This window comes from Furipterus horrens, unplaced genomic scaffold, assembly GCF_987537825.1.
Source record: "Furipterus horrens unplaced genomic scaffold, mFurHor1.1.pri manual_scaffold_10, whole genome shotgun sequence".
NCBI lineage: Eukaryota > Metazoa > Chordata > Mammalia > Chiroptera > Furipteridae > Furipterus > Furipterus horrens.
This window is the reverse complement of record NW_028327180.1, coordinates 60683814-60827658: the sequence shown is the minus strand read 5'-3', so window position 1 is coordinate 60827658 and position 143845 is coordinate 60683814. Positions and strand designations below refer to the sequence as shown.

The window sequence follows — 143845 nt, the reverse complement described above, 5'->3', positions numbered from 1 at the left end:
ACCCAATTTGTAGTTCTGTTCTCAGAATATTTTTCTCTGAAGTTATTCATTGTGAAAGTATACCTGCCATCTACTGTGAGCTTTCATCTTAGATACATTAAATGGAAAAGTTAGCAATTATTTCAAGTTTAAAGCTATTAACATATATGGCTTTAAATATATATGTAGAGATATATAGATATATAAATTAGCAACAGAGGAACTGTCAAAAGAAGTTGAATGAACCTTAACACCTGTGCCAAAATATTGAAAGGCACATTAATAGTTTCATGATATAAAAAATGTTCTTTACTTGGTGTTCTATAGTGTCAAAAAATTTCAGGAAAACAAAAGGAGTACTTATAAACAACTCAGTAATTTTTTAAAAATCTTAGCTTTGGAGCAGATACTGTACTGCATGGCTGGGAGTTTTAAGACAGGCCTTAAAGAAGCCATGAGATGGGGGAAATCGGGGAATTCAGGGAGTAGCACATGAGTAAGCAAATTATTATGTCAGTGTGTAAATATGGTGATTTTAACAGGCAAATAGGCAATTTGTGACAATATGTTGCAGTGCAAGAATGTGGAGGTTGCACAAGGTGAAGAAAGGAAATTGCACCTAACCCAGGAAACCTGGAAATGTGAGATAATGATTTACAGAGGTAGTGACACCTGAACCAGGATTTGAAAAAAGAACACTCCCCAGAGTGTGACATTAGCATTTCAAATAAGAGGAAACTGCATGTATAATGACACCTTTGGGGAAACTCAAGAATAGAACTGATGAGCAAGAGAAAGGCATGTTAAAGATTAAGCAGAAGTAGAGCCCACATAACAAAAGGCCTCGTTGGCATGCTAAGAAATTTGTATTTTATCCTGAAATGAATGGAATCAAAAGATTTTAAGCAAGGGAAAATGTTCTGGCAACAATGGGTGGATGAAGAAGGCCAAATAGGTAGATGCTGTGCTTGCCTCCTCCCATGACCACATCAAAACTGCAACTAAATTACAGAACAACCACCTTTGAGAACCACCTGAAGATAAGCTGAGCAGCAATCCTATAACTATGGATATGAAGAAGAAACCATGTTGAAACTGGTCAGAGAGGTAGAAAGCAAAATAGGCTGGTCCCACACCTGTGTGGCAGTTGAGACTCAAGAGGGATAGCTTGGCTGTGGAGGTCTCCACTAAGCAGTGAGAGATCCCAGCCTCAGCAGGCTCTCCGGCCTAGACCACCAGTGTCAGAAAGAGTTCCCATGGCATGTGGCTGTGAAAATCAGGGATTCTGTCCAGGTGATGGAAGGCTGCTGTTGCCCTCTTAAAGGACCATGCATGGTCTTACTTCCAGGTGGACACAATTGCTCTAAACTCCAGGACTGATGCAGCAGATCAAAAAGTGCCAGGGACATAAGTGGAGGAAACTGAATTGTCTGGCTCCAGGGCTAGGGATAAAGGGCCAGCTCTGGCCCAGAAAAGTACTGGCAGGCACCACTGTTCCTTTGTTGAGCCCTTCCTACAAACAGCAGGCAGGCTTAGGTAGGTGCCCTATCTGAGTCTCCATCAATTTGTCTAACTGCTGTCCCCACCCTGGTGATTCCCTGAGACTTTGTTCACACTCAACACTCCCACCAGCCCAGACCTCACAAGCTGCTGACCTCAGGCCGCTCTGAATTTTCCTAAAATCTCTCAAAGGACTGAAAATCCCAGTCAGGCAATGTCTGGCCTTGGTGTACGTAGTAACTCTTGTAATGTGGCTCCAAACTTATCATTAGTAGCATCGGCCTTCATTCACAGCATAGGCAGCTATAAACCTTAAATCACTTTGTGGACCTTGGCCAGGTGCAGGCAGCAGCTGACCTCTGTCTGCACCAGAAGTGCTCTAATGAGGCCCCAGAGCCAGCACATCTGATGGACAGCTTCAGACCACCACCCAGTTAGCACTACAACACACCCAAAGTGTGAATTCAGAAGGTACCAGAGCCCTGCTAAAATGAATCCTGATCCCTGGGGTCAGCTCCCACACGAGAGCTAGGTCAGTCTTCAAGCCAGGTGGCCTCAGGGTCACCCCATCCACAAAACACCTACTATATAAGGCCACCCAAGACTGGGAAACATAAAAAGTCTGTCTAACACAGAAAACAGACAGGCAGCCAAAATGAGGAAACAAAAATTTCCCAAATGAACAAGACAAAATATAAGAAAAAGATAAGCAAAATAAGGATAAGCATTCTGGTATATGTAGAGTTCAAAACACTGATTATATAGATGCTCAAGGAACTTAAGGAAAGAACAGATCAACTCAATGAAAATTTACAGAAAGAGAAACCATAAAAAGACCAAATTGAAGAATACAATAACTAATATGAAGAATACATTAGATAGAATCAACAGCAGATTATATGAGAAAAAAGACCTTCTGAAACTGCAGTATGCAATATTCAAAATAAAAAATGATGGGAAATCAGATATAAATCAACATATGAGTACTAACTGCTAAAACTAAGAGCTAATGTGATTAACCCAACTATAAAGATGCAAAGTTACAAATTCTCTGATTAAAAGATTTAAATGATAATAAAGTAATTAGAGCAGAAGTTTTCATTGTTGTCCATACTGTATCTCATCATCATCATTTTCATCACCATCAGTCTTTTCTTCACAATATACTAACCAAACATAGCAGGAGTATTTTCTGACTTTAAAATTGCAGATGAATTTTGAAGTACCAGGATGAAATACTGCAATAGTATATAATTCAATAGCTAGTTTATTACAGAAAGTATTAAAGCCACAAAGTGCCTTTTTTTAAAAACTTAGAACAAGATACAAGTAATAGAATGAAGAAAAATATTTCCCTTTGCTTGTGCAATGTTTTTCTCATGAAAGTCTTGCTCAAAAGACTATTGCAAGTAAATTCCCTTTCAGATAAAATATCAGAAACAATATAAAAAATTTTGCCGAAATTTATTGAGGTAATGAGGAAAATGCCCTGATTTGGGTAGGGATTATACAAATGCAAATTTTGAGGGATGTGCAGAAGTCCAAAGCATTTATTCAAAGTTGAAACAAAGTCGGGAGAATTTTATAGAATGTGTTGTTGTTCCTGCCCACGTTCTGCATTTTTGTATAATTCTGTAGAAACAACATCTTTTGTTGATACTGATGTAATTAATTACTTCAGCATTTAAACATTTAAGCAGTTAAAGGATTTTTTTGTGATTGGGTTTGCATTTAATAATCTCCAATTTTCCAGCATCAAAAACTTGGTTGGACTTCCAGTTTTAGCTACAACATGTAAACAGCATGGAAGTCATCACTTCTCACAATGAGAAAAATCTGGACAAGCTGTAAATCCATGGCTTTTATCTTCTTGAGAACTGAAGTTGCTGGGCAAATTGCAACACTTGAAATCTGGAGAGACAGGCATATCCAAAGATAGTCAAGATCTGCTTACCTGGAACAGAAGCTGCTGTAGTCATAACCTTTTACAAAAATTTAAATGCTAATTTTGATGAGTCGCTAAAGGTTGAGTGAGGATTAGTTTGGGAATGAGAAACTTGGGGGCTACAGTCTTAAGAGGTCTCATATTCCCATTGTCATTAGCTGCAAAAATCCCTTCATATTTAAAAACATTATTTTATTGTTGTTCAATTAGTTGTCCCAATTTTCCCCCTTGTTGCTCTCCCCTGCCCTACCCACACCCCCACTCCCAGTCAATCCCCACCCTGTTGTCCGTGTCCATGGGTCCTTTATTCTTGTTCCTTGACTAGACCTTACCCCTTCTTTGCTGCCTTCTCCCTCTCTGCCGACCCCTCTGGTTGTCAGTTTATTCCTTATTTCCATGTCTCTGGTTGTATTTTGTTCATTAGCTTCCACTTATAGGTGGGATCATATGGTATTTGTCTTTCACCACCTGGCTTATTTCACTTAGCATATTACTCTCCATTTCCATCCATGCAGTTGCAAAGGGTAAGCGTTCTTTCCTTTTTGCTGTGTAGTATACCATTGTGTAAATGTACCACATTTCAAAAGATATTTACTTTTAGAGAGGGGAAGGGAGGGAAGAAGAGAGAAACATCAATGTGTGGTTGCCTTTCCTGTGCCCCCAGCTGAGGACCTGGCTTGCAACCCAGGCATGTGTCCTGACTGGGAATCAAAACAGCAACCCTTTGGTGCACAGGCTGGCACTCACTCCACTGAGCCACACCAGCCAAGGCTGTACCACAATTTTTTGATTCACTCATTTACTGATGGGGACTTAGGCTGTTTCCAACACTTTGCTATTGTAAATAATGCTGCTACAAACATTGGGGTACATAGGTTCTTTTTAATTGTTTGAGGATGCTTAGGGTATAATCCCAGCAGTGAAATTGCTGGATCACAAGGCAGTTCCATTTTTAGTTTTCTGAGGAAATTCCATACTGTTTTCCACAGTGGCTGCACCAGTCTGCATTCCCACCAACAGTGCCCTAGGGTTCTGCATCCTCTCCAGCACTTGTCGTTTATTGATCTGTTGATGGCCATTCTGGCCAGTGTAAGGAGGTTTCTCATCGTGGTTTTAATTTGCATCTCTGATGGCTAATGATGTTGAGCATCTTTTCATATGTCTATGGGCCCTCTGTATGTCCTCGGAGAAGTGTCTTTTCAGGTCCCTTGCCCATTTTTAAATTGGATTATTTTGTCTTCCTAGTGTTAATATGAGTTCTTTATATATTTTGGAGATCAAACCCTTGTCCGAGTTATCATTGGCAAATATGTTTTCCCATATGGCTGGTTCGCTTTTCATTTTGCTGATATTTTCTTTAGCTATGCAGAAGCTTTTTAATTTAATGTAGTCCCATTTGTTTATTCTTCCCTTTATTTCCTTTGCCCTAGGAGATGTATCAGGGAAAATATTGCTGTGTGGGATATCTGAAATTTTACTGCCTGTTTTCCTCTAGTACTTTTTTAAAAGTATATTTTATTGATTATATTGTTACAGTAGTCCCAAATTTTTCTCTGCTCTTCTCTGCCCAGTACCCCCCTTTCTCTCCAGCAATCCCACCCCTCTTAGTTCATGTCCATGGGTCGTGCATATAAGTTTTTTGGCTTCACTCTTTCCTATATTTTTCTCAACTTTCCCCTCTCTATTTTGCACCAACCAATTATGATGCTTAATCCCTCCCTGCACCATTTCCCTATTTCTCCCCCTCCCCCTCCCAGCTGATAACCCTCCAAATGATCCCCATACCTATGATTCTGTTCCTATTCCAGTTTCTTTAGTTGGATTTTGTTTTTATTTTTTCGATTCAGTTGTTGATAGTTGTGACTTTGTTGTCATTTTAATGTTCATAGTTTTGATCTTTTTAAGCAAGTCCCTTTGACATTTCCTATAATAAGGGCTTGGTGATGATGAACTCCTTTAGCTTTACCTTGTCTGGGAAGCACTTCATGTGCCCTTCCATTCCAAATGATAGCTTTGTTGGGTAGAGTAATTTTGGTTGTAGGTCCTTGCTTTTCATCACATTGAATACTCCCTGCCAGTCTCTTCTTGCCTGCAGTTTCCTCTGGGAAATCAGCTGACAGTCTTATAGGCACCCCTTTGTAGCTAACTTTCTGCTTTTCTCTTGCAGCTTTTAAGATTCACTCTTTATCTCAACCTTTGGCATTTTAATTATGATGTGTCTTGGTGTGGGCCTCTTTGGGTGTAGCTCGTTTGGGACTCTCTGTGCTTTCTGGATTTGTATGTTCATTTCCTTCACCAAATTTGTGGACTTTTTCATTATTTTTTCACATATGCTTTCCATTTTTTGGTCTTCCTCTTCTTCTGGCACCTCTATCATTTGGATGTTGGTATATTTAAAGTTGTCTCAGAGGTTCCTAAGCCTCTCTTCGTTTTTTTCAATTCTTGTTTACTCATTCTTTACTGGTTGACTGCCTTTTTCTTATTTATGTTCCAAATCATTGATTTGAACACCAGTTTTCTTCCCTTCACCATTGGTTTTTTGTGGATTTTCCTTTGTTTCATTTGGCATAGCCTTCACTTCTTCCCTTATGCGTTTGCTGTATTTAAGCAAATATGTCAATCCTGTGAGCATCTTTATCACCAGTGTTTTGAACTCTACGTCTGTTTATGTTGGCTATCTCCTTGTCTTTTAGGTTGACTATATCCTCGTCGCTTAGTTCTCCCACTGGAATCTTGATCCATTCCCTCTTTTGGGTCATACCTCTCTGTCTCCTCATCTTGACAGGCTCCTGCGTTTGTTTGCCTCTGTGTCCTAGGTAGAGCTGTTGCACCTGTTACGTTGTAAGGGGCGAAGCCTTAAGTATTCATAAGTACAGGTGACCCGGTTTCACCACGTTGTGGTGGTGTATTTGGCAGAGGGGTCTGAGAGGGAACAATGCTGCTTACTCAGCACTCCTTTTCCAGGCACTTCTCCCACTTCTGAATGGGACTGGCGCCTCTCTAGCTGCTGCTCTGGCCATCGTTCACAGAATGGATGGGTTTGCAGACATTCTAGGACCATGTGGGCCCTTTAAACAAGTGGACTCTACTGAGAGACAGGCGGTTTCTTCCTCTGCTCCAACCCACACTGGTTTTCACAGTTAGGAGCAATGAGGCTTTATTTTCCCTGGTGCTGGAACCGTGAGCTGTCTGGTGCTGGGAGTTCTCCCTAGGTGTCCCTCCCTACTTTTAAAAATGTGACTGCGCTTTCCACCGGCCTGCCACTGCCCCTGCCACTGCTGCTGCCGCCGCCACCACACCACGTCCTTTCTGCCCCGGCTCCGCCCCTCCTACTTGTCTGGACGAGTGTTTCTTCTTTATATCTTTGTTTGTTAGACTCCATGCGCTCGATTTTCTGGAACTTTTGGTTGTCTCTAGTTTTGAAGTAGTTGTATTCCTTCTTAGTTGTGGAGGGAGACGCAGTGTCTATCTACACCTCCATCTTGGCCTGAAGTTCTCCTCTAGGACTTTTATGGTGTCACGACATATTTAAAATTTTTATCCATCTTGAGCTTATTCTGGTATATGGTGTAAGTTGGTGGTCTAGTTTAACTTTTTGCAGGTACCTGTCCAGATTTCTCAACACCATTTATTGAAGAGCCTATTTTCACTCCATTTTATGCTTCTGTCTCCTTTGTCAAAAATATTAATGGACCATAGAGAGTTGGGTTTATTTCTGGGCTCTCTATTCTGTTCAGTCGATCTATGTGTCTGTTCTTATGCCAGTATCAGACTTTTTATTACAGTGGCCTTGTAATATAGTTTTATATCAGGTATTATGATTCCAGCTACTTTGTTCTTCTTTCTCAGAATTGCTAAGGCTATTCAGGGTCATTTATGGTTCTATATAAATTCTTGAATTATTTGTTATAGATCTTTGTAATATGTCATTGCTATTTTAATAGGAGTTGCATTGAATATATAGATTGCTTTGGTAGTGTGGACATTTTAATGATGGTGATTCTTCCAATCCATGAACATAGTATACGCTTCCATTTATTTGTGTCTTTCTTAATTTCTTCAGTGTTCTATAGTTTTCTGAGTACTGATCTTTTACCTCCTTGGTTAATTTTATTCCTAGGTACTTTATTTTTCTTGTTGTTATAGTAAATGGGATTTCTCCCCAGTTTCTGTGTCTGATATTTCATTGCTGGTGTACAAAAATGCCTTTGATTTCTGAATATTAACTCTGTATCCTGCTGTTTTACCAAATTCCCTTATTAAGTCTAGTAGTTTTTTGTTGGAGCCTGTATGGTTTTCTATATATACTATCATGTCATCTGCAAACCATGACAATTTTACTTCCTTTCCAATTTGGATGCCTTTTATTTCTTATTCTTGTCTGAATCCCTTCATATTTTATATGATGATGACCTGAAAAATACCCCTTCAGGGCTCAATCAGGGGAATAATAACTATGTTGAGAAATACCCAGAGTTTTCCTTACCAAAAAAAGCCTCTCCATGGTGGCATGAGGCATGGAAGCATGTTATCCCTTCTCTCAGGATGGGGGGAACACAATGGCTTGTCAGTTAGCCAACAGGACACCTATTTCTTGGTGTCTCCATGTGTACATTTGGGATTGAATTGTCACCCAGCCAGTCCTGTGCATGTTTTTCTATAACTCATTGTAGTAAAAGGTATATAATAAAATGTAATATTTTAATCATTCTCAATTGTACAATTCAATGATATTTAAGTACAACTATATTGTTTTACAACTATCATCAACAGTATCCATCTTCAGAATTTTTTTATCAACCCAAACTGAAACTGAAACTCTATACCCATTACCCATTACCCTTCTCTTCGGCCCATAGTGTAACCATTATTTTTTGTATCTATGAATTTAACATATCATATACATGGAATCAACAATATTTGTCCTTTTATGTCTGGCTTATTTCACTGAGTATTGTGGGAGACAGGCAGGCATGGTTGACCACTGTGTGGAGCCCGCGCTGGGTCTTAACTGGCTGGTTTTTGCCTTTCATGCTTGCTATGAATCCCACCCTTGGGGGATTTTAAAGATAGACTAGAAATACAAAGTGACTTTTAAGGAAAAGGGAACCTGCTCTGGTTTTCTCTGAATAGCCCCAAATTCTTGTCAGTAGGATGTGAAAAACAGAACAATTAAGTAAATGTTTTTGAACTTGTGTAAAATACTTGGGTGTTTCAACCCTGTATTGATGTGCATTTCCCTTTGTTACTACTCCCAACCATTTGGTGAGGGGCTACATGTTTTTCTTGTGCATCTCCCCATGTAGAAAGTAGATAAAAACCCTGGCTAATAAAGAAACGGGCTATTTCCTCAGAAAACCCCCCCTCCCTTTCTTCCTCAGATGATGTGTGTTTGAGTAGTTTCTTCATCCATTCTGAGGGACTCAGAGTCTCTCACAGGTGGCGCCTAAAATGGGGCAGAGGACACACTGAAGTGCCACTGGCTGCGAGTTGCGGACTGTGGACAGCACTCCTAGACAGAGGGAAAAATTGGCCAAATCATCCCGAATGAAGGGAAGGTGGCACCATCTTCATTGGTAAGGCTGCCGGCATGCTTAGTTAAAACAAGGGAGCTTTTTTTTTTTCTAAAATTTCTCCTTTCCTTTCTAAAATCTTCTCAGCTGTTCTGTTCCTGTCTATATACTCACATTCATTTTCACTCTCTCTCCTCTCAAAAAAATTGCCACAAGACTGCGGGCACGGGACAAGTAGTTAACATGTTCGCTAGGGGTACTTGCCAATGAATAAAGCTCCTGTGACAGGATAAGCTGGGATGTGGACCGGGAAACAGCAGGCAAAGTTCATGCAATGCTAGGCACACTGTAAAAACAATCACAGCCCCATCCCTGTGGCATTTCCCAACTTAGGATTTACGAGAGAGAGAGAGAGAGAGAGAGAGAGAGAGAGAGCGCGCGCTAAGTAACTTTCATAAAAATTCTGTTTTTTTTTTTTTCTTTCATGGGGAGGGGTCTTTCTAAAGAACAGGATGTTTATTTCCGCTGGCTCTTTCAGTTCCTAAAAACTGCAGGATGTCAGGTGGAAAAAAAGAATTTACTTAATCCATTACGGGCAGTAAATTTGCACTGCCCCTGGTTCCCAGATACAGGGTCATATGATTTAGAGGTGTGAGAAACAGTAGGACAAAACCTTAAATGTCTCCAGGAGAACAGGATCCCCATAGGTCATCAGAATTTAGTAACTTGGGGTGTAGTTCATACAGCTTTATATTCCTGCCTATTCCTTCAGTAAAAACTAAAAGCAAAGTAGGCGAGGAGAAGATTTTCAGTTTGGAGCATGATCCTGCTGTCTCATATTCAGGAGAAGGAAAAGGAGAGATTAAATACCTATGATGAGAACTTTGCTAAGAAAGCATTAAGTCCACCACCCACAGGGGTGGTGGAAGCTAGGACCATGCTGCCCATGGCGCCTCTCTCACCCTGGGACAAAGAACCTAAAAGCTGTCCAGTGCCACCGCCACCGCCACCGCCACCGCCGCCGCCACCACCACCACCGCTTGTTAATGGAACTTCCACGGCTACGCACAGCTCCCTGCAGGAAGTGGTAGAAGCCGGCAATTGGAAGGCTATTTCAGCCTTTCCTGTAGTTGTAAAACAAGGGCTGTAAGAGGACTCAGCAACTTCTTGGCCAAGACCCAGCGGTCATTCATGTTCCTCTCACACAGCTTTATTTACAGCAAATGTTTAGTCAATCTTTAGAATTTCAGTGTGCTATGGATGGTTATATAGGAAAAAATTGAACTCAGTCTTCCTTCTGACAAGTTTTGCAAAATATTCCAGAATTAAACATTTGACTAAAGGATAAATTAAGCCAGACACCAATATCAGGATCAAAGACGATATTTGTAGATGGGTCAGGGAAGTCAGGCAAGGCTTCCATTACCTGGCAAGAGGACCTAGAATGGAAACATCGTATCACCCATGGACACTCAACTACACAATGGGCAGACCTAGAAGGAGCCATTATGGCTCTGCAGTAATGGCCCCATGAGCCCTTAAATTTAGTTTGTGACTCAGGGTATACTGTATATATGGTTATTCATCTAGACCAGGCACTAATTAAGGGGTCTCTTGATCCTCAATTACTTAATCTGTTTTTGTCTTTGCAAAACCTATTGGATAAAAGGGAGCACTGTTTGTTTATCATCCATATGCTCTCCCATACAGGCTTTCCTGGCCCTATGGCAGAAGGCAACAGCTGAGCTGATGCCTTAGTAAGCGTCATAACTACCTTTCAAAAGGCAGTTGCTTCGCATCAGTTTTATCATAAAAATAGTGATGCGCTTCTCCAAGAATTTAGCCTTTCATGCTCCCAGGCTAAGCAATTTATTAGAGAATATGCAGACTGTCAGGCCATGGGCAAGGCACCTCCTCAGCATGGGTGTAAACCCTTGGGGACTAACCCCACGAATAATTTGGCAAACAGATGTCACTCATTACCCTCCTTTTGGAAAACTTAAATATATTTATGTTTCAATTGACACCTATTCTGGAGCATTATACGCCACCGCTCTTGCAGGAGAGTCAGCAAAGCATATTCAGACACACTGGCTCAAGGCATTTAGCTACTTAGGACGTCAACAACAAATAAAAACTGATAATGGACCAGGCTATGTAGCTTGCTCCACCCAGAAATTTCTACAAAGATGGGATATTAAACATAAAACAGGCATTTCTTATGATCCTACAGGCCAGGCCATTGTTGAAAGAGCCCATCACACTTTTAAAAATCTTCTCAAAAAACAAAAAAGGGGGAGTATGCAGTACTCCCCTCAAAATTTAACTATGTCAGCAGTGTATACTTATAATTTTTTAAACTGTGATGACTCTCTTACTTCAGCTATTATACCGGGACCCTCAAGGAGAAGGAACTTGGGAAGGCCCAGTTGATTTACTGTCATTATTTGCAGATGACATGATACTGATTAAAGAACTGTAAAGATTCCCAAAAAAACTATTAGAACTGATAAATGAATTCAGTAAAATATCAGGATACAAAATAAATATCCTGAAATTAGTTGCATTTTTATACAACAATAATAAACTTATCAGAAAAGGAAATTAAGAAAACAATCCCATTCACAATGGCATCAAAAAAATTTTAAGTTCAGGCCAAGATGGAGGCCTAGACAGACATGCTGTGTCTCACTCGACAACTAAAAAAAAAATACAACTACCTCAAAACTAGTGACAACCAGAAGTTCCAGAAAATTGAGCTGCATGAAAGTCCAACAAACAGAGATATAAAGAAGAAATACTCAAGGTAGGAGGGGTGGAGCTGGCGTGGAAAGGACACAGTGTGGTGGCAGTAGCAGCAGCAGCGGTGGTGGCAGCAGCAGGCCAACAGAAAGAGCAAACATTTAAAAAAGTCGAGAGGGACACCTCGGGAGCACTTCCAGCACCAGACCAGTCCACAAGACTCACAGTTCCAGTCAGGGACAGCCTCATTGCTTCTGACTGTGCAAACCAGTGGGGGTTGGGTTGGAGGCAGAAACTGTCACTCTCTCAGCAGAGTCCACTTCTCTAAAGGGCCACCACAGTCCTAGAACATCTGCAGACCCAGCCACTCTGGGAACACTGGCCAAGGCAACAGACAGAGAGGCGCCAGGCCCATATGAAGGTAGGAGAGGTGCCTGGAGAAGGGGCAAGTGCTGAACAAGCAGCATTGTTCCCTTTCAGACCCCTCCCCCACACAGCAATACAATGTGGTGAAATGGTTTTCCTTGTACTGATGAATACCTAAGGCTCTGCCCCTTACAATTTAATAGGTGTGATAGCTCTACCTAAGACACAGAGGCAAGCAAATACAAGTGTCAAGATGAGGAGATAGAGAAGTATGGCCGAAAAGAGGGAATGGATCAAGGTTCCAGTAGGAAAACTAAGTGATGAGGAGATAGCCAACCTAATAAATGAGGAGATAGCCAACCTAACAGATGCAGAGTTCAAATCACTTGTGAAAAAGATGCTCACAGACTTGACAGATATGCTTAAGTATGGCAAACGCATAAGGGAAGAAGTAAAGGCTATGCTAAATGAAACGAAGGAAAATCCATACAAAACCAATGGTGAAGAAAAGGAAACTGGGGTTCAAATCAAGGACTTGGAATATAAGGAAGGAAAAAAATAGTCAATCAGTACAAAATGAGGAAAGAAGAATTGAAAAAATCGAGGAGAAGCTTGGGAATCTCTGGGACAACTTTAAACGTGCCAACATCCGAACCATAGGGGTGCCAGAAAAAGAAGATGAAGAGCAAGAAATCGAAAGCTTATGTGAAAAAATAATGAAGGAAAACTCCCCAAATTTGGCAAAGAAAATAGACATACAAGTCCAGGAAGCACAGAGAGTCCCAAACAAGCTAGACCCAAAGAGGACCACACTAAGACACATCATGATTAAAATGCCAAAGATTAAAGATAAAGAGAGAATCTTAAAAGCAGCAAGAGAATAGCAGAGAGCTAACCTATAAAGGGTGCCTATTAGACTGTCTGCTGATTTCTCAAAAGAAACTTTTCAGGCAAGGAGGAACTGGCAAGAAATATTCAATGTGATGAAGAGCAAGGACCTACAACCAAGATTACTGTATCTAGCAAAGTTATCATTTAGACTGGAAGGGTGGATAAAGTGCTTCCAAGACAAGGTAAAGCTAAAGACGTTCATCATCACCAAGCCATTGTTATATGAAATGTCAAAGGGACCTACTTAAGAAAAAGAAGATCAAAACTATGAACACTAAAATGACAACAAACTCACAACTATCAACAACTGAATCTAAAAAATAAAAACAAAAACAAACTAAGCAAACAACTAGAACAGGAACAGAATCATAGGTGTGGGAATCACTTGCAGGGTTTTCAGGTAGGAGGAGACGGAGGAGAAATGGGGAAATGGTGCAGGGACTAAGAAGCATAATTAGTTGGTACAAAATAGACAGGGGGAAGTTAATAATATAGGAAATGGTGAAGCCAAAGAACTTATATGCATGAACCATGGACATGAAATAAGGGGGATGGAATTGCTGGAGGGAAGGTGGGTACTGGGAAGAGGGGAGCAAAGGGAAAAGAAATTGGGACAACTGTAACAACATAATAAAATATACTTTAAAATTTTTTTAAAAACTAGGAAGAAATTTAACCAAAGATGTAAAAGACCTGTACTTGGAAAATTATAAGACACTGAAGAAGAAATTGTGTAAGATACAAATAAGCAGAAGCATATACTGTGCTCATGGACAGGAAGAATTAACATCATTGAAATGTCCATACTACCCAAAGGAATCAACAGATTCAATGCAATTCCTACCAAGACACCAATGGCATATTTCACCAAAGCAGAAATATTCCCAAAATTTATAAAGACCACAGGAGACCCCGAATAGAAACAGCAATGTTGAGAAAGGAGAACAAAGTTGGAGGAATCACACTACCTGATGGTATCAGATTATGCTAGAATAGCCATTAGGCCAGAATAGTCAAAAGAGCATGGAACTGACATAAAGACAGACATATAGATCAATGGAACAGAATAGAGAGCCCAGAAATAAACCAATGCCTCTATAGCCAATTAATCTATTGACAAAAGAGGCAGAAACATGCAATGGATTAAAGGTAGTTTATTCAATAAATGGTATTGGGAAATTTGTACTGATATGTGCAAAAAAATGAAACTAGCCCACTTTCTCACACTATACATGAGAATAAACTGAAAGTGGATAAAAGACTTAAATGTAAGACTCAAAACCATAAAAAATCCTAGAAGAAAACATAGGCAGTAAAATCTCAGACATTTCTTGTAGCAATATTTTTTTCTGATACATCATCACAGGCAATGGAAACAAAGAAAAAACAAACTCTTAATACATCAAACAAAAATGTTTTGCACAGCAAAGGAAACCATAAACAAAATAAAAAGACAATCCACTGAATGGAAGTACATATTCTCCAACAATACATATGATAAGGGATTAATATTCAAAATTTATAAAGAACTTATAAAACTCAATAACAAAAAAACAATCCAGTTAAAAAATGGACAAAGGACCTGACCAGACACTTCTCCAAAGAAGACATACAGATGGCCCATAGACATATCAAAAGATATTCAACATCACTAATCATCAGAGAAATGGAACTTAAAGCCACAATGAGATATCACCTCACACCTGTCATAATGGCTATCATCAATAAATCAACAAACAACAAGTGCTGGTGAGGATGTGAAGGAAGGGGAACCCTACTGCATTGTTGGTGGGAATGCAGATTGGTGCAGCCACTATGGAAAACCATATGGAGCTTCCTCGAAAAACTAAAAATGGAACTGCCTTCTCACCCAGTGATTCCAATTCTTGGACTATAGCTGAAGAAACCCAAAACACTAATTTGAAAGAATACATGCACCCCTATGTTCATTGCAATTTTATTTACAATAGCCAAGCTATGGAAGCAGCCCAAGGGCCCATCACTAGATGAGTGGATAAAAAATGTTGTGGTATATTTACACAATTGAATACTAGTCAGCCATAAAAAGAAGGTAATCTTACCCTTTGCAACAGCATGGATGGACCTGAAGAGTATTATGCTAAGTGAAATAAGCCAGTCAGAGAAAGACAAGTACATTATGATTTCACTCACATGGGAAATCTAATGAACAAAATGCATTAACAAACAAAATAGAAACAGACTCATAGACACAGAGAACACACTGACAACTGACAAAGGGCACAGGGGTTGGGGGGACTGGATGTAGAAGGTGAAGGGATTAAACAACCAACCAACCAACCACACACACAAACAAACAAACTCATAGACACAGATTACAGCATGTTGATAACTCAAGGTGGGGGGAAGTAGAAGAAGGTAAAGTGGGGATAAATGGTGATGGAGGAGACTTGACTTGGGTTGGTGAACACACTACAATGCACATGATATGTTATAGAATTGTATACCTGGAAACCCATATAACTTTATTAACCAATGTCACCTCAATAAATTCAATAAAAAGAAAAGAAAAAGGAATTCAGATTGGAAAGGAAGAAAACTATCTACTTATACATGACAGGATCTTGTATGTGGAAAATCATACGGAATTCTAAAAGAAACAAAAAATTCAGACCACTGCAGCTGATAAATACATTTAAACCAACAACCCAATAAATCCAATAAAAAATAATAAAATAAAATGCAAATCACTTGATACTTTATAATAAAACAAAGTTTGTAGGACATAAGATTAATTAAAAAATCAATTGTATTTCTATATACTAGCAATTAACAATTTGAAAATAAAATTAGGAAAACAATTCCAATAGCATCAAATAAGATTAAAATATTTAGGAAAAAGTTAATGAAAGTACTGCAGGATCTGTTCACTAGAAACTTCAAACATCATTGAAAGGAACTGAATTAGAACTAAAAAAGTGAGGAACCCATGTTTATGGATAGGAGGATTTAATGTTGTTAAAGCGGCAATACTTTCCCAATTGTTCTCCCTATCAAAATCCCAGCTGCCTATTATGCGGAAATTAACATAGTGATCTTAAAACCCAATAAATCATAGGTGTAAATCTTTTTGACCTTAGATTAGGCAACAGTTTCTTAGATGAAACACCAAAGACAGAATCAACAAAAGGAAAGAACAGATGAATTGGACTTCATCAAAAGTTTTAAAAATTGTGCTTCAAAGGACACCATAAATCAAGTACAACAACCTACAGCATGGGAGAATAGGTTTGCAAATCAAATCTGATAAGGGGATAGTATCCCAGAATCTTTTAAGAACAGTTACAGCTCAACAATAAAATGACAAATTAGTCCGTTTAAAAATGGCAAAAGATTTTCCCGTAGATAGGCATTTCCTTCCTACAAAAGACATGCAGAAATAGACAATTAGTGCATGAAATGATGCTGGATGTCATTAGCTATCGGGTAAATGCAAACTGAGACCACGTGACATGTAACGTCACAGCTCAGCAGAACAGCTACACACGAGAGAAGCGACAAGGGAGGGCAAGACGTGGAGAGACTGAAACCCTGCGCTGCTAAGTGGGAACATAAAGGTCTCCCCACCCGTCAGTGAGGGTGTTTCCTTACAGTACGTCACAGGGGGTAGTTAGTTTTGTGAATTCTTCTAATAGACTGAAAGCACTTGAAGACAGGGATTATTAGGTCCTCTCCCTCCCCCGAGTGCGCACCGGTTAGGACATCTGTCATTCCCCGTCATCTGCAATCACTGATCTGCTTACCTCTCTCGGGCGCTAGATCATAATATTATACAGACAAGACCGGCAGGAGCGCACCCGGGGAGGCGGACGCGGGGCTGAGAGGGAGGACTGGCAGGACCGCTGCGTGGACCGCTTCAGGCTGAACGGTGCCGCGGAGTCACAGGAGACCGAGGCCGAGCCCGAGGGGTCTGAAGCGGACGACGAGGCCTAGTTCTCGAGAGGCGGCAGAGACAGTGGAGGCGCCCACGCCCCTGGAACAAGGAGAGCCCGACCCGGACGGCGGACGGCCGGGCGAGGGCGAAGGCCCTCCTCGCACCCGATTGGCCTCCATTGAACTGCACCCCAGGTCTCGGCTCCATCTTGGCTGCTTCCCGATCCTGGTCTTCCCGGACTTGGCGGAGCAGCTGCAGGCCGACAAACGCCGCCTGCTCACACCCCTGGGGGCCGGCCTCTACCCTGTGGACCGCGCGAGGCTGACTGTAACCTTTTCCGTGGCGGTGACGCCGGCGGTCTGCGCGCTTTGAGGTCGGCTGGGGAAGAAAGCAGGAGTGTTGCTGGCCCAGTAGGGGACTCCCCTGGATCTGCTCTGACCTCGCGGACGTTGGGGTGCCGCGCGGCGCTGGCCTAACACCAGCCCGACCACCAGGCGAGCCCGCACGGACCAGAAGCCCCTTGCGGCCGGGTGCGGGGCAGCTTTAGCAGGCGCGCACATCTAACCGCTCTCGGGCGCGCCACAGTGAGCGGCTCTGCGCCTGCGCTGCGCTTCTCTGGCGCTCACACCTGCTCACGCACGTGCAGACTCCCCGTCGTGCGCCGCCCCCCCCTCCCCTAGGCCGGCGACCTCCGCCCCGCGCCCAAGACCGTGCGAGGTTCCCGCCACGGGGCCGCCCCGCGCTAGCGCGGGCACCGGCAGGAAGGGAGCGCGGCAGCACCCTGCTGCAGTTGGCGGGTGGAGCAGCTTCATCCCGGAGCCGCCTCCGGTGAGAGCTGGATGTTGGGGCACGAGGCCTACGGAGGCTCAGCTCACCGGACTCACTCACCTGGGCAGCACGAGTGCGGGCCGCTGCGTTGCAGCCCCTTGCTCCTCTGGGCGCGTGGGACTGAGGGGCCCAGTCCTGGTGCGGTGTCTTCCTTAAACCGCTGGCCTGGGTTCCGCCCAGCTTGTGGCATCACATGGGAGAGGAGAGCCGCGCTAAGGAGGTGAGGGCCAGCTGGACAGACTGCAACCTCCCTGGTCAGTGACTTGAAGCCGAGAAGTAGCAGTGGCGTGAGACGTTGTTTATTTTACTGGAGTTCTGACTTGGGTGGCCTGTGGGACAGGTGCCCGATGAGTCTGTGGCCAGGTTTTTCAGCGAGGAAGGGAAGGGCCTTAAGGGGAGGGTGGCGTGGTGGAGGGCCGTCTCCTGGTTTGCTGCCCACTTCCTCCATCCTTGGGTGGGACACCATGGATTATCTGGTCAGTTAGAATCTGTGGGGCATTTTAAGGATTTTGCACGTGAGGAGGAAGCAGGGGAAGCCTGTGGGTTTCCAAAGGACAATGGTCCTCCTTGACTGGGGACAGAATCCAGCTGGGAAAACTTTGATTCGAACTGTGGACTATGATCCTTTATTTCCATCTCTTGTATCGCCTGAAGAATTGGGGCAGGGAGGGGGAAGGTAGGTGGCAAAAGCCAGAAGCCAACCCTGTAGCTTGGGGCAGGTGGGTCGCAGGTGTTCGCAGTTCCAGAGGAGTTTGGAGTCTTATTCTTGGGAGTCACCCAAGAATAAGTCTTCAAACTCCTTATTCTTGGGTGACTGCTAACTCACCTTGAGCACCAAGCTGGGCCAGGTGCTCACAACAGTCACTTTGGTCTCAGCCTGCCCTTTGAGTCCTATGGTGCCTACCTGTGGCTCTGGAGGTGGGGGGACATTTGGACCCTCAAGAGCCATCTGTATCTCTCCTCCAGGGCACAGATTTTTGCTCCTGTTTCCACCACCTGAGCAGGGAGTCATGGCTGAGAAGGCAGGACCCTCCAGTACCGTCCCATGTCCTTGCCCAAAGGAGGTGGAGGTGAAGGCAAACGAGTCCCCAAAAGTGATGGCAAGGAACAAAAACAATGTGGTTTGGAACCACGAGCAGAATGACCAGAACAGCCGCCATGAAAGTGGGCATCTACCCCTTACACCTAGTTCCCTAAAGACTGTGGGAGTCCTCACATCTTGCAAGAGATCCACAGAGGAAGTGCTGGGCGAAGACCGACCACCCAGCTTGCCAGGTACTCTGACATCATGTAAGGAGGTGGACGCTGAGAAGCCATCATAGAGTAGTTATCCAGTGGCCTCTGCCAGCAGGAAACCACACCAAAGGAGACGTCCCATGCCACTCCTGCTGCTGCTGCTAGCACTGCTGGGGGATCGAGGTGAGCTGCCCCCACCTCATAAGTTGCCTCACCTTGCTAGTGACCAAGACCTGGGTGCCTTGCAGAGCACCGTGAAGAGTGAAAAGACCTTGGAGGACAAGACAGAGGGCACAGGTGACAGCAGTGCCACTCAGCCTGCCCCTCTGTCTCTCCCTCTGGCTCTACGATGGCAGACTCCCTGCCCCAGGACACTTGGACTGGGCAGGGCTCTGCTACCATCACAGCCAGGGAAGCTGTGGAAGTGACCTCTCAGCCAACATTAGATGATGATGATGATGACATTCAAATGGACACTACTCCCCCTTGCTTTGCTGTCATAGACATAGCTTCCGATGATGACATAGAAATGGACACTGTTCCCCCTTGTGATGCTGTCACCATTGTGTCTTCTCCAGCCTCCAATGCAAGATTCATGCCAGTTTACCAAACCCAGTACAGTGAATCACAGGCTGCCTGCAGTTGCTCCACTGCCTGCAGTTGCTCCACCGCCTGCTCGGCTTTGAAGAGCTGCTGTGCTACTTCACACCACCCCATTGGTGCCCCCATCCACAGCTCACCCCATCTGAGGGAACCCTGATGGTCAGCAGAAGGGCATTGCTCTCCCCAGTGCTCCTGTTAGCACGGGGGTACCACTCATGGCATTGGAGTTGCCACCAAGACGCCTAACAATGGAACAGGAGCTCACTGTTGGCCAGCACATCTTCAGGCACTTGTGGTTCTGGGTGTTGCAGCTCCCATGGGTGGTGGCAGCTCTGGGGTCAGTGTGTCCAGCCCAGGCCCCACTCATCCACAGGCCTCCAGAGTGTCCACTCTAGAGATGGACTGAGGAGGGCACAGCACTGCTTCTAGATCTCAGCTTGGCTACATGACCTGGGATCCATCTGCACCGGCATGGCAACTGCAGGAGGAGCACGAACCACCCAGTGCTTGGATATGATGCCTTAAATCCAATCATCTGGAGCCCACCTGTCAAGGTTGTGTGGCGACAGGAGGGTACAACACCATTCCCCTGATTGGAGCGTTAGGTTTAGTGATCACGCTTGCCATCAGTGCACCTGCGGCCCACCTGGACATGGGAAGTCGCCTGCAGTTCCAGTGACCACCACCGTGGAGAACAAATGTATGTCACAAGACATGTCTATTTCCACCTTTCTCAGATCACTGGGGATTCTCCTGGGTATATCACATCCCTTATAGATGCAAGTCCCAGCAGCATCCCTGTGTTTAGACACACTTGTAGTTGCCCTTTGTTTCCAAGCACCTGGAACCCACCTGTGCAGAATCCTGTCAATGCCATGGGAGGATACAGCCTTTCCCCTGTAATGGGAAGACCTGTTATTCCCACTTCACATCAGAACAGGGGCCCACCCAAAACACAGGTGGTGCACTCACAGGAAAAATGTCTCACCCATGATGAGACGTCACTGTGTCACCATGTGCCATAAGATCACTAGTAGCCCAAGTATCCAGGTAGCGTGACGGGGATAGCATAGTCCAGAGCTTTTGTTTGTTGGGAGTTTTTTTTATTACTGCTTCAATTTCACTAGGTGTAACCTCTCTATTCAGATACTCTTGATTCTTCCTGATTTAGTTTTGGAAGATTGTTTCTAGAAATTCATCCATTTCATCCAGGTTGTCCAGTTTGTTGGCATATAGTTATTCATAATATTTTCCTACAATCCTTTGTATTTCTTTGGTGTCAGTTGTTATTTGGGTCCTCTCTCTGTTTTTCTTGACAAGCCTGGTTAAAGGCTTGTCAATTTTGTTTTATGTTTTCAAAGAACCAGCTCCTACTTTTGTTGATCTTTTGAATTATTATCTTAGTCTCTATGTCATTTAATTCTGCTCTGATCTTGATGATTTCCTTCCTTCTACTCGCTCTGGGCTTTGCTTGTTGTTCTTCCTCTAGTTCTTGTAGCTGTAGGGTTGGATTTTTTTATTAGAGAGTTCTAAATTTTTTAGGTAGTCCTGTATTGCTATGAACTTTTCTCTCAGGACTGCTTTCCCTGTATCCCAAAGGTTTGGGGTTGTTGTGTGTTCATTATCATTAGTTTCCACAAACTTTTTGATTTCTTCCTTGATGTCATTGTTAACCCATTCATTATTTAAAAGCATGTTATTTATTCTCCATAAGTTTGAATGTTTTTGAGTTTTTTCCTTGAGGTTGATTTCCAATTTTAAGCCATTGTGATCTGAGAAGATGCTTGATAAAATTTCAATTTTCTTAAATTTGTTGAGGCTTGTTTTGTGTCCTACCATGCCGTCTATCTTTGAAAATGTTCCATGTGCACTTGAGAAGAATGTATATTTTGCTTCTTTGGGGTGAAAAGTTCTATATATATTGACTAAGTCCATTTGCTCTAGAGTGTTGTTCAATGCCTCAGTATCTTTGGTGTTTCTTTGCTTCGAACATCTGTCCATTGTTGACAATGGGGTGTTAAAGTCCCCTACTATGAGTGTGTTGCTCTCTATATCTTTCCTAAAGTCTTTCAAAAATTTCCTTAGATATTTGGGTGCTCCTATGTTGGGTGCATATATGTTTACAAGGGTTATATCTTTTTGATCAATTTTTCCCTTAACTATTATGAAATGTCCTTCTTTGTCTCTTTTTATGGTCTTTGCTGTGAAATCTGTTTTGTCTGATGTAAGTATTGCTACCCGAGGTTTTTTTCATGTCCATTTGCTTGAAAAACTTTTTTCCATCCCTTCACTTTCAGTCTGTGTAGATCTTTTGTTTTAAGGTGGGTCTCTAGTAGACAGCATATATATGGGTCATGTTTTCTAATCCATTCAGCTACCTTATGTCTTTTTTTATTTTTATTTTTGGATTTTCAATAACAGCTGTCCCATTTTTCCCCCATTTCTCTCCCCCACCCAGCCCACCCCTTCTCCCACAATCATATCTCTCCCCGTTGTCCATGTCCATGAGTCATTTATACACATTCTTTGACTAAACCCTTCCCTTACTTATCCCCCTTCTCCCCCCCCCCCATTGACTATTCTGATTGGAGCATTTAATCTATTTACAATTAAGGTTATTATCGATAGGTACTTATTCATTGTCATTTTCTCCCTTTGTACTTGTGTTCCTCTCTGTTTTTCTCTGTTTCTTCACCTTCTTAAAGCAGACCCTTTAGCATCTCTTGCAATGCTGGTTTGGTGGAGATGTATTCTTTCAGCCTTCTTTTGTCTTGGAAACTCCTTATTTCACCTTCCATTTTGAATGAGAGCCTTGCTGCGTAGAGTAGTCTTGGTTGTAGCACTTTTTCTTTTTTTTTTTTTTTAATGTATTTTATTGATTATATTGTTACAATAGTTCCAACTTTCTCCCCTTTACTCCCTTCCACCCAGCATCTCCGTCCCCCAGCAATCCCCCCCAAAGTCCATACCCATGGTTCGTACATACAAGCTTTCCCGCTTCACCCTTTCATATATTCTTCTTCTTCTTCTCTCTCTCTTTTTTAGTAAATATGTGATTAATTATTTTAACAATAAAAAATAGCTATCCCTCCCTCTCAGATATTAAAACCCTTTGTAATCTTGTAAAGGGCAATGGACAAAGGTCTCAGGCTCCTCTAGCTGCTTCAAGCTGGACATGGTCGTCATCCTACCTACCCTTGGGTTCAGAAATCCCTATTAATAGTGGGGGTGTGGAGGGGAGTGTGGCCTTCCCACATGGGGAAGGATCGTGCAGACTCCAGGTCAGTTGGCGGTCTCTGGACAATGGCGTGCTTGGTTTAATAGGCTGGCATCCTTATTGTGTTCTGGGGGCAACAGATTTGGCAAAAAGGGTTAAAAGACATCATTCAGTCCATAACTACTAGATGACAAAAGGCAAGGATTAATTTCTCAATGTTCCACATTAGGGGAAAAAAAAAGAAAAAAATGGCTTCCTTGGAGGAAGGTGTGCTAGGCACATCTCACCTGTCCAAAACCCTTTTGCCCATTATACTTAGTTTGGGCTGAGGGAAATAGTTTAGGTTTCCCCCCTCTCAGACCTCTGGGTCCTTTCTGTCCAAGCCATTAGGACAGAAAAGAGAAACCAGTTTTAAAGTGAAGCCCACAGACCACCCCATTAGGACTTTGTTTTTCATTGTTTGAAATATTTTTTGCCATTCCCTTCTGGCTTGTAGTGTTTCTGCTGAGAAATCTGATGATAGCCTTATTGGAACTTCCTTGTATGTTATTTGTTGTTTCTCTCTTGCTGCTTTTAGGATTCTCTCTTTGTCTTTGAATGTTGCCATTTAAATATGATGTGTCTTGAAGTGGGCCTGTTGGGGTTCCTTTTCATTGGGAGCCTCTGTGCTTCCTGGACTTGCATGACTCTTTCTCTCCTCATGTTAGGGAAGTTTTCTGTCATTAGTTTTTCAAACAGGTTTTCTATTTCTTGCTCTTCTTCTTCTCCTTCTGGAATTCCTATGATATGGATATTATTACGTTTCATGTTGTCCTGCATCTGTCTTAGAACCTCTTCATTCTTGTTCAGTCTTTTTTCATTTTCTTGCACTGTCTGTGAGTTTTTGTCTACATTGTCCTCCAGCTCGCTGATCCGATCTTCTGCTTGTCTAGCCTGCTTTTAATTCCTTCTACTGTGTTCTTCAATTCAGAGATCATATTCTTCATTTCCTCCTGGCTCTTATTGATAGCTTTTATGTCCTTTTTCATGCTGGTGTAATTCTCAGCAAGTTCATTGTAGTTTTTCTGGAGTTTCTTGTAGTTTCCCTGGAGTTCTTTGTAGTTTCTGCTGAGTTCATTGAGCTTCTCCATAATCCATGTTTTGAATTCCATATCTGATAGTTTGCTCCCCTCTATTTCATTTAGCACTTTTTCTGGGGATTCTACCTTTCCTTTCGATGGGGGGTTGTTTCTCTGTCTCCCCATTTTTGTGACTCTTATTGTTTGTTGCTGCTTCTTAGATTGATCTGCACTTCCTGGATCTGCCGCTGGTGGCGTCAGATTGTGTACCAGTCTGGCCTTAGGCAGCCCGTTGGAGACTTCCAGGGATCTATTGCCTTTGTCTGTCTCCTTTAGCTGTTAATCTATTCAATCTGTGATTAGCCATCAGGCTTAAGGACTGAGAGTGTGTCAGCTTAATTCCTGTAGGCAGGGCTTTTGCTTCCCCTCAGGCTGACACCAGTTGGAGGGGAATGGTCTGCCTGCAGTATGGCAATGAGTCAGCACTGGGACCGAGTCGGCTGGTCCCCCAGTTCTCCCCTCAAAGACACCACGCCAAATTCTCCCCAAGTGTCTCTAGTCCTCTCTGCCTTCCCTCTGCTTAAGCCCAGGGTAAGTGGGGGCCAAAATATTTTCGTATGTGATCCACTTAAGAGCTCTTTTTCTCCTGCTATTTCTCTCTGGCTAGCAAGAAGCCCTGTGTCTTTTTGCTTTTAACAGCTGGATACTATTTTACTTTCCACTTTGTTGCTGTAGACTGGGAAGCCCAGCTGGGGGTTTAGGCCCTGCCCTTCTCAGGGGAAGCCTCAGCTGCTGAGCTGTTTCTAAGTCCCTTCAGCTGCCACCCGTGGGAGCCCAGCCAGCCCTTCCACCTCTTAGCACTCCCTTCCAGTCACATCGTGATGAAGTGGCCTTTTCTGTCTCTCCATGGTTATAAGACTTATCTCCAGCTAGTGTTCGGTTGGTTATTCCAGATGATTTCTCCAAAATTAAGTTGTAAATCCAGGCTGGTCCTGGGAGGAGGTTAGTGTAGCTTCCATTTACTCCTTCGCCATCTTGAATCTCCACTGCTAATTTCTTTTATATTATTTACAATCCATCTTCATAACCCTGCATCTTTCCTCCACCTGGAATCTGTAACCTTTCTTTTTTTTTAATTCAAAATCCTTCTTATTCTTTATATGTTAAATATTGACTTCATCAACAACTCAGCTTAAAATGTCTGAATTTCTGTATGAGCTGCACCCCACAGCATCTGCTATAGACAGGGAGAGAGAGAAGGGAGATTGATGCGTGGGTGTTTGTGTTATTTCTTACTGTCAAGTCTTTACAAGCTATTTCAAAGATATACATATAATAATTACTCTCTGTATTAATAATTGGGACATATTTTATAAAATAATATTATATGCCTATACATTATATTACATTATAATATCATACACTGTGGGCACTTGAAAGGCAGAAAGCGTATTATTTTTATCCCTCCAATGATGCTTCTTAATTGTCTCAAACACTAAATTTTTTTTGCTAACTAAAAAATTTTTTAAAGATTCTGATCTTGCAGATATTTGTCGCACAAGATTTGACCTCAGGGATAAAACTTTGTTTACAATGAACAGCAAAACAGCATAAAAACAGATACTACAGAAAATAAGTAGAAAGGGATGGATTAGAAATGAGAATGCTCATATAAAGAGCTAAACGTCGTTCTTGAAAAAAAGCAGGTCCACAGTAAGTAGGTGTGCAGTAATGAGGCAGTGAAAGATATATTATCCTTTATACATAGTTTAAAAATATACATAATTAGAAATTCTCCTTTGTGGGGAGAATATGTGGCTCTGTGTTTTTGCTATCAGTTAAAATATAGATGTATTTGCTATTTTATCTATGTTATCTGTTTCCTAATGAAACAATGGAGCAAGACACACACTTCATTTCTGCCTGGTTTGGGAGGAGACTGACAGGAGAGGAGGGAGGCTGGGCTAAGCAGACTGCGGTCATGCAGAACAACAGCTGCCTCTGGAACTCCTGTGCTGGGGTCCTCCACGGATCCCTGATATGTCTGCAAACTCACCAGGTCACTTTGTTTTTAATTTCTTTTTGTCGTTGTTGTTGTTGTTGTTGTTCTATTACAGTTGTCCCCTATTGTTCCCCTGTTGCTCTCTCCTGCCCTGCTCACCCCCACCCCTTTCCCACAGTCAGCTCCCTCCCTGTTGTCCATGTCCATGGGTCATTTATACTAGTTCCTTGACTAGTCCCTTCCCCTTCTTTTCCCACCAGGTCACTTTGGATTCTATAAGCACCAAGGTCAAAGCAAACATGGTACAATTGTACACTCAGTATTTTGAAAAATAACTGATTTGATGCTTGACTGCACTGGTTGAAGATGCATATTAGAGCCAGGTAACAAATGTTCTGTCTGCCAATCTACTTATAGTAAAAATACCCAGTTTGGTGTTATGCAAGCAGAGGGATTCATCAAATTAATAAGGTATGCAAGGTACGCAGCTCACCAGGGAGAAGTTTATCTAATTTTTGAACCATAATTTATGCCCATGCATTCATGCCTGAAATGGCTGGAATAAGAGGTCATCATTTTTCACTGAGAGGGAAACACTCAGTTTTAAATTCAGCTTTAGGGCAGAGATAATACCTTAGTTGTTAGACGAGGGTGCTTGGCACCAGAAGTCTGTGGAAGGTGATGGGGAGCAGTGACGAGCTAGGTGGAGGTCCAGGTGGGGTGCAGTAGAGGCAGCCAGAAGGACCAAAGGTGAGCTTCCTGCTTTTCTGTCACAGCTCTTGGGTATTCTGTGTGATTCTAATTCACTTAATACCCGAGTCTCTCTATATTCAGACCACAATGTCATTGTGTCCCAGCTCCTTCATTAGGCAAATGCAGAAACAGAGCTTGATTCTCACAGTTTCATTTAATGTCAAGACAAATTTAAAACAAAAGTGTAACTAATTTTCTTAATGTAAGTGATGAGATAACTATGCTTAGAGTTTAAGTAACTTGTGAAGATTCTTAGCAGAGTTTGAAACCAGGCCTCCCTAAGGCCACAGTCTTATGACACCCAAAGTATAGTGCTTCCATCACTCCCATTGAGTGAATATTAGAGTAAATAAGAGAAATATTACTGTTACTCTGAGCAACTCTTATGGGGCAGGGGTTTTAGGGCCATTAGTTAATCAGAGGAAGTCTGTCTTCTCTGTCTCTCCTCAAGAGACACAGTCACTGCCACACAGACCGGGGCATCCTCCCAGCAGTTCTTACCTTTCTAGGCGGACAGCTCATCTTTCTCCCCCACCACCCAAAACTGCTTTTTTTCTTACTTTTATAATTTGAATGGTATCCCCTCTAAAATTCATATGTTGAAATCCTAACCTCTGTACCTCAGATTGTGACTTAACTTGGGGAAAGGGTCTTTAAAGAAGTAATTAAGTAAAAATGAGGTCATTCCACTGGGCTCAGATCCGATATGACTTCTGTCTTTCTAAGAAAGAAAATTTGATACACAGAGATAAATCCATGGTAAGAGACACAGGGAGAAGATGTTCATCCATCACTAGATGGGAACATGGTCTGGAGAGGGTCTGCCTCAGGCTGGCCTATAGTGTGTGGGTTCTTGACTTGGTGAAGGAAAGCTTTCACTGCACAAGTCCAGGTGATTTTGAGAGTATGTTTATTAAAGCTGGGGGCAGTGAAACAAAGGAAGAATTTAGGGTTGACAAAGCAATAGAAGAGAGCATAGGTGGGGCTGCTTTGGCTCTCTAGAAAAGTCAGAGAAGAGGGGAACTGGGATACAGGATCAGGGTTGGGGGTGATTGACCCAGAGTGAGCTGCCACTGCCCCTTGTTTCTCTGGCTGAAAGTCTCATGGGGATCCTTAGGGTTTAGGAGGAAAGTAAAAAGTTCATGTCTGAGAAGGGGCACAGGCATGCTCTAGAGAGAACCTGCGCTGGTATTCTTTGTCATGAGGGTTTTATCTTTCCACTGTGGACCAGAATTTTGGTTGTGGGGCAGAGGGGAGTTCAGCAGAGTATTCATCAGCTTTCCAGGTGCATTTTTAATATGCTGGTGTATCAGAATGAATGCATAGTAGGGTTTGGGATTATTCTCTTGGTCAACTTTGTTGCTTTATTTTTATCTCAGGTCTGCCTGGCTCTAGTTGGGTTTTGTTATTTGTTCCCCTGACTTCATCTGTCCTTGGCTTTAGCTGGCACAAACGGCATTAATTGGGTCTCTTTCTCTATCTCCCCACCCAAGGTGATTTAAGCTATTAATTCCTTGGTTTGGGAGCAGAAGGTTAAAACATTTGCTCACAGGTTTCCCTGGTTGGAGAAAATAAGGTTTTGCAATTCGCTAGCTGTCTACAGTGAATTTTGGCTTTGTTTAATGTTCTTGCTTCAGTTTTCAAATTTCACTTGCCCAAGAATTTTCCTAGCTTTGTACCATCCTGCTTCACATCTAAACCAAGGATAGAGACTTCAGAAGAGACCAACCCTGCCAACACCTTCATCTAGAACTTTATTTAGCCTCCAGAACAGTGAGACAATACAGTTCTCATGTTTAAACCAGCTCCTTTGTTATGGAAGCCCTAGCAGACATTGACGGTCTCCAAAACTCAGACATTTTCTCCTTCATGTCTTCATAGCTTAGTAAAGAGGTTAGAGCAATAGAACTCTTAAATTATTCTTGCAGTCATTTTGACCATATTTTATTTTTTAAAGTGTGATAACAAAGCCAATGTGTATTCAGTATTTGTTTTAACTTTTGAAAAAAAAATCCCATTCCCAGAAATAACCCTATTTTTTTTTGCATATAAAGATTTATAGAGATGTTTGGATCATAAAAATATTTTATTATGAGTGATAAATTATTTTTTTAATTTAAAAATTAATTTAGTCACAAAAGGTATGTATGAACAATAAAAGTTGTAAAGGTGACAGACACAGTCAAAAGAAAATTTAAATGATGTTTTAAAAATCAAATCAGAATGGATCCCAACTTGTTTTTATAGCACTGTTGTCAGTTACATATAAACTTTTGAAGACTCTCTCTGATTTCTGAGTAACTATTTCCTTTTATTTAAGTCACGAAGGTCAGTGGGCTCTCCTGCTCAATTCAGAGCCCTTTGCTCCACACTCAGTTTCTTGTTCTTACTTAAAATACTAAGTCCTGTGAGGGTCCTGGTGTTGCTTCCCGGGGGGAGGGGCAGTGATGGGTCACTGGCCACTTCAGAGCTGCAGAGGGGGTGCAGGCTCGGTACTGGGAAGTCCTGAAATGAGGCCCCCTGTGTGCCAGTATTCAAGGCACAGTCTCACATGGTTCCTCATAAAAAGTCTCATTATTGTGATTTTTCAAGATCATAGACCAGCAATATTTCTACTATAAGAGATGCCTCAGGGACTGGAAATAATTAGGCACCCAGCAGAAGCCACTGGGCCAGAGCCAGGTCACAGTTGTTCTAGTTGAACATTTGTGCTAAAATTAGAATTTATTTTTACTGAAAAAAATCGAAGATTTGACACCACAATACCGAAACTTGGATACAGGTAACACCCTTCACCATCCTATAACCACTTGCTCCTTACCCGCTCAGACACTCACATTATCTGCTCAATCTCTGTAAGCTTTTGTGTTACAACCATTTACCTGGTTTACACTCTTCCCATGAACTCTGTGTACTTAATGCAGTAAATGCAGCAGTTGTTGAGAGGATAATTAATGGGATAAGACTGTTTCATCTTGGGCATTAAGAAATGTAAATCATTTCAAAGCTTGTTATTTATGATGCAGTGTATATAACCAGTATCTTAATAAATACATGTTTTTTCTCTTTCATTTATTTAGAATTTGTTACTGCTTAGACTTCACAGAAAAGCAGCAAGAGAGAAAAGAAAAGGGAGGGGACTCATTAACCATGGTGAGGACTGGTTTACTGTGACCACCTTTCTGGACTGCTCTGTGATTGTGTGTTTTGCACTATCACGAAGACCACAACGGTCTTGACTATTCCTTGACTTTCTCTTTCTATGGCTTGAAATGGAAATGACAAATGAGGACCACTGTGACTGGATTTATTCTCAAGGACTCTCAGACATGCCTGAACTGAGGCTTGTGAGCACCTCATTTTTTTTTTTTCATCTACATCTTGTCCCTCCTAGGTAACATCTCTATCATCACAACTGTGACCAGAGACAGCCACCTCCACACCCCCATGTACTTCTTCCTGAAGAATCTGTCCTTCTTGGACATGTGCTACACCTCAGTCACCATCCCAAAGGCAGTGATAAATTCACTCATGGGTTTCAATGTCATTTCCTTTTGGGAATGTGCGGTGCAGCTCTTTTTGTTTGTACTGCTGTTTGCTTCTGAATGCTACTTGCTCACATCCATGGCATATGACCATGTTTAGCCATCCACAAGCCTCTCCTCTATGGTGTCATTATGAGTAGAAAGTTGTGTACAGAGCTTGTCATTGTGGCCTGGTCAGGTGGAGCTCTCTATGCCAGCTTCCACACCATCAACACCTTCTCCCTCCTGTTCTGTGGGCCCAACATGATTGACCACTTCTTCTGTGACAGCTTCCTCATCATGAGACTCTCCTGCAGTGACTTCCACACCAATGAGGAAGATGGATTTGCAGTGGGTGGGTGTATCACTCTCAGTGCCTTTGCCCTCACTATCATCTCCTATGTTATCATCATCTCCACAGTCATTCAGATCCCCTCTGCCAGTGGCCGCTGGAAGGCCTTCTCAACCTGCTCCTCCCACCTTGCCACTGTTATTCTGTTTTATGCCACTGGGAGTCTTGCTTACCTGAGACCTACCTCTCAATACTCTCCCACTCAAGGACGACTATTGTCTGTGTTATATTCCATCCTAACACCTAACCTGAACCCTCTTGTCTACTGTCTGAGAAACAAAGACATGCAGGTGGCCCTGAAAAAGCTACTTGCCCCATCCAACTAGACAGTTTTCTCATATTAAGCATATTGTTCTAAACCTTAACTTAGATCAAATGAGTACATTTTTAGAAACACACAACCTAGCAAAACTGAATAATGAATAAATAGAAAATGTGAACAGATCTATAACAAAGAGCTTAAAACAATAATTAAAAAAAAAAAAAAAAAAAAACACCCAACAATAAGAACCCCCGTACCAGATGGTTTCACTGGTTAATTCTACCAACACTTAATAATAGTTAACATCAATCTTTATAAAACTCTTAAAAAAAAAAACTAAACAAAATATTTCTAAAGTCATTTTATGAGGCCAACAATACCTTGATACTAAAGCCAGATAAAGACACTACAAGAAAATAAAACTACAGACCAATATTTTTGATGACTATGTATGCAAAAGTCCTCAACAAAATAAAGTAGTCACTCTCTATATCGCAGTTCCCTTTTTGCAGCCTCACTGTATCGCACGATTTTAAAAAATATTATAATTATTTATCACGGGTTTTTTGCTATATCACAGGATTTTGCGGTACTGTATATGTGTGTTGTTAAAGTTTCGTAGGTTTAAGAGTGTAGAATATATTTAAGAACATTAGTGTTTATAAAAGTGTAGAAAGGGTTAATAAGGGAGTGGGAAAAGTTAATAAGGGACTGGGAACAGTTTATAAGTGTGTGGGAAGGGTTTATAAAGCCTTAAAATATATGTAAATACTAAAATAAATGTAAGGTTCCTACTTCGCGGATTTTCACCTATCGTGGGGGCAGGGCGGGGGCAGGTCTAGAACATAATACCCGTGATAAGTGAAGGAATACTGTATTTAAAACCAGCTAAGTATAACAACATGTTTTAAAATTCTCAAAAATTCATGTTTTGTTTTGTTTTGCTAGGTGAAATAGGCACAGAGGAAGACAAATACCATATGATTTCACTTATATGTAAAATCTAAAGGACAAAATAAATAAATAAACAAAACAGAAACAGACTTATAGAAACAGAACAGACTGATAATTGCCACAGGAGGTGGGGGGCTGGATGGAAAAGGTGAAGGGATTGAGAAGTACAGACTTGTACAAAATAGTCATGGGGATGTGAATCACTTCTAATACACAGAATTTTAACTGTGATGTATTAGAATGAGTGGTTTACGTACATTTCTTCCTTTCTTTTCTTCTTTTTTTTATTTTTTATTTTGGTTGTCAAATGATCTTTATTTGAAAATTTTCCTTTGTAGTTCTTAACTAGCCAGACATTCCACTGCACCATCAACATCACAGCCCACAGACCGCTCAGTCCCCAGGATCTCTTTTTTTTAAGTATATTTCATTGATTATGTTGTTGCAGTAGTTCCAATTTTTTCCCTTTTGCTCCCCTCCACCCCGTATGCCCTTTCCCTCCAGCAATGCCACCCCCATTAGTTCATGTCCATTGGTCATGCATGTAAGTTCTTTGGTTTCACCCTTTCCTATATTATTCTTAACTTCCCCTTGTCTATTTTGTACCAACCAATTATGCTTCTCAGTCCCTGCATCATATCCCCATTTGCCCCCCTCCCACTCCCAGCTGATAACCCTCCAAATGATCCCCATACCTATGATTCTGTTCCTATTCTGACTTGCTTAGTTGGATTTTGTATTTATTTTTTAGATTCAGTTGCTAATAGTTGTGAGTTTGTTGTCATTTTAGTGTTCATAGTCTTTTTTAAAATATGCTTTATTGTTTATACTATTACAGTTGTCCCAATTTCTTTTCCCTTTGTTCCCATCTACCCAGTGACTCCCCTCCCTCCAGCTGTCCCCCATCCTTAGTCCATGCCCATTGGTTGTGCATATAGTTCTTCTCAAGATCTTCCTATTTACTCCACTCCCTCCTACTATGCTTCTTAATTCCTGTACCATCTCTCTCCCTTTCCTCCTTCCCCCTCCCCACTAACCTCCCCCCAAAATGTTCCCCAACCTATAATTCATTGCCCACTCTTGTCACCTACTTAGTTTGCCTTTGTTTTGGTTCCCTAGCTTCTGTTGTTGGTTGTCGTGATACGGTTTTCATTTTAGTGTTTATATGTTTAATCCTCCTTCTCCTAAACAAGTCCCTTTAACATTTCATATAACAGATTCACTGGCCCAGGTTTGCGGGGCCACGCGTCCAGGTGCCACTCAACACACCCCAACAGACATAAGATCAGTGCCCCAACAGGTGCAGGGAGGGCCCGCTGGGCACGCAGAAGACTGTGTGCAGACACCCTTGGCCAGCCCCAGTGGGCACCAGGCCAGAGCGCAGACCACTTGTATGGGCTCTGCTCATGCCTGCCCAGGCGAGTGCGGGAACAGCGGGCAGCTGCGACTCACAGACGCTCACTTCCACCGTGCACAAGTGCCCGGGGCCCCTCCCCAAGGGGCGAGAGACCAACTCTTGGGGCGTGCTTCGGCAGGCCTGAGGCTAGTGCGAAGGCCACTGTGCGTGTGCACTTGTGCACGCGCACAAGCACCCCGGCCAGCTCCAACAGGCGCCAAACAAACGCCGGCCACGGCGGGTACACACTGCTGCTGCAAGGAACAGGAACCTCTGGCCTGCCTCATTAGACCAGCTGTGGATGCAGAAAAAGAAGACGACACACAAAGGCTGAACTGAGTAAAAACATTCCTTTTGTATTTTTAAAAAATTTTTATTTCTATTTTAGTTTCTTAATTTGTATTTTATTTTATTTTAATTTTTTAAATTTTTTAATTTTAACTTTAATTTTTACTTTTATTTTTATTTTAAAAACTATCTCTTTAATTTGTTTCATACCATCTCTCCTTCTCATCCTTCCTCTTTAATTCTGGTTTATTTGTTTATCTGTCGAGTTTAGCCTCCCTTTCACACTAAATAAAAAGAATATAACTACTATATAAATCTAATACTATAAAATTCCACTTTCTTACTATATTCTGCATTCTTCCCTCTTTTTCTTTTATTATTATTAACATACAATGTAAATATTACCTACTGTCTTTCATAGTCTCAACACTACTTTCTACTATTATTAATCTATCATCCCCCTCTCAAAAATATTTTTCCTCTTTAAAAACAACCCTTATCTATTCTTCCTATAGTATAAAAGCCCTAATATCTCTACATTTATATTAATACTGGCCCATTTGCTGATGATAGCATGATAGAGAGTGGGGAATATTTTTGAGGGTGTGGGTTTTCTGCCTGGGCTGTGTGTTTATGTTTTTAACAGCATCTTCACAAAAGAACTCAAGAGAAAGTGGACAGAGTGACTCTCGATCAACTAGCCAGAGGGAAGATCCTACCAAAGAGCATCTGAAATATAACCAGACAGCATAAACAAATGACATAAAAGGTATCCCAAGAACGTCAGGCTCAGGAGATCAAAGAGACTGCACCACTGAAACCCCAAGAACTCCTATAAAGGATCTCATACCACAAAGGTGGGAAGTCAAAGCAGACAAACCCAAAAAACAAAAACAAACAAGAAGAATCCAACATGGTAAGACGCAGAAACAACCTCTCAATGAAAAGAAAAGAGGAATCCCCAGAAAGAGAGGTAGATGGAATAGACATAGCCCAAGTGTCAGACACGGAATTCAAAACAGTGGTGGTGAAGAAGCTCAATATACTGGAGAACCTTAAAAACAACTATGACAACCTCCAAGGAAGTTACCAACAGCTCCAAGAAAATTACAGGGAACTTGCAGAGAACTACACCAGCATAAAAAAAGACATAGAAACTATTAACACGAACCAGGAAGAAATGAAGAATACAATCTCTGAACTGAAAAACAAAGTGGAATCAGTCAAAAGCAGACTAAATGAAGCAGAGGGTCAGGTTAGTGAGTTAGAAGATAATGTAGAAAAAAATTCCCAGACGATACAGCAAAATGAAAAAAGACTGAAAAAGTATGAAGAAGAGGTAAGGGAATTACAGGATAGCATAAGAAAAAACAATATCAGAGTCATTGGAATCAAAGAGGGTTCAGAAGAACAAGGAATAGATAAACTGATAGGAGAAACAGTGACAAAATTTTCCCAACCTGATGAGAGAAAAAGTTATGCAAGTCCAGGAAGCACAGAGAGTTCCAATGAAGAGAAACCCAAAAAAACCCACTCCAAGACACATAATAATTAAAATGGCAACATTCCAAGACAAAGACAGAATCCTAAAAGCAGCAAGAGAAAAACAGCAAATAACATACAAGGGCGCTCCGATAAGGCTATTGACCAATTTCTCAACAGAAATACTACAGGCCAGAAGGGAATGCTCAAAAATATTTCAAGCAATGAAAAACAAAGGCCTACAACCAAGAATACTCTACCCAGCAAGGCTCTCATTCAAAATGGAAGGTGAAATAAGGAGTTTCTCAGACAAAGGAAGACTAAAAGAATACATCTCCACCAAACCAGCATTGCAAGAGATGCTAAAGGGAATGTTTTAAGAAAAATAAAAAAAAATAAAAAAACAAAGAGGAGAGAAACATAGGTACAAAGTAAAATGAATAAATACATGTCAATAATAACCTTAAATGTAAATGGATTAAATACTCCAATTAAAAGACATGGGGTAATGTAATAGATACGAAGACAGGACCCACATATTAGCTGTTTACAAGAAACACACCTCAAAACAAAAGATTTACACAGAGTGAAAGTAAAGGAATATAAAAAAGTATTCCAAGAAAACAAACAAAAAAAAGCTGGGGTAGCAATACTCATATCAGACAAAAAAAATTTCAAAGCAAGGGCAATAAAAGAGATAAAGAAGGACACATCATAATACTTAAGGGAACAATCCATCAAGAAGGTCGTCGGCAGCCGTCCGTCTCGAGAGACGATGGTGTAGCTCCTTAAGAGTCTATCTGCACCGCCGAGAATGGCTGTGCAGTCCGACTCGGGAGTGACATGGTATCTGTCTCCTCCCGTGTTGAATCGACATCTTGTGATGACGCTGAAGCTACAGAGCCTGGGCAGGGTGATATGGAGGGTCTGCTGTTGCCCATGCAGCAGACCCCCCCTCTCTTCGCAGCTGAAGGGTCCAAGGGAAAGACGGAGTCAATACAGCTTGGCTTCAGGTGCGCCGCAGGAGTTGCCGGTGTTGACTACAATGTCAAACCGCCTTAGGGACTCCGGCTCCGGATTTTCTGTCGGGGTTTACTCCCTTAGCCTTTCCCCTGAAGAGGTATGCCGCAAGGCAGCGGAGGTTTTTTGGAGTCAGAGTTTTCCTTCTCTGATGTGCCCTGACTGGAAGATCGAACCAGCGACACTTAGCTCGCAGGCCGACGCTCAATCCACTGAGCCAAACCAGCCAGGGCATACCTAGGAGTAAACTTAACCAAAGAGATAAAAGACCTGTACACTGAAAATTACACAACATTGAAGAAAGATATTAAGGAAGATACAAATAAATGGAAGCAAATACCATGTTCTTGGATGGGAAGAATCAACATAATCAAAATGGCCATACTACCCAAAGCAATTTACAGATTCAATGCAATCCCTATTAAAATACCAATGACATATTTCACTGACCTAGAACAAATACTCCAAAAATTCATATGGAACCAAAAAAGACCCCGAATAGCAAAAGCAATCTTGAGACAGAAGACCACAGCAGGAGGAATCATAACACCAGATATCAAACAATACTACAAAGCCACTGTGATCAAAACAGTCTGGTACTGGCATAACAACAGACATATAGATCAGTGGAACAGAATAGAGAGTCCAGAAATAAATCCAGGCCTCTATGGTCAACTAATATTTGATAAAGGAGGAAGGAACATAAAATGGAGTGAGAAGAGCCTCTTTAACAAATGGTGCAGGGAGAACTGGATAGGGACTTGCAAAAAAATGAAACTAGATCACCAACTTACACCACACATGTGAATAAACTCAAGATGGATCAAAGACTTAAATGTAAGCCATGACACCATAAAAGTCCTAGAGGAAAACATAGGCAAGAAAATTTCAGATAGCTCACGTAACAATTTCTTCACGGATACATCTCCTAAAGCAAGAGAAATAAAGAAAAAAAAATAAACAAATGGGATTACATCAAACTTAAGAGTTTCTGCTCAAAAGAAAACATCAGCAAGATGAAAAGGAAACCAACCATATGGGAAAACATTTGCCAATGACATCACAGACAGGGGACTGATCTTCAAAATATATAAAGAGCTGATACGACTCAACATCAAGAAAACAACCCAATTAAAAAATGGGCAAAGGACCTGAACAAACACTTCTCTAAAGAGGACATACAGAAGGTCCATACACACATGAAAAAATGCTCAACATCATTAGCCATCAGAGAGATGCAAATAAAAACCACAATGAGATACCATTTTACACCAGTCAGAATGGCCATCATCAACAAATCAACAAACAAGTGCTGGCGAGGAGGTGAAGAAACGGAAACCCTACAGCACTGTTGGTGGGAATGCAGACTGATACAGCCACTATGGAAAACAGTATGGAATTACCTCAAAAAATTAAAAATGGAACTGCCTTTTGAACCAGCGATTCCACTACTAGGATTATACCCGAAGGATCTTGAAACCCATTCAAAAGAACTTATGCACCCCTATGTTCATAGCGGCACTGTTTACAATAGCTAAGTGCTGGAAACAGCCTAAGTGCCCATCTGTAGATGAGTGGATCAAAAAACAGTGGTACATTTACACAATGGAATACTATGTAGCAGAAAGAAAGAAGGAACTCCTGCCATTTGCAACAACATGGATGGAACTAGAGAATTATGCTTAGTGAAATAAGCCAGGAAAGAAAGAAAAATACCATATGATATCACCTAATACAGGAAACTAAAGAACAACACAAACAAAAGAACTAAATAGAATAAAGAGCAGAACAGCAGTCAGTAGGGGGGAGGGGGGAGGGAGAGAAGGGGGATAAGTAAGGGAAGGGTTTAGTCAAAGAATGTGTATAAATGACTCATGGACATGGACAACGGGGAGGGATATGATTGCAGGAGAGGGGGTGGGCTGGGTGGGGGAGAGAAATGGGGGGGGAAATGGGACAACTGTAATTGAAAAACCAAAAAGTAAAAAAAAAAAAAAAAAAAGGCAAACTAAGTAGGCAACGAGAGGGGAAAAAGAATTACAGGTACAGGGAACATATTGGGGGGAGGTCATCAGGGAGGGGGGAGGGGAAAAGGGAGGGAGAGGAAAAGGGAGGGAGATGATACAGGAATTAAGAAGCATGATAGGAGGGAGTGGAGTAGACAAGAAGATGTTGAGAAGAACTATATGCACAACCAATGGGCATAGACTAATGTGGGGGACAACTGGAGGGAGGGCGGGTCACAAGGTGGAGGGGAGCAGGAGGAAAAGAAATTGGGACCACTGTAACAGCATAATCAATAAAAGAAAAGAAAAAATATTCTATGAAAAAAAAAAATCATGGAAGAAACAGTACCCCTTCAAAAGGAGGCTTTTGATGGGATTCAGCTAATCTTACAAAAATTCTTAAAATTGGGACTAATTTGGTCATGCCAGCCCCCTTATAACACTTCAATTTTGTCATTCAAAAAGCCCCATTCTGATGAATATTGATTTGTACAGAATCTTAGAACCATAAATGACATCGTTCAGGACATTCATCCTACACTGCCCAGCCCTTATACTCTGTTGACCATGATGCCTGAAGATAGCAAATGGTTTTCAGTCCTAGACTTGAAGAATGCTTTTGCTTTTTTTTCCTGTATCCCCATAGACAAACAGGCTTAACGAATATTTGCCTTTGAACAGCAGAACCCAGAATTGAAAGCCATGCTCCAATACTGCTGGACTGTGCTGCCACAAGGATTTAAGAAGTCCTCAACTATATTTGGGAAAGTATTAGCAAAGAACGTAAGGGATATTCAATTGAAATTGGGAGTTCTTCTGCAATACATAGATGACATATAATAGCTAGCAATACCTACAAGGACTGTTTGCTCAACACGATCACAGTTCTAAATAATTTGGCAAATGGGGGATATAAGGTATTACCTCACAAAACCCAGATTGCAAACAGGAGGTGGCATACCGGGAATTTCAATTGAAACAGGACATTAGAAACTTGATGGTGGATAGACAGCAAACCATTGCTACACTAAAAATCCCAGAGAACTGGAGATAGCTTCATGGGTTCTTGGGGATTACAGGATTCTGCTCAATTTGAATTCCAAACTTTGGACTTATAGCAAAACCATTGTAAAATTCCTTGAAAGGATTGAACTCTGAACCTTTCAAATGGGCAAGGGATTGTCAGGTAGCAGTTGATACCTTGAAGGAAAAGCTAGTTTTGGCTCCCACACTAGGATTGCCTGATTTACAGAAACCTTTTAAACTGTGTTTTCATAAAAGGCAGGGGATTGGACTGAGGGTACTAACCCAGACTCTGGGAAATATACCTCAACCCATAGCCTATCTCTTAAAGAATTAGGATCACATGACAAAAGGATGACCACTATGTCTTCAAGCAGTGGCAGCTACTTGTGACATCTTGCAGGAAGCCAAGAAGCTTACTTTGGGGAAGCCTACTACAGTATTGGTATCACACCAGGTCCTAACTCTATTGGAGCAGAAAGGAAGATATTGGCTGACAGCAGGGTGCATGGGAAAATGCCAGGCCATTGTGTTGCACAACCCAAATGTTACCTTACAGACTATTATAATCTTGAACCCAGCCACTTTGCTTCCAGACATGGAAGGAGACTCAACCCTCCAGCATGGCTACTTGTAAATCTTTGACCAAGTTTATTCTAGCGGGCCAGATCTACTGGACCAATCAGCAGCAGCACCAGACTGGAAACTGTGCACAAATTGGAGCAGCTTCATGGATAACAGCTAACAGTGAGCCAGGTACATGGTCATCACCATAGATAAGATAATAGAAGTCCAAGCCCTTGTGCTTCAGCACAGAAGGCTGAACTGATAGCCTTCATGAGACCCTTAGAACTGTCCCATGGAAAGAAAGTTAACATCTACATGGACTCCAAATATGCCTTCGTGGTAGTCCATGCCCATGGAACAATATGGAAGGAGAGAGGACTCTTAACCTCAGGGAACAAGAATGTCAAACATGCAAAAGAAATTTTACAACTACTACAGGCAGTGAATCTACTGAACCAGGTTGGCATAATGCACTGCCCAGGACACCGAAGGGACGGTTTCCAAATGAGCCAGGGAAACCCAACTACTGTTAAAGCAGTGAGACAAGCAGCTGGAGGGCCGCCATGCCTATGAGTTTTGATCTCCTGCCTAGACTTGTCAAATGTAAACCCCATTGCACAAAATTAGATGAGGAACAAGCCAGTGAATGGGGATTCACTAACACTGATATCAATTCCATATGGAAGATCAACACGCATGGTATAATCTTACTTCCCAAGGAAGGCTCTACTGTATCCCATCCTCAAACACCTACATGAAGGGACCCATTACACAAGGGATTCTTTGATGGACCTCATTAGGCCACATACGAAGGGCCCTCATTTGCAAAGGACTGTTCAGAGGATCACCCAAGCCTATAAGATATGTGCCAAAAACAATCCTAAGACAGAATTCACCCCAGCAGAAAAGGGAGTACAATATAAAGGGTCATGACCATTTGAAAACTGGCAAGTGGACTTTACCCAAATGCCTAAAACCAGAGGCAATTTCAAACCTTTGTTAGTTTTTGTGGACACTTTTTCTGGAAGGATAGAGGCATACCCCATTAGAACTGAGAAGGTGACTGAGGTAGCAAGATTTTTCCTTAAGGAAATAAATCCTAAGTTTGGTCTTCCTCACAGCATTCAGAGCAACAAAGGATCAGCTACCAACTCACTAAAGGTACTTGAACCCCTAATTTCCTCTCTATATGTTTTTGTTTCCATGTCTGGAAACAGGAAATAAAAATTTAAATACTTAATATGCTCTAACGGAAAAAAAATCATTTTTTATCTTAAAGTGATTTTCAAGTCAACAAACTATGCATTATAACCCAACTTATGGCTCACAGATGAAGCTGCTGCAAATGCTTTAGAATGCTATCTCTTAAGTAATAAAGTTAAAATCATAATGTGGTTGCAGTTGAATAATTTTCTTAACCTTATCCAACTCTAAAAACATGGGCATTTCCCTTTGGCTAACATCGTAGTTCAACCCAAAGAATTCTAAAAAACATATTTAGTAACTATCTTTCCAGATGATGTAATTTTTAAATTTTGAGAAAATATTGACAAGTAAAAGAATATGCTATCTTTAGAACAATCCACATTTGGAGCAGCACAAACTTTGTAGTAGGTTAAGATGTTTTTCTTCCCTTGATATCCAGAGAATAGCCATGATTCATTATGAACTTGTCCATTTCCCTGAAGGGTTGGTGATTGCACACTCCAGAGAAAGGTCATGGGTTGGTACCTCATTCCCCAGCAGGAAATAATTATTAAACATAAGATAACCAAGGAAAACAATGTATTGTAATCTCGATGTCATAAATTTTATCATTTTAAGCACTTTTTATAGCTTAGGAAATTTCAGTGATATTTCTGGAAGCACTCAAGACTTTATTGAACACATGTGAGCAGTCTCCCAGGCACTCAGTCAACATTTTATTTAAACCACGTGGTAGTTTCTCATGACAGTCTAACAAATCTCAGAGTTCTTAACACTAATTATAGGGCCCAGCATGATCATCCCAGCTTGCTTCCTCAGTTCTATTTGCTCCAGTCTTGCTTGTGCTGTGTTTTGTTTCGCACTCCTCACATTTCAATTTATTCCCTATATTTAGGCATTTTTAAACTGCCCTTCCCTAACATAACATAGAAATATTCTCATATCTATCTATCCTTCATATCTCATTCTTCAGATTCCTTGTCTATACTGTGAATCTGAAACAAATCTCTATTATCATGCCCTTTATTTTACTTTAACTTCTAGCATTTAGAAACAATTAGAAAATTACACATCCTATTTTTTAATGCCTGGCTATTACCCTGTATTCTGAACTTTGTGATAATAGCTTGACAGTTGTATCTCTAGCACTTAGTTGAGTGCCCGATGCAGAGCAGTTATACAATAAATATTTATTTATTTATTTATTTATTTATTTATTGGTATTTATCAAAAGTTTGTACAAGCATTAACAAAACTGTGAGGTAATATGCTTTATTACCTAAACAATTCTCTGGTATGTGATGACAACTACTCATAGGCAGTAGACACAAATATTTTCAATAGGTATTACTAAATTTTCTTGTTAAGGTGTCACACACAGTGTTGAAACATATAATTATTTGCTTATAAAGCCTGTTTTCCTCCAATGATAATTTTGGCTAACTAGCACAGTCAACAGTAATAGAAATTCCAAAATATCCCAATATAAGCAAAAGCTAGACCAACTATTTGAGAAGCAGAGTGGACTTCCAACCCTTATAGTAGGCACATGTCAGAAACACCAGGGACACCAAGCTGAGTCTGTGATTAGAATTTATCCTTTCTTCATTATCTGGAAACCGATGATCCAGACATTTTTTTTTAAATCCCAAAGGTTGTTCCTTCAAACAAACAAAAACCAACTTTGCCAAAAATGGGTGGAAAACCAAACACTGTTGTGAAATACAATAAACATTTTGTGTCCCTTAACAGGTGGGGCATAAACCCTTGGACATTGCTAATATTCACTTATATATTTGGTCTTTTGACAAAACAGCACAGGATCTAATTAGACTCCAGGGCGTTTTAGTGTTCGAACAACGCAGACAACTTGAATGGATTAAGACAACTGATGTCTGACCCCAGGTTTGAAAGCAGATGAAGATGTGTCCCTTGTCTTATCTATGAGTCTGATGAGCTGACTTTTGCTGCTCCCTGTGACACACTGACTTTCAGGAACTCAATCTTGCATAGTTATTTATATATGACTCCAGATAAAAATGTATCTTTCTGTAAAATTCCTCTAGGTTTTTTGTCATTAAACCCAGGTCTAATTTTCTCTCTGTAACTTTGAGGTAACAGATCATCCTCCATATCTCTGTCTTTTTGCCCTCTGCACTATTTGTACCAGAAAATGACTAGACACACAGTCTGTTGAGATATAAAGCAAAACCCAGTTCAACTGTGGTGAGATAGATAAATTTTATCATCCAATCACTTCTGTGCAGTGTTTCAAAATAGGAATGTTTTCTCCCCTCACCTCTTTAGACCCATGAATTTACATGACAATAAAATATAGACTACTTCTATATTTTGTCAGTATATATAGGATCTTAAAGTTTTAATTTTAAATGGAAGAGAAAATAACAAAAGGTTAAAAAACATAAGAAGGAGGATGATAAACTGGTATTAAACCAGGCATCTCATAAAAACATGATGATCTACATGCTGTTTCTCCTTATTGTACAAAACCTGTCCAGGGTCACAAAGCTAGGAAATGGCATGCCTGGGACTTGACCTGAATATGTATCTCACTGGAGAGGCATGCTCTGTTCAATGTGCATTATTCTATTGAATCTGTACAAATGGAAAGTGTGGTCACAAGGCTTAGGGAAACGATCTATACATTATGCAGTCTTGTCAACTCTACTTTGCTGTTCCTGTTGATAATTCCCCTGTACCCTGTTTTTATATTTTTAATCCTTGCTTTCTATGCTCCTTTATCATATTCTGCTATTGTGATATCTTTTTATTTTTCCTATTCCATTTTCCTCTTTCTCCATTTTTCAAGTAGCACAAAATTGTTTTAAATTGAAGGTAGGAATAGTAACTTAGTACTTGAACTTGGCTTAAATGATGCATAGACAAGTCTTAACTGGTTTTTAACTGAATGATTTTTTTAAAATTTAAAGTTCCCCTTAGTGAGTCTCCCGAACATGTCCTAAGAACTACTGGTCTTGATTCTTTAAGAACCTATGATAAAGCTTGCTGTGCATAGCAGAAGCGACCCCACTGTTTGGTTCCTGGAGACAGCTATTTATACTTCATTGTGTGTCGTTTGCTTAGATTTACATGTTTTTTCTACCCATAACCAAAGGGAGTTCCTTTCCAGCAAGCCCAACTATTGTTTATTATTATCTTTTAAATCTGTAGCAATCTATCATGCTCATATTCTAAATGAGAAGAAAGGAGGAATATCCTTTTGAGAAAAGTTCAAAATTCTGGCTAGCAATAAGTCTACCTGTATCTGCTGGGGCTCTGTAAAATGAGCGAGCACGCGGACAGGTGAGGGCGACCCCAGCCCCAATGCTCGCTAGTCCTTTGGTCACGACCGTGAGGACCCACCACACTCGCGGGCAGCAAGTTGGGCTACAGGACCTTATCCATCCTCAGTGTCTAGAGTGCCCCTGGGTGGTCCATGGTGTTCCAGTTGCTGGCAACAGGGGATATAACACCTCTTAAAGGTGGTCTGTTGAAGAGACTCAGTCAAATATTCAATTATTTTCCTGTCTTACATTCTTTTTCTTAGAACCTTTATTGTGAACTTTTCCTGCCCCCGCCTGCCTGCAACAAATGTTTTTAAATGAGGTAATTATTTTAATCCACTCATCCATACTTACACTGTTTCCACCAAAATTTACTTCATATTTGAAATATTTTTATATAAAATGATATAAAAATAATAGTGTACTTTATATTACTGAAGGGAGGGATCATGTCTTACTAATCTTTTTCACTTCTCTGTAGTCATAAGTACATTCTGAATTAAATCAGATATTAAATAAGTAAATCTTATCCAGATGTTATTAAATAGGGTTTCATTCCATTGCTATTTCCTGCCCCAGAAAATAAAGGTGTGGTAGTAAACTTGCACTTGGGTGAGGTACATGTTAGAAGGAGTCAGACTGAGTTTATTGTATAAAGCCAGTGCAGTGCCCTGCTATCCTGTTAACATGGAAGGGAAAAGCACAAGAACTTAATCTAGACTTGGATAGGAAAGATGTTTGACCTGATTTTTGAGAGAGAAATTACCCAAAAACATAAGAAGAGAAAATAAAGTGTCCAAGAAAGAGCGTGAGAATGAACAAATATTTCATAAAAGAAAAGCGTCCTAGGTGTCTGCAAGGAGTTTTGTGAGACTGGGGTATGGAGAGGGCGTGAAAGGGTGGTAAGAGTCTAGTTGAACAGTCCTCAGCCCATTCGGGGTACTGGAGACGTTCTGCATTGCAGCATGTCACATGATTGTATCCCATAGAAATCAAGTTCACTCCCTTTTTTAGAAATTTCTCTTGTCCTGCCAACTTGGCAGATGCCTGCATGGCTCCCTGGTGACCTCCAACTCAATCTTGGTGCCCTGCTGTCTGTGAGCAAACAACTTGGGGGAAGTGGCATTTCTAGGAGGAGGCCCAGGCAGCTGGGCTTGAACCAGCAGGTGCCAAAGACAGTTTCAGGACGGAGCATTTCAAAGATATTAAAGACCCCAGCTTCAAAACTGCCCTTGGGCAACTTGCTTACCCTCACTGTTTCCCCATCCGTAGAACTGGGATGTATATAAAGTGCCTTCATCATAGAGTTGTTGCGAAGATTCAACATATCAATATATACCACGTATTCAGACCCTGGCACAAAATAAACACCAGGAAAATGCTCACTATTGTTGATTACCATTGTAGATGTAAGTTCCAGCCAGGACTTCTAGAAAAAAGACACATCCCTTCTTGCACAGGGCCCCAAAACAAGTAGAGCTTTTTCCAGGAGTTGTGAGTCACTAAGAGTCACTGATAACTCAGGTTTCTCCAGGTTCATTCCTACCTCCCTTGCAGCTCAGCAGTGCCACCTGCCACACACAAATTTTATACACACTTCCACATGTGAAAGTAAACCGCTGACATAAAGGGCAAACAGTAAAGAAAATAACATTTATGGCAAATTCACAGGTGAATTTCTTTAATGTGCATTCCTACGATAAACAAAAACTCCACAAAAGACATCAGGAAGATACCTGATCAAAGGACAGGACCAGGCAATCCCTGGAAAACAACCAGATATGATTTTTTTTTCTTTTGCCTGCAAATTTAGAGAAACATCAACCTGCTAAAACCCAGTCCTGTCAAGGAGAGTGTGTCAAGGACTCCTTATGTACAGCTGGGCTTCACAGATTATACAGTTCTTCTGGAGAGTACTTTAGCAGTCTGATTCAGTTTGTTTTATAATGTCTAAGTTTAATTTTTGAACAAATAATAATTTTCATGGTTCCAAATGCAAGCAGTATGAAAAGGATATACATTGAAAACTCTCCTTCCCACCCCTATGTTCCAGAAATCCAAAAAACCCCTATGGACAGCCAATGTTAGTGGTTTCTGGTGCAAACATTCAGGGATCTTTTTATGAACAACACAGATCTGTACATGGTCTTTTCATCCTTTCTTACATAAAGTACAACTTGGTACAACTTGGAACATTGATTTCTTCACATCTTAGTGATTTTCCCATACCATTTCATAAAGACTTTCCTCTTTTTATGTAGTTTATTTTACTTTTCAATCAGTTTACATACAATACCATTCCGTACCAGTTTCAGATGTACATCAAAGTGGCCAGAAAATCATGCATTTTAGTCTCCCCACTGCTCCAGGCACCCATCTGGCCCCACACCCTGTTATCCCGACATTATTGGTGATTTTCTCCATGCTGCAATCCACATCTCTGGCTATTACGCAACTACAAATCTGGACTGCTTAATTCCTTCACCTACTCACCCAGCCCCCAACTCCCATCCCCTCTGGCAGCTGGCAGTCTGTTCTCTGTACCTATGAATCTGATTCCTTTTGTTTTTTAAATTTGTTCATTAAATTCCACATATAAAGTGAAATTATATAGTATTTGTCTTTCTCTAACTGGCTTATTTCACTCAGCATAAAACTCTCTAGGTCCATCCATGCTGTTACAAAAGGTAAAATTTCCTTCTATTTTTTTTTTTACGACCAAGTAGTATTTCATTATGTCCATGCATCACGATTTTTTTATCCACTCATCGTCTGATGGGCATTTGGGTTGTTTCCAAATCTTAACTATTATAAATAATGCTGTGATGAACATAGGGATGCATGTATTTTTGTGAATTAGTGTTTCAGGTTTCTTTGGTATACGATGAGATCTGTCCAGTAAAAGTCCAGCCATTGTTAATATAACAAGAATAGTTTGCACAACATTGATGTAACCTGGAAGCCAAGGAGAGTGAACTGGAATATGCATGCATGAACAATAATGACTTCACTGTACTAGTCAGTGGGGCAGCAGATGCAGTTGAGTGAGCATGTATACTGTGTGGCCGTCGCATTCAAAATGACTGAGCAAGTAGAGCAACAAATCTGCATCAAATTTTGCATTAAGCTTGAACATTCCTCTATTGTAACTATTCAGATGATTCACAAAGCTGTAGTTATGGGCAACTGGTGATTGGCAGCTTCATCACGACAAAGCGCCCACTCACACATCATGTCTCATGTAGTTTTTTGGTGAAACATCAAAATCACCCAGGTGACTCAGTCCCCTCATAGCCCATATTTGGCACCCTGCAACTTCTCACTTTTACCTTCAAATCACCTTTGAAAGAGATTTCAGACTGTTGGTGAGATTTAGGAAAATATGATGTGGCAGCTGATGGTGAATGGCAGAACTGTGTGAGGTCTCAAGGTGCCTAGTTTGAAGGGGATTGTGGCATCATTGTCCTATGTACAATGTTTCTTATATCTTTTTCAATAAATGTCTCTATTTTTCCTGTTTTGTGGGTGGATACCTTCTGGACAGACCTCATATTCCCAGAAGTGGGATTGCTGAGTCATAAGGCAATTACATTTTTTGTTTTTTTGAGGAAACTCCACACTGTTTTCCATATTGGTTGCACCAATCTGCATTCCCACTAACAGTGGACTAGTTAGGGTTCCTCTTTCTTTTTTATGGCTGAATATTAGTCCATTACATGGTGTCATGGGTTGTATTGTGCCCTCCCCAAAAGTTCACATGTTGAAGTCTGAATCTCAAGTACTTTATTTAGAAATAGTGTCATTGCAGACACAGTTAAGATGAGTTCATATGTGGAGCAGGTTGAGCCTCCTAATCCAATATGACTGCTTTCCTTATAAAAAGGGGAAATTTGGACACAGATAGACACACAGAGAGAACACTGTGTGAAGATAAAGACAGAGATGAAGATGATGCATCTATAAGCCAAGAACACTGTGTGAAGATGATGTCAGAGATTGCCAGCAACTACCAGAAGCTAGGCAAGAGGCAGGGAACAACACATTCTCTCTCAAAGCCCTCAGAAGGAACCAAGCCTGCTGCCATCTTGATCTTGGACTTCCAGCCTCCAGCGCTGTGAGACAACAGATTTGTTATTTAAGACAACCCAGTTTGAGGAACTTTGCTATGGCAGCCTGAGCAAACTAATTCACATGGATGTACAATAAACATTTAACCACTTCCCTACTTTGGACTTTGGGCTTTTCTCTAGTCTTTTACTTGAAAATAAATACTGCAGTGAATAACCTTTCTGTGTTCCATTTCATGAGTGCAAGACTACCCAAGCATGGTGATTTTCTACAGAAGTATTGCTGCACAAAGCATGTGTACATGGTGAACCATGCTGCAGAGTACGTCCCCGGAGGCCAGGTGAGGCAGCACTCCCTCCAGCAGGACAGGAGGGCTGTTCCCCTGTTTTCACCATGACCTGTCATCAAATTTTTGGACTTTTGCCATGCTAAGAGAAAAATGGTATTTTTGTGCAGTTAGGGTTTGCATTTTTAAATTATGAGTCATGTTGCCCTGGCTGGTGTGACTCAGTGGGTTGAGTGCCAGTCTGCAAACCAAAAGGTTGCCAGTTTGATTCCCAGTCAGGGCACATGCTTGGGTTGCCCAACAGGCCCCTGGTTGTGCAAGAGGCAACTGGGTGATGTTTCTCTTGCATATCCATGTTTCTCTCCCTCTCTACCTCCCTCCCTTCCCCTCTTTCTAAAAATAAATATATAAATTTTAAATTATGAATCAAGTATATACTTTTCTGAGAACCAATTTATCTTTTGGGTTGTTGGTCTTATTTATGCATATCAGGGAAGTTTACCCTTTGTGATATTAGATGCAAGTATTTTTTCCCAGTTAGTCATTTGAATTTTTACTTTTCTTACAATGGTTTTGCCACACAATAATATTTTGTTTGTATGTATTTGAATTGATTATGGCTGTGGAGGTGGTAGCAGCAGCAGTGATGATTTGTGTGGGCACGTTTTACATGTAAGTCTTTGATACAGATGGAGTTTATCCTGGTGGAAGGGCGGGGGTTTGAATGTAAGCTTATATTTTCCTAATGCTTCCCAGTTATCCCCACACCATTTTCCTTACGGATCTGAAATGTCACTTTATCAGATACTAAATATCCATGACTATCTGGATACATTTTTAGACTTCATGTCTCAGAACTACACCAACTTAATTATAAGTATGCTGTATTAGTGTCCCTCATCACTTTTTTTCCAGGCATTTTCTAGCTAGAGGCAAACAAGGACCTGTCCACTTTTCCACATGAACTTCACAATTGATTGTGTATTGCTAAAGAAGATTCTGTTGCTATTTTTGATTGGGATTGTCAACTGAAAATTCATATCAACTAGGTGTCTTGTAACCTAAAAGGATTTATTCAGGCGAAAGAAGGGGTTGAAACCCAGTGTGTTCAGACATGGCAAGTCACATGCACACTGCCTGGTGTGCCAAAACGAAGAGGAATTTATCCAAGGGAAGAGGAAATTAAGGGAGTGGGAAGTTAGTTAGAACCTTGGTGCTAGATTTCTTCCTATAGAGGAGACGTCCCCAAGCCCTAGATTCTCCCATAGACCCTCTGGACTGATTGTGTTTTGTCAAGTTCTACTTAGCCTCTATCAGTATCATTACAGCTATAGAGAGAAAAGACATGGTTCTGATGCTGAGTCTTTTCATTCAGTCAAGCAATGCATAGAAAAGTCTTTCCATAAGTTTAGTTTGTCTTTTGTGCCCCAGGAGCACTGTAACTTTTCTTCATATAGGCCTTTCCCATGTCTTCTTAATTGCCACGTATTTTGTCATTTGCTCATTTTTTTCTATTGTAAATATTTCTTTCTATTCTAATTTTAGTGTACACATAAGAAAACTATTGATTTCTCTAATTTTGAAACCACACCCCTTACAGAATTCTCTTGTTTAGTTTATTCCCCAAAATAAAATCTTTTTACCTACAATAGGATAATGATGTCCCTGCCCCCCAGTGTTTATATCCTGCTTTCTTTTTCCTTACCCAGCGGCAATGGGAAATAATGGCAGTGATGGGTAATACCTAGTTTTCTGCTCTGATTGCTTTCAAAGTTTCTTGACTCTTCTTGTCAACTATTCCAAGGAAATATTTTTAAAAGCTTTTGCATACTATTATTTACAATAGTCCCTCACTATATCACGGTTCACTTATCGTGGACTCACTGTATTGCGGGATTTTTAAAAATATTATATTTAATTATTTACTGCGGATTTTCCACTATACTGTATCGTGGGATTTTGTGGTACTGTATACATATGTTGCTAAAGTTACATAGGTTTAAGAGTGTAGAATGTGTTTAAGAACATAAGTAGTGTTTATAAGTGTGGAAGAGGTTAATAAGGGAGTGGGAAAGGTTAATAAGGGACTGGGAACAGTTTCTAAGTGTGTGGGAAGGGTTTATAAAACCTTAAAATATATATAAATACTAAAATAAATGTAAGGTCCTTACTTCGCTGATTTTTACCTGTCGTGGGGGATTCTAGAACATAATACCCGCGATAAGTGAGGGAATACTGTATTACTGCACTGATTTATTTTTAATCCTAACCTGAGGATATGGTTATTGCTTTTAGAGAGAGTGGAAGGGAGAGAGAAACATCAATATGAGAGAGAAGCATTATCAGTTGCCTCCTGCAAACGCCCCAATGGAGGATCAACCCTGCAAACTAGGTATGTGCCCTAACTAGGAATTAAACCTGCAATCTTTTGGTGCACAGAAGACACTCCAACCAACTGAGCTATCTGGCCAAGACACAGGATTGTTTTTTAAATTATTTATTTATTTATTTATTTATTTATTTATTTATTTATTTATTTAATTTATTTTTAAAGAGAGGGAAAGAGATGGAGAGAGGGAGAGAAACATCAATATGAGAGAGAAACATCAATCAATTGGTTGCAACCCAGGCATGTGCCCTCACTAGGAATCAAACCAGCGCCTTTTTGCTTTGTGGAACAACGCTCAACCAACTGAGCCACACAAGTCAGGGTAGCATTGATTTTTAATAATAAAAGACTTAATTAGAAAGTACTTCAATGATTAACAAAAGAAGAATTAAGAAGATTGTAGTTCAATGGCATATCACAAATAGTAGTAACATAAAAAGTGATCATGTATATTATTTGTTAAAAAACACTAAATAAAAATTGCACCTATAGTACAATTACAACCATCTGAAAAACATCTTCAAATTGGCGGTAGAAAAGGAAGAAAGTTTGCTAAGATGGTAACAGTGGTTGTCACTAGCTAACAGGATTACAAGTGATTATTTTTTAAATCTTTATTTTTCCAAATTCTATATAATGAACTGATTTTATGCCACAGTGGAGGGGGGATATTTATTTTTTAAATTTGTGACCACATTCAACAAGTAAAAGTGGAGTTGTAATTAAGCCCCTTTGGGCATAGGTCATCAATCTGCACTTGAACCACCCCAAACGGAGTAGATAAACCCCAAAGCAAGAGCAAACTGAGGACATCAAAGCTGAACCTATTGGCCTTTTAGAGCAGAGCTGAGAAATGTGATTCCAGCCATGGATATGATTTCTGATTTTCTGGTAGTTACATTTAAAGAAAAAAGAAACAGGTGAAATTCATCTTAACAATATATTTTATTAACTCAAAAGAGCCAAAATATATCAACATAATCAACATAAAAATCAACATTTTTTAACATTTTATACAACATAAAAATCAACTGAATTTTTAGTATTTTATACTTTTTTCCCACTAAGTTTTAGAAATCCAATGTGGATTTTTTTTTAATTTTTTAGATTTTATTTACTTATTTTTATAGAGAAGGGAGGGAAAGAAAAATCACATCCATCGGTTGCCTTTCGCATGCCCCCAACTTGGAACCCCACCAGCAACCCAGGCATGTGCCCTGATCAGGAATCGGACCAGCAAGCTTTCCAATTCTCAGGCTAGCAGTCAATCAATTCACTGAACCACACCAGCCAGGGCTCCAATGTGGATTTTACATTTACAGCACATCTCAATTCAAACTCGTCACATTTCACATGCTAATTAGCCATGTGTGAACAGTGACTACCGTACTGGACAGCACAGGTCTAGACACTACTGATTTATAGGTTTCCAGGACAGGTGTTTGAAAAGGCACACATGCATATGTATGTGTGTGTGTGTGTGGACCCAAGAGCAAACAAAATGTGCCTGGAGTATAGTAAAGATCATGGAGGAAAAAAATATTGTCTAAAATAAAAATCACCAGAATTAAGATTATTTATTGTACTTGGGCTTCCCAATGATCCCTTCTCTATTCATACACTACCTTTTAAGGAGGAGCAAAGCTTCTCCTAACTTGGACACAAATATTTGTCCATCTAGTCTGCAAAACCCAGTCTTTCCCTTCCAAGGGAGGCCCACGGGCCTTGCACAGCCACCTTCGTTTCTGGAGTGTGAATTCTTCCAGAGGCCGTGAAGACAAGTGGAAGCAGCTTGGGCTGTGCTGCCCAGTAAGGCAATCATTGCCACATGTGGCTATTTAAGTTAAACATAATAAAAATTTCAGGTGCTTGGCCACACAGGCCAATTTTCAAGTACTCAGTAGCTACTGGTCCAGACTCTCTGCAAGGAGCAGGGAGTTCTGGTGCAGAGCCAAATGCTATCAAGGAGCCATTGCTACAAGGAAAAACTTCTATTTCCTCTGTTTACCCAGCACCTGCTTCTATAAAAAATGGAAAATCTGTGTAGAATTGAGACTAAATACTGACTGGCTCACTCTGGAGAAAAGTAAAATTCATCCAAGTAATTGTATAATTTGAACTATTTAAAAAATCCATCATATTAAAATTATGCTCCCACCCTGACTGCTGTGGCTAAGTGGGTTCTGCATGGTCCAGCAAACCAGTTGCCAGTTTGATTCCTAGTCAGGGCACATGCCTAGGTTGTGGCCGGGTCCCAGTGGGGGCCTGAGAGAGGCGACAGATCTATGTTTCTCTTTCACATACTGTTTCTCACACTCTCTTTCCCCTTCCCTCCCCCTCTCACATAAAATCTTTTTTAAACAAGTGCTTCCAAAAATTTTCACACTTTATGTAGTCATTGACAATAAAATTTTGAAATGTTTATATAATTTTGTTAATGCTCTACGAATAACATTTGAGAGTGAGAAAAAAATTGTAATTTCTTTGCAGAGATGTATGCTAGGGTGAACAATAAAGCTTAAAGCATAAACTATTTTACATTAAGATAGAACCCAGTGATACATGTAGAATGAAATTTTAAATTAGAATAAAAATCCTGAGGGACACAACAAGAAAACTATAAGCTTAAGAAAAAAAGCCAAAAAGATGTAAAATTTATGACTGCTAAAAATGGATGTTGAGTATTATATATGGATAGCCAAAACATGAAATTCTATCATGGATTAATGGATAAAGAAAATGTGAAATTCTGCCATTTGTGACAACATAGACGGATCTTGAAGGCATTATGTTAAGTGAATAAAGTCAGAGAAAGATAAAGACCCTATATGATCTCACTTACAGGTGGAATCTTGAAAGAAAGAAAAGGAAGGAAGGAAAGAAGGAACGGAGGGAGGGGGATAGGGAAGAGGGAAGAAAAGAAAAAGAAATCTTTTTTAAAAAGCTTAGATACTGTGAGGTACTGATAAAAGTGACACTCAAACCCATAAGAAATGATTAGCAGCAAACGAGTATGTGGCAAGCAGGTTAAGAAAACTTTCAAGAGGGGTTAGAGACAAATTGTCAAAGCTAAGAAATATTTATCACCTGGGAAATTGTGGCTGGAGACGTGAGACTGGAGACATAAAGAGTCAGAGATAACTCAGAGTGTGAGGGGCACCCATCATGGAATATCTATCACCTGGGAATTATGCATGGTCAGCAAGTTACTGAAACTTATTCATGAACTAATTGCTACCCTTAGTTGATTTAGTCAATTGCGTTAAATTGTAACTCCAGAGTATCCAGTAGTGAAAAAGAGAGGAAGGGGAGGGGGATGAAAAGGGGGGTTAATTGTGTTTAGGGCAAAAAGCAGCCTGCTTTAAACCCTGGCACGTGCCCTTTGTTAAACTGCGCCCGGACTTGCAAATCCGTGAATAAACAAATGCCTAGTTTACTGCCTAAGTCCCTGTCCCAGTGTTTTATTGTGGGAATTTCTCACAATACTGAGAACAGATTAGTGGTTTGTGGTTCCCAGGAGTCGTTGGATGCCAACTATAGTTGATGATACTATTGCATATTTGAAAGTTGCTGAGAGAATAAATCTTCAAAGTTCTCACTGTTACAGAACCCCTGGGCTGCTCCAATTGAAAACAAACCCACGGGCTCTTTAGTTAGGGGCCCGATTGCCGCCGCCAGAATTATAACTCTCAATACCAGAGTTTGGTGAAAAGAAAAAGAATTGTTTATTTAACAGTTACATAGATTTAGTTATTTGCGGATTTCTGTTGTTAAGTCTTATGTTCTTTAAAACACCCATAAACACATATCCTTGCCTCCCCCCCCTACCAAACCAGGCTAGTTTTAGAAAAGTTGGAGAAACCGTTTCCCTACTTTCCAAATACAGTTCAGCTTTACCAGTAGCTACCAATCATTCAATCTTGACTGGGGAGACCTCGTCTGTGTTATGGGGTCCACCAGCTTTTAATCCAGAACCTCGTGGATTCTCAGCCTCCTTGTAAACTGTATAGTTAGTCCTTTTGTAATCCGCATGGTCAGTCTGTTCCCAGTCAAATCCGCACAGTCAGCCTCGGCCTCAGTCAAATCCACACAGTCGGCCTCAGCCCCAGTTAAATGAACATAGTCAGCCTTAGCCTTAGTTAAATCCGCACAGTCAGCCTTAATCTTAGTCAAATCCGCATAGTCAGCCTCAGCCTTAGTTAAATCCGCACAGTCCGCCTGCCTAAAATGTCTGCCGCTTATTTTTAAATCCCTGACTATGTCCTCTGATGCAGTGGGTGCTGATGCAGTGGGTGCGGTAACCAGTTCTGACCATTCACAGAACCTCACGCAGGCTCTGTGTGCTTTCTCCATATCATCCCCTTGCTCCAAGTCCCCTCCCATCTACCCGAGGCTTTGGATGCACCAAAGCCATTTTGCATGAAAAAGACACCGGCCACCAGCCTCAGGCATGTGGAGGCATTCTAAAAGCTGCTTCCTTTTCCCCATCCCCCAGCCGCAAACTCTGGGGATTTTTTGGAATACCCCTGTTTCTGTAACATCACCACACACACACAAAAGTATGTATGTGTGGGGATGGATGTCAACCAGACTTATTGTGGTGATCATTTCAAAATATATAGTTGTAGATAACAAATATTGAACTATGTTTCACACCTGAAACAAACATAACATTCTATGTCAATTTATCTGAATTTTTAAAAAGTGGATGATAGTTACAACATTGTGGACATAAGACGCCATTAGATACTTTTGAAAGAAATAAGCAGTTTTGTTTTAAATGTCAAAATTAACAATGTGCCAAAAATATTTAGATGTTAACTATAAAAGAAAGGATAGCTTTTCAAAGTCATTTTAGTCCGAGTGTTCCGGACCCGACAACCGGGGATCACTGCAGGGTCAGTCCGCTCTGGTTCCGGGGGCGACCCGCCCAGCCTGCCCAACGGTGGAAAGCGGAAAGGTCCCCAGTGCCCGCGCTCAGCTCCGTCTCCTCCCTTCCCCACAAGGGCAAGTGGTGGCGTGTCCCCGGCCTCACTTTGTAGCGAGCTCTGTGTTTAAATACATAGGTCGTTAGGTGCTCATTCTACCTAGGCACTTAATCGCTATACTGTCTGCCCCATGGTGGAAACGAGAAGCCTACAGTTCCTACACCGCATGCACTCAGACGCTACCCGGCCAGCACTTACTATACGGGAACAATTCGCGCTACCACGGCTCCACGGCTCACCTGCCCCGAACAGAGGGACTTACCATCAAGTCAGTCCTCCACATTCCCAGAGAGAACTCGGAAGTGACCCGAAGCCGGCGCGGGTTCTTCCGGTCGGGCCGTCGGCGCTTTTGTCCCGCAAGCGGCTGGACTACCGCGGCGCCGCCTCAGCCAGTACGTGAGTACGCGGCCGCCCGCGCTCCCGCCCCTGGCCCATTCCTCCCACGCCTTTCCGTACTTGGCCGGTCCTGGCTGCCCTTTGGGTCGCGGGCGGGATGTGGGAGGGTGCGTGCCCTCTCCTCAGACACCTCGAGGGAGTAGAGAGGTGGGAAGACTTCGGGCTGGCCGAGGGGTGTGGGGGCGCGCCACTGGAAGACAGTGGACTTCCTGACGGCGCCAACTCCGGGCGTCCGAGCGGCCAGGGTCGGTCTGAGGCTGCCCCGAGTCCAGAGAAACGCCTCGCTCTCTTGTTTCTCAACTCTTCGGTGCTGTTTCGGGCGGGTGGGAATCGTGAAAACTAGCGCTTTAAAATGCCTCCCTCCGCACCCCCTGTCGTACCCTTGTTGCTGTTAAGTTTGGCCCTGGGGCTTGAGAGTGAATATGAGCGTTAGAGGGATCCCTGGGGGTGATCTGATACGTCCTCCTTTCCCCTCAACCCTCTTTTTTTAAAAAAAAAAAACCCTTTGGTGGAGGGATGATGTGGAGACTCCCGGCTCAAGTGCGGATCGAGCTCCGCAGAGGTGCTTCCCGGCCCTTTTCCTGGAGAAGCTCACCTGTACACAGACAGGGGTGCTCCCGGAGGAGGCGGCTGCCTCGGGCTCCACAAACTAGGGGTAAACAAAGGAGAAGGCCGAGAAGGCTCCAAGACACGGCGACAGCCTACGGGAACCCAGGCTGTGGGATGTGGAAGGTGACAGGAGCCAGGACTGGGTGTGCGGCTCTAAGACGCTTGTACTAAGCCACTAGGCGTGTTTTCTTTTTGAAAGCAAAAGGTTCTTGTTGTTTTTTTAATGCTTAAATCTGTTATATCTTATGGTTCTGCTATTTAAAATATTAAACACTTGTAAGCGAAAAGATTATCTCCTGTGCACCCATATTCCTAGGCCCAACCTCATTAGATAATCACATTCAGTGTGTGTATCCTTCAACAAGAGTTTCTTTATGCAAACACCGGCAAATGTGAATATAGTTAGTAACCCCCTTTTTTCCCACACAGGTGGTAGACCACTCTTCAGAGTTCTGCTCCTTGCTTTTTTCACTTAATCTATCAGAGATCATCAGAACACAAGGAGCTTTGTTTCTTTGTTTGTTTGTTTGCTCTGTGGTATTGGATTAGCCATCATTGGGATGTTTTGGATGTTCCAACATTTTTTAGATCTAGTCAGGGACATTTGGGTTCTTCCCAATTTTTGTTACCTCATATTATGGCACTTTCAGTGACGCACTAGGGTATATCTGAGCAGGGGTTTTTAAAGAAGTGACTAAACAAATTTTGTTTTACATCAGTTAAGCCAGTTATTGGTAAATTGTTAAATATACCAAATCATTAATATAACTCATGTAGTGTTTAAAAACCAAAACCAAGTAGTTTTTCTCTCCTGAGACTTGCGCTTATGAAGTTTAGCCTTCCAGTAGCCTAATAAACTAATTCTGTTAACAACTCTTAAATAAGTCTTCGCTCATTTAGCTTCCAAAAATCTCTCAGCCTCTCGTTCAGAATCTCCTTTGCTTAACTTACTCCCAAGGCTAACTAAGAATTTCTTCTCCTCTATCAGGTATGAGAATGTTCTATTTCATGTTTTACTTTGAGGAAAAATCACTAAGTCCTTATTTACACTTTTAATTAATAGAATTATCTCATGCTGTTTACCATTTTGATATTCATAAACTATAAATGCAGTAATAACTAAAGCATAAGCCATATTTTTCACTTACCATCTCCATATCATTTCTCATTTAACCTGTTCCCGCACTCCCTAAGTACTCTTTCTTCTGAGTTGGTAAGCATTTTGTGCTTACATTCCCTCTTTTTCTCACGTCAAGTACAGTATCCGAGAATGTAAGATATAGAATCCAGATGTGACTTGTGGAATATGGCTGGTACTCTGGCATGTTGCACCTTTGCTTCCTTCAGAAAGTTAATAAGCAGCAATTTACACCAGAGATAGCAACAATTGCTCTCTGGTAGGTTGTCTAGGCTCTTGAGAAGTGGCTCCTGACTCTCTGAGGCCAGAATTAAGGGCGGGTTCATACTATCTGCATGAGCTTTTCTAGGCATTGGTAGTAGGACTTGAAGAAGTGCAGAGGTGCCCAGAGGTTGTAGATTATGTGTGGTTTGTAAGGAGTATATGTCTCTTGGGTCATACTCCCTGTCGAGGACTAGTTAGAGGAATTTCCACTCCAGCCTTTAGAACTTTGAAGAAATTAAATTAAAGCTTTTCTGGCCCTTTGTATTCAGGACTTGTACTTTTGGAATGACTCTTCTTGTGTCAAGGGGGACACATGTCTTGAATGGATTATAATCTCCTCCCAGACTCCAGGGCTCAGTTCTCTATCCCCCCTCACTCCACAACTAGTATCAGTGATCTTTCTTTTTTCTTTTAACTTTTTATCATGAAAAAATTTAAACATACAGGAAAGTGGAATAGTACAATGAACTGCATACACCCATAGCTTAGATATAACAGTTGTCAGAGTTCTGCTACATTTGTTTCACCTTTCTCTTTTTATTTTTGATTTGTTGAAATATTTTAAAGGAAATTCTAGACATCATGCCATTCTACTGTAGCATACTTCAGTTTACAAAGAAAAGAAAAGGACACTTTTAACTGCTAAAATGCCATTATCACACTATCCTAAATTAACTCAGATCCCTTGATATTATCTAACAGGTTGGCAAACTTCTGAGCTTGTGGTCTGTTTTTGTATGGTTTGCAATCTAAGAATGGCTTACATTTTTAAAGGGCTATTAAAGAGCTGACTAAAAAAAAAAAAAAAGTAACAGCCCTGGCCGTGTGGCTCAGTTGGAGCATCGCACTATATACTAAAAGGTCGAGGATTCGATTCCTGGTTAGGGCACATACTTAGGTTGTGGGTTCAGTCCCCAGTTGAAGCACATATGGGAAGCAACTAATTGATATTTCTCGCATCGATGTTTCTCTTCCTTCCTCCCTCTAAAATCAATAAAAAACATATCCTTGGGTGAGGATTAAACACATAATAGGTAGGTAGGTAGATAGATAAATGGCAAAATGGAATGTGGCCCACAAAATCTACAATATTTTCTACCTGGTCCTTTAAGAAAAGTTTACCAACTCCTGATTTTATTAAGTGATCATCCAAAATGCATATCTGCATTTGCTACTCTGCTTAAAACTCCTCAGGATTGAGTCAGGACTCCTTAGTATGATGGGCAGCCCTTGTTTTTGCCCACCTGCCCAGTTGTGCCCATGCCCTCTGCACCAGATGTCCTGAGGGTGGTGAACACCGCTCCCTTTACTCTAGCTCTCCCTTCTGCTGGAACTACTACTACTCCTGGAGCTCTTCCCAGTCCTTCAAAATAGTTCCATCCTTTCTGCCTCCTCATCTGTGATCTGTGCCCTATGTATGCCTCTGCCATTTTTATTATGTGTTAATTATTTTTCTGCCAGACTCATCTAATATGCAAGCTCCTTGATGGCAGGGCCTTGTCTTATCCATCTCTGTATCCCCAGGACTAGCCCACTGCCTAAGGGAAAAAGCAGGATGTGGATTATAATCTAAATTCCTTGGGCAGCACTCAGCCTTAGAGATAAGGCACTAGAGTACATCATTAGTATTGTTTGTAAGAATAATATTTTATTACATTCACTTCGTTGCCTTTGCATTTTAGTAGATTAGTCCATTCAGGCTGCTATACTAAAATACCACAGATTTAGTGGTTTATAAAGGCACCAAGGGATCTCTGTGTGGTCTCTTTTATAAGAGCACAAATCCCATTCATGAGGGCTCCACCCTCATGTCCTAAGTACCTCCCAAAGGCTTCCCTCTTAATGCCTTCATCTTTGGGGGTTAGGATTGCAACATAGGAATTTTGGGAGACACAAACATTCAAGCTATAGTGGCAGCATTTACTGTAGTGGTAGTTTTATGTCTTGGTGCTTTTCTTAGTCTCAGTATTGAATACTATGAACCATAGTATATACAGTATTCCCTTACTTATTGCGGGTATTACGCTCCACACAGCCCCGCGAAGTAGGAACCTTACATTTATTCTACACTTTTAAACCTACATAACTTTAACAACATACGTGTCCAGTACCACAAAATCCCATGGTATAGCAAAAAATCCGTGATAAATAATTAAATATAATATTTTTTAAAATCCTATGATACAGTGAGGCCGCAATAAGTGAACCGCAATATAGCGAGGGACTACTGTATATACTGCATACTATTTTTTCCCTTGCAGTCTTTGAAGGAATGTTTATACTGCTCCTTGTCAAAATTTCCCCTAGATTTAGAATCCATTGATAATTCTCTTCTGATTTATTCTTTGCTCCAAAAGTTGCAGAATGCCTATTTTGTTTTTTCCAACTCTACTACTCTCTCCATATTTACTATCCAGCATCAGTATTCTGCTGGAAGCAAGAGGCCTCCCTTTCTCCCTTGTTTGAATCTGCATGGACTCATGAAATCCTTTTCTCAATGGTTTATAATTCATTACTGTACTTAATTGTTATGGACCCTGAATTGGGTATTTAAGCTGGATCTTGAGGTCTTCTGAACATGCCCCCATCGTTTTTTAGTGCCTCCTTACTTGCTGGTATAACAAGATGCCCCAGCTGATCTTGTATGTATCCTGTCCCCAGCCTGGAATCCATCTGGTTCCTTTTAGTAGCAATGGTAATAGAGGCTGAGAACAGGGTGCTAGATGGGCTCATTACCACTGAGACGTTTTTGCTTTATACATATATGTGAATGTTCATATGTTATATATGTGCACATTTATATATGCACACCCATGTATAAATCAGAAATCATGAATTAACACCGATACCTCCATTCTACCCCCACAGTGTTCTTTCTTGCCTTCTCATATTTCATATTTTTTTGTCTCATCTTCCTCCAGGAGAGCTCTGGTTCAAAACTAAACACATTTGCTGAGTCCCATAACATATCTAAAATTGTTCCAAAATTGCTTTGCCCACACCACCACAGAAAACAAACCTGCTAAAATGAGTTCTTTTGTTTGCAGCTCTTCCCCACCACCCCCTCCAGCCTTCCCTTAAACTGAGAGTATACAGCATATAGTAATGTGTTGTGTATGTAAGTTATATGAGTTAGTTCTTTGTTTCTTTCTGTTCTCTTCCTGTGCTTGAGATATCATGAGAAACATAAATTAGTTCCTTTTCATTTGCTTTCTGGTTTAGTGGCTTTCCCCCTTTCCCATTCTCATTGATGTAATTTTATTATTTGAATCTAGAGAACACTATCACACTTCAATAATTAAAAACTATGCAAAAGCTGTTCACAGCTGCTCTATCCCCCCAACTCCCACCCCTTATATGTAATGTCCTTCACTGTTTTCTGGTTTCTCTCATTGCTGTAAAAATAAGCAAATATGTGCTTGTTTTTGTATTTTTATTACACAAAATGTAGCATGTATGCTTTTTCACTTTACAATATATCCTTGAAATTGCTCCCTATCAATCAATTTATAAAGATGTTCCTCATTCTTTTTTCATACTCCATTGTCTATATGAGCCATAGCTTATTTAGCCACTCTTCCATGCGTAGACTTGTAGGTAGTTTTCCAGATTTTATAGTTACATGTAATGCTGCAATGAGTGACTTTGTGCATATGTACTTTTGTATTTCTGGAGGTCTATCTTAATTATAAATTCCTAGATGGAATTTCTGGATTGAAGTGTACATGCATACATACTTGTGTTTGATAATGACAAATTCATCTCAACAGAGGATATGCCAGTTTGTATTCCCAGCAGTGTATGAGAGTGCCTGTTTTCTGCACAACCTCACCAACCAAATAGATTGTCAAGCTCTTAAATATTTGGCATTCTGACAAGTGAGAATTGGTATTTAGTCCAGTTCTGATTTGTGTTTCTCTTATTAGTGAAATTGAAAACATGTTTAAGGGCCATTTTAATATCTCTTTTTACCAGTTGTATCTTTTGCCCATTTTTCTGAGGAATTTTAGTCTTTTTCTAAATTTTTTGAAAATTATATATATATATATATATCCTTTACATCATATACATATGATGTAAATTTTTTCTTCCACTTTGTCATTCATTTCTTGACTTTGCTTATGGTATTTTTGACATGCAGTTTATATAGTCAAAAATGTCTATCCTTTATTTCATCAGGGTCATGGTTATTAGAAAGCTTTCTCTAGACCCAAGTTATAGAGGTATTCACCATATATTTTGTTCTAATATTGTATAGTGTCACTTTTTTATATTTAGAACTCTGCTCCACTTGGAGTTTATTCCTGTGTGTGGTGTAAAGAATGGATCTAGTTTTATTTTTTTCCATGTGGCTTTATAGTTGCTCTAACACTAATTTAAAAATGTCATCTTTGCCCCAATAATTTGCCATACTATATCACATATTTGATTTCTATATGTAGTTAGGGCTGTTTCTGGACTTTGTATTCTATTCCATTTGTCAGCTGAACCAGTACCACACTGTTGTAGAGGTTGTGTGATATACTATAAGCCTTTTTTTATAAATCCTCACCTGAGGATATGTTTATTGATTTCAGAGAGAGAGAAAAAAATCTCCATGTGAGAAACATCGATTGGTTGCCTCCCGAAAGTGCCCCAATAAGGGCTAGAACCTGCAGCCTAAGTATATGCCTTGACTGGGGATTGAACCTGCAGCCTTTTGGTGTATAGTGCTCCAACCAACTGAGCCACCTGTCCAGGGTTGTGGTATGCTTTAATAGCTAATGTGGCTAGTTTCTGCTCACGGCTCTTCCTTTTCTGTTTTTTTTCCCCCCTAGCAGTTTTTGTGTATTTTGGGGGATTTGGTTTTCTGTCTAGGAACATAAAAGCCAAAGGGACTAGATGGAGCAGAATCCCTGCTGTATGTGGAAGCAGGATTTAGAATATAGATAAAAGGTGTGTTGCTGCTTATGGTTCTGGAATTTTGCTGCTCACCCAGTGACATGGACTGTTCTGCTCAAAGTAGTAAAGAAAGGGAGCAAGGAACTACACCTAGCCACCATTTGTCAGTGACCTCTGAAGATCTCTTACCTAATATCACTTGTCATTTTGTGAAGCTTTCTCAACTGAACTACCTTTTGGTTTATTATCTGCTGAGTGGTGCTTTGTCTCATTATCCTAGTGACATTCTGAATTCTTAGCTTTTCCTTTTCTGTAAATTTTAATTGAGTCCATCATTACAGTTCCATAGCATAAGTTGGATCGTGTCGTCCTTTATACATGTCCACTCCAGAATATATATATTTTCTTTTCTTGCCTTTTCCTCCTCACATTTACTATAGAGTTTCTAAGTAGGATTGACAGAATTCCAAAGTACTGACCCAAGAGAGTCTGATACCCAGGGTAAAAAGAGAGATCCATATTTTAACTAAGTCTAATCACAAATGTCTTATTGTCTGAGGTTGGGGATAAGGAACTTAGAACTGTTTCTTTTATTCTTAGGAGTCAGTTTGTCAGTAGGTGGATACTGATGGAGTGCCAGCTGTTACCTTCACGGGGACAAAGCAAGCCTGCCTGGCTCCTAAACTCTTTTGGAACAGAGTTTACCTTTCCTAAATCCTGCGCTTTAACTTCAGGTTTCAGCCATGGTCTAATAACCTGACCTCAAATAAGTAACAAAATAATAGCATATAGTACTCACCAAGTGGCATTGTTCTCAACACTTTACATATTTTCTCTCATTAAATATTCACACCAATCCTATTTACCTTGTACAGATGAGGAAACTGGCACAAAGAGGTCAAATAACTTTCTCAGGGCCACATAGCTAGGTATTTCAAAGATATTCAACTTAGGCAGAATTATTTTCTTTACCTAGTGGTTTGTGTTTTTGCTTTTGATCTTTGATCTTCTCTGATTACAGTTAGCCTGCTCCTAAAGTATGAGTGAAAGCCTCTTTGCCTGGCAGTATGGAATTCCTTGCTAACTACCCAACCAGTCACTTTCCAGGGTCAGGGTTTTCCTTGGAAGGGAAGTCAAGGAGGCCAAACCAACAAGCTTGTTTTCTTTATCATCTCTGACATTATTATCCTCATGATTTTATAACCTCCTCCCCAATACTGTCACCCAGGTACTGATTTCTCCTCATCTTTAGTTTTGCCTATCTTCTGCTAATTATGTCTCCTTAACTTTTGTCTTATTAATCTGTCTCTTCAGAGATTTCTTCTACCCTCTGTTTTTTTCATGACTTGGTGGCATTTTTTAAGAAAGTTGTCAATGTTGCCCTTGGTTCTCTACATCATTTCAACTTACTCTCATGCTAAGCTGTTATGCAGAAATAGAAAAGCTCTCCGTTTCATTGAAAATCCAGGGCTATCACATTTTAACAGCTAAGAGGGGCAGAAATTTGTATCGCAGCAGTTAAAAATGGTGCCTACCACACAGCATGTAGTCAATAAACACTTGAGTGAATGAGTAAATTTGGATGTAATTCTTATAGTTTATTTTAAACAAAGTGAACAAGTATCATTTTTATTCTCTTGGTTTAGTGTCACATTTCAAGACAAGGGGCACTGAGGATGAGGAATCATCTGAAAAGTGTGAAAATGTTGAAAATGCAGAACCTCTGTGGCTAAAATTGGAAGGTCTTCACAAGGATCATATGGAGGAATCTAAGGTTGGTGAAACTTGTGATTGGGATAGCAAGATAGAGAACCAATTGGAAAAGCCTGAGGGAAAAAGAATGAAGGAAGACAAAAGTGGCATCAGGGAAAATATTGGAAAAGCCAAAAACACAGCAAATATAAAGACAGAACAGGAAGACAAGGCATCTGAGAAAAGCTTACATCTGAGCTCAAAGCACATTATACACCACACCATCCCTATAAAACAGAAAAGCAATGAAAAAGGCAACTGTGTGGAGAATGTTAATGTTAATGGAAACTCTCATCCCCATCTAAACCAGGAAGCCAGTGCTGTTAAGAAATCCCATAATTGTGATGAGTGTGGGAAATCTTTCAGATATAATTCCCGCCTTGTTCAACATAAAATTATGCACAGTGGGGAAAAACGCTATGAGTGCAATGACTGTGGAGGGACTTTTCGGAGCAGCTCCAGCCTTCGAGTACACAAGCGAATCCATACTGGGGAGAAGCCGTATAAGTGTGAGGAATGTGGGAAAGCCTACATGTCCTACTCCAGCCTTATAAACCATAAAAGCACCCATTCTGGGGAGAAGAACTGTAAATGTGATGAATGTGGAAAATCTTTCAATTATAGCTCTGTTTTAGACCAGCATAAAAGGATCCACACTGGGGAGAAGCCCTATGAATGTGGCGAGTGTGGGAAGGCCTTCAGGAACAGCTCTGGTCTCAGAGTCCACAAAAGGATTCATACAGGAGAGAAGCCCTATGAATGCGACATCTGTGGGAAAACCTTCAGTAATAGCTCTGGCCTTAGGGTTCACAAAAGGATCCACACAGGTGAAAAGCCCTATGAATGTGATGAGTGTGGGAAGGCCTTCATTACTTGCAGAACACTCCTAAACCATAAAAGCATCCACTTTGGAGATAAACCTTACAAATGTGATGAGTGTGAGAAATCATTTAATTATAGCTCTCTCCTCATTCAGCATAAAGTCATCCACACTGGAGAGAAACCTTATGAATGTGATGAATGTGGGAAGGCCTTCAGGAATAGCTCAGGCCTCATTGTGCATAAAAGGATCCACACAGGAGAAAAACCTTACAAGTGTGATGTCTGTGGCAAAGCGTTCAGCTATAGCTCAGGCCTTGCAGTTCATAAAAGCATTCACCCTGGGAAGAAAGCTCATGAATGTAAGGAGTGTGGAAAATCCTTCAGCTATAACTCACTTCTTCTTCAACATAAGACCATTCACACTGGAGAGAGACCTTATGTATGTGATGTGTGTGGGAAAACCTTCAGAAACAATTCAGGTCTCAAAGTTCACAGGAGGCTCCACACTGGGGAAAAACCATACAAGTGTGATGTGTGTGGGAAAGCCTATATCTCACGTTCTAGCCTTAAAAACCACAAAGGAATCCATCTTGGGGAGAAGCCCTATAAATGTAGCTATTGTGAGAAATCTTTCAATTATAGTTCTGCCCTCGAACAACATAAAAGAATTCATACGAGGGAGAAACCTTTTGGGTGTGATGAGTGTGGAAAAGCCTTCAGAAATAATTCAGGCCTTAAAGTACATAAACGAATCCACACTGGGGAAAGACCTTACAAATGTGAAGAATGTGGGAAAGCCTACATCTCACTCTCAAGCCTTATAAATCATAAAAGTGTACACCCTGGAGAAAAGCCCTATAAGTGTGAGGAGTGTGAAAAAGCCTTTATCACATACCGAACCCTTATAAACCACAAAAAAATTCATCTTGGGGAGAAGCCCTACAAATGCGATGTGTGTGAGAAATCTTTTAATTACACCTCACTCCTTTCTCAACACAAAAGGGTTCACACTAGAGAGAAGCCCTATGAATGTGACAGGTGTGAGAAGGTTTTCAGAAACAACTCAAGCCTTAAAGTGCATAGAAGAATTCATACTGGGGAGAAACCCTATGAATGTGATGTGTGTGGAAAAGCCTACATCTCACACTCAAGCCTTATTAACCATAAAAGTACCCACCCTGGCAAGACACCCTATACATGTGATGAATGTGGAAAAGCTTTTTTCTCAAGCAGAACTCTTATGAGCCATAAAAGAGTCCATCTTGGGGAGAAACCTTTTAAGTGTGTCGATTGTGGAAAATCTTTCAGCTACAGTTCACTCCTTTCTCAACACAAGAGGATCCACACAGGGGAGAAACCCTATGTATGTGATAGGTGTGGGAAGGCATTCCGGAACAGCTCAGGCCTCACAGTGCATAAAAGGATCCACACAGGCGAGAAACCCTATGGATGTGATGAGTGTGGGAAGGCATACATCTCACACTCTAGTCTTATCAACCATAAAAGCATCCACCGTGGACAGCAGCCCTATAATTGTGAGTGTGGAAAATCCTTTAATTATAGATCAGTCCTTGACCAACACAAACGGATCCACACTGGGAAGAAGCCATACCGGTGTAATGAGTGTGGAAAGACTTTTAATACCAGATCAGATCTTCCCAAGCATAAAAGAATCCATCATATAGGAAAGGATTCTTTAAATGTGCCAAGTGTGTGAACTTATAGTGGCACAACACAAAAGAGAACTCGAACTCAACAATGGTGGGAATGTTCTGGATGGGACCAGGATGAGCTTGTTTCTGTAGGAGGCAGAGTTTACCAAGTCTCAAAGAACTTAAGTGGAAGAAAAACCTTATGAATGTAAGAATATCTGAGGTCCTTGTTCATGGCTTATAATATAAATAGTATAAATGAAACCATGAGTAATTTTTTCTATGCATCAAGGAAGCCTCCAGTGTCAAGGTAGTTGAGCCCTTATGGAATATAAAATAGTTTATACTGGGATAAAACCTATCAAAATGATAGAATGTTAAAATGAAACCTTCAAAATAAAGCAGACATTTCTGGACATAAAAGGAAACACATGGGTGAGGAAAGGATTTAATTAGAAGTCACACAGTCACCATTAAGAAGTTCATATTTGGATAAATTCTGTGAATCTAAATGTGGGTCATTCAGGTATAGTTTTGAGTCCCAGTTGTACATTGGTCAGTGGAGATAATCCAAGAAGGGACTCCAGCAGGCAAATTCAGAGAAAGATAGGCTTCAGGGAATATAAATTTATTTAGTAGTAGTGCTCATGAAGTAAAAACATTACATAATTTAGTGGTTTGGAGCAAGGTGATGACAAATTCTGAAACAAAATTTGAATTTTGTTGTAGGAAAACTAAAAAAAGTGTAGACTTAATAAATCTAACAGGAGATGAGTCACTCCAGGAAAAATGCAGGTTGATTGGACTATACATTTGTAATGTTGTGATACACTAGTTGAGTGGGTGAAACTTTAAAAATTTCAAATGAACCCCCTCAATGAATGATTGTGTGATGAGTGAAAATCTCACACATACTGCATATAAAAGGTTCTACCATGGAGAGAAATACAGCACATTCAGTAACTAATGGAACATATCTTCAATATGAATTTGCACCAAAAGAATTGATTCAGGGTTTCCTATGACTAGGAATGCTGAGAAGGAGGGCATTTTATTGCAGGATCTAAAAAGCTAAGTAACTACCAATAATTGGATAGGATTCATGCTTCTTAATCCTGTTAAATGGTCGGTTGTTTTGAACTGTTACTGTAAAGATTTCATGGACTATATATGTGTGTTGTCTATTGTAAAGTGTTATGAATTGTTCAGGGCTCGCTCTCTCTTGGCCATGAAGAGCCAGATAGTTGTGGCAAGGTAAGGTGGATCTCCAATAAACAAATTCCTCAAATGTAAGCAGGCTGTGCCTGACTTTAGAAGGAGCAGTATGCATGGAAGGCCATCTTTGTTACATCTTTGTGGGGTAATATATGCCAGATACAAACCAGGGAGAGCAGCAGGAACTCATCTCCCAGGGCTAGTAACTCGAGTTTCGCTAGAAGTCAGATGGTACCACCACCAGGAGAACTGCAGAATGGATTGAGCCTCACATACTGAGGCTGGATCATAACTCTTTAGAGTGGGCAGGTTCTGAATGGTACCACACAGAAACAGATAGAATTCAACAAAATATTAACTTTGTATAATATAAAGGGTAAAAGAGTTCTGAGAGTTAAGTAACTTGTCCAAGAATACTCTGGGTTGGGCCTGTCTGTAGAGGCTAAATGCTTTGTCAAGTTTCTCTGGCTCCAAAATCCACTCTTACAAGTGTACAATCTAGCCTAATAGTTGCCTTGCTCTCTCTAGGACTTTGTATATCTAGTCACAGAGTTTACATGCCTCTCTCTAGGAATATAATTCACTCTGTCTCCAAACCCTCACTAGTAAATTCTGGTGGAGCAGGTAGGGATGGGACTAGGGAAAGGGAAAGTAAAGCATTTCTGCCACTCAACCCCACTTTGGAATGTGGTGACCATACTTGCTCTTTGTCCTCTCTACATGCAACACTGACAAACATGATCCTCTCCTGTCATGGAACCCAATGCTGATTCTTTTGTCCGTCAGTCGGAAGAATATTCAAGGGAAGGGTTGGAATCTCTGACAGTTCCTTTATTGTAGACATTACAGCATTCACACTTGCCCTCCACCCTTGGGCTTGCTCTGGACCACTGCAGGAGCCCCCTGCTGCTCACTGGGCCAACACTCCGTAGGGGTTTCACTTCTTTTATGTTATGCATAGACAAAGCCAGCTACTAGCCAAAATGTGCCATCAATGGTTATATAACTGCCAGTGCGCTACTGTATGCGAATCTAATTGTTATCTCTAAGCAGCCCATGCCTGGGTGTCTGGGATGAGGGAGACTGACTAGACTCCATTGTTCTCACACTCCACCCCTTCAGGCTTCCTCACCTTACAGTCTACACAAGATCCATCTTCCGTGAAGTTCTCTTGGTGAGGAGGGCTGAACCCTGTACCTATAAACCACAACAGCAATAAAGGCTACAACAAGAAGTAAGAAAGAAACAAGTAATGCCCCCTATTATAGCAAGGGCCAACCTCCATCCAGAGATCAAAGATGCCCACTATTCCTGCAATGGATGACCAGTCAGGTGTTCAATGGCATGTGCTTCAGAGGCCAGAACCTGCAAGACTTGGCGAACATCAGGGACATACATACAACATTCAGCTCCTACCAGGGCACACACCCCACCCTGGGAGGCAGTAAACATGTCTAGGGCCATGCGATTCTGCATGTCACAGGCCCACTGTTGCACCTGGGTCCCAGTGCAATGCGCTCCCTGATCACTTTCAATAATCAGGGGCTGCCCATAGGCAGTACACAAATACTTCAATGCAGTAAGCACTACCCAGCTGCCGTGAGGCAGCGGCACCAGGGTATGCTCAGCAGGCCCCTGCAGAACGACCTTCCTTACCTATACTTGTAGGTGAAACTTCCCCCACAGTGGTCTGTAGCTACAAGCTACAATTCTAGGTGCATATCAATGCCCAAGACATACTCAGGAGTGGGGGACACAAACAGTATACTCACATGGGGTAGGCAACCAATGCCTAGCGAAAGTTGCACAGCCTGTAGTTTCACACTGTGCCCCCCATAACCAGCTATATGGGTCTTGGGTCCTGGGAACTTCTCAGGGTTCCCAAACAGGAGAGTGCATCCTGCTCCCATATTCCTCCCTCTTGGGAGGCTGCTGGCACAGCCATGTGGTCTTTAAGACACACAGAACAGGTTTCTTGGGGCACATCCCTGGGCAGCTTCACCCCTTCTGGGCTTATCATGCTTTCTGCGATCGACCCTAGCCCCCTAAGAGATCCACCCACATCTGGGCACAGGTCACCCACACGGGTTCACTCTCTACCTCCTGCAACTCAGCCCGCAAAGAGCTAGTGGAGAGAACACTTGTTTGCTACAGATTCTAAACCTGTAAGAAAGTTACAAGTTAATGTAACTATTAACGTAGTAAGTTCCCAACTTTTGCAATATCAGCTGTAACTCAGTATACATTTCCTGGCCAGAAAACAAAATGCCATCCACCCCTAAATTTTAAAGGGGGTAAGGGGGCAGAGTACACCACGAGAGGCTCCCTAGGCTGCTGCTGGCACTGCTTCCCTGAGTGCTATCTCTGCAGGGCCAGGTCCCACTCGCCGTGACAGACTGCAGTGATCTCATCCTCTGCATCACTACCTGGTAGCTTGCAGGGAAACCGGCTCCTCCCCCTCTTCCAAGTCCTCAGCTATCACTGGGGAGGGGGAGGGTCTCGCCGGAGGTCGCTAGATTGATGTCATCTTCAAGCACAGGAACCTCTCACGCTGCTGCCACTGCCTTGGAGGAAGGGGCGGGAGCCCCCACCGCTGACTGCTCGAAACTCAGAGTCCAGCTCCACGTCACTCCAGCGCCAGGCTGCTGTACCGTGTGCCCTCCCCGCTCCTGCAGGCACCTTGTGCCGGGGCTCTGCAGCCACCAGCTCAGTGAGACCCTCTTGAGGCCGGTGGGGGAGGCAGGTGGCCGCAGGCCGTCTGCGGGTGCGGGCCCCTGGGCGCCAGACTAGGAAGAGCTGAGCTGCCTCTCGCTCACTTGCTCACTCGCTCGGCTGGTCACGTCCAATCATCCACCGCCATCTTCTCCGGTAACCCCATTTCCACTGCCGTCCTGGTCCTAGATCTGGCTCTAGCTCCGGCTCACAGGGCTCAGGCCAGTCCTGGGGGCAGGGGAGGGAGGATTGGCCAAGTTGCGAGGAGACCTGCCACTGAGCGCTACACACCGGTGGTGGGCCACCGGTTCACGCCTCATGTGGGCATGAACTCTACACCTGATTGCCCAGGTATTTGCCGCAATGCTGCCATCCGGAGATCCTCTTCCAGACCGTGGATCTAGCCTCCAAGGTGTTTTCCTTCTCAGGCTCACCGGACTTCACCATATCACGAAGCCCTGTCTGTCTCTGCCTGCAACTCCACTGCATCTGGAAGTATGGGTTCCATTCCAGCTCGCAGCTTCACCGTCTCTGCCTCAGCTCACAGGGCAGGTCGCTGTGGGTCCTGCTCACTACTCCAATTGTAATGGAACCCAATGCTGATTCTTTTTGCTCGTCACTCAGAAGAATATGTGAGGCAAGGTTGGAATCCCTGACAGCTCCTTTATTGTAGACATTGCAGCATTCACACTTGCCCTCCACCCTTGGGCTTGCTCTGGACCACCAGCTGCCCAAAAACCGTGCTCCCGCAGCTTGCCGCGGGAGCCCCCCCCAGTTCACTGCACCTCCACTCACTGGGCCAACACTCTGTAGGGGTTCCACTTCTTTTATGTTATGCATAGACAAAGCCGGCTACTACCCAAAATGTGACATCAATGGTTACATAACTGCAAGTGCACTGCACATGCGAATCTAATTTTTATCTCTAAGTAGCCCATGCCTGAATATCCGGGATGAGGGAGCCTGACTAGACTCCATTGTCCTCACATCTCCACAGACTCGAGTTCATTTATTCAGGAAATACTTGGTGAGGAAGTGCTAGACACAATCTATTGTCTGCTAAGAACTAGGCAACATGAATAAAAGGAGAAAATCCACAAGCAGAGCACCCCAATAGATACTGAACTAAAATGCAGCATTCAGAGAAAAGAGCACTGGCATTCAGGAAGAGGGAGGCAACAGTGACACCTGGGCAGAACAATTGAATTTTTATTTTTATTTTTTAGGAGGGAGATGGCATGGGTTGGCTTGATGAAAGGCAGCATCAGAAAAGCTCGCACATCCTCAAGAGTAGCCTGTCTCTGGCAGGGTTGGTGCCCAGCATGCAGAAAGGAGGGAGAACATGAAGTATCAATTTCTAGGAGTCACCAGGTATATTGATTCATCTTCGTTTACTGAAGATAAAACAGCGATGTTTTAAATTATTGGGTTACCTGTGGTTTTTGTCTGGCCAGGGCTGTCAGTGTGCCTGTGGCATGAGGCCCCCACCACCCTCACACACACATAGACACCTATTTGAGTTCCACCTGAACCTAATGCTCCGCCCACTTTCAGGAGAAGCACAGGTTTAATCTGGAAGATGACAGCCACCACACAATGAGTATTCTGAGGGCCCCAGCCCACTGAGCACTGGGACACAACACCACTGAGGCCTCCATTGACTCCAATCCACAAGAAACAGGCCCCAGGCCTCTTGGCCTTGACCTTGAGGCTACCTAAGGACGTACCTGCCACTGAGAATCCCAGAAGAGGTCTTTGGGTCTCCGCCAATTCTAGGTGGATTGTGGTACAGATCCAATGAAGTGTGACTGCCTCTGTGCAGGCCCACCTTGGGACTTGAGCTTGTTTAGGGACCACTATCCCTCACCCCTTTTCATAGAAAATTCCTGATATGCAGGAAGAAAAATAAAATTGCCAACATGCAGATAAGTCAAAACACGTTTTTAAAAGGTGTCTCATTCAAGGCTAAAAATAGAATTGAAATGTTGGAGAACAATAGGTAAGTAGGAAGATGGAAGATATGCATGGAAGCAGCCTAAAGTGCTTGTATTGTTTTGGAGGAGGGTCAAGATTCTGTTTAGGTTTTATAATGTTAACTATGTATGATAAATTGTCATGGGCAAGCACTAGAAGGAGAGAAATAAAGGACACAAATCTAAAAATATGGACTGGAAAACCTCAAAGGCTAGAAAAGAGAACAACATTGAAAAGGCTGGAAAGGTAGAGCAACACTTTCTGGCAAAGACAGGCTATTTGGGTCGTCTTCCCGCCAAAACAATAAAAGACTAAAATGTAGATAGTATGTCCTCTCTGTTGAGAGTGAGAAGACAATGCAACTAAAATAAGCAGGGCAGGCTCTGGCTGGTGTGGCTCAGTGGATTGAGCACCGATCTGTGAACCAAAGGGTTGCCGGTTTGATTCCCAGTCAGGGCACATGCCTGGGTTGCGGGCCAGGTGCCCAGCTGGGAGCGCACGAGAGGCAACCACACATTGATGTTTCCCTCTCTTTCTCCCTCCCATTCCCTCTCTCTAAAAAATAAGTAAAATAAAATCTTTAAAAAATAATAATAATAAAATAAGCAGGGCAGTTTAAAACAGATCCTGGCATCAGGAGGAAACCAGCTTATGCCTTAGGCTGTTTGCTGATGCTATACATTTGGGCACCATTTCAGCCACAGGGAGGGACAGAAGGTCAGAACCAGGTCCACCTGAGGTGATGAATCTTACAGGAGACCTTTCCAAAGTTAAACTGGGTTCCCAAAGTGTTTTATCCTCAGGTAAGATAAACCAGGTCTAAACCCAGTCCCAGTGACCCTGTTACTGAGCAGAGCAAGAGAACGTAAGGGAGAAGAAAACATCTCCGACACCCTGTGGTCATTGGTCAACCCTTACAGCCCAGGTAAACACATCTGGTAGAAGCAACACAAAACTTTGGAAGAAGACTCTTTCAATCTCAATCTCAAGTAACTTTATAGATCATTTTTTTCAAGGGCAATTAATAAAAATCAGGCATATAAGGAATGCACTCTCTATTTCTACTGGCGAATTTGAAAGTCAAAGCCTGAAAAATAATTTTCCCTGGGTTTGTGTAAAGAGACTAGGCATGAAATGGTACTGAGGACCAGTCATGCAACGCAAGGAAATTTTTCTTCATAGAATTTAAACACGAGAGAGAACAACTGCATCTGGACCTTGAGGACTTGGATGCATCTGACCTCAGGGGATTCCCTAGGCTGGGAGGTCTTCATGCCTCTTTCCCAACCTTAGCCTGGAGACGTGGATAAGGAGGTCACAGTACTTTAATTCAATTCATCTTTCCACTGAGTATTCCCCATTTAGCTTTGGAAGTTCTCAGGTCATGCATAGTATCAGTTATGCTCATGAAGGAGTTGATGCAAGCCCCATGTAGAGAAGCGACAAAGTATAGTGGCCAAGAGCACTGTCTCTCCAGGTTCAAATAAAGACTCGCTTCCAGATGACTTTAGGCAAGTAACTAAACCTGTTTTTATGCTGTGTCCTCATCTGTCTCTTATCAGGATAATAATAGTCACAGCGTCCTATGTTGTAGTGAGGATAGGAGAAGGAGTCCTTAGAAGTATGCCTGGGATGAGAAGCATTTGTATACAGGTATGTGAAGTAAGTCTGGCCACGTGGTGGCCCCCATCCCAGGACTAGCATCTGGACATTCAGGTAGTGGAAAGCAGCCCCATCAAAAGGCCAAGTAAATTCCCCAAGGACCACTCTACACACAGGCACACACACAAGATTTGAGAAAAATAATTTTTTGATCTGGTTGCTCAGTAGTATCTTGCTTTGCTCTGTCAGGCTGGGAAAGAGGTCAGCAGGAGGAGCCTCCATCTCTATTCATTGACCATTAGTGTTGGGTGGGGTGAGGGCTGCTTCACACTTGCTTCTCCAACTTAGGCAGCCTGCCTACTCTTGCTGTGTGCATTTCACTCCTCACCCCTTCTCAGCAACAGGTGTGCTGGAGATTAATGCAAGTAGGGTTGGTGAAAGCCGAGCTTCCACCATCTTAATCATGACTGTTTTGGATGAGTGTCTCTTAAGAGATAGAGGTCATGGGGTGGGCAGGGTGAAGCTCTGGAGGAGAGCAGGAAAAGTTCCTCTGGTCTCTGATGCAAATCTTAAGACAAATATGAAGGTGAATGCAATAATTATGAATTTTTTTCCTGCCTATAATTTCTCCATCTGGAAAATGAGGGAAAAGACCCAATGCACAAACCTACTTTAAGAATTAATGAAAAAGAACTTTGGCTTTTGTAAATCTTCATACAACCATTTTATTAAGTTGACTAATTATTTTATCTTATTAAATATTAAATGAACAAGATAATGAAGATAAGAGCAAAAAATAAATATAAACACAGTAGAAAGAATCAAAGTCAAAGTTGATAGTTAGAAAAGAGCATTAAAGTTGATAAACCTCTGGTGTGATAAACAAGAAAGAACAGAAAGCACAAATAATCACAACAGATCCCATAGGATTTTTTTAAAGTCTTTTTAAAATTTCCAAACATACATGGACTTTCTAATTACATTTTTGTTATTACTTTGTGGTCAGAAAACATGCTCTATGATTTCTAGTCTTTGAAATTTGTTGAGACTTGCTTATTGCTCAGCATGTGTTTGACCTTAGTGAAGGTTTCATGGGCACTTGAAAACAACATGTTCTGCAGGTGCTGGGTGCAATCACCTAGATAAAGCTATTAGATCAAGTTTGTAATTCTTTATTCACATCTTCTCTGCTCTTTAAAAAAAAAGATCTTATTTATTTACTTTTAGAGGGGAAGGGAGGGAGAAAAAGAAGGAGAGAAACATCAATGTGTGAGAGATACATTGACCTCTTGCCTCTCACACCCCCCCCCAACTGGGGACCTGGCCCACAACCAAGGCATGTGACCTCAGTGAGATTCGAACTGGCAGTCTTTTGGTTTGCAGGCCAATGCTCAATTTACTGAGCCACATCAGCCAAGGTAGATCTTCTCTGCTCTTAATGAATGGTTATCTGCTTGTTCTATCAATTAATGAGGTAATTGTTATCTATTTCTACTTATAATTCTGTGAATTTTGCTTTATAAACTCGAGGCCTTGTTATTAGGTGCTTTTGAAAGTCGGAAGTAAACATCTATCCATAGTAATGCCTTTTTTTAACTTAAACCCTTTTTTTATGGTATTAGTAACACTAGCTTCTTTTTTTATTTTACCACATGAAATGTCCCTTTCCATCCTTTTACTTTCAACATTTCTGTATCTTTGTTTTAGATGTGCCTCCTGGAAATAGCATAAAGTTGTTGTTTCCCAGAAGGAAATAATAAAGGGAATAGTATAGAGCTAATATCTGAGCATACAATGGCTGAAAACTGACCAAAACTAAAGATACAAATCTACAAATTTGAAAGCCCAAAGGATCCCAAGCAGGATTCACCTAACATATAGTAAAACTGAACCAAACCAAAGACAAAGTGGGGAAAAATGTCTTAAAATAAGCCATTAAAATACAGTAAACAGACAGATGAGCAACCAACTACTCACCTGAAAGAGTGGAAGTCAAAAATTGGTGGCTTGATGCCTCCAATATGACAGAAGAATATGGTACTCAACCTAGAATTCTATTCCCAGCAAAAATATCTGGCAAGGGCTTTCTCTGAGGCTGATCTCTGAGTGTGTCATATATCCCCTGCATTAGATTCCGTCTGCTCAAATACTTAGAGTAATTTCTGTTTTCCTGATTGGAACCTGCTTTCTGCCAGGTTCTCAACCACAGACCTTACAACTTCCTATGCAATTCTTTCTCAGCCTACCATCCTTTCTATTTTGTTAACTTCCAGCAAAAGTAAATTTGATTCAGGAAATATAGAAGTTATAGTCTAAAGCCAAGGTTTTCAGGTGGACAGAAACTTGGAATGAAATCCTTTCTCAAAAGGCTCCTAGCCTTGTTAATTTTTTTTTTTAATAACTTTTTTGGCACACTGCAACGTTTCCAGTTTTGTTACAGTTGGTCTGTTATCCAGCAAGTTCATCTTTCTTTTGGCACAAAACAATATCTGAGATACACAGAGATTAGCTATTTGCTAATAGCTAAGTCATCTTGAGGCTATTTCAATTTATATTTAATTTTTTTCATTCAGAAGTCACTTATGCAAAAAAAAAAAAAATGTTTCTTAGACCCTGTCCTCTGAAGATACCATTAAAACAAGAAAGCAACTTCTGGCCAAGATGGAGGCTTAGACAGACATGTTGCATCTCCCTCCACAATTAAGAAGAAATACAACTACCTCAAAACTAGAGACAACCAGAAGTTCCAGAAAATCGAGCTGCATGGAAGTCCAACAAAAAAAGATATAAAGAAGAAATACTCAGCCAGACAGGTAGGAGGGGCAGAGCCAGGTCAGAGAAGATGTGGTGTGGTGGTGCCAGCAGTGGCAGGCTGGCAGAAAATGCCCTCAAACATTTTTAAAAGTTGAGAGGGACATCTGGGGAGCACTCCCAGCACCAGACTAGACCACACAGCTCACAGCTGCAGCACCGGGGACAATAAAGCCTTATTGCTTATGACTGTGCAAACCAGTAGGGGTTGGGGCAGAGGCAGAAACTGCCAGTATATCAGCAGAGTCTGCTTGTTTAAAGGGCCCCCAGAGTTCAAGAACATCTGCAGACCCACCCACTCTGGGAATGATGGCCAGGGCAACAGCTAGAGAGGTACCAGGCCCATATGGATGTGTGAGAAGTGCCTGGAAAAGGGGAAAGTGCTGAGCAAGCGGCATTGTTCCCTCTCATACCTCTCCCCTACACACAGCGCCACAACGTGGTGAAATGGGTCACCCTGTACTGATGAATACCTAAGGCTTCACCCCTTGTAATGTAACAGGTGTGACAGCTCTATCTAAGACACAGAGGCTAACAAATACAGGAGCCTGTCAAGATGAGGAGATAGAGAAGTATGGCCCAAAAGAAGGAATGGATCAAGGTTCCAGTGGGAGAACTAGGCAATGAGGAGATAGCCAGCCTAACAAATGAGGAGATAGCCAACCTAACAGCTGAAGAATTCAAAACACTGGTAATAAATGCTCACAGACTTGACAGATATGCTTAAGTATGGCAAACACATAAGGGAAGAAGCGAAGGCTATGCTAAATGAAACGAAGGAAAATCCACACAAAACCAATAGTGAAGAGAAGAAAACCTGGGTTCAAACCAATGATTTGGAATTAAGGAAGAAAAAAATAGTAAACCAGTACAGAATGAGGAAACAAGAATTTTTTTAAACTGAGGAGAGGCTTAGGAACCTCTGGAACAACTTTAAACATGCCAATATCCGAATCAGAGGGGTGCCAGAAGGAAAAGAAGAAGAGCAAGAAATCAAAAGCTTATGTGAAAAAATAATGAAGGAAAATTCCCAAATTTGCTGAAGGAAATAGACATACAAGTCCAGGAAGCACAGAGAGTTCCAAACAAGCTAGACCCAAAGAGGACCACGCCAAGACATATCATAATTAAAATGCCAAAGGTTCAAGATAAAGAGAGAATCTTAAAAGCAGCAAGAGAAAAGCAGAGAGTTACCTACAAAGGGGTACCTATAAGATTGTCACCTTATTTCTCAAAAGAAACTTTGCAGGCAAGAAGGGGCTCACAAGAAGTATTCAGACTTCTGGCCAAGATGGAGGCTTAGACGGACATGCTCAGTCTCCCTCTACAACTAGAGAGGAATACAACTACCTCAAAACAAAAGATAACTAGAAGTTCCAGGAAATAGAACTATACAGAAGCCCAACATATGAAGTTATAAACCAGCGGCACTCATCGGGCAGGTAAGAGGAGTGAAGGTGGACAGTGCTGTTTGCGGTAGCACCAGGGACAGTGGCAGGGAGAACAGTCCTGGCTGCAGTCGAGCTGCAGCAGCTTCTGACCCCAACGCTGGGAAAAGCAGCCACCGTGTTGCCTCGGACTGTGAGGCCCAGAGGGCAGGAGGACGGACTGAGTCTCTCAGCAGAGAGTGACGGCAGGAATCCATCTTGGACGCCCGCCCCCACACAAAGCTCCACAGCACCGCGAAATAGGTTGCAGATCGCCACCAGTCACTGGGTAGTGACGACAAAGGGCCACAGCGTGACGAAAAATGTTGCAGATTGCCGCCAGTCGCTGGGTTGTGACGAGTACACAGGCACTGCCCCCTATAGCCAGCCCAAGAAAGCAAAACGCATTTGTCAAAATGAGGCAGACAACTATAGAAATCCCGGTGGCGCAGTTCACCAGGCAACAGATGAAGTATCTGACAGATGAACAAATAAGAAACCTGTCAGAGGCTCGGTTCAGGGCCATTGTTATCAGGTGGCTTACAGAATTAACAAAAGATTTGGAAAAAGACGAGAAAGGGTTGAAAAACACTCATACTGAAAAGAACAAAACCACATACGAGACAGATGGTGAGGAAATAAAATCCAGAGTTCAAATCAACAAACTGGAACATAGAGAAGGAACAAATAGTCATCCAGTGCGGAGAGAGGAAACAGGAAGCAAGGAAAATGAGGAGAGGATCAGAAACCTCTGGGACAGCTATAAGAGACCAAATATAAGAATAATAGGACTGCCAGAGCGCGAAGAAGAAGAACTAGAAATTGAAAAATTAAGTGAAAATATAATAAAGCAGAACTTCCCAAACTTGGGGAAGGAAATAGACTTACAGATCCAGGAAGCACAGAGAGTTCCAGAAAAACTGGACCCAGGGAGAACCACTCCAAGACACATTATAATCAAAATGTCAAAAGTGCTGCCCTGCAGGTGCCGGACCTGCTGGCACCACAGACGAGGCTGCCGTGCCACGCCTGTGACGTCAGGGCAGAGAGGGAGTGGCTATTTCTACGCTCAGTGCCCAGAACAGTGGGCACTAAGAATGGTTTGTAGCCGGACATGCAAAAAAAAAAAAAAAAAAAAGTCAAAAGTTAAAGATAATCTTAAAAGAGAATCTTAAAAGCAGCAAGAGAGAAGAAAAGAATCACGTACAAAGGGGTCCCAATTAGACTATCAGCTGATTTTGCAAGGAAGACCCTGCAGGCAAGAAGGGACTGGCAAGAAATATTCAAAGTAATGAAAAGCAAAAACCTACAACCATGAATACTCTATCCAGCGAAATTGTCATTCAGAATAGAAGGGCAGAGAAAGTGTTTCCAGGACAAAATAAAACTGAAAGAGTTCATTAGATCCAAACCACTATTATATGAGATGTTAAAGGGACTGGTTTAGAAAAAGGAGGATCAAAACAATGAACACTAAAATGAAAACTGCAACACAAGAACCAATAACAGAAGCTAGGAAATTGAAACAAAGGCAAACTAAATAGGCAACGAGAGTGGGAAAAGAACTATAGGTATGGGGAACATATTGGGGGGAGGTCAGCAGGGAGGGGCAAGGGGGTAAGGGAGGGAGATGATACAGGAACTAAGAAGCATAGTAGGAGGGAATGGAGTAGACAGGAAGAGGCTGAGAAGAACTATATGCACAACCAATGAACATGGACTAAAAGGGGGGGACAACTGGAGGGAGGGGGGTCACTGGAGGGGAGCAGAGGGAAGGGAAATTGAGACAACTGTAACAGTATAATCAATTAAACATTTTTTAAAAAAGTATTCAAAGTGATAAAAAGCAAAGACCTACAACCAAGATTGTATCCAGCAAAGCTATCATTTAGAATGGAAGGGCAGATAAAGTGCTTCCTAGACAGGGTAAAGCTAAAGGAGTTCATCATCACCAGGCCATTATTATATGAAATGTTAAAGGGACTTATTTAAGAAAGAGAAGATCAAAATTATGAACAGTAAAAGGACAAGAAACTCACACCCTGGCTGGTGTGGCTCAGTGGATTGAGTGCTGGCCTGCAAACCAAAGGGTCACAGGCTCAATTCCCAGTCAGGGCACATGCCTGGGTTGTGGGCCAGGTCTCCAGATGGGGGTGCATGAGAGGCAACTACACATTGATGTTTCTCTCCCTTTCTCCCTCCCTTCCCCTTTCTCTAAAAATAAATACATAAATAAATAAATAAATAAAATCTTTGAAAAAAATGACAACAGACTCACAACTATCAACAACTGAATCTAGAAAACAAAAACAAACTAAGCAAATGACCAGAACAGGAACAGAATCATAGGTGTGAGGATCATTTGTAGGGTTATCAGCTGGGAAGAGGGAGGGGGAGAAATGGGGAAATGGTATAGGGACTAAGAAGCATAATTGGTCAGCACAAAATAGACAGGGGGGAGTTAAGAATAATATAAAAGGGTGAAGCCAAAGAAGTTATATGCATGACCCATGGACATAAACTAAGGGTGGTGGGATTGTTGGAGGGAAGGGGGGGGTAGTGGGAAGAGTGGAGCTAAGGGAAAAGAAATTGGGACTACTGTAGCAATGTAATCAATAAAATATACTTTAAAAAAAAACAAGCAAGAAAACAAGGCACCTCAATGAGCATAAACCATGGAGCTCCTAGGTCTGAGCTTTTCTCTAAGAACAAAGATCAACTCAAGCATGTTACAACAGAAACACTATAATAGCAACACTATGACTAACATTTTTCCTTCTTCCTGTAATCCTACCACCCTCACCCTACCTAAAAACAGTTTTTAGCCATTTCTATGGGAAGAGTTACACCATTCCCCATTTTAATTCTCACCACCACCACCACCACCACCACCCCCACCACCACCCCCACACACACACATCTAGAGTTCTGGAAGTTTAGTTTATTTTGTCTGGAAATATGATGACTGCTGAGGCTCCAAGCCTTGCTCAGAAGCAAGATTGTAGCTGAGTGTGAAAGAAGCAGATTCAGGGCCTTCATCATCCCCACCTGCTCCTATCATCTGATGCATTTAGGAAGCCTTGGGCACACTAGTTCAGACCATACTCCTCTGTGCCTAGCCAGTCAAGGGTAGGGAACAGTGGACAAAGTCCATACTGGAATTTCACAGAACACAGGCCACTTGCTCTGGGGCCTCCACCTAGGGATCCCAGCTCACCTCTCTTGCCTTTCTGACACCCTTTCTTTTAGATGATCTCATAAATACAGTATCTCAAGTAGGCCGTGGACTCGTGAAAAGGGACCACAAACATGCACTCATTGTAAGGTTATATTAAGTTTCTCATTTAATTAACCAGGATTCAACATCTTATCAGAAGCAAAATGGTGGCTGAGGTGTGAAAGAAGCAGATTCAGCACAGGGCAGCGAAGTGGGTAGGATGCTACCAAATCTGGAGTATTCATCTCTTGTCAGGACACAACCATTTTAAATTCAGGGAAAACATAACTGTTCTGGAAGAACTTAAACCAGTAATCTGTGCATTTACACTTTAAGGAATTTATACAGACAATAGGCTCCTAAACAAGACACCAGTAGCACCAGGAGCTTGTGTGGGCAAGTCCAAGCAGCTTCTGCACTGCTGGAAGGACACTTATGCTTCCAACTGTTTGCTTTTGTTTTTTAACCCAAAGGAACCTCACTATACATGACATTGACACATTTGCATTTGTATAGTTCTTCACCTTTCTGTAAAAGGACATGTACATCTTTTGCATTCTTTCTCAGGGCTTCCTAGTTGTATAGTTTTACCATAATGTATTTAACCAGTTCTCTAATGATAAACCTTTTAGTTGCTTCCATTACTAGTAGAAACAATGCTACAATAAAATGTACTTTCTCATCCTTACCTAAAGGATGACTTTCAAAAGGCAGGATTGCTAAGTCAAATTTGCTTTTACATTTTTGCTAGCTATTATAAAATTGCCCTCCAAAAATATTGCAACAATAGTGTATGAACCTTTCTGTTTCCTTATACCTTCTCCAACACTAGGTATTATCATGTTTCTCTTTTGCCAAGCTGATACTTGACAAATGGTATGCTATTGTTTAAAAACAAAGTGATCTTGAAACAGTCTCCAAGAAAAATGCAAAGTACAGTGTAAAACTTTTTTGTCCTGAACCATTTGAAAATTAAGTTACTGATAAGGTTTCTCTAATCTCTGGATAATTTTAGTGTATATTTCCTACAAGCATGGACCTTCAACATCACCACAGCACAACCATTCAAATCAGGAATTAACATTGATTCAGCCCTGGCTTGTGTGGCTTGGTTGGTTGGAGCATCATCCCATTACCAAAGGATGGCAGGTTTGGTTTCCAGGGCACATACCTAGCTTGTGGGTTTGATTGGGCATGTATGATCCCTGGGCTGGGCATGCACAGGAGGCAGCTGATCAATGCCTCTCTCTTGCATTGATGTTTCTCTCCCTTCCTCTCTCTCTGAAAGCAGCAAAAATATGTCCTCGAGTGAAGATTAAAAAAAATAAAAAACATTGATTTACTACTAACATCCAATACACAGACCCCATCCAAGTTTCTTTTATTGTCCCAATAATGTCCTTTAAAATAAAGAGATCCAGTTCAGAATTGTACATTGCTAATAGGTTTGCATCTTATTTGTCTCCTTCAATCTAGAATAGTGCCTCAGTTCTAAAATAGTGGTCCTCACACTTCAGCAAGGGTCAGAACAATGTGGAGCACTTGTTAAAACAACTAGTAGACCCCAGAGTTCCCAATTCAGTAGTTTTGGGTGGCTGAGGATATACATTTCTACAAGTTATTAGGTGATGCTTTTTCTGTTGGTCTATGGACCACATTTTGAGAACTGTTGTTGTAGAACTTCTTCACATTGAAGTCCACTGGCCCTGGCTTGTTCCAGCAAGCTCATGAGGCAGTCAGTAGGCTGTGCTCAAGGTGGAGAGTGAAGCTATAGTCTCCTTAGAATGTAAAATAATGCTTCATACCACTAATAGATAGATTATTTTTAAAAAAAGGAATTACCAAATGTTGTGTATTTGTTTTCCATTGCTGCTGTAACCAATTCTCACAATTTAGTGTCCTAAAACAGCATAGATTTATAATCTTAGAGTTCTGGAGATCAGAGTCCAAAATGGGTCTCACTGGCCTAAAATCAAGGTGTCTGCACAAGTTGCACCCCTTCTGGAGGCTCTAGGGCAGACTCCATTTCTTGCCCTTTCCAGCTTCTACAGGCTGCCACCTCCCTTGGCTCATGGCCCTCTTCCATTTTCAAACCCAGCAATGGCCAGACAAATCTTGCTCATGGTGAATCCCTCTGACACAGACTGATGCTTCTGCCTCCAAGAAGGACCCTTGTAATTGCTTGGGGCACACTGGAAAAATCAAGAATAGCATCCTCATTTCAAGTCCCTTTGCCATATTCTCAGGTTCTAAGGATTATAAAGTGGACGTCTTTGGTGCTTATTAGTCTGCTGATCACAGTAGTGAAGACCACTAGTTGCCTACCAAACTCTGCTTTTCCCTTCTGCAGGAACACAGCAAGGCTACATTTTCCAGCCTTCCTTACAGTTGGGTGAAGATGTGTGACTAAGGTCTCTCCAAAGGCATCTGAGCAGAACTTTGTGTTCCTTCCATGCTGGGTTCGTGAGAACCTCCTGCTTTCTGGGGCCTGGAGGATGGCGGAACCTGGGTGCTGAATGATCACCAAGAAGGGAACCATCCACTGACCTAAACACCCATCCTAGAATGTTAAGTAAGCAAGAATTAAATATTTATAATGTAGAGACTACACTATAGAGCCATTGCATTTTGGGTCTACTTGTTAGAGTACTAATACACCAACAAATGGTATTTCCTAATATGCCCTTGATTCTCAATGCCCATTTTTCATAAGATCCAACCTCTTATTTCCCTAAGAAGACTGAGGTTATCTGAAATAGATAACCACATTTTCACCTCTCCCCTTCAAACATGAATTGAGCAATAGGTAAAGGGCAGGTATGCTACTAAGATCTGTCATGTCTGCTTCCTTTGTCTCTTTGGGAGTACTTTGCTTTCTTTCTTGTTGCCTTTCCTAAACCAGGTCTCCTTTCTCAGCTTTACTGCTCAGACTATCTTCTCCAACTTTCTCCTTTCTATTGATTCCTCAGCTTCAACTTTCAAACCCGCTGGCCTTGACCCAGTTTTGAGACGGCCTTTCCTTCACTCTGCTGTACCACGAAACTCCTTCTCTATTCCTCTGTCTCCTTCCACTGTCAGACATCAGGAAAGATTGGTGACAGCTCAGGCCTCACTTTTCAACCACCCCCCCTACCTCCACCATTCAATCATATTTCTACTTTTGTTACAGAAACAGGGGTGTCCAAAAACAAACCCCAGAGTTTACGGCTGGGGGATGGGGAAAAGGAAGCAGCTTTTAAGACACCTTTGCATGCCTGGGGCTAGTTGCTATTGTCTTTCTTATGCAAAATGGCTTTGATACTTCCAAGGCCCAAGAAGATGGGAGGAGTCTTGAACTGTGGGATGGTACAGAAGGAGCCTACAGAGCCTGCATAGGGTTCAGCTGCGGACATTTTAGCTCGCTCTCACGCTCTCCCTCCATGTGGTTTGGAGGAGGGGGCTCTCCAGGTTGCTCTCTCTCTCGCACTCCTTCCATGCAGCTTGGTGAAGGGGCCTTCTCCATACGGTTTTGAGAAGCTAGGTTCTCCATGCAGATTAAAGAAGCTGAATTCTCCATGCGGTTTTGAGAGGGCTCTCCAGGCTGCTTTAAGAGGCTCTTGCCATGTGATTTTGAGAAGGAGAGGAAATCCACGCGGTTTGCAGGAAGAAGGCAGTTTACAAGGAGACTGAGAATCCACGCGGTTCTGCATTGAGAGCTGGAGGGCACCACGGCACAGAAAGGACCTTCCCAATCAGAATTGAGTGATTGGCAGCTACTGGTAAAGCTGAACTGTGCCTAGGAAGTAGGGAAACGGTGTTTCCGACTTTTCTAAGGCTGGCTTGGTTTGGTAGGGAGAGGCAGAACTATGTGTTTGTGGGTATTTTAAAGAACATAAGACTCAACTGCAGAAATCCGCAAATAATCTAAATCTATTTAACTGTTAAATGAATAGTTCTTTTTCTTTTCACTAAACTCTAGTACTGAGAGTTGTAATTCTGGCGGCGGGCAATTGGGCCCCTAACTAAACAGCCTATGGGTTCTGTTTCAATCGGAGCAGCCCAGAGGTTCTGTTATGCTTTCATTTATCTAACTGATATTTCCTGAGCCCTTCCTTGGTATCAGGGATTTGGCAAGAGTGAGAGGCTCCAGCAGGTAAGACCACTGAATTGGACAGGACAGTGAATCAGGAAGTCCAAAGGTGACAGGGAGAAAAGACTGGCCTGGTCTGGGTCTCAGGAAAAAATAAAATCAGGAGGGGACCTTTGGTTCCCCCGCTGAGGGCTAAGGCTGAGTAGGCATTAGCTAAACAAAGGAGTAAAGGTTATAGGCAGACACAGCTGGAGAAAGGCTAAACCTGGGAGACACCAGCAAGTACACTGGTAATGATAGGGGAACTCAAGATTAATGATTTTAGCCTTAGTTGATAGGCTTAAGTGACTAATGCATGTGGAAAGCTTTTATTCCAGAAACTGGAATGCATGACCATGTGAGTCCAGGAAATCAACAAGCAAGTCAGCCTTTGTGCCCCAGGGGGTCTTCATGCCACTGAGAGGGTATCTGAGCCTTTGTGTTCCAGGGAGGGAACACTGGTGATGCAGATACAGAATTGTTGATCAACAGATAAAGAAGTACTAGGAAAAATAGCCACAGGACTGCAACTCTTATCCAATTAACCTTTTTCTAAACCCTTTACCTACCCTTTCGTCTCCTTATAAAAAAGTCAGCTTGAAATGAGATGTTAATATGGTTTTTGAAGGTACATAACCCCCTGTCTTCTCAGATCACCAGCACCTGAATAAAGTGCCCATAAAGATTCAATCTCTGTCTCTGCTTATTGGTTCTGGAAGTAACAAACATTAACCTCTCCAATTTTAGTAACTGGGGTCAAGGACATGTGTGAAAGAGGTAAGGTGCTCTGGGGACTCAGTGGGGATTAGAGGTGGGGTAAGGTGTTAGGGAGTGAGGCTCCTGAGGAGGGGTCTGGACCCCAAGGACAGTCTAATTTCCACTGATGAAGAGGAGCTCGGCAGACCCTGTTCCAGGGCTTCACTCTGACCTGTGCCCAGTGCCTGGGTCCTCGGGATCAGCTTACAACCTGGCCCCGCTCCCTACGCCTCGTCCCACCCTGGCATCTTCCATTCTGGCCCCGCCCACTTGGGGCTCCAAGGGGTGGGACCTCAGTGGCGTCCCCATTCCCAAGCGCCGCCAGCAGAGCACGCGCTGTAGGAAGCTGGGGTGCTCGGGGTCTGAGTAGGACCCTTCGAATTTATAAAAATATGAAAGGAAATCAAGAAGACGGCTGATGGCAACTGGGGCTCCTGTTCTCCCGGCTTGTGTCCACGTGATTTCTCCTCCAGCTGCCCCGCCTCCGCCTCCTGAGCGCAGAGGAGAGGGCGCGGTAGGCGGCTCTGCGCTCCGGGCAATCCTGTGTCGGGGTCCAAGGGCCGGGCTGGGCCGCCCCGAAAGGCCCCGAATACGCGAGTGGGTGCGCTGCGAGCACCGCAGAAGTGCTCTTGCCACCCGAGGACGCCGGCAATCCCTGTGTCGAGGGACTTAAACACTACGAGAGGCTAAGAGCTGGAGGCCGTGGGCTGGGGGGTGGGGCTCTGCCGCCCAGAGTCCTGCCGGGGCGCGCCGGGCCGCCGGGGCACGTGCTGCTCATTCCCGCCGCTGCCGCTTGGGGTCCGGATCCCGTCTCCATCTCCGCAGGAGGCAGGAGCCAGTTAGGCGCCAGCTCGCAAGTCCTGGGGGCTCAGCCCTGTGTTTTGTAGATTTTCACTGCCCTAGTTCTGCTGGCCTCCTCGCTCATCTCCCCGTTTTCTCCCTTTGAAATTCCCGGTGTCTAGACTCAAGTGGAAGTTGAGCTGGTTCACGTGGGAACCTCCTCCCCTACTGCAGTGGTTATTTAATAAAACCTGTCCTTACCACTGTAACTAGTGTGGGCTGTGCTTTTCTTCGACAGCTGGAAAATAGCATTCTACCCCACTGCCCCTGTCCGTATTGGGGAGTGACTGGTGCTTTCAGTGAGACCCTAAGTGACAGTGACTTGGACAAGATGAAGGTCTGAAATTGAAGTCACGGTGGCTTGGCCACCCTCCAGGACCCACGCTCCCTATGCTGCTCCCACTCCCGTCATGGTGGTCGGAGAAGGCGCCCCAAACCCAGCCCTTGGGTCGACACCCCAATCAGCAGAGGCTTTCTGCCGGAGGAGGTGGTACCTGGTACAAGGTGCTGAGTCATCTGCCGCTGACCGGAGCTCGGCTTCAGGGAGTGTGGAGATGAAATGTAATAACCATGAGACCTGGCCAATGACTGTAGGGACAACTAGTCCCACCCTAGTTTTCGGGTGGGGGGGCGCTCTGGTGGCTTTTACTGGCGGAGAGTGAAGCTAAAGCACATCCATCAGGAAGACATTTAATGGGGATAACCCAGCCACCCCATTAAAGCAAGATGGGTTTTTTGAACCTTGGGGTTCTTATTTTCTCCTGAAATTGAGACCTGCTTGGGGAGCGTGGAAGTATGGAAGGCAGATTGGGGGGCAACAGCCCAGGTGGCTCAGGACAGCGCCCTTTGCCTCTGTCAGACATCAGGAAAGACTGGTGACAGCGCCCCCAACATCACCCACCTACCCACGGCTAGACTGTTACCTGAAAGTGAAACCGAGACCTGTCTTTTGAAAGCGAGTGTGTTTGGAGATCTTGATGTTCAGGGCTTAACCTGTTGTCTAACTAGGAACCAATGCTCAAAGGAGCACAGTTTGGTAACCTCCACATTACCTACCCCTTCAGCAGTGCTCAACTTATGGAAAATCATTTCGCTTATTATGCCACGTCCCCGTGTGCTTTTGGCCCAATTTTTAAAAATTATTTTATTTTTAGAGAGAAGGGAAGGGAGGGAGAAAGAAAGGGAGTTTATGAAGGAGAAACATTGATTGGTTGCCTTCTGTATGCACCTGGCCCAGGGATTGAACCAGCAACTCAGGCATGTGCCCTGACCTGAACTGAATCCATGACCTTTTGGTTTGTGGAACAATACCCAACCCACACCAGGCAGGGGCTTTGGCCCAATTTTAAAGTTTCCTCAGCTCCACCCCAATAAAGAAACCTGCAGCTTTGTTGAATGAGAGGATCAGAAAAGGTAGTTCATCCAATCAGTCATAAATGCAAATGCTAATTTATAAACTGATATAAGAACACAAAGCAAATTTGCAGAAAATCTGATTTTTGTTCCCTCTTCTTCTTGCATAATTTCCTGCCAACTCCCACCTCTTCTTTATACTTACCACTATTCCTCACTCCTCCTTCCCCTTGGACTTCCTCTCAAGTGCCTGAATAAGTTGTTCAAACATATGACAGTCAAAGGGGGTATCGGTGATGGCTCAGGGAAAAGAAGGAAGGCAAAGCATCCAGGAACCAGCTGACTGCTGGCACCTCAAGCACCAGCACGTGGCAAAACCATGTGAATGCTATACACTGTGGCAGGAACTTTCTTCCTGTTGAGACACTGCTAAACCTCAGAGGGAAAATGAAGGTGGAGAGCCACCTGCAAATGAAAAGCGTCAGTAAAAAGACAGAAATGTAGAGGGTTCAATGAACCCTCTTTCCAAATTGAACATTTAATAACTGCGACCATTTGTCAGGCAGAGTTCTAGATGTCTCACACACATGACTCAAGGTAAACATTCTCGTTCCCATTTTAAAGATGAGAAAACAAGAGGAATAAGATTTGGGATTTGAAGCCAGCTTTGGCTGTTACCCCCATATCACCCTGCTTTTAGAGGATGTGATGATTAACTTTATTTGTCAACTGACTGGGCCATGGTCCCCCAAATATGTGGTCAGACATCATTCTAGGTGTTTCTGTGACAGTGCTTTTCAATGAGACTACAGTAGTCCCTCGCTCTATCATGGTTCACTTATCGCGGCCTCACTGTATCGCGGGATTTTTAAAAATATTATATTTAATTATTTATCGTGTATTTTTTGCTATATCGTGGGATTCTGTGGTACTGTATATGTATGTTGTTAAAGTTACGTAAGTTTAAGAGTGTAGAATAAATGTAAGGTTCCTACTTCGTGGGGGTGTCTGGAACATAATACCCGTGATAAGTGAGGGAATACTGTAATATTTAAATAGCTGGTCTTTGAGTAAAGCAGATTGCCCTTCATAATATGCCTGAGTCTCATTCGGTCAGTTGCAGGCATGCCTAGAACCGAAAGACTGACTCCCTGGAGGGAGGAATTCTGCCAGCAGCCAACCATCCCATGTGTGCTACAGAATCAGTGTCTTCCACAGGTTTGCAGCCTGCTGGCCCACTCTGACAGGTGGAAGGAGCCATTGCCAAAAGAAGTTCTCGACTGCTTTCCTGCAACCTTCAAGGGTTTCTCTGTGAAGGGCACAGCCACACACATACACAGGCAAATGAGCCAGTCTAAAGAGGCAGAGGCCACAGAGTGGCCTCTTCCAGTTTGTAACTATGCATCTGTGGCAGAGTTCCTCTTCTTGGGTTTCTAGGATGACTTCTACTCCCAGTCTCCATGCAGTTAAGTGTGATCATGTGGCTGAGTTCTGGCCAATGAAATGTGGATGGTGTTAGGTAAGCTATGATAGTTTCTGGCTTGGCCCATGAAACCTTCTGTAATCTTCCAGTATTCTCTTCCAACTGTTCCAGCAACCTGGGACGTTCATATTCAAAGTTCATTGACTAGAAGACAGAGGAGGGCCACCAGCACCATATTAGACTCTTCATGAGCAAGAAATCAACCTTTAAGCACTTAACTCACTGAGATATTGGATTTATTTGTTCCTTCTACTAGGCTATTCTGTCCTGACAAAGACAGCATCCGTTAGTTTCTGATTGGTTAGAAAAGGCTAGGCTCTATAACAAAGAGAATCAACAATACAATGGCTTAAAAATAGAGTGACCAACTGATCTGTTTACACAAGCTGTGCCAGTGTAATTATTTTCACAGGTGTCTCAGTGTGGATGATAAATTATCTGGACATCCTACTTAAAGGGCGAAGGACTTTCCATCTCTCTCACTTTTTCTTCCAAAGTGAGCATTCCTGGCCCTCTGTCCTTGGTCCTCTTACAGAATTGCTCTGCAAGATATAGAGCATTACCACCTGCAAGGCTGAAGCTGGGCTGCCCCAAACCCCAGGTGGAGGTTTTCATCGGTGATATTTTAATGTTCTGATTCCCATTGTTAAAGAAAAACCAAAGTGGAGGCCACAGTTTGAACACTGCCCTAAATCAAACACAGTCACAAAACCGAAACTCAAAACTGTCCTGATTTCCCTGAAATGCTGGCTCTGATCTCAAACAAAACTACAGCTTTCTTTATTTTAGCATGACCTCACAGCTTCCTAGGACAGAAGTGGCTTCCTTACTGTTGACGAGTGCACAGAGCTTCCACCTTCAGGAGCAGGTCGTTCCCAGTAGCCAGTCCTAGCAGACAGCAGCATGTCTCCTCGTTGGTGCTTTGCTACCTGAGCTGCAGCTACTGTGCACTGAGCTTCTAACCAGTTTCAGTGTGAAGTCTCCCTGTTCGCAGTGTTTCCTCACTCAAAATATTCCTAAGAGTAAAGCTCTGTAGATTTTCTTTTGACACCATTCTAGACTGGAAGCATAGAAACCAAGGGTCAACGTTTTGTTCTTTCACTTCTTATTTTGAGATAACTTAGATTCACACTCAGTTATAAGAATACAGAGATCCTTTACCCAGTTTCCCCTAAAATGAAGTATTGCAAAACTGCTAATATCATGACTAGGTTGTTGACATTGGTACAACCCAAAGATCTTGTAGAGATTTCTCCAGTTTCATTTGCACTTGTGTGTGTGCATTTAGTTTTATGCAATTTTATCACATGTAGGATTATGTAATTACCACCAATCAAGATACAGAATAGCTACGTTTGGTTTTGGTCGCTGTCATTTCCACCAAGGCCTAGAACAATGCCTGTCACAAAGAGTATAAATACTTGCTGAATGAATGAGTGGTGTACTAGCTTGGGTTCTAAGGTGCCCTAAACCAATGTAAATGAGACAGTGTAACTGTCAGAGGTAGGACTGGCAGGACAGCTGGGCCCTCTGCCTCTGGGACAGGTGACTGCTGCAATCCCAGTGTTCCTAGCTTATGGGCAAGGGAAAGACAGGGCACACTCAGTCCTTACAAGGGCAGCACCTGGGCGTTGATGCATCATTTCCCATCATGCCCCACCAGCCAGAATTCAGCTGCAAGGACACCCCAAGAAGCAAGGGAGGCTGGGAGGCTGAGGTCGGTTGTATTACTTGCCTACAATTGTTCCTCCCCTCCCTGCCCTTGGCAAGGCTCACCATGATGGAGCTGACTTCCCATCGCATTGCTGTTGGGGTCTGGCCAGTGGAATATGGGTAGATGACAGTGTGTCAGTTTTGAGTGGAGACCTTCAATGGCCCATTGTGTTCATGCTTGTCCCACTGGCACAGCTGCCACCCTCAGTGAGAAGTATGCTCCAGGTAGCCACTGGTGCAGAGGATGAGGCAGGTGGAGAAACCCTTGACTGGTTCATAGCCTGAAGCAGAGCTGCCTCTACTAGCCTGCTGGGATTTGGAGTTGCTTGTCATCAGCTTCAATGCAGGCAGAACATGAGGGCCCTGAGCTAGGCTTACTGAGAAGCTCTGATCCTGACGAAGGGAAGAGCCAGCACTGGCAGAGCTGACGCCCCAACCTGCAGGGATCCTTCAGGAGTCCAGAGTGTTGCTCAGCCAGTTTAGCCAGGATGAACATAACAGGAGGGGGCCCACTTTCCGGGGGCTCTTCTGTGGGTGGAAGCACTGGAGATGGTGACCTGGGGCCAGTATAAAGTCAGCAGACCCAATCACCGCTGTCTGGAGACATCTCGGGAAGAAAGGGTAGGTGGGGGATGGAAGGAATGGTGATCATGGAAAACTGTCAAAATGTCACATGAACAAAAAGAGTGTGGGAAGAGTTTCCCTGGTGAGTCAAGAAGTGGTATTAACTAAATCCTGAAAAAACGATTAATTTTACCACATTAAACACTAAATCAGTGTCTACTTGTTGCCAATATAGTAGAGAATGATGCCATTCCAACCTGAATACTATACAAGATTTGGAGTGCCTGGAAAAGACAACTAAGGCCTCTACCAGAGCCATCAAAATACACCTCTAAAGGGTCATTTCCCACAGTGCTGGGGCCTTGGCACACACTCCGCAGCTGTCAGTCAGTAGCTTTTTAAATACTACTTGTTGATCATTCTGCCAACAAGAATTTGGGTGTGCAAAAATGCCATCAATTTCTCCACCTGGGAAATCACTAGAGACATGTAAAAGGTAAAATCTTCTGAAAGTATAGCAATTTGGGTGTGAATCTGCATCTTGAAGTGGATGAATTAGTCCCTGATAAAGTATTGGCTACATACTTGAAACTGATTGAGGAAAACAAAACATAGTTAAGATACAATATATTCTCAATTTTACAAGTTTTTTGTAGTTATTGCTTTACTTTTTATTGTGAAAATTTTGAAACACTTAAAAATGTTGAAAGAATAGAGCCACAGTTTTACATTTGCTTTCCCTTCTCTCTCTCCACTCCCCCACCCACACACTGACAATACACACACAAAAATAAGTTGTCACAATGACACCATGATCCCTAAATACTTTAGCAGGAATCTCCTAAGAAGGCAATTGCCTACACAACTGCAATGTCACTATCACACCTACAAAAGTTAACAATTGTTCTACAATCATAGCTAATATCCAAGACAAACTTTTCCAACTCGAGGCCATTTGTGGAAGCTGCCAGCACTACCTGAACACCATCTTCAAAAACTCTGAGGTTCACTTAGCATGTGATCCTGTTGCCAGGAATGACAGATTTAGCAAAGCGAGCAAAACCAGGACACCTAGTTACATTTGAACTTTATAAATAATGAATACTTTTTTAGTATGTCCCATTCAATGACAGTAACTCTTCAAGTTCAAATTGAACTGGCCATCCTGTCCCCAAAATATTCCTATGCAATTTCCCCCAGGATCTAATCAAAGTTTATAGATTGTAGAACACTTCCCATCTTAACTTCTGCTTGGTTTTGGTGAATGACATCGGCTTTTGGAGAGTCCAGGCCAGGTGGCTTACGGAAAGTTGCATGTTCTTTGTTTGCTTCCTGGTGGTGACCTTTAACTCTTACTTTTAAACCTGTGTTTCCCTTAAAGTGGAAGTTAGGTTCGGAGGCCTAACTAACTGTGAGTCAAACGTTTTGTTGAGAGAATACTTCAGAGACATCTCAGGAGGAGGTTTGTGTGTCGGGTGTTGCCACTACTAGTGACATAAGGGTGACTGATGACTTGGCTGGGAGAGTTACTGGCACATCACCATGCAGTTTACAGGCTTATATTTTATGACAAGTGTGATCCTCTGAAAGCAGAAAAGGGGGAGGGAGCAGTATTGAGGCCGAAAGTTCAGGAAAATGAATTCTAGGGGGGTGGAGTTCCTTGCCAAGCTGGCCACAGCTTCACAGGCAGCTTGCTGGGCACTTGGTCACATGGGCCACCTTCCAAGCTGCACTGTGACACTATCATGTCCTGGGGGAGTCCTTCTCTGGAACAATGCCCACACAGCCTGTTAATATCCTACACCGTTGAATGGTGCGCAGCCACTGGGAAAACCTGGGCCCCGTTGATCCTGCTACATGGGAGCTGCAGCAGCTCCTGCCCTTGCGAGGGCAGACAAGTTGATCGCTGATGAAAGCTGAAGCTTTACAGCCCAGGAATCAGGGCAAGTGGGTCCTGAGGGGCAGACCTGGCAAAATGCATCTGCGGGGCTGGGCATACACTGGATCCAGTACAAAAGGCAGTACCTTTCCCACTATTAGTAATGATCCATGGGAATAACCTATTGCCCAACTGCCTTTCGTGGAATGGTGTTAATACCTGTTGCTACTAGGGTGTCATTGCTTCCCGCCCCTTCAGGAATACAACTAGGAAATCACGTGTGTGTGTGTGCATGTGTATATATGTATATACATATGCATATATACTCATACATATACATAAAATAGCATTAGTTTATATTGTTTCTACCTTTTAACATAACAGTGTTTTTCTCAAATTCTTTTTATATTTGCCTTTTTCCTTTTATACTATAACAGAAATTTCTGGTTCCCAATAACATTAATGGATGTTTGGTTAGAGTAGTGTGTCCAAGTCACCCAAAGTAACTTTCTCTTTCACTGTTGGTTCAGTAACCAATTTTATAGAGAGTTAGGTCATTTGTTTCTTTTATGGTCCAATTTTAAGGCACGTTTCCTTTATGATTTACTTTTATTTCTGAGCATGTAAAATGCCTGGTTCAAAAATCATTGCTGTATAAATGCATTCCTCTAGAGAAGTCTCACTCCCATGCATAACCTTTCCACCCTGTCCCAACCTAACCCTTACAGGTTACCATTTCCATTAGTGCTTGCTTTCTCCTTTCCTCTACTTATTTTTGCAAAAATAAGCAAACACATATGTACGTTTTAGTTTCCCCATCTTTCTTACACAAAATGTGGCACACTATACATTCTCTTCTGTAGCTTGCTTTTTTTCTCTTAATAATATATAATCCATTGAATTGTTCCATACTAGTTTACAGATACCTTAATTGCTAAAATTCATTAGCTGTTTACTATATACATGTCAAGTATATTACTCAAGGTAAGCTGGGCAATGATGCAGTAACAAACCCTCAAGTCTCAGAGGCTTTACAAAATAAAGGTTGATTTCTAGGTTACACAAACTCCTGTGGGTTGGGCCACCATCCTCTGTCTTATAGCCACTTGACCTAGAATGAGTCACCTGCGGTAGCCAGGCTTTGGAACAGCCCATGCTAGGGCCCGATCACATGGCTCCAAACCAACCACAGGGAGGGTGAAAATGTAGCCTCATACTAATGAATGAAGACCAGAAGTGGAATGGTGACTAAATGGCCCATCTCTGCCACACCAGGCTTGCCACTCCTTCTCTCACATACACCCCAAAGCAGCTCTGCATGGGCAGTGCTTCCCCATCATATCTCACAGCCACGGGCACTGGGGCTCTGAGCCCTCATGCGCCTTTCAGGCTCACAGTGTTCCTCTGCATCAGGTGCACCTGCCTCTGAAGGCTGTGCTCTTACCATGCTCTGTGGTCAACCAGCACTGTCCACCAAGTGGCATGGCAAACTCATTCCATCCACGTGTGATGCCAACGTGGAGAAATGTGGCTGCAAGAGCAACTGGTATGGGGCAGTACATAGCTAAGATTCATAAGCTCTTCTCTATGAAGGAGTAAGTGCAAGATAAAAATTAAATCTCTGGAACAATAAACACTACACCATCACAGGATACAATGTTTCAGTAACACTGGATGATAAAACAGCTTTATTCATAATTTCTGAATCAAGAGCTAATTGCTATAGAAATTTTAGAAGCTCAAAGTGAAGTTATAAATACTTTTTCATCTAATTCCCAAGTAAAAGCATGAGAGAAATAATGACTCTTTCAGTTGGGATAGTTCTGATGAATGAAGCCATGTAATTAATCTCCAAGGATTTCAAAATTGAAAAACCTTCGCCTTAGAGAAAGAAAAAAAATACACTTTAAAAGCCCCATGGCCATTTGAACAGTGCGTTAGTAACACATTATCACCTACATTTATTGCCCAACATCAGGTGCAACTATATTAGATTTCAATTAGACTTCTAGCAGATGATTACAGCAAAATGAACACAATGACAAAACTGAGAACTCAGAATTCAGTGAAGCGCTGGCCATCCATGTGCAGAAACTATGGACTCCGTGAAAAGGTGAGGTGGTTCCAGGAGGTGACTCTTCCAGAACAACACAGAGCTCACACTCACCTGAGAGTGTAACACGAACTCATCCTGGCTGCCGGCTGACCCAACGCCTCTTTCACAGGGATGCCCTGCAAGTCGCAGTGTCATTCATATCAGGGACTCTGATGACAGTAAGAAATGTTGTTAGCCATGTCTACCCAGTCACTTGCAGACAAGTTTTATGAGACAAAACACAGGCAAATACTCTGACGCCCTCCACCACCACCCCTATCCCACCCTAAATGCTGGCCTGACATGATCACACCATAAGCTGTGACGGACTGCTGGACCCTGAGCTGTGGTCTTCTGCTTTGCTGGCTGATCACACCAGCCTGTGGGGACAGTTACTTTCCCTTTTAGTTCCACGGCTCCCTGAGGGAAGAGGGACCCATGGCTTGGAGAGTAATGTCCCTGGGAATTAGTAACCAAACCCTGGAACCTGGAGGACTCAGGCCATTTGTGGAAGCTGCCAGCACTACCTTAACACCATCTTCAAAAACTGAGGTTCACTTAGCATGTAATCCTGTTGCTAGGAATGACAGATTTAGCAAAGCAAACAAAACCAGGACACCTATATTTGAATTTTAGACAAATAATGAATACTTTTTTTAGTGTATGCCTCATGCAATGACAGTAATTCCCCATTTAGCTGAAGTTCAAATTGAACTGGCAATCCTGTATTTTATCAGGAAACTGAAGTCTCTGCACGCCCCATCCCCTTCTTTGAAGATCCTAAACTTACGAATGGGTCCAGGCTGGACAGGATGTGGGCACCACTGCTGGGAGGAGGGCGGATATCTGGCTCTTTCTCTTACTCCCTGGTTTTCATTGCTGGCTACATGCCCCGCAGCCTCCTGTAGGGTCCCCTCATCTGGTGGGCACCCTCTCAGACAGGGAATTGGGTTGGCAATGTGGCCCAAACCCTCCTCCTGCTGTTCACTTGACCCTGGGGTCCTCCTGGAATTTCAGCATCCAAACCTCAAGGATGTAGGCTGTGCCACTGCCCCCACCTCAGAGGCAAAGGCACAGTGGCCAGACCTACCCAGCGGTTGAACAGAATCCCACTTTTCCCACCTGCAGTCACTCTGCACTCCACAAGTGGCCTCTCAGAGGGAGGGGTCACAAGGAGGGCAGGAGTCCCTTCCCATCTTCTTCCTCGAGGCCACCACCCCTGCCCCCATTCTATACACCCCAATGAACAGTCTTGTCTTTCCATCAAAGCACACTCTCTGTCTACACACGCTAAGTCTGTTCACTCTCTCAGAACAGGACCTCAGACTTGGCTTTCCCCCTCATTCTCCCCTCCTCCCCACCACAGTTCCTGAGCAGGAAATCGGTCACTATCTGAAATCGCTGACAAATGGTTCAGTGAAGAACTGAAACTGCCCTTTTGCTTTTCGGTGGTTTCCTTAACCTGAAGTTCACAGAAGGATAAAGGCTTCTTGCGGTGCCCTGGCAAGCAGGCCCTAGCTCCAGCTCTGTGCACAGGGCCTGGGCTGGGCTGGGAGGCTGCTGACATGGTTTCTCCAACTGGCTGTGAGCAGCATTGAGGGGCGCTCATGTGGTGGAACCGGCTGCTATAGCTGGACAAGGAGGGTTATGACCCTTGCTGTCCCTTCCTTTTGCTTTCATCCAATGTTTTTAGGAAACACCTTCTTCCCTCTGACTGCCATGACTTATCAAGACCTGCTGCCCAAGCCACAGCTTTTCATGGGATCTTCTCTCCCTTTTTAAAAACTCAGTTATCCAGGCCTTCTTCCCAGAGCCATCTGGGTCTTCCAAAGTAGCATTTAAAAAAATCATTGCTGATATATAAATGGTTGCTATAAGGACAAATTTGAAATTCTGTATTAAAAAAACCTAATAGGTAATTATTATGCTCTGCTATGTATGCTGGGCACTATTAGGGTCACATAGGATTAAGACACGGTTTCTACACTCAAGAATCATACTAGAAGACAAGATTTAAGTGCATAAAAAGCCATGTAAGAATGACCTGAAGAGACTAGTAGATAATAAAATGCATTGAAGTGAATTATAAAGGTCATATAATGACATTGTGTTTTATCATCTTTGGAATCACACAGGACTTAATAAGGATATCCCAAAAGTTTCCTTATTTGTTCCAAATAAATTACCAACTACAGTATTCCCTCACTTATCATGGGTATTAGGTTCTAGACACCCCCGCGATAGGTGAAAATCTGTGAAGTAGGAACCTTACATTTATTTTAGTATTTATATATATTTTAAGGCTTTATAAACCCTTCCCACACACTTATAAACCATTTCCAGTCCTTTATTAACCTTTCCCACTCCCTTATTAACCTTTTCCATACTTTTATAAACACTACTTATGTTCTTAAACATATTCTACACTCTTAAACCTACATAACTTTAACAACATGTGTATACAGTACCGCAAAATCCCACAATATAGCAAAAAATCTGCATTAAATAATTATATATAATATTTTTAAAAATCCCGCGATACAGTGAGACCGTGATAAGTGAACCGCGATATAGAGAGGGACTACTGTAGATCATTTTTATGTAATAACACCACCTGGTATTCACTTTGTGCCAGGCACCATCACTAGCAACTCTTCCAGTCTCCACAGAACACCACGAGGTGACTGTGATGGCTGGTGGGAAACTCAGGCACAGAGCTGTGTGGTGGAGTTGGCCTTGACCTGTGGCTGCGGCAGTCGGCCTAGTGTGTGCACTTTCTAGCTAGAGAGCTTGGAAATCTAACTCCCTGGCAGTTAGGTTTGGTCCTTGTGTGAGATTTGGGAGGTAGAAGAAAGGTGGAGGCCATTTCCCAGCTGCTTCTAATAGAAACATGAGGCTTGCACGGGATGAGGGACTACCCAGGGTAAACAGCCCCTTGGCCACTTCCAACCCAAATGACAGCCTAGGAGGCTGCCTGCTGGTCCTCTAGGCGGAGTCACTGAAACAAAAATCTCTTTGAAGGCAGAGCATGTACTGAAGGCCAGACTTTTGGCTCTTGCTTAGACTCCTGCAATATCAAAAGAGCACACAGAGATAAATAAAAGGCAAGTAACAAACTGGGAAAATGTCTGCAACAATATTTTACATTCTAGGAAGAGTTTTTGCAAATGAGCGAGACAAACATGAGTCTAAATGGGTAAAAGATGTGAAGAGGCAATTCGTACAGCTGATGCCTAAAAGGTTTGACTTTACTGGTTATCAATGAAATACAACTTGAAACAATGATGCAAAACCACTGTTCTATCAGATAAACAATGATGACAAAGGATGATTAAAATGGTGCTGTCAGGGTGTGGAGGAAAGGACTCTCCTGCCCACTGATGCCAAAGCAGTGACACCTTTCTATAGGTCAGCGGACAGCATGATTCAAAAGCCTTCAACAATGAGTGCGCCAGTCCCAGAATTTCATTGTGAGGGGGAAAAAAGAATTAGAGATGTGCATAGAGGTTTAGCTATAAGTAATTCTGCAAAAGTGAAAAGATGCAAACAACCCAAATATACAAAACCAGGGACAATACTTATGGTGCACTTGCATAATGGGATATGATGCAGTCATTAAAAATGCCATACAAGTATATTTTGTGACATGGAAAAATGTTCACAATATATTAAGCAATAAAAGCTAGTTATAATATGATCCCCAAAATGCATATATACGAACAGAATAAATCTGAAAGACTTATTTCTGGCTGCTGGGCTTACACATTGTTTTTATTTTTCATTTCTCTTATTTATGGTTTAATATTTTTCTGTAATGAATCTCCATTTCTTTAATAAGTTTTTAAAGCTGGTGCCCTGGCTGGTGTGGCCAGTGGATTGAGCACCAGCCTGAAAATCAAAGGATCGCCAGTTGATTCCCAGTCAGGGCACATGCCTGGGTTGCAGGCCAAGTCCCCAGTTGGGGGCACATAAGAGACAATCACACAGTGTTATAGAAAACAAAGTTGTAATTCAGGCATACCTGTCTTTGACCTTTAAAATTTGTAGCTCTTATATATGTATAGAAAATATTTGGGAAGGAGGAAGATGGCGGCGGAGTAAGTAGCAGTGTTGTCTGCTTGTGCCTATCATGGAAAGCTTGGGATAGGGACAGAGAGACAAGTGAGTGAGTACAAACTACGGACAGCTCCAGTGGGGAAGGGAGAGTGAGAGCGGAGTGGAAAAGGGCAGAAGGCTCGCCAGCGCTCTCAGGAGGAGTCACTGGACCCACCAAGCCCGGTGCTCCTACCGGACTGCACCCCAGAGGGACAGCTGCAGACCAGCTCACCGACCAGAATCTGCTTCGAGACTGCAGCCTACTGTGGGCGCGGGGACCAGTGGAGTCCTGTAGGAAAACAATAGAAAGGTTTTTGTGAAGCGCCGGAGGTGTGGGAGGATGGCGAGCAGCCCAGACTGTGGGAAGCTGTATGATCTGAATCTGGGTGGAGACTGCCCAGACAGGCAGGTAGGGGTCGCGACCCCATGCCCCGGGTGCACGCATCTGTGGCGCCAATTAAAAGAGAGGATCTGAACTGGGCAGGGAGAACTGGGTTAGAAACACGGTCTCAGTCAGAGCTCCAGACCAGTGGGAAGGGTGCACAGGTGAACGGTGAGATTGTGAGCAACCCAGAATATGGGAAGCTGTGTGAACTTGAGTCTGGTGCTGGCGGCACCACATACCCGGCGCGCATATATCGCGATGCCACTGATCAGAAAAAAAGTGGAATTGGGCCGGGAAAACTGCGTTAGAAACTCAGTCTTGGTAAGGACCCAAAGCGGGTGGGCAGAGCGCGCAGGCGAACAGTGAGGCACTGCCAACCAGGGACGGAGCCTGGTGCTGCAGCGTGGAACACAGGGACCTCTCGGAAGGAGGAGCAAAGGCAGGATCCAAGGCAGGGTGGGAACTAGGATCATGTGCACTGGTTTGCCAACAGAACAGCGTTACTAGAGAAGCTTGAGGACTGCTGGAGGGTGCCCCAGGACAAGTGGGGAGAGACCCAACTCTGCGGCTCACAGCAGATAGTTACAGCAGGCCCCTGAGTGAGAGAAAAGCAGTCATAGAAACCAGCCAGAACTCCTCACAGCCAGCCAACCAGGAAAAAACTTGAAACTCATGGAATTTTGACCAGGTGTGGATCCAGAAAAAGAAGACTGCACACAAGGGTGAACTGAGTAAAACTTTTCCTTTTAATTTTAATTTTTTTTTTTACAGATTTAATAAAGTTTTATTTTTCAAAATGTACAGCTTGTGGGACCTGTTATTCATGCATCTTTACTGACAGCTGGGGCATCCCCACCTTTGGTGTTTCTGGTGTAAATTACTTGAGCTCTGTGCTTTGAAACTAGTTTAATAAGTCCTTTACTAAGGAGCTCCTGAAGGGCTACCCTGGCCAAGGAACCGTGGATCTTCAGTCGCTCAGAGACAACAGCCGGGGTTATAAGCTTGTACTTGGGAACTTCCTTACACAGTTTGTCGTATGTTGCTTTGTCAAACAAGAGTAGATTATTGAGTTTGTCCCGAACTTTGCCTTTGGACCACTTCTTCTTTTTGGCCTTGCCCCCAGATTTGTTCACTGGGTCTTTATCTTTCTTGGCTGACTTTCCAGCATCTTTCTTCTTCTTGTCGTCCTTGGGCGGCATAGCGAAAGTTCTGGAGCAGCTGCTACCACCTTTTCCTGAGAAGATGTCAGACGAAAAGCTAATTTTAATTTTTTTTCTTTTTTTTAATAAATATTTTTTAATCTTTAAACTATCTCTTTAATCTGTTTCATACCATCTCTCCCTCCATCTTTCATCTTTAATTTTTGTTTGTTTTGTTTAGCCTCCCTTTCACACTAAATATATAGCATATAACTACTATATAAATCTAATACCATACACTACCACTTTCTTACTTTATTCTGCATTCTTTCCTCTCTCTTTAATTAACATACAATGTAAATATTACTGTCTTGCATAGTCTTGTCACTACTTGCTACTTTTATTACTCTATCATCCCCCCGCTCAAAAATCATCTTTTTCTGCATTTAAAACAACTCTTATCTATTTCTCCTATAGTATAATAGCGCTAACCTCTCTACATTTATATAAACACTGGCTCATTTGCTGCCGATAGTGGGATAGAGGGTGGGGAATATTTATGAGGGTGTGGGTTTGTTGCCTGGGCTGTGTGTTTATGTTTTTTACAGCATCTCCACAAAAGAACTCAAGACAAGGTGGGCAGAGTGACTCTCAATCAACTAGCCAGACGGGAGTTCCCACCAAAGTAATGGAAATATAACCAGACAGCATAAACAAATGACATAAATGGTATCCCAAGAATGTCAGGCTCAGGAGATCAAAGAGACTGCACCACTGAAACCCCCAGATATCCTATAAAGAATCTCATACCACAAAGGCAGGAAATCAAAGCAGACAAATCCAAAAAACAAAAACAAACAAGAAGAATCCAACATGGGAAGATGCAGAAACAACCTCCCAATGAAAGGAAAAGAGGAATCCCCAGAAAGAGAGGTAGATGGAATAGACATAACCCAAATGTCAGACATGGAATTCAAAATAACGGTGATGAAGAAGCTCAATATACCTGACTACTTCAAAGATAACTACGACAATCTCCAAGGAAATTACCAACAACTCCAAGAAAATTACAGGAAACTTACAGAGCACTACACCAGCATAAAAAAGGACATAGAAACTATTAATAAGAACCAGGAAGATGTGAAGAATACAATCTCTGAACTAAAAGACACAGTAGAATCAATCAAAAACAGGCTAAAGAAAGCAGAGAATCGGATCAGTGAGTTAGAGGACAATGTAGAAAAATATTCCCAGACAATACAACAAAATGAAAAAAGATTGAAAAAGCATGAAGAAGGTCTAAGGGAATTACAGGACAACATGAGACAAAAGAAAATATCTGGATCATTGGAAAAAAAGAAGGAGAAGAACAAAAACAAGGGATAGAAAAGATGATAGAAAAAATAACGACAGAAAATTTTCCTAACCTGATGAGAGAAAAAGTCATGCAAATCCAAGAAGCACAGAGGTCCCAATGAAGAGGAACCCCAAAAGGCCCACTCCAAGGCACATGATAATTAAAATGGCAACATTCAAAGACAAAGAGAGAATCCTAAAAGCAGCAGGAGAAAACCAGCAAATAACATACAAAGGAGATCCGATAAGGCTATTGACAGATTTCTCAACAGAAACACTACAAGCCAGAAAGGATTGGTCAAAAATATTTCAAGCAATGAAAAACAAAGGCCTACAACCAAGAATATTCTACCCAGCAAGGCTCTCATTCAAAATAAAAGGTGAAACAAGGAGTTTCTCAGACAAAGGAAGACTAAAAGAATACATCTCTACCAAACCAACATTGCAAGAGACGCTAAAAGGAATGATCTAAGAAAGAAAGGAGGGGGAAAAAAATAAGAAAAACACAGGTACAAAAGGAAATGAATAAATACATGTCAATAATAACCTTAAATGTAAATGGGTTAAATGCTCCAATTAAAAGACATAGGGTAGCGGAATGGATACGAAAACAGGACCCACATATTTGCTGTCTACAAGAAACACACCTCAAAACAAAAGACTTACACAGACTAAAAGTGAAGGGATGAAGAAAAGTATTCCAAGCAAATAAACATGAAAAAAAAAGCTGGGGTAGCAATACTCATATCAGAGAAAACGGATTTCAAAGCAAGGGCAATAAAAAGAGACAAAGAAGGACATTTCATAATACTTAAAGGAACAATCCATCAAGAAGATATAACACTGATAAACATATATGCACCCAACATAGGAGCACCCAAATACACAAAGCAAATACTAGAAGACCACAAGAAGGATATTAACAACAACACACTCATAGTAGGGGACTTCAACACTCAATTATCAACAATAGACAGATCATCCAAACAAAGAAACACCAAGGATATACAGGCATTGAACAACACACTAAACCACATGGACTTAACTGATATATATAGAACTTTTCACCCCAAAGAAGCAAAATATACATTCTTTTCAAAGGCACATGGGACATTTTCAAAGATAGATCAAATGATAGGACACAAAATAAGCCTCAACAAATTCAAGAAAATTGAAATCATATCAAGCATCTTTTCAGACCACAATGCCTTGAAACTAAAACTTAACCTCAGGGAAAAAAATCAAAGACACCCAAACTCATGGAGAATGAATAACACGCTATTAAATAATGAATGGGTTAACAATGACATTAAAGAGGAAATCAAGAAATTTCTAGAAACTAATGACAATGAACACACAACAGCCCCAAACCTATGGGACACAGAAAAAGCAGTCCTAAGAGGGAAGTTCATAGCAATACAGGCATATCTGAAAAGACTAGAAGAATCTCAAATAAGAAATCTAATCCTAAAGCTACAAGAACTAGAACAACAACAACAAACAAAGCCTAGGGCAAGAAGAAGAAAGGAAATCATCAAGATCAAAGCAGAATTAAACGACATAGAAACTAAACAAACAATCCAAAAAATCAACAGAACTAGGAGCTGGTTCTTTGAAAAAATAAACAAAATCGACAAGCCTCTAGCCAGGCTCATCAAGAAAAAAAGAGAAAAGACCCAAATAAACAAAATCAGAAATGAAAGAGGCGAAATCATGACTGATACCTCAGAAATACAAACAATTATAAGAAATTACCACAAACAACTGTATGGCAAGAAATTTGACAACTTAGAAGAAATGGACAGATTTCTAGAAACATATAACCTTCCAAAACTGAATCAAGAAGTAGAAAGTCTCAACAGACCAATAACTAAGAAAGAAATTGAAACAGTAATCAAAAATCTCCCAGCACACAAAAACCCTGGACCGGATGGCTTCACAGGTAAGTTTTACAAAACATTTAGGGAAGAACTAACTCCTACCTTCCTCAAACTATTCCAAAAAATCCAAGAAGAGGGAAAAATCCCAAACTCTTTCTATGAAGCCAGTATTACCCTAATCCCAAAATCAGGTCAAGACACAACAAAGAAAGAAAACTACAGGCCAATATCACTGATGAACATAGATGCTAAAATCCTCAATAAAATTTTGGCAAACCGGATACAGCAATACATCAAAAAGGTCATACACCACGATCAAGTGGGATTCATCCCAGGGATGCAAGGATGGTTTAATATTCGCAAATCAATAAATATAATACATCACCTAAACAAAATGAAAGACAAAAATCACATGATCATATCTATAGATGCAGAAAAAGCATTTGATAAAGTACAACACCCATTTATGATGAAAATGCTCAGCAAAATGGGAATAGAGGGAGCATACCTCAACATAATTAAGGCTATATATGAGAAACCTGAACCCAACATCATACTCAATGGACAAAAACTGAAATCATTCCCCCTGAAATCAGGAACTAGACAAGGCTGTCCACTCTCTCCACTCCTATTCAACATAGTGTTAGAAGTCCTAGCCACAGCAATCAGGCAAGAAAAAGAAATAAAAGGCATCCAAATTGGGAGAGAAGAAGTAAAACTATCATTATATGCAGATGGACATAATAGTATACATAGAAAACCCTATACACTCCACAAAAAGATTACTTGATATAATAAGTGAATTTGGCAAAATAGCAGGGTACAAAATAAATATACAGAAATCTAAGGCATTTCTGTACACCAACAACAAAATATCAGAGACAGAGACAAAAAAGAAAATACCATTTACTATAGCAACAAGAAATAAACTTAACCAAAGAGATAAAAGACCTGTACTCTGAAAATTATGTAACATTGAAGAAAGAAATTAAGGAAGATACAAATAAATCGAAGCAAATACCATGTTCTTGGATGGGAAGAATCAACATCATCAAAATAGCCATACTACCCAAAGCAATTTACAGATTTAATGCAATCCCTATTAAAATACCAATGACATATTTCACAGACCTAGAACAAATACTTCAAAAATTCATATGGAACCAAAAAAGACCCCGAATAGCAAAAGCAATCTTGAGACAGAAGAACACAGCAGGAGAAATCACAATACCAGACATCAAACAATACCATAAAGCCACTGTGATCAAAATAGTCTGGTACTGACATAAGAACAGACATATAGATCAATGGAACAGAATAGAGAGCCCAGAAATAAATCCAAAATTATATGGTCAACTAATATTTGATAAAGGAGGAAGGAACATAAAATGGGAGTGTGAAGAGCCTCTTCAACAAATGGTGCCTGGAGAACTGGACAGGGACATTCAAAAAAATGAAACTAGACCACCAAATTACACCACACACCAGAATAAACTCAAGATGGATCAAAGACTTAAATGTAAGCCGTGGCACCATAAAAGTCCTAGAGGAAAACATAGGCAGGAAAATTTCAGATATCCCACATAACAATATTTTCACGGATACATCTCCTAAGGCAAGAGAAATAAAGGAAAAAATAAACAAATGGGACTACATCAAACTAAAGAGTTTCTGCTCAGCAAAAGAAAACACCAGCAAGATGAAAAGGAAACCAACCATATGGGAAAACATAATTGCCAATGATACCTCAGACAAGGGACTGATCTCCAAAATATATAAAGAACTTATACAAATCAACATCAAGAAAACAGACAACCCAATTAAAAAATGGGCAAAGGACCTGAACAAACAGTTCTCCAAAGAGGACATACAGACGGTCCATAGACACATGAAAAAATGCTCAACATCACTAGCCATCAGAGATGCAAATAAAAACCACAATGAGATACCACTTTACACCTGTCAGAATGGCCATCATCAATAAATCAACAAACAGAAAGTGCTGGTGAGGATGTGGAGAAACGGGAACCCTAGTGCACTGTTGGTGGGAACGCAGGCTGGTGCAGCCACTATGGAAAACAGTATGGAATTACCTCAAAAAACTAAAAATGGAACTGCCTTTTGAACCAGAGATTCCACTGCTAGGATTATACCCGAAAAATCCTAAAACCCTCATTCAAAAGAACTTATGCGCCCCTATATTCACAGCAGCCCTGTTTACAATAGCTAAGTGCTGGAAACAGCCTAAGTGCCCATCTGTAGATGAGTGGATCAAAAAACTGTGGTACATTTACACAATGGAATACTATGCAGCAGAGAGAAAGAAGGAACTCCTGCCATTTGCAATGACATGGATGGAACTAGAGAGAATTATGCTTACTGAAATAAGCCAGGCAAAGAAAGAAAAATACCATCGTCGTCGTCGGCAGCCGTCCGTCTCGAGAGACAATGGTGTAGCTTCTTAAGAGTCTATCTGCACCGCCGAGAATGGCTGTGCAGTCCGACTCGGAAGTGACACAGTATCTGTCTCCTCCCGTGTTGAATCGACATCTTGCGATGACGCTGGAGTGTCCTCTCCAGTGAAGCTGAAGCTACAGAGCCTGGGCAGGGTGATATGGAGGGTCTGCTGTTGCCCATGCAGCAGACCCCCCCTCTCTTCGCAGCTGAAGGGTCCAAGGGAAAGACGGAGTCAATACAGCTTGGCTTCAGGTGCGCCGCAGGAGTTGCCGGTGTTGACTACAACGTCAAACCGCCTTAGGGACTCCGGCTCCGGATTTTCTGTCGGGGTTTACTCCCTTAGCCTTTCCCCTGAAGAGGTATGCTGCAAGGCAGCGGAGGTTTTTTGGAGTCAGAGTTTTCCTTCTCTGATGTGCCCTGACTGGAAGATCGAACCAGCGACACTTAGCTCGCAGGCCGACGCTCAATCCACTGAGCCAAACCAGCCAGGGGGTGAACATAAAGATATCATATGGTATCTAAAATACCATATGATATCACCTAATACAGGAAACTAAGGAACAACACAAACAAATGAACTAAATAGAACAAGGAACCAAATAACAGTTATTATCGGGGAGTGGGGAGGGAGAGAAGGGGGTTAAGTAAGGGAACGTTTAGTCAAAGAACATGTATAAATGACTCACGGACATGGACAACGTGGGGGGATATGACTAAGGGTGAAGGGGTGGGCTGGGTCGGGGGGATCAACGGGGAATAAATGGGACAACTGTAATTGAAAAACAAAATAAAAATTCTATAAAAAAAATAAACTCAAAGTGAATTAAAGGCTTGAATGTAAGACCTAAAACCATAAAACTCTTAGAAGAACACATAGGTAATAAGCTTCTGACAGCAGTCTTAGCAATGATTTTTTTGGATTTGACACCAAAAGCAAAAGCAGCAAGTGCAAAATTAAACAATTGGGACTAAATCAAACAAAAAAGTTTCTGCACAGCAAAAAAACTATCCACAAAATGAAAGGGCAACCTACTGAATAGGAGAAAATATTTGTAAATCATATATCTGATAGGGCAACCTACTGAATAGGAGAAAATACTTGCAAATCATATATCTGATATCTCAATATCCAAAATATATAAAGAAGAACTCATACAACTCAAAAGCAAAATAACAAACAAACCCCAAAACGAAACAAAAAAACCCAAAACAGTCTGATTGAAGAATGAACATGGGATCTGAATAGACATTTTTCTAAAGAAATACAGATGGCCGAGAGGTATATGGAAAAATGCTCAGCATCACTAATCATCAGGGAAATGGAAATCAAAACCACAATGAAATATCACTTGACACCTGTTAGAATGGCTATTATCAAAAAGATAAGAAATAAGTGTTGGTGAGAATGTGGAGAAAAGGGATACTTTATGCACTGTTGGTAGGAATGTAAATTGATACAGTCATTATGGAGAGTCCTCAAAAAATTAAAAATAGAACTACCAGATGATGCAGCAATTCCACTTCTGGGTATTTATCTGAAAAAACAAAACAAAACACTAACTCAAAAAAAAAAAAAATTCTGTATCCCATGTTCAATGCAATAGCCAAGATAAGAAAACGACCTAAGTGTCCATCAACAGGTCAATGGGAAAAGAAAATGTATATCTATATATATATATATACAGTGGAATAGTGTTTAACCCCCCAAAAGAATAAAATCTTGTCATTTACAACAACATAAATGGACCTTGAGGGCATTATGTTATGTGAAGTAAATCAGACAAAGACAAATACCATATGATCTCACTTATTTGTGGAATCTCAAAGAAAAACAAAAACAAAGACAAGTTCATAGATACAGAGAATAGATTGGCAGGTGCCAGAGGCAGGAGTTATGGGGTGGGCAAAATGGGTGAAGGGGGTCAAAAGGTGCAAATTTCCGGTTATAAAATCAGTATGTCATGGGGATGTAATGTATGTAATGAACAGCATGTAGCTATGGTTAATAATAATGTGTTGCATAATTGAAAGTTGCTAAGAGAGTAAATCTTAAAAGTTATCATCAGAAGAAAAACATATCCTATAACTATGTATGGTAAGTAATGTTAACTAGACTTATTGTGGTGATCATTTTGCAATATATACAAATATTGAATCATGTTGTATACCTAAAACTAATATAATGTGTATGTCAATTCTACCTCAATTATAAAAAAACAAGGGGGGAGAGGGATAATGGTGGAAAGAAGGTAAAAAGGACTAGTCAAAGAACATGTATGAATGACCCATGGACATGGACAACGGTGTGGGGACTGACTGTGGGAGTCGGAGGTGGACTGGATGGAGGAGAGCAAAAGGGGAAAAATTGGGACAACCATAATAGAATAACAATAAAAAAATAAAACAACAGCAAGAAAAAAAGAAACTATTTGGAAGGATATCCACTAAATTTAAAAATGGTTCCCTTCAATAAGGAGGGATTAGAGGAGGGAAGATAACTTTCTTTACACAACTCTGTCTTGTTAGACTTGTTATTAACAAGCATGCAAAAACCTAAGTACATTTAAAAAGCAAAAAATGGTTATAACCATGAAAATATTTAGAGACATGAATAGTATCCATGGTCTGATGACACAAAATCATAATGCAAAATATGGATACTGAGCTTATAACTATGTTCATGCATCTGCATGCGAGACAGGCCTGGATGGGAATACTCCATCATGAAAACAGTTGTTTCATGTGTATTTATTTAGTTCACAAATGGGCCAGGCACACAGATGGCCCTGTTCTAGGCACATGGGAGTCAGCAAGGAATCACACAACCAAACATGATTCCCCTTGGGGAATCTACACTCCAGCAGGGATAGACAGCAAGCAGTAAACATAACAGATATGTTAGCAGTTGATGGGTGCTCTGAAAAAATGGAGCCAGGTAAAAGAGACTGGAAGTGCAGCAGGTGAAAGGAGGGTTCAGTAGGTTAATCTGGAAAGGCCTCACTAAGAAGGTACAAGATTTAAAAGAGGCAAGGGAGTGAGTTATGCAAATGTCTGGAGTTGTATAACCAGAGGGAGCAGCCAGTGCAAAGGCCCTGAGCCAGGTTCCAGGAACAGCAATGAGGGCAGTGAGGCTGAGACAGTTAGTAAGGGCAGAGCAAGTCAGGGGGAAGCAGGCTAGTTATTCAATAATTAGTGTGGGGTTCCCTAGACAACTGTACAAACTTTGGCTTTATTCCAAATGGGGAGTCACTGTGAGGATTTGCTAATGGAAATGCTAGGGTCCCGCTGGCTGCTGTGTGGAGTCTAGGCTACTGGGATTGGGTTACTGGAAAGCAGAGATCTGATTGTTCAGGTGAGGGATGAAGGTGGTGGAGGGGATGCTGAGGCATAGGATCCTAGGCATAGTTTGAAGGTAGAGCCAACAAGGAGTTCCAGACAGACAGCAGAGAGGGTGTGAGAAATGAATACAAGGATGGCTTCTGGGGTTTGGGCCTGAGTAAGGGAAGTAGAGTTGCTAGAATCAGGGTAAGAAAGACAACTGGGTGGAGTGCTTTTGGAGTTGGGGAAGGATCAGGCACTTATCTGTGGACCAGTTGTGTTTAAATGTAGCAGCAATATAAATTTTGTTTGCAAAACCTTTTTGAGGGAAGGGTGTGGGGAGGGAATATATAAAATGGAGTCACTTTAACCAAGCTGCTGAAATTGTCAACATTATCATAACAGAACAACTAGTGGGGTTCCACCACCTGCCACACATTGGCAATAACTCTGGAGACAGTCTAGTAGAAAGGAAAATGGAATTTTCCCCTTCTCACCAGCATAGTGCCAGTACCCACAGTGATCCTGGTCAGGCCTGGACACCCCCACCCCCACCCTGCCCCACATCTGTGCTGGAGCCAAAGCCAATAGGCCTACACTCGTTTGGGCCTTGGGCAGGAGGTAGCTGCCTCAGCTTCCCACCTGGGTAAGGGACAAGCGATTTGCCAGCTGAGCCTCCCCCGTGTCCTCCTACCCAAAACCTGCTGCGCTTCTGGTCAGGCAGGTCCCAAGCACTATGGCAGGGGCATTGGGGAAGCCTCTGGCTAGGCCCCCAGCTCAGGAACCTCAGTGTCCAGCCAGAGACCCACCAGCCAGGAGATGGAGGAGCAAAAGTGCTGCATTTGTGCACGCTCCACTTTTTAAAGACCCCTCCATAACCTCATGTGGGGCGAAAGTAGCTGGGAGGTATGTCCCTCCCGTGCAATCACCTTCCTGGCTTTTGGTGCGAGCCTTGCACACTTTTTTTGCTGTCATGAGCATATGGTGGCGGGGGGAGGGGGGGTCGAGCAGCAGGCACCAACTTCAGCGCTTTTTCACCCCTCCCCATTTGGTGGTGGTGGGAACTTCCCCTGTTACATTATGAAGACTGATGCATGAGGAAAGACTATTCTTCTTGGAAGTAAGTAGCCTGGGAACTTAAGCTTCCTGAACTTTCTGCTCCTATGTTAATGCCTGGACACATATCTTGACACCAGAGATCCAGATAATGCTCTGATGTACCCCTGAGGAACTCACGCATGCAGGCCACCCAACATCCTCCTGACACCTACTATCTAGACTACAGGATATGACCAGGCCTCCTGGTGCCCAGCTTATCATCTGGCACCCATCGCCCAGACCACCCGACACCTGAATGACAACCATCCTGGGCAGATCCTAGGGCCCAGGACACAGGGCTGGTTATTCTCAAGAATGTACTTTTTTATTCACACCCTGGCTGGTTTGGCTCAGTGGATTGAGCGTCGGCCTGCGAGCTAAGTGTCGCTGGTTCGATCTTCCAGTCAGGGCACATCAGAGAAGGAAAACTCTGACTCCAAAAAACCTCCGCTGCCTTGCGGCATACCTCTTCAGGGGAAAGGCTAAGGGAGTAAACCCCGACAGAAAATCCGGAGCCGGAGTCCCTAAGGCGGTTTGACGTTGTAGTCAACACCGGCAACTCCTGCGGCGCACCTGAAGCCAAGCTGTATTGACTCCGTCTTTCCCTTGGATCCTTCAGCTGCGAAGAGAGTGGGGGTCTGCTGCATGGGCAACAGCAGACCCTCCATATCACCCTGCCCAGGCTCTGTAGCTTCATCGCAAGATGTCGATTCAACACGGGAGGAGACAGATACTGTGTCACTCCTGAGTCGGACTGCACAACCATTCTCGGCGGTGCAGATAGACTCTTAAGAAGCTACACCATCGTCTCTTGAGACGGACGGCTGCCGACGACTTTTTTATTCAAATAAGAATTATTTTTAATGTGTAATTTCCCACAAGGTTTTCTTTTCTTTTTTTTTTTTCAAAAGTACCTGGGAAAATAAAATTCTTGCAATAGGAGAAATTTTGCTAAATCCCTGTTTCATATGTAAAGGGCTTCATCTGTTTGGTGGCGAAAAAATAAAAATACAAAATTTAAGCTCAATGTATAGTCAGGAAAGTTTAGGCTAAAGATGGCTCCTAGGCAAACCACTGATCTCTTCCAACAACTGTTCTTTTTTCTCTCTCTCTCTTTAATTAATTTATATTTTGGGTGGGGAACCCCCACTCTGTAACAATTTCCCCCTCTCAGACTTAAGATCCTTTATAATCTTATACAGGACAATGGGCAAAGGTCTCGTGCTCCTCTAGATGATTCAAGTGGGACATGGTCGTCATCCTATCTATCTTTGGGTCCATAAATCCCTAATAAGAGTAGGGGTGTGGAGGGGAGGGTGGCCTTCCCACCTGGGGAAAGATCTTGCAGACTTCAGGTCAGTTGGCAGTCCCTGGGCAATGGCATGCTTGGTTTAACAGGCTGGCATCCTTGTTGTATTCTGCAACAGATTTGGCAACAGGGTTAAAAGGCATCATTAAATCCATAACCACTAGATGACAAAAGGCAGGGATTAATTTTTCAATGTCCCACATTAGGAAAAAAAAAAGACTTCTTTGGAGGAAGGTGTGCAAGGCACATCTCACCTGTCCAAAGCCCTTTTGCCCACTATACTTAGTTTGGGCTGAGAGGAATATTTTTGGTTTCCTCCCTCTCAGACCTCTGGGCCCTTTTCAAGAATGCACTTTTTACTACAGAAGCTCTTACCTTTTCCTTCTTCTTCAGAACACTTCTGGGTTTTTGCCTAGTGTGTTCCCAGTGTGCAAACTCTAAGACCCTTGAATAAATCTGTCATTTATTTCTAGTCAAAGCCTCCAGGCTCCTCTGAGTTTGTTCAACAGTTTTTAATGATGACATCTTCCAATAACAAAGTAATTTCGACTCCTGACCCAGCAATTATTACAGTCCCAGTACTGAAAACATGCAAGTTAGTCACTGCTAGTAATTTGGATAAATCATGGGGATAGAAGGTATGCCAGAACACACTGGAGCCTAGGCTCCAGTTTTCAAGGGCTGGGGGAAGGGGAGGGGACAGAGGCTGCAAATATATCAACAGTCCTAGCAAGGTTCCACATATCATTTAATGGGTGACATATGAACTCCTGAGAAAGTAGCAGCCCCTTTAGGATTCAGCTTGGGGTCAAGAGCAAGTGAGACCAATATACAGGGCGGGGCAAGAGTAGGCTTACAGTTATTTGGTATGGAAAATACAATAATAAATAAAACGAGAATAAACTGTTTCTCATACTCTCAACTATTAACCTACTGTTGCTCCACTCTGTACGTACTAGAAAAACCTAGTCTTTCCTCCTGTGTCTCCTTTACTACTCATACAGAATACTTCACTCTGACACCAACTATGCAGGGTGTCTATCAATTCTCTGTGACACCAGCTGGTTGTTCTACAATTTAACTCAATTCTGACACTATCTACTTGGAAACATCTACTGTCAGATCCCAAAGGGTAGGAGCTCAGTCCCATGAGACTGACCCCCACCAGACTGTTGCCCCCCAATTCAGCTGCCAATCCCAAGTAGTAGGTCCCCAGATTATTTATAACTTCTGTACAACCTGAATACAAACTGGAGGTTCCCATGACCCCCACTCCCATTGGATTTGATTATTTGCTGGACCACTCACGGAACTCAGGGCAACAGTTACACCCTCAGTTTATCAAAGGACACAATAAGGGATACAGATGAACAGCCAGCTGAAGAGATATAGGTCGAGGTCTGGGAGTGACCTGAGCACTGGAGCACCGTCCCAGGGGGAGCTGGGATGCATCACCCTCTAGTAAGTTCATGTGTTCACACAAACTTGGAAGATTTCTAAACCTCATACTACCAGGATTTTAATGGAGACTTGATCAATGACTCAATTTTCAGCACTTCTCCCTTCTCAAGAGAATAGGAGGGGGTGGGCCTGAAAAATATTGGGTTGGCCAAAATGTTTGTTTGTTTGTTTTCTGTAAGATGGCCCTAGTACCGCTTAGTTGTCTTTACTTCATTTGAAACAATTTTGTTAGATTGTATTGTGACAGATGTCATATCAGCATGCATTTAAAAAAACTTATCAAAACTGGTGAATTTCTGTGTACAACATTTTTGGCATATTATGCTTTGTTATTTCAAGAAAGGTAAAAACTGCAAGATTTGTGCAGTGTATGGAGAAGGTGCTGTACTGATCCAACATGTCAAAAGTGGTTTGCAAAGTTCTATGCTCGAGATTTCTCACTGGATGATGCTCCATAGTCAGGTAGACCAGTTGAAGTTGATAGCGATCAAATCGACATTATTGAGAACAAGAAACGTTCTACCACGTGGTAGATAGCTGACATACTCAAAGTACCCAAATCAATAAAGTTATTGGTGAAAATGAAAAATGTGTCTTTCATTTTATGGAAAAAACTAAATGAACTTTTTGGTCAAGCCAAACAAGCTTGTAATCATAGCTGTGTCTTTTTTGTGACCAGCCCTCATCCAGAAGCCATGTAGGAGCCCACCCAGTCACCTAATTACAACAAAAGACACTCCTATCACCCAGAAATTACGAGGGTTTAAGGAGCACTGGATCAGGAACAGCAGTTAAGACCCAGCATTAGAACAGAAGATGCTCTTAGCAATCTTATCACTTAGGAGATTCCAAGGGTTTTAGGAGCTCTGTGCCAGAAACAGGAAGAGTGGGTGGGGTAGATGAAGACCAAATATATATTTCTTAAAACTAATCACATCACAGACGATATGCCAGAAGAGTAAGATCTAGGTTCCAGTTTTCAAAAGGCAGGAGTGGGAGTCGGGGTGGGGGTGGGAGAAGAGCCTGAAAATCCATTCATAGTCCTGTCAAGAGTCTAGAACATTCCATTAAGTGAGGCTGAGCTGCCTCCAACACCTCAGCTCGGTTGGGAACTACTCTGTCTAGAAGAGGTTTCACAACCACAGCGGAACAAATTTATCCAGGGCACTGTATTTTGCCTGGGGTGGGGGGAGGGAGGGGGGGAAGGAGGCAGCTGTTCCCTCTAGTGGAGAAAAGCGCAAGACTTCCCTACCCCATGCTTTTTATTGAGAAGAGTATGCATGGGAGATACAAGGTCAGAATTCATAAATCATCAATTAGCTTTTAGGCACCTGGGTTAGTTGACAATTACAGACTACAGGTATCAATATAGAGACCACAGTGACCAATCTGTGTCAGGATCTATTAAACATCCTAATGCCACACTGGCATTAGGTGCAAGGTTTCATACATTCCTTGCTAGAGATTGTTTATAGTTAACTAAGAGCTGAGAAAAGCAGAGCAAGCTCTAAAGCAGAGCAAGCATCTTTAAATCCAATTCCCATGGAAACCCTCTGAGTGGCCTTCGGTCCTGTTTGCCTCCACCTTCCAGTTTTCTGTTGAGACTTAACAAGCTTTCCAAGTGGGGGCAGCCTGGCTCACGGCTTGGGCTACAATTCCCAAAACCACAAGGAGCAGTTCCCCACATCTCCCTTTTTGTTTTTTATAACACCTATAATAGAATGGCCTATAAAGCTTGCTACTTGCTTTTCTCCAATACGATCACGGGTAAACAGTTTGCAGACACATGGAAGGACACAGGCCGTCCTAGCAGCCACGCACGCGACAAGCCGAGTGGCGTGACGCATACGTCACGACGCCTTGCCCTGTCCGCGCCGCTCGAGCAGCTGCGCACTCCTTAGGTCGTCCACATCCACTCCGCCCCTTTTTGCGCGGCCTGAGCTGTCTACCCGGCTGTGTTCTCGCCGACCCGGTCTCCAGTCCTGCGGACAGTGACTGTAGAACACCCTCAGAGCCTGCAAGACCCAGGTCCCATGCTATGTGTTTGGCGGTGGTGACCGACTGGGTTTGTGGGCTAGAAGAATAAAGCTGGATGAGGGGAGGTGGCAGTGCCGCCAGCTCACTTCCGGAGGACGGGCGGAAGTGGCTGCGGTGGGTGGGGGTGGGGAGGAGCGAGAGGGGAGGGCCGGGCCGCCGGGGCTCGGAGGGGTGGGGCCTGGGCCAGCCGTGGGGACCCGGCATGGGGCTGTGCGCATGACCCTGGGCGGGCGGCAGCATCATGCCGGGGCGGGCGGGATCCAGGTAACAACCCATCGCAGATAGGGCGAGTGCCGTCCGGGTGGTAGAGGGGTGGGGCACAGCAGGATGTTTGGGAGGAGGGTGGGAGGAGTTAAGTTCTGGGCGGGGGTGGGAGCGTCCTGTGGATGCCACGCCCCTACAGGAAGGACGCGCGAGAGAGCTCTTACGTGTGTATGTGTGCTTAGGCATAAACTTAGAAGGGAGGGGCGGCGGGCTGGGGACTTGGCACATGGTGGGTCTACTGCAGGCCGGGCTCGGGCCTCAAACATTCTAGGAGAGCGCAGTGGCCCCAGGAGGAGTTGGACAGCCATTAGGAATTCCCTCTCTGGCTCCGTTTTGGAAGCCCGGGTGTGGGGGAGGTGAGGGTGTAGAGAAGAGAGCAAAGAATGCTTGCGGAAGGTGCCAGCATCTAGGTCTTGTGGATTTCGTTCAGTTGTGGGGAGCTAGCGGATTAGGACACTGAGCGCCTTAAGGAGCTTGGGAGGTCTAGGGCGGTCAGTGTATGTCACTTAACAAGATAAGGGGACCGGAGGACGAGGTTCTTTTCCACGTTTCTTAGAAGACAGTCTCCACACACCGTCAGTGCTTTTGGTTACTTTTCTGTTGTGAGAGGAGGTGCAAGCCTTCCTTTATTCTGAGCCATATATGTATATGCATATTGATGAGGTGACTTTTGTGGGGCAATATGTGAGTGAAGTAGGTACTTTGTATATCTTGTGGAGTGTTTAAGGAAAGGGTTTGCACGGTAGATCATACTAAAGGGATCTAATTCAGGTAGGGAGTTTTAGGAATCCATTTGGGAATATAATAGATTAGAAGGTGTCATAATGTTTAAATATTCTGCAGGTTAACCCAGAAATCAGCCTCCCGGGCCATGCCGGTTCTAAGGCCTGCTTCTTCTCATGAGCCCCAGCAGAAGACAGAGGGGTCAGTCCTCATAGTGGATGATGTCCCCTCCTCCCTGAGCAAGAGATGGGACAGTACCTGGGATCTGCCCATCACCAGACTCTGGGCTTAATAAGCCAGCTGAATGAAGGGATATAACGGACTCCTGGGAGGGACACTGAAGCCTGCAGTGGGGGGGAAGGGGCCTGGACACACCCCTTCCCCCCCAGACTCCATCCTCTCAAAGTACACTCAGCCATGGACTGGACTTGTGTAAGAGGAGAGAAGCTGCATTTTGTCTCTGGTTTTGGATTCTCAGTTTTGGAAATGGAGTGCTGAATTGGGGTTTGATGATCTCCAGGGGAGCAGCTGAAAAAAGCAAAGAAAGGTAAGGTTCCTGTCTCATTTCCCGCTTGGTGTCTTGCTGCTCCTGGGCAGGAAGTGTTGAGTGGGGCAGGTCTGGGGATGCTGCCCTTCAGTAAGTACCCAGATGAGAACACTTACCCTGCTGGGTCCACAAGGAAAAGTCACCTCTCTTACCTCTCTCGAGTGCAGACTTGTTCCCAGCCACTCCTCACCCAGGAAGGAGTACCTTGTATAGGGTTGTGGGCAGTGGCAATTATGCAGTTAGGCCAAGGGAAGCATGAAAAGCATTCAGCCCTCTGAAGGGAGGTGGAGTTATATTGCCTGTCAGGGCCTTTCCAGCACTGACATCATAGGAGTCCAGGTCAGCAGGGGCTAAACTAAGACTCTGGAATGGATTCCTGGGGCAGAGGCATGCTGTTCCCTTGAGGAGCTGAGTTGAACTGCCTTGAGGGGGGTGAGTGGGAGATGGTCTATATATCCTTCTAAGTTTTCTCGCCTTCTTCTAAAAGGTAGTTTAGGCCATGAAACCTCATAGAAAGAGCAGAGGAACAGAACAGGATTGGGCATCAGGAGGATTTGTGTTGCTGCTCTCACTTTCTTATTACACAATCCTACATATGTTCCTTCCAGCCGTTTTCTGTGTTCTCTTTGCCTGCAATGTGGGAGTAATGAGCTTTCCAAGCCCCTCACAGGTTGTTACAAGGAGCAAAGGAAATGATAGATTTTGAAAAGTGTCCATGGCCATGTACATGCAACACAGTAATATTGACATTGCTTGATATGCTTGTATAATTGTTACATAGAGAAAAGGTCTGTTCTTTCATTGCATTATAATGTGTGCTGGCAAAGCCTTAGATTGTCTTAATTAAAAGCCTACCCTGACTTTGTCTCATCTTGTTGTTATTAAATAGTACCTGGGATTGTCAAATTGTGGAAAGGCCAATGGGCCCAAGAACTTCGGTTGAGGGATGCAGGCCCTCAGGGCCCTCTCATCACTGGGACAAACACGCCTCTTCAAGAGGGGGGAGGAGAGTTCAAGTCCCAAGGCCTGTAGGGTGCCATGTCCTAGTCTTCTCTCCTGCTCTTGAAGCAGTTTTTCCTGACCACCATCTCTTAGCCCTTTGTACTTTCACAGGCTCTCCTCCCACTTAAAGGGGACCTGTTCAGAGTCACCCTCTCACCTACTGACTGTTCCTTCTTGGAACTCCAGTTTACCCGGGCCAAGATACCTGCTTTTCTCAGTGACAAGGAAGGAGAAGGTATTGGGAGGAAGGAGAGGAGCTGGGAATATTGATAGACACTGGGGTATGGTGGCCTGGGTGAGGGGCAGGAAGCTTGGCTTCTAGCATGTCTGCATCTCTCTGTAGCTGTGTAAACATCTGGGCCTCACATTCAGTGAGGGGGTGGCAACAATAACTAAGGTCATTTGCAAGCTGAAAATACTGTATTTATGACTCAGTTTCTTTTTCCCCTTCCTCCCTTTCTTGCCATAGGAGTTTCTGGCTCCCCCACTGGTCTGAGGGCTGGGCAGGCAGACTTGGGTGAAGTCACTGGTCCTGAGCTGTTTCTTCTATGGTCTGATGCGGTAGAGCTCCCTTTGAGGCCAGGCTTCTACTTCAGAAGGTCCAGATTTCAGGGAGGGCATGTCACCTCTGCTAGCTTCGCCCAGCAGACTTCTGGTGCCAGTCAGTGCTTAGGCATTGGGGCACAGCAGTCCCTCAGGTGGATGTGGTCCCTAGGGTGCCAGCGTGGCCCTCATCCTACCTGGGAGGCATGTGAGTACTTGGAAGCACTTGAAGGACCATGGAGTTGTGCTGTATTTGTGTCGTGCTTACATTAAGTGAAGTGTCCAGGCTGTTGTGTGTGTCAGTATTTATCCCCACATTGTCATGAGCAGCAGAGAGAGGGATTATTTCCTCAGGTGGATATGGGAGGGAAAGCTACAGAAGCCCTGAGGGCTTGCTGAGTCTGGAGGGCAGGCTGTGGTTGCCTGCCCAGTGGTGAGCTGCTTCTGCAGTGCTGGTCCTGCTGGGGGCTCTGGACCCTGCTGTGAAGCCCTGGGGAGGGCAGCTCAGAGCCCTGCCGACAGCCTCTGTGGTAAGACATTTCCTCTTTGGTGTGAGCCAGAATTCCTCTCCCCTGTCATTTCCACCAACAGCACTGGTCCGACGCTCTGCCTGACCCTTCCAGACAGTCCTCTCGACAGCCTTCTGCCTTCCTACGTGGGCACCTTCTCACAGGGGCACCAGGACACTCGGGCCACTTAGCCAGGGTCAGTGACAGACTTGGCCAAATGTTGTTAGTTTTGACTCAACTTATTTATACCCTTCTTTTTCCCAAAAGGTGTAGGTGGCTAAGGAAAAGTTTCACTTCACACACATTGCTTAGTGATGATTGTGTTAATCTTGTCTCCTTTTTATCTTGATGAGCTGAGTTTCTGGGTCTCTATGGAGAGTGGGGATGTTGGGAGGAGGAAAGAGGGGAAAGTAGAAACAACACTGATTTAAAAGATTGCTTTTACTTCTGATGGTTTCTAGCCAAGATGTGTCTTAAGCTCAGAGCTTGAATTCTTTCTAAATTGTAAAAAAAGTTCAGATTATCTTGAGCATGGTTTATAGAGGGCAGTTTCCTGGAAGGGTTCAGTTCCTTCTCCTTATCTCTCTGGTCATCTTTGGGAATTGGTAGGGTGGGCAGGATACCATACTGCTCCTTCTATTCACTCTTATCCTGTAACCAGGTCTTCCTATCTCTTCTGTTTTCACATAATCCAGTCCAAGTTTCTTTCCCTCCTTGTTTTCTTTTGCTCTCTTCCCCCATAATCCTCATGAAGCCATCAAGAACCCAGGGCCTCTTCCCAGATCAGTTTGGCACCAAATGTTTTCTTGCTTCCAAACAAGAATTCAGCCAATCCCAGTTCTCTAAAAGCCCCTTCTGCTTGGGACAGCCCTCTTGCAGTGGGTAAATTTTGAGGTCTTCCTGGGAGCCTTGGAATTTAAACAGCGGACAGTAGTGCTGAGGTGTGAGTGCCAGTGCAGACAGCCCTCCCTCTTATTCCCCGTAGAACTGCCTTAAATGCCTTACATGGAGAATTATTGTTAGGGGTGGGAATCTGACATCTCATGGGCAGGTTGATCTCCCCACCTTTCAACATCCCACTATGTTCGTTGCCCTGGAGAGTGATTTTTATTTCCCAACTTTTTATACTTTTAGAAAACTTTATTAATAGTTTTCCCTCCTGCCTTGACATGGAGTGTGGGTACGTAGGCCTCCCTTGTGCCCTACATGAGGAAAAGCTCGGAGAGGGCAGAGGTGCTGGCTGCTGACTGGCACATGAGCCTGGGACACACACACTCTCTCTCTCTCTTTCTCTCTCTCTCTCTCTCTCTTCCCTGCCCCCCCCCCCTCCGCGGCCCTCCAGCCTCCAGCCTCCCTGCGGTGCCAGCTCTTCTCTCACTCTGCTCTGTCTGGGCTGAGCTCCAACTGCTTCCACCAAGGCTTCCCTGCTGCCCCACTCTGCGCCTGTCAGGCTGGACACAGACATCTGGGCACCGGCATGCGAGGGTGCCTGAGGACTCCAGCTCTGGCGACAGGGGTGCCTGTATCTAGAACCAGGCCAGGCCCCTGGTAGGTCTCGAGACCTTCAGCAGTTGACACTTAACCCTGATCCTGAAATTCCTCGTCTGTAGAACAGGATGATTCTGCAGAGCTCTAGGAGGGTTAAAGAGAGAGGCTGAGGGAGGGGCCTGGCACGTCGAGGCCTCTGTGTAATTTTGTTTAAACACCTGACTGCCAGGCTGGGGCCTTTAGAGCCTCTAGTTTCTTTAGAACCCTGCATACTTCCGGTTTCATGTAGAAACAAGTTAGCCAGTGAAGTCAGTGAGTAACCGCCCACCACAAAGTTCAGGCTGCTGTTCTGCACCACCGGGGAAGGAGGAGGATGGGGGAGGGTCCGGTGCCAATAGAGTGTGTCCTCTTCCCATGTTAAGTTTGGCCTTGGACTCAGTCCTTCTCAGGAACGTCTTATGTAGAGCAGCCAGTGCGCGCTCCCCACCCTCACTTCTCAGCGTCGGATGCAGACATCTAGGCTTTTCTGGATTCTGTCCCACGATACCCTTTCATGGGGCTACCACAAAACCCTGTGATCCAGCCCCTTTCCTCCTTAGGTCTGGTGGCTCTACCCTGGGGATAGGAACTAACGACTCTCATTACCCACCCCTAAAATGAAAGAAAGAAATCGCAGCTTGCCCTCCCCTGCTTTTGGCAGCAGGTGTTTCCCTCGCTGGCTTCCTTTTTGGCACCCTGGTTCCTGTTCTGACATCCCAGCACCAGGGCCCCTCCGTTGTCCCTGACTCCTCCCCTCCGGAGGCTAGCATTTGGGGTGTCTGGAGAGCTGGCCCCCAGACCCTTGGTCTAGTTTGGCGAACGCACCCCGCCAGGGCTGCCTGGCATCCCCGGCAGGGCTCTCCTTCCCATCTCCGTGAGGCTCCGGGCTCCGGGGTCGGGGAGGGCGACATGCCGGGGAAGTCTGGACTAGGGCGTTGAGGGCTTGGTTGGTGTGGGTATCGACCCGTGCAGCTGCAGCTGGGAGCAGGAAAAGGTTACCTCCACAGCGCCTCCCGAAGTTGGAGACCTGAGGGGGCGCGCTGTCGGGGCGAGAAGGCGGGCCTGGGAAGGAGCGGCAGGGGGCGGCCCGCCCCGCCCCGCCTCCCCGGGGAAGGGCCACGTTGCCCGTACGGCCCCAGCGCACCGCGGGGTGGGCCGGCAGGGCGGAAGGCGCCGGCAGCCCTGCGAGCTCCGGAGACGCTCCCGGCACACCAGGCTTCCCGAGCCTGGGGTCGGACTAAGTTCAGAGTCGGGAAGTTGGGGAGACCTGGTGAGTAGGGGCCCGGGGAAGCCGGCGTTCGGCATCTCAGGGGCTTTTTCCCGGGAGGGGACGGAGGTCCGACTAAGAGAGGCCCCGAGGGAGTGGAGAGGGCTCTGCTCCCGGCTTGAGCAGCTGCCCCTTTCCGCGTCCTTCGTGGCCCCAGACAGCCCCTTGTCCGCAAGCTGCCCACCCTCCCAGAGGGGCCGGGCCTGAGCCGGGAAGTGGCGCTCCTCATCCCGCTCCGCTCTGGCAGCCCCAGGCCTCCAGCTGTGGCCGGGAGGCCGGGCTCCGCTAGGGGCCGGGCGGGGGGGTGTGGGGGTGGTGCGGCGGTTGTGCAACTCTGCCGCGGGTGAGGGCCGGAGGGGAGTCGCTGGAAGGGTTGGGGCAGCCGGAATGGGACGTGGCCTTTCCCCACACCCACTCCAGCGTCCTTTCCACAAGTTATAGGGGTTCTTTCTCCTCATCCTTGAAGAATTAACTTAAAGTGAAAATATGTAAATTGGCAAGAAAACTTTTCCTGTTTGCTAACGTGTGTGCAAGGTCCACATCTCGTACACCCTGGAGCCTGGAGCGGGGGACTGGCAGGCTGGCTTGTGTCTCCACAGAACAGTGAAGCCTGGTGAGGCTCCGCCTTGGTTAACCCTTTACCCTGTGCTGTATTTAATTAGCCTTTGCTTTAGAACAGCGAGTGCCAACCTTTTTCATCTCGTGACACACATAAACTAATAACTAAAATTCTCCAGCACACCAAAAATATATATGTTGCCGATCTGACAAAGAATAGGTATAATTTCAATTCATTCACGCTGAATGGCCCTTGTTGTGTTGACTGTTGTCATTTTTTTATTTGACAGTCTAAGGGAAAAGAGGTCAGTGCCCCTGACTAAATAGGTATCGCATGTTTTAAACATTCTTGCAGCGCACTGCTGCTGCACACCGGTTGAAAATTGCTGCTTTAGAACATCGCTGGCTGATATGTTGTGCGGCTTGCTTTTCTGACCTTTATAATATTGTGCTTTTTGGAACATGGAGCCGTTTCTCTTCGATACTTGTGTCCCCTGGCACCTGCCTCCCGTTGCTGCTGGGCCCCATGACTGGAGGCCACTGAACTCGCGTGCATCCCCACTCTGTGTCCTTCTCATAGTTAGAAAGCATCGTAGTATGTCTAACCTCGGGCTTGTGTGACAGGTTAAACTCATTTCCTGCTTGGGACATTGGGGAAGTTGTTATCCTTTTCATCATCAGAGACCAGGGACCTTGATGATGATCCAGTTCTACCCTATCCCTGCTCAAACTAGGGGACCAGGTCACAAGGGGGTCAGGTGACTGGCCCTGGGTCAACTGGTTTGCTGGGGCTGGGGTGCCTGAGTCCCAGGACTTTTTACTCTTGCTGCACTAGCATAGTACTTCACCTTGCCTTTTCTTTTCCAGGATGAACAACCTGCACCCCTTCTATCCTAGGTCTTACTCTCTAAGCCCTTGAATTATTTAGCGTACCCTCTGTGACTCCCTTTCAGTTCTTCCATCCTTCTGAAACAGTGGAGCCTATTCGTGACACAGGAGTCTGTTGGAGGTCTAACAATGAACAAGATAGTCATTCAGTTGGGTCTCCATTACCTGTGCCATGTTCTATACTTTCTGGATATCTTAAGCAGTGGTTTTTAACATACTAAGCAAGGCAGAGATAGAAGGGAAAGTCTGTCGATATTCCTTCAACTCCCATACTTTTTAAAAGCTAAATGTGCCTTCTCCATTATTGATCACTATGGGAAGTTGACTACCTGGAGTTCTCTTGCTATTTAAGAAACATTTGTACCAGCAAGAGAGACTGGCTGGTGAATGCTGTGGAGTTGGAGTGTTAGGGTCCTCACAGCTCCTAGGCAGGCAGTCCCCAGATGAAGGAAAGAGATCCATGGAATTGGGTAGCACCTGCCCAGTGCCTCTTGGGTTTTGGCTGAGGGTTTTAAAAAGGCTTCCTCAATGGTGCAGGTGTCTTTGTACTTGGTGGTGTGGACTAGCTGTATGTCACCTCTCTAAAGGAGCTGTAAAAACTAGCAAATCAAAGCCAGTTTTGAGTCTCTGCCTTGCAGACAAATGTCATTAATAGAACATGAGAGACTCAGGTCAGGGTTATGGACTGTTGACCTATTTTAGAAAAAGAAGGTGTGGCAGATTGTATTTTCCCAATATGGCACACTCATAAATATCCCATTCCACATGTTAAAATTGGATATCGTCCTCCTCCCACCCAGTGGTTTGTGGTTCTCACCCCTTGAATGATTCCCCTGACCTGTGAGTAAGGCAGATGCCATCCAAGGCTGGATCATGGAAGGGATACTTGATCATGGCAAGGACACTTGGCTTGCATCCTTTCTTGGGACTCTCACCTTTGGAACCCAGCCAGTCATGTTCAGAGGAAGCCCAGGCCACATGGAGAGGCCATGTGGAGGGTTCCATCCAGCACTCAACTGCTGTCTCGGCCAGCACCAACATCAGGCTGCAGACATGTGAGAGAATAAGCATTTGGGGGAGTCCATCCCCCAGCGTTCAAGTTTTCCAGCTGAGGCCTCAGACATTGCGGAGCAGAGGCAGGTCATCCCCTCTGTGTGTCCCACTATCCCAATTCCTGACCCATGGAAACAGAGAGGGAGTAAATGATTCCTATGGTTTTAAGTTAGTAAGTGTTTTTATTGTTCAGCATTAGATATCTAATAAGGAAGGGGGTGTGAGGAGATGCAGGCCCTCAGAAGGTGGATGTGGGGCCTGAGCACAAAGGGCAGGAAGAACTCTTGTCCTGCTTGTCAAGGCTGCAAAGATTCTGTTTTACTCATTGTATCAGGTACTTATTGCCTTTTAAGAAATCACCCCAAAACTTCGTGGCTTAAAACCACAGAATCATTTTTATTCCTACCTTAGCTGTGAGGTTCTTGCTCCCGGTCTTTTGTGCAGTTGCAGTTGGATGTGGCTGAGCCGAGATCACCTGGAAGGCTTCCTCCATGTGTTGTGGTTATTGCTGGCTGTCAGCTGGACCCTTAGCTGGGTTTATCAATTGGAATACCTAAACGTGGCCTGTCCACGTGGCCTGGGCTTTCTCTTGTGGTGGGGTCCAGGAGCACCTGGTGGAAACTGTATTGCCTTTCATGAACTAGTTTCACAAGTCCCTAATCAAAGAAAGGGAATATAGACCCCATTTCCCCACCTCTGGAGGGAGGGCTTTCATCACGTTGTAAGTGGAGCTTGTGGAATGGGATTTGTGGTTATCATCTTCAGAAAATGTAACCCTTCACTACCATGCTGCTGGTTTGGTCTTGTGCCCGATTTAGTTAATGCAGTCAGTCCTCCTCCTAACCACTTGAATTTCATATATGTGCCAAGCACTGTGATAGGCTCAGAGGTCATAGAGCCTGTTTCCTAAGGAGCAAAATGAGAGCCAGGTAAGATATGGCCACAGATTCTATTATAGCATGGAGGGGGAGGCGGGCGGTGTGGAGAGTGTGGTAGAAGTGTAGTTGGCTCTGCCAGGGATGTTACAGAAGGACTGGGCTCTGGGGATGACTGAGCGCTTGCATGTGGGCTGTGGGACCAGCCAGAGCACAGACACAGCCTTGCACAAGTGTACTTAGGGGGAAACAAGCAGCCTGCTGAGGCCAGAGTATGGGATCCATGGGGTAGTGGTTGGAGGTGAGTTTGGAAAGGGATGTATGAGTCCGTTTGTTGTGAAGGCTCTGTGTGTCATGAGTTTGAGTTTTATTCTGCAGGCAGTGACTCTATCAATAATTCAGACTTAAAATAATATTTTATAATAAAGAGAGTTCAGGTGAATGGGTTTGAGGGCCTGATAATGGGAGTGAATAACCGTCTCTTCTGTTTTTATAATTCTGAAATTCTCGGAGCTGGATGTGTTTCAGAATTTAGAATTTTGGGGATTTTAAAAAGATAATTTGGTGCATTTATGATGTAATGTAAGGTCTGGAGCAGCACATCATAATCCAAAATATTTATTTCTATAGCAAAATGCATGAATAGTTACACTAAGTAGAATAAAGACTATAAATAACCTCACATTAGATAAGATCAGATTTCACCATGACATGAGGTTAACTCAGATTTTAATGCCAACTGAGTGTAGAAAACTTGTTTTTCAGCTCTTTTTGGACTTGGGATTTGCAGTGAAGGGATTGTGGGTGTGTGGCATCCACATTGAAGCCAGGTTTCTGGTTGCAGGCAAATCTCTGGAAAGCTGAGGATCCCAGCGCAGCTTGCACACTGGGGCAGCTGGTCCTCATCCACAAGTATTGTGTAGCCGAAAGAGAGGAGGTTTGACAGATGTTGAGCCAGAGGTGCCAGTGCTGATGGTTTGAAGGGGAGATGGACTTCACCTAGTCCTGAGACATCAGAGGAGCTGTCCTGGTATGCACATGAGTCAGAGCACACCAGGCAAAGAGGACAAGGAAGAGCATGTCAGGCATACAGGCGTGTGCAAAGGCCCTGAGGTGGGCTGGAAGGAAGCCAGTAGAGTGGAGCAAAGAAAGCCAGCAGAAAGAGGACAAATGAGTGACTGGCTGGTGTTTGTGTTGTCACATGCCAAGCACTGTTCTGCACACCTGATGTGGGTTATCTCACCCAGTCCCCACAACAACCACTGCAGGGTTTGATGAGGTGAGAAAGCTGAGTCTCAAGAGTTGGGAAGAAACAGAGGGTAATGTCAAGCATTGCCCCAGGCTGTCTGGCTTACCCTTTTCCTCCAGTTTCCTCCTGATGGTGCTTCCCAGAGGAGTTCATGGGCTCTGTGGGCCAAAGCCTGGCCCCTGGGCTTGCTTCTCTCCAGGCACAGCCAGCTACTAGAGATGTGTGCATACCTGTATGTGCATGTACCACTGACTTCCAACGACAGTGTACAGTCTGCCTCTGGAGAAGACATGGACAGGCAGTAGGAAATGGCTGTGGGGCTGTGGAGGAGCCCGAGTGCAGAAGCTGTGGGGTCTGGGAGTGGGCATGTCATATTCTTTTCTGGCAAGAGAAGCAAGTTCTGTTTGGGAAGTTAGAGAAAATGGTCATGGGCTGGAGAAAAGGGGCTGAATGCTAAGATGGAGGCCTGGCTGTACTGTGGCAGCTATTTCCTATGGGCCATCGGGCCACTTGCTAAGATCCCAGTCTGCTGAGGGCCCTTCAGAAAATTGCTTTCATCTGCTTGGTCTGCGTTCCAACATTGACCACATCCTGAGGGAGGGTTAGGAAAAGACAGGAAGGCCATGTGTCTGTCTTCCAGGAAACACTGCTTCGTATATGATCACTGATAAAATGGGAAGTTAATGACACCGTGAAACATAAATGGACTTGAGGTTTCTGAGAAGACTGGTCTTGTAGAGTTTTAGGGTGGATGGTTTCTGGGAGGAAAGACAGGTGGTGGTGCTAGCAGGCACTGGAGATGTCTTCCACAGGAGGGGAACAGAATGTGTCTGCCTGCCCAAAAGCCCAGGAGTGCAGAGATTACCTCTGGGACCAAGGTTTTGGCTCAGATTAGAGAACTGGGCTGTGAGGTAGAGGGTAACTGGCGGAGCAGCTGGCATAGAAGGGCACATACCTGAAGGTTTGTGATGTAGAGGGGGTGAGACCAGAGGCAGGAAGGCCAGGGAGAAGAATCACATGGTCAGGAATGGCAGCTGTCCAGGAATCAGAGGATGTGGTAGATCCTTTCAGGTAACAGAGTGGGGCCGTGAGGGTGCTGGTGGAACCATATTTACCCTCATTGGGTGTGTGTCCCAGTCCCTGTCCAGAGCCTGTCAGACAGCAGGTGGTTGAGTGATTGAAGAAAAATTGCAAGAATCTAAATGTATAAGGACACACACTTCCTTTACTCAGATTCACCTCTTATTAACATTTTGCTCCATATGCTCTGTCCTTTCATATATATATACACATAATATTTTTGTTCTGAACCATTTGAGAAGTCGCATCTATCATGGCCCTCTATCCCTAATTACTTCAGTGTGTGTTTCGGAAGAATTGGGATGTTCTTTTATGTAACCACAGTATGGCTGTCATTTGGTCACCAGTGTTACTTGACTAACACAGTCAAAAGTAGGTTTATAGTTGCTTGTATAGAAAATAATAAAGTAATTAAAAAATAATCCAAGAATGAACTCCATGTTTCCCATACTCAGAATTGTAAACCTACTTTTGCCTGCCCTGTATTCCAGTTTTGTCATTTGATCCAATAACATCCTAAAAAAAAAAAATTCATTGAGATATAATTGACATACAGTAAACCACACATGTTTTAAAAGTACAGTGTGATAAGTTTGGGCATTTGTGTACACCCATGAAACTCACCACATATCCACCCCCTTGTTATACCTCCCCTGCTGTCCTCCCTGCCCCACCCCCAGGCGACCTCTGGCTTCCTTTCTGTCACTGTAGGTTATTTTGTATTTTCTGGAGATTAAGTGGAATCATACTGTATATGCTTTCTTTTGGTCTTTCATATCTTGCTTACTTGAGATTAATCCATGTGTTGTATATATCAGTTTCTTCCTTTTTATTGCTGAATATCATTCCATTCTATGGGTAAATCACAATTGGTTTATTCATATTCCCTTGTTGATGGACCTTTGAGTTGTTTCCAGATTTTGGTGATTATGATTATAAAACTGCAATACTGTAAACAGTTTATACAGGTTTCTATATAGGCATATGTTTTCATTTCTCTGGAGTATATATCTTGGAGTGGATTTGCTGGGTCATATGGTAACTGTCTATTTAGCGTTTTGACAAACTTCTATAAAAGGACATTAGTTCCATACCTCACACCATATACAAAAATTAACTCAAAATGAATCATAAATCTAATGTTAAACCTAAAACTATAAAATTAAAAAAGAAAACAGGGATTTCGTTCAAGATGGAAGCGTAAACAGACACACTGCATCTTCCTCCACAACTAAGAAGGAATACAATGACCTCAAAAATAGAAACAACCAGAAGTTCCAGAAAATCAAACTACATGGAAGTCCAACAAAGATATAGAGAAGAAATACTCATCCAGACAGGTAGGAGGGGCGGAGCTGGGGCGGAGAGGACGTGGTGTGGTGGTGGCAGCAGCTGGGGTAGTGGTGGGCCAGCGGAAAGTACAGTTACACGTTTTAAAAAGTCAGGAGGGACACCTGAGGAGTGTTCCCAGCTCCTTACCAGACTGAGCAGCTCACAGTCCCAGCACCAGGGAAAATCCAGCCTCATTGCTTCTGACTGTGCCAACCAGTAGCGGTTGGAACAGAGTCAGAAACTGCTGGTCTCTCAGCAGAGTCTGCTTATTTAAAGGGCCCCCACGATCCTAGACCGTCCACAGACCTGTCCACTCTGGGAACGACAGCCAGGGCAACAGCTAGAGAGACACCAGTCCCTTACGGAAGTGGGAGAAGTGCCTGGAAAAGGGGCAAGTGCTGGGCAAGTGGCATTGTTCCCTCTCAGACCCCTCCCCCACATACAGCACCACAACGTGGTGAAACAGGTCACCCTGTACTGACGAATCCCTAAGGCTCTGTCCCATACAGCGTAACAGAAGCGACAACTCTACCTAAGACACAGAGGCAGACAAACACAGGAGGATGTCAGGATGAGAAGACAGAGAAGTATGGCCCAAAAAGGGGAACAGATCAAGGTTCCATTGAGAGAACTAAGCGATGAGGAGATAGCCAACCCAACAGATGAGATAGCCAACCTAACAGATGTAGAGTTCAAAACACTGGTGATAAAGATGCTCACAGGCTTGACAGATATGCTTGAGTACGGCAAATGCATAAGAGAAGTGAAGGCTATGCTAAGTGAAACAAAGAAAAATCCCAACAAAACCAATGGTGAAGGGAAGAAAACCGGGGTTCAAATCAATGATTTGGAACATAAGGAAGAAAAAAAACAATCAACCAGTGCAGAATGAGGAAATAAGAATTGAAAGAAATGAGAAGAGGCTTGGGAACCTCTGGGACAACTTTAAACATGCTAACATCCGAATCATAAGGGTGCCAGAAGGAGAAGAGGAAGAGCAGGAAACAGAAAACTTATGTGAAAAAATAATGGAGGAAAACTTCCCAAATTTTGTGAAGGAAATAGATATACAAGTCCAGGAAGCATGGAGAGTCCCAGGTGAGCTGGACCCAGAGGGACCACACCAAGACCCATCATGATTAAAATGGTGAGAGATAGAGAATCCTAAAAGCAGCAAGAGAGAAGCAAAGAGTTGCCTAGAAAGGGATGCCTTATAAGACTGTCAGCTGATTTCTCAAAAGACACCTTGCAGGCAAGAAGGCACTGGCAAGCAGTATTCAATGTGATGAAAAGCAAGGACCCACAACCAAGATTACTCTATCCAGCAAAGCTATCTTTTAGAATGGAAGAGCAGATGAAGTGCTTCCCAGACAAGATAAAGCTAAAAGAGTTCATCATCACCAAGCCGTTATTATATGAAATGTCAAAGGGACTTATTTAAGAAAAAGAAGATCAAAATTTGAACACTGAAATGACAACTAACTCACAACTATCAACAACTGAATGTAAAAAAATAAAAACAAAATCCAACTAAGCAAACCAGAATAGAAACAGAATCATAGGGGTCATTTGGAGGGTTGTCAGCTGGGAGGGGGAAGAGGGAGGAATGGGGAAATGGTGCAGGGATTAAGAAGCATAATTGTTTGGTACACAATATGGGAAAGTTGAGAATAATATGGGAAAGGGTGAAGCCAAAGAACTTACATGCACAACCCATGGACATGAACTATGGGGGGGGGGGGTGAGATTGCTGGAGGGAATGAGGGTCAGATTGCAGAGGGGAGCAAAGGGGGGAAAAATTGGAACTACTGTAACAACATAATCAATAAACTATACTTAAAAAAAAAAAGAAAGAAAGAAAGAAAGAAAACAAGGCTCTGGCCAGGTAACTCAGTTGGAGCTACCAAAAAAAGGCTATGGGTTGATCCCCAGTCAGGGCACATACCAGGGTTGTGGGTTTGATACCCAGTCCGGGTGCATACAAGAGGCAGCCAATAGATGCTTCTCTCATGCTGATGTTTTTCTCTCTTTCTTTTTCTCAAATTAATAAACATATCCTTGAGTGAGTGTAAAAAAAAAAAGAAAAGAAAAACAGAAAAATCTTGGTGACTTTGGGTTAGGCAAAGACTTTTTAGATACACTGCATGATTCGTAAAAGAAAAAGCACATGATAATTGGACATCCTCAAAATTAAGAACTTTTCTTCAGTTGACATTGTTAAGAGAATGGGAGGACAAGTTTTTGCATTTTTATTAGTCTGATGGGTAAGAAATGTTATCGCCTCATAGTTTTAATTTGTATTTTTCTTATGAGTGAAATGGAACATCTTTTCATATGTCTAAGAACCATTTTAGTCTTTTTGCCCTTGTCTTTCAGACAAGGATTTTTAGCCTTTTTTTTTTTAAGTTCTCTGTCCATAGGCTATTGACTCTTTATTTGTGATGTATGTTGCAAATATTCTTTTCCAGTTTGTCATTTGACTTTTTACTTTGCTTATGTGTTTTTAGCAAATCCACTTCTAGATATATACCCCAGAAAAATGAAATACTTTTATGCAAAAATATTTTATTTATTATTGGATCAGGATTTAGAAAGCCTTTCCCTTTACCCAGGTTATAGAGGAATTGACCCATGTTTTCTTCTACCACTTGTACGGGTTTATTTTTTATATTTAGATCTCTGAGCCACTTGGAAGTTATTCTTGTATACAAATCTAATTTTACTTATTTTTTCCAAATAGTTACATGGTTGTTATAAAACTATTAATAAGACACTATTTTGCCCCAGGATTTCTAAATATTACCTTTATCATACATTAGATTTTTATGTGTAGCTGGGTCTATTTCTAGAGTTTTAAATTCTGTTCCATTGAATGATACCTATTTACATACCAGCACCACATAGTTTTAATTATTGGGGCTTTGTAATTATAATATTTTAATATCTGATAGGGCTAGTCCCTCTTCTCAGCTTGTTTTCATTATTTTCCTAGATGTTCTTGCAGGTTCATTTTTTTCATGTGAACTTCAGTGTCAGTTTGTGTAGCTTCATAAAAAGGTATTTTCATTGAGATTTTTTATTATGCTGAGATTATTATTCTGCATAAGAACGAGGGGTTTTTAAGTCTTTTGTGTCTTTCAGGGTTTATGGTTTTGTTCATATAGGTTTTGGATATTTCTTGTTCAGTTTATGTATGCCTAAATAGTCTACCGTTTTCATGGCGATTGAAATAGGGTTTTCACATCCATTTTATTCTAATGGGCTGTTTGTGGGTACAAAGGCTGTTGGTCTTTGCAGGTTGATTTTTATATCCTGCCGCCTTGGTCAGTTCTTTGATCGTTTGCGTTGTTTTTTATCATTGAGTCTCTTAGAACTTTCCAAGTGTATTCTCACAGTGAGCAAATAGGGGTAGTTTGCCTTTCTCCCTCTTCTTCTCCATTAATTATGTTCTGTATTTTAATTGCACTGGCTGATCCCTCCAGGTAGATGGTGGGTTCTTGGTTTTGCTCCTGACTTTGGTGGGAATGCCTCTGGTGCTTCTTCACCAAGCAAGGTGCTGACATTAGACTTGAAGTAGGATATTTGACTTTAATTCAGTCATCTTTGGGCAATTTGATTTGATCATGGGAGGCAGATGGTCTCATCCACCCCTCCCCTTCAGCTTTGGCTAGAAGATAGGAAATGAAATTGGTCCAGAAGGGAAATGGCAGTGGCGTTCCTTTGCTCCTTCTCTTTCACCAACACCATTCTACTTCCCCTACAAACATATATTGCTTTTCGGAGGACTAACAAACTCATTATGGAGTGGGGAAGCATGTAGCCCAGCCCTCTTCTCTCACGCAGATAACCACCCAGATTACGGGCAGCTGTTTTCTAAGAGAGCCCTGGAGTTTCCTCTTGCCGCCGTCCGTCTGCACTTTCCACCTGTCTGGTGCACCTGCCACCACACCCTCCACCCCAGGGCTGCCCATGCCATTGTCATGATGGTTGTCTCTTTTCTCTCCTAGGTGCATGGCTGCTTCCTGATCCCAAAGCCCAGAGGAGGCACCAGTCGTGCTGTGAGGAGTGAGCCAGGCCCACAGGGCAGCTTGGAGCCCCCCTGGCGCCTCCCCCGCGGGGGCCAGGATGCTGAAGAAGCAGTCTGCAGGGCTCGTGCTGTGGGGCGCCATTCTCTTCGTGGCTTGGAATGCCCTGCTGCTCCTCTTTTTCTGGACCCGCCCAGCGCCCAGCAAGCTGCCCTCCGACAGCGCACTGGGTGACGACCCCGCGGGGCTCACCCGTGAGGTGATCCGCCTGGCCCAGGACACTGAGGTGGAGCTGGAGCGGCAGCGGGGGCTGTTGCAGCAGATCTGGGAATACCATCTGCGGCGGAGCCAGCGGTGGAAGGCGCCCACTGCTGTCCCGCCGGCACCGGCTCGCGGGCCTGCGACCTCGCCACCAGCCGTGATCCCCATCCTGGTTATCGCCTGTGACCGCAGCACCGTCCGGCGTTGCCTGGACAAGCTGCTGCACTATCGGCCCTCAGCCGAGCGCTTCCCCATCATCGTCAGCCAGGACTGCGGGCACGAGGAGACAGCTCAGGTGATCGCCTCCTACGGCAGCGCCATCACACACATCCGGCAGCCCGACCTGAGCGCCATCGCGGTGCCGCCCGACCACCGCAAGTTCCAGGGCTACTACAAGATCGCGCGCCACTACCGCTGGGCACTGGGCCAGGTCTTCCACAGGTTCAAGTTCCCCGCGGTGGTGGTAGTGGAGGATGACCTGGAGGTGGCCCCGGACTTCTTCGAGTACTTTCAGGCCACCTATCCGCTGCTGAGGGCTGACCCCTCCCTGTGGTGCGTGTCTGCCTGGAACGACAACGGCAAGGAGCAGATGGTGGACGCCAGCAAGCCAGAGCTGCTCTACCGCACCGACTTCTTCCCGGGCCTGGGCTGGCTGCTGCTGGCCGAGCTCTGGGCTGAGCTGGAGCCCAAGTGGCCCAAGGCTTTCTGGGACGACTGGATGCGGCGGCCGGAGCAGCGGCAGGGCCGGGCCTGCGTGCGTCCTGAGATCTCCCGAACCATGACCTTTGGCCGCAAGGGTGTGAGCCACGGGCAGTTCTTTGACCAGCATCTCAAATTCATCAAGCTGAACCAGCACTTCGTGCCCTTTACCCAGCTGGACCTGTCCTACCTTCGGCAGGAGGCCTACGACAGGGATTTCCTGGCCCGTGTCTACGGCGCCCCCCTGCTGCAGGTGGAGAAAGTGAGGACCAGTGAGCAGAACGAGCTGGGGGAGGTGCGGGTGCAATACACCAGTAGGGACAGCTTCAAAGCCTTTGCCAAGGCCCTAGGAGTCATGGACGACCTCAAGTCGGGGGTCCCGAGGGCGGGCTACAGGGGCATTGTCAGCTTCCTGTTCCGGGGTCGCCGTGTCCACCTGGCGCCCCCACAGACCTGGGATGGCTATGATCCCAGCTGGAATTAGCAGCTGGCTGGTCCCTGCTGGGCATCTTCCTGGCCTCCTCCCTGCTGAGAGGACAGCAGATCCTGGGGGGCTGCATCGTCCTCTGTTTCTCTCTTGGGTCCATTTATCTTTTTTTATTTTTTTAATTTTTCGAGTGGCACTCAAGTGCACAGATGATAAGGTAAAGATTATTCTCCCATTCTCAACATGGTCAAATCAGGGAAACTTCGGAGTATATTGAGGGGTATTAACCAGGAAATCACTGTCATAGGGAGAGCCTTGGGCTTGTTGGGGGCCATGAACTTTTATATGCCTGGTTTTCACCTAGGGTGTCTGCAGAGAGGTTGGCAACTGGAGTTCTCTGGACCAGGCCTCTCTTCCCTATGCGGGTTCTTACAGCCAGGGTGTGAGTTCTCCTCTGTACCTGAACTCTTCCCCCGATTGGAGGGGGAACTGGCTTTTGTGAGAAAGGGACATATTTGTGGCCAAAATAAGATTAACCAAAGGGGTTTTATCAGGGTGTGGGTGGAGCTGTTAGATGGCCAGGGTTTATGCCTCTTGTCTGTGTTGTCCCTCTTCTCTTCTTATCCCTGACCTCCTCATAGCTCTTCTGCCCCTGCAGCCTAACCGTCCAGGATTATTAGATGAAAGGGGGAGGGGGAAAGCAAGACCCCACCTCAGCTCATGCCTGGTGGTGAGGGAAAAGGCCTTGGTGTTCTGGGGCATTCTCCCTTATCCAGCCTTAAAGAGATAGTCTCTGCCCCTGATCCTGGGTCTGTCCTTTCTGAAAGCCGACCCCTTTCCTGTCTCTAGGTGGGTTTCGTGCTGGCTTGGTGGAAGAGAGGTTGGCTCCTTATTCCCTTTCCCTGGGTTTTGCTGCCCAGGCTCCTGCCTGAGACCTTGGCCTCTAGAGGCCCTCTCAGCTTGAGGCAGAACAGCCTGGATGGGGTGGCCAGGCCTGCTTCCCCTCCCCCCAGGTACCCTGGGTCAGTTCACTGTAGGGTGCAGATGAAGGGTTGGAGAGCAGTGTCTGTGTTTTTGTTCCTTGCCTGACCTCAGTTCATGGAAGAAAGTTGAAGCTGCAGAATTATTTTCAAAAATAAAAGGCTGAATTGTCCGAAAAACGTGTGTGTTGTGTGTGTGTGTGTGTGTGTGTGTGTGTGTGTGTAGCATGTGTCCTGGAGAGGACGAGGGGGTGGGAAAGGAGGTGAAGGGTGGAGAAAGAAAGGAAAGGAGAGGGAGTGAAGACTAAAGGAAGGGCTGGGCAGACAAGAGGAAGTGAATCCCTTGAAGGAAGGAAAGCAGTTGATTGGAAGAGGAGGGTGGGGGCAGGGCCAGGCACAGGAGAGCTGAGGAGGGGTCTGATGTGAAAGTTCAGACTTGAAGATGGACAGGGTCCAAGACTACACTGGGCTATGGTCCATCTTCTCTAGAGGTGGGCTTTGGGGCCTCCATAGACTTCGATTTCCTTGTGAGCCCAGAGAATGGGAAGGGTGGAGGGAGGCCATGGCTTAAGGAGTGGGTGCTGTGTGCAGGGCGCCGCCTGCTCGTGCAGACAGCATTTCAGGGCATCCTCCAGGACCTGCCCCTGGGCTGCAGGCTGCAGAGCTGATAACCCTGGTAAACTCCTGCAGTGGCACTCAGCGTCCTGACCATGACCCCTGTGTGCATGCCCTTTACACTGCTGCTCAGAACATACACGGGCAAATGTTTCTGAAACTTTACCCATGTCATGTGTAATGCCTTCTGAGAGTGTCTCTTGGCCTTTTTTTTTTTGTTTAATGCTGCTTGTAACCTGCCAACTTGATTTCATCAGTGGATTTGGAAACCCTTGCCTGGGTGACTGTTGACAGAAACCATTGGGGGGGTGTCACACCAGATGGGTCAGCCATTGCGGGGCAGGGATCACCAGTCACTACTGTAGCTGCTCCAGCCCCTCTTTTTCTGGACTTGGGAATTCCCAGTGTGCCCAGGGAACCATCAAACATTCACTTTTGCCTTGCAGATCTTTGTAGGGCTAGTTTTGTTTTCCCACATGCTCCTTGATGGATTACTTAACCCTGCTTTGGGGTAGGGCTATAGTCATGATCCATGAGTTGTGGGTAGGGAAAGGGGTCCAGTGAGCACCGAGTCCTGCCTGATGCTACTGGGCTAGCAGTACCATGGCTGCCTGGCTCCATGTTCTTAGCAGCTGCTTGCCACGGGCACTGCTTTTGGTGCTCTACGATGAAATGAACTCATTTAGTCCTCAGAGCAGCTGTGGGTTGTGAGTACTTTTACAGGTGAGGACTTGGACACACAGAGGTCCCCTTGCCCAAGGTACACTGGGTTGGGGTGGAACAAGCATTTGAATGGAGCCCATGCTGCTCACTACTACCTAATGCTGAACTGTTCTTTCACCCCTTTACCACCTTCATCCAGGCAGCCTTCTCAGCCTCCCTCAGACTGGTCTTCCCTCCCTGGGGCCGCAGGATAGGGGGTGAGGATGGACTTCCAGGCCACGCAGCAGGTGGTCTGTGCAGCCGGCAGGGGCAGCCCTCCCAGGCAGGCTAAAGAGGAGGAACCACTCAGAAGGTACAGGCCATTTTCTCAGGGGTCCCTGTGTCCTGTTTCCCTTCCTTTTGGTGTGGGTCCCCGGAGAGGCCACATTCACTATTTCAGAGGATCCTCACGTTTGATTCCTGTGTGCAGGGCAGCTGCCCCTTAAAACCCATGATCGTCCTGTGCAAACAAAGCAAATGGAAACACCAAATAGAAAAGTATCACGACATTACATGCTACAGAACTCTGTCAACCTTGAGTTGGAAGACTTAAAGGCAATTTCATAGAGCTCACCAAGACCCTCCAGCTCCCAGGCCAGGTAGAGTCCTGACTGGTACAGCCTGTGCTGGCTGCAAGCCCCCGTGGGTGGAAGGTCTCAGCTGCCTGCAGGTGGCCTCATGAGAACTCACTGTGTGAGTCCAGCAGCAGCTTGGGCAAGCCCACCACTGCTTCACCTTGGCTTTGGCACTTCTGCCTCTTCCCAAACCAACAGTCCTTCCTCCACTACTTGCTACCATTCACCTCTTGCTCCTGGATCCACCTTCCCTCCTCTCCACGAGGCTCTCAGCCTTTGCCCTCCCCTTTTACCAGGGTAATTGGGATGGGATCTCATTTGTAGTATGAGTCACCCTCAGTGTGGACAGAGTTGTTGGGTGGGGTCCCAGGCCAGGCCCCTGGATCCTTCAGTTCCATGTCTTGTACCTTCCTCCTCCAAAAACATAACATCTGTTTCTCATATACAGTCATTTTGCTTTATTATTATTATTTTCCAGTGGTTTTTTAAGAATCCTATTTAATTTTGTTAAGAGAGCTTACACAGCAATTTGTGTTTTTAAAGGGCCATTTTTCCCCTTCAGTTTCTGTGGGCTATGTTTTGAGTATTTACATTTCAAAGACAAGAGGATTTATAATTTTGAGACAGAATGTAAATATTTTTGCACTTATATTAATAACATCTATATAAATATAATCAAAGGTTTAACATGGTTTATTTGACAATGCTTCCCATATAATTTAACATACCAAATAAGCCTAATTAGTTTAATTTTTCCCTTTTATAAAGAGAAATTTTCTTAGAGATGTTTTAGGACTTATTCTAAAAAACTCCAAAGATCTTAAAAATCTCAAAGGTCAAGAAAAAAACATTATAACTTTTGAATCTTGGGATGCCTGTCAAACATACCAAAAGTTTTAAAACATTTGGTCAAATAAAATCATAGATCATTGTGGAACAAAAGTTAACCATTTTATCATTGTGACAATGAAAGACTGCAAGCAAGTACACAAAGTTAAATAGTTGCAAGAAAAATTTCCTCCTTAATATTAAGAAGACTCAGTGTACTTAAATAATTAAAGACCCAATGATATTTCTGACCTGTGTGGCTCAGTTGGTTGGGCAACATCCCACAAAGCAAAAGGTTTCTGGTTTGATTCCCAGTCAGGGCACATGCCTGGGTTGTAGGTTCAGTCCCAATTCTCTCCCCTTCTCTTTCCCTTCCTTCCCCTCTTTCTAAAAATAAATAAAATATTTTAAAAAATAAATTAAGACCTGATGATAAAGAGCATAGGAGATGATTTAAACAAAACAAAATCTTTGTTTTCCCTTTATAATCACTTAATAAGTACAGGAAGTTCTGTCTTTTTAACAGAGAAATCATATTGTTTTAGCTTTACATAAGCACATCATTTATATTAAATTATGATAATTTAATTTTCACCAGCATAATTCTGAGACGCAAAATTCTCTGCATTCTGAAATGACCAAGACAAAATCATTTTTCATTTTTGTCAGTGGAAACATATCTCCATACCTTGTCCCACCTTTTATTGAAAACACTTCTCAATTCCTCCCATGTTATTTAGAATTTTTAAACCTAACAGAGATAATATGAACTTATATTTTTATAAATCCAGATAAAATTTAAAATATTAAATGTTGCTAACTTTAAAGACACGTGTGTTTTGATTAAACCAAGAAGCTTAAATTAGCTTTAATATTAAATAATTCTTCAGACTATGTGATCTGCAAAGCATTTGAGAAATTTATGTAAACAATTTCTTTAAACCAATTAAACAGAGCTCTTTATATAAACTCCTTCTAATAATTTCCTCTGGAGGTAGATATACATACACAAATATAGATAGACATAACCAGATAGTTTCATTAAAAAAAATTTCTTTTTAGCCATGAGACAGGTATGATAAGGTAGAATATTAATTTATTAACAGTTGAAGTAAGTATTCTTTCAGATGGCTAAGTCTTTAAGATTTTTATTTGTCCTTGATAAACAATTTTTAAGGAGACTGGAAGGGTGGCAGCTGCATAGACAAGGGGGCACATAGGCAAGGGGGCCTTTTCAGCTGTTTGTGCCTTTAAAACTTTCTTTTCCATTTTATTTCCTTTGGTTTGTTTAGTCTCAGCAGCTGTGGGCTGTGTTTACACTCTTGGTTATTGGTAAGACCTTGAAGGTTATGGAGAGCACTTTGAAAAAATTCTATTAGACTTCTAATTCTGCCAAATTTATGGTCAGAGAGTTAAATTTTGTTTTTTAACTATCTTGCCCGGTTTCAGGCGGGACAAATAGCAATTTTAAAATACTCTGATGGGAAATTATTTTGTCTTTTAGAAACTTCTGCTTATGAACCAAAGAATGGATTCCACTGTCTGGGACAGATTTGGATTCCTCCCTTGTGCAACCTCTTTTTTTATGAGAAATAGCAGAGACAAGAAAAGGAAACAAAGGATCTCAATTAAATGAGTGCTTCCCATCGGGAAAATGGCGTCTCTTGGCTCCTGAGGCATCCCATGGCATGCCAGAACCTGGAGCAACTGCCCCCACCCCAGGAAAACCCCTCCCAAGGAAAGGAGGGAGATCCCTGAAACTAAGAGGGCTTCACAATCAAGGAGAGAGAAGTGTATGCTCTATAGGCACTGAGCCAGTTCCAAGGGACGCTGGGCCATGGAGGTGAGGCCACTTTAGATCCTTTTGTAGTCGCCAGATGTGCTAACCTAAAAATAAAGGCCTTTCAAAGCTAGAGTGATAAGCATTTATTGAGATCATATTGAGGCAGAATAGTAAGAAGCTAGAAAAATTCCTTCAAAGTGGAATAAGGAAACTGAGACGGCAGAACAACCTGGCAAGTGATTTACAGTGATACAGAAGGTCACCAGGTGGAAAGCCTTGGGTATCTAGCAACGGGCAGAACTAGTGCCAATCTCGCCCCCAGGTTGGCCTTTCCTCCCCTGGCATATTGCTGGTCATGCGGTTTAGACCCCCTGCCATAGCTCTAACCAGTCAGATCAGTCAGTGGAGACCATGACCCTAGAAGAGCACACCTGGAAAAGCTGATGAGTATCCTATCAAGACGATCTCTTGAGACATTCCCTAAACTCCCAGCCTTTAAAACCCTCAAGACAGACCCTGGGAGCACTCTCCCAGGAGCACGCCCACACCTCTCCTCCCACAGGTGTGTACCCTAAACTCTAAGGGACCCCACGAGACTTGCAACCAGGGAAGCAGTAGGCAGCAGCAGCTTCTCCTGGGCTAACCCTCTGAACCTGCCTCCAGGGCCCCTTTTCTCTGACTTCTCAGTGAGCTGACAGCAGCCCCGCATGGCTCAGTCCTTTCCTATAACGTGTCTTAGAGAGCCAGGCAGCCCCGCTCAGGCTCTCTCCTGTTGCTTCCATCCTAGGCCCTTCTTTGTCTCACTGTCCCCAGCTTTAATAAACATGCCCTCATAGTCACCTGGACTCGTGTTGTAAAAATGTTTCCTGCATGAAGCCAAGACCTCACACACTACAGGCCAGACTGAGGCAGGTGTGCTTGGGGCCTGTTCCCCTTTGCAGTACCAATATGAATCGCTATCTGAGAATTGCTGAATCAGGAAGAAATCCAAATAATGTTCAGATTAGGAGACAAAGGCAATGGGTATTTATGAGAAGGGGAAGGGAAACAATTATATCCATAGAAGGAAGGCATTTCTAACAGTGATGTTAATTCTAAACAATGCTTTTCATTTTCAGCCCAATAGTCATCAGTATAATAACTGCCTTCTTGTTAGCTTTGCAAACAGTTTTCTGGGGCACAGTGTTGCTTAGGCCCAGTGCAGAGGTGATTTTGCCCTGTTTGAACATTTCAAAGGTCTGAGACATAAGTCACCCATGGCAGCTCCCACTCAATCTTAAAGTGGCTTTATTTTTTATTTTTTTACAAACGAAAGATATCATTTACATTTTTTCTTTTTACAAAAGCAATACAGGTTCATTTTAGAAAATCAGAAAGTAGATAACAATACACTTCCACACCCTGTTTCCACCTACCAGACTTCTTACATGTATAACTAAACAGGTAAAGTATTTATTTACATTAAAACCTATAAAGTACTAAGTTTATGTTTCTATAAGTTAAACATTTATATTATCCTGTGGTATATTGTTTTATAACCATGTCAAATATTCACCTTTATCATAATTTGAATCATTTACCTTCTTTTAAAAAAATTAATTAATTTTTAGAGAGAGGGCAAGGGAGAGAGAAGGAGAGAGAGAGAAACATCGATCAATTGTTTCTTGCACACCCCTAGCTGGGGACGGAGCCCACAACCCAGGCATGTGCCCTGACTGACAATTGAACAGGCAACTTTTTGCTTTGCAGAGCGACACCCAACCAACTAAGTCACACCGGTCAAAGCTACCTTCTTCTATCTTAAATATCTTTAACAAACACATGGGATTTCAGGCTTCTGACAGGATTTCCATAGAGGTCAGTGAGCTGCTTCCAGCGGGGCTCTGAAAAACTTGTCTGTTCTCCACCCACCATCCACCTCACCTAGGTAAGGCACAGAGTTCACACCTGGAGCAGCGGTAGGGGTCTTGCCAGCAAGGGACACATCTCCTGTCCTGAGTCGCAGAGACCAGAACTGGTGAATGAGATCCTACTGTGTGGTGGGCCTGAGCTGGACCTGCAGTGTTTGTCCTG

General features: G+C 43.2%; 2 protein-coding genes, 1 long non-coding RNA gene, 1 other non-coding gene and 2 pseudogenes across 7 annotated transcripts; 5 read left to right on the top strand and 1 right to left on the bottom strand.

Annotated features, from left to right (window-relative positions):
* Window positions 1-25796: 25796 nt before the first annotated feature.
* LOC150000412 (olfactory receptor 5V1-like) lies at window positions 25797-30919 on the top strand (annotated as a pseudogene). Its single transcript, XR_016513281.1, has 3 exons — window positions 25797-25850; window positions 26054-26176; window positions 29627-30919. The product of XR_016513281.1 is annotated as an olfactory receptor 5V1-like (transcript).
* Window positions 30920-56006: 25087 nt separating this feature from the next.
* On the top strand, window positions 56007-68469 carry ZFP62 (ZFP62 zinc finger protein). The gene is made up of 2 exons (XM_090287878.1): window positions 56007-56054; window positions 64597-68469. Coding segments are annotated over exons 1-2 (2646 nt in total). The 5' UTR covers window positions 56007-56053; the 3' UTR covers window positions 67242-68469.
* Window positions 68470-79901: 11432 nt separating this feature from the next.
* Window positions 79902-80035, top strand: LOC150000410 (small nucleolar RNA SNORA43). The gene has a single exon (XR_016513828.1). It is a non-coding gene; the product is annotated as a small nucleolar RNA SNORA43 (small nucleolar RNA).
* Window positions 80036-102128: 22093 nt separating this feature from the next.
* Window positions 102129-117247, bottom strand: LOC150000409 (small ribosomal subunit protein eS25 pseudogene; annotated as a pseudogene). 2 transcript variants are annotated; one of them, XR_016513280.1, is made up of 3 exons: window positions 117170-117247; window positions 113983-114071; window positions 102129-102639 (listed from the first exon to the last, which is right to left on the bottom strand). The product of XR_016513280.1 is annotated as a small ribosomal subunit protein eS25 pseudogene, transcript variant X2 (transcript). The 2 variants fall into 2 exon arrangements; XR_016513279.1 differs by lacking the exon at window positions 117170-117247 and adding an exon at window positions 114338-114789.
* A 17641-nt stretch (window positions 117248-134888) lies between these two features.
* On the top strand, window positions 134889-137445 carry MGAT1 (alpha-1,3-mannosyl-glycoprotein 2-beta-N-acetylglucosaminyltransferase). The gene has a single exon (XM_090289113.1). The coding sequence runs from the start codon at window positions 135003-135005 to the stop codon at window positions 136344-136346; it is 1344 nt and encodes a 447-aa protein (XP_090145239.1). The 5' UTR covers window positions 134889-135002; the 3' UTR covers window positions 136347-137445.
* Window positions 137446-138770: 1325 nt separating this feature from the next.
* LOC150000407 (uncharacterized) lies at window positions 138771-141902 on the top strand. The gene is made up of 2 exons (XR_016513464.1): window positions 138771-138899; window positions 141494-141902. It is a non-coding gene; the product is annotated as an uncharacterized LOC150000407 (long non-coding RNA).
* Window positions 141903-143845: the final 1943 nt, after the last annotated feature.

Coding starts and splice junctions, on each gene's coding strand:
- MGAT1 (XM_090289113.1), top strand. CDS start 135,003: ATGCTGAAGAAGCAGTCTGCAGGGCTCGTGCTGTGGGGCGCCATTCTC.